The sequence below is a fragment of the Canis lupus genome, chromosome 1, assembly GCF_003254725.2.
Source record: "Canis lupus dingo isolate Sandy chromosome 1, ASM325472v2, whole genome shotgun sequence".
Classification (NCBI taxonomy): domain Eukaryota; kingdom Metazoa; phylum Chordata; class Mammalia; order Carnivora; family Canidae; genus Canis; species Canis lupus.
The window spans coordinates 103192067-103293485 of NC_064243.1; the positions used below are offsets into that span (position 1 = coordinate 103192067).

Genomic DNA, 101419 nt, shown 5'->3' on the forward strand with positions numbered 1-101419 from the left:
CAAGAACAGAAAAATGGTAATAAGTCAGTGAAACCCACTGCTGATTCTTAAAGACCAATATAATTGCCAACGCCTAGCCAGGCTAATAATGGACAAAAGGAAGACACAACTTGCCAACATCTGGAATGAATGACAGGAGATCTCTATAAACCACACTGACATTAATAGGATGTAAGAGAACACTGCAAACTCTGTGCCCCAAAATATTGGCAACTTGAATGGTCCAACTCATTTTTTTTAGGAGAGTTGACACACAATGTTACATTAATTTTAGGTGTGTAATTTAGTGATTTGACAAGTTGATACATTATGCTATATTCACAAGTGTAGCTACCATCTGTCACCATACAACACTATCACAGTATCATGGACCATATTCCCTGTGCCTTTTATTCCTGTAACTTACACTATAGGTGGAATCCAATATCTCCCTCTCCCCTTCACTCATTTTGCCTATCCTTCCACCTTGCTCCTTTCTGACAACCAAACGTTTGTTCTCTGTATTTATAGGTCTGATTCTGCTGTTTGTTTGTTTGTTTAGGTTCTGCTTATACGTGAAATCATATAGGATGTGTCTTTCTCAATCTGACTTGTTTCACTTAGCATTATAACCTCTAGGTTCGGGGATCCCTGGGTGGCTCAGCGGTTTGGCGCCTGCCTTTGGTCCAGGGTGTGATCCTGGAGTCCCGGGATCAAGTCCCACATCAGGCTCCATGCATGGAGCCTGCTTCTCCCTCTGCCTGTGTCTCTGCCTCTCTCTCTCTCTCTCTCTGTCTGTGTCTCTCACGAATAAATAAATAAAATATTTTAAAAAATAACCTCTAGGTTCATTGTTGAATGGACCAACTCCTAAAAGACACAAAAGTACTGGGCAGCCCCAGTGGCGCAGCGGTTTAGCGCTGCCTGCAGCCCGGGGTGTGATCCTGGAGACCTGGGATTGAGTCCCACATCAGGTTCCCTGCATGGAGCCTTGCTTCTCCCTCTGCCTGTGTCTCTGCCTCTCTCTGTGTGTGTCTTTATGAACAAATAAATAAAAATATTAAAAAAAGACACAAAAGTACCAAGACTCATTCAAGAAGAAATAACCTTAATATTTTTTAAAATATTAAGTTGCATTTGTAGTTAAAACATCTTTCCAAAAAAAAAAAAAAACATCTTTCCAACAAAGGAAACTCCCAGCCACAATGTTCTCACTGGCACAAATCACTGAGCACTTGGGTAAAGAAAATAACATTCTACACAATCTCTTCCATAAAGTAAAAGAGAAAGGAAAACTTTGCAACAATTTTAGCAGCAAGCAGCACTCCAAATGCAGCAAGCAGCACAAATCAGACAAGACAGTATGAGGAAAGAAAGCTGTAGACCGATATCCTTCAAAAACATAAATGCAAAAATCCTCACTAAAATTTTGGTAAATAAAAAATATTGGTAAATTTAAAATATAAGAAAGTGATAATAGCATCACAACAAAGTATAATTTATCCTCAAATGATAGGCTAGTTGAACATCTGAAAATCAATAAAGTTAAACCACCATGTCAATAGACTGTACAAGAGGGGCCCCTGGGTGGTTCAGCAGTTGAGTGCTTGCCTTCGGCTCAGGGCATGATCCTGGGGTCCTGGGATCGAGTTCCGCATCAGGCTTCCTGCATGGAGCCTGCTTCTCCCTCTGCCTGTGTTCCTGCCTCTCTCTCTCTCTGTCCCTCGCAAATAAATAAATAAAATATTTTTAAAAATAGACTGTCAAAGAAAAAGCACATCATGATATAAGTGCATGCACAAAGATAAATAAATAAAATGCTCAGCTGCATGGGAATAGAAGGGAATCTCCTTAATCAGATAAAGAACACCTATGAAAAACCTTTAATATCATACTGAACACTTCCATGTTATGAAACAAATCAATGATACTCTCATGACTTCTATTCAGAACTGGCGAACAATAAAACAAGTGAAAGGAATAAAAAGCATACAAAGGAGGAAGAAATATCAACTGAATTTTATTCTATAAATTAATGAACAATTGGAAAGTAAAATTAAAATACTAGGGATCCCTGGGTGGCGCAGCGGTTTGGCGCCTGCCTTTGGCCCAGGGCGCGATCCTGGAGACCCGGGATCGAATCCCACATCGGGCTCCCGGTGCATGGAGCCTGCTTCTCTCTCTGCCTGTGTCTCTGCCTCTCTCTCTCTCTCTCTGTGACTATCATAAATAAAAAAAAATAAAAAAAAATACTATTATAATAGCTCCCAAAACTATACACATGTAGGGATAAGTATGAGTATAGATGAAAGTCTCCAAATCTGGAGACTAAAAACTATAATACTTAGCTAAGAGAAATTAAAGAACTGAAAAAGAGATAACCACATTCATTGATTGAAAGACTCAACATTGGGGGCAGCTGGCTGGTTCATGCAACTCTTAATCTCAGGGTTATAAATTCAAGCCCCATATCGGCCATGGAGCCTACTTAAAATACAAATAAATAAGGACTCAACGTTGTCACAAAAAAAAGAATGAAATCTTTCCATTTGCAAGAGAGTATAATGTTAAGCAAAATCGGTCAGAGAAAGACAAATACTGGGACGCTGAGTGGCTCAGCAGTTGAGCACCTGCCTTCGGCCCAGGGCGTGATCCTCGCGTCCTGGGATCCAGCCCCACATCAGGCTCCCTGCCTGGAGCCTGCTTCTCCCTCTGCCTGTGTCTCTGCCTCTCTGTCTCTCTCTCTCTCTCTCTCTGAATAAACAAATAAATAAATCTTAAAAAAAAAAAAAACAAACTAGTAAGCAAACCAAATCAAAATCCCAACTAGTTGGGGCACCAGGCTGACTCATTTGGAAGAGTGTGTGACTCTTGATCTTTGTGTCATGAATTCCAGCCCCACGTTAGGTGTAGAGATTACTTATATAATTTTTTAAAAATCCCAACCAGCTATTTTAGTGGTTGACAAGCTGACTCTAACATCTGTGTGGAAATATAAAAGAACAATAATAGCACCACAATTCTGAAAAAGAATAAGATTGGATGTCTTCTTCCTCCAAGACTTTCTGTGGAAGGAATAAATGTAATGGATGGTGTGGCATTTGCATAGGGATAGGTAGTTGGAAAAAATAGAGATGCCAGAGGTAAACCCACACATAAATGATTGATTAATTTTTAACAAAGCGACAAAAGCACTTCTTGATGGAAAGATAAATCTCAACAAATGTTGCTGGAACAACTAGATATGTGTTTGAGGGGAAAAAAAAAAAGAACCTTGATCTTTACTTCACACCATCACCATACACAGTAATTCACATGAAACGGATCATAGACCTTATAGCAAAAGTCAAAACCATAAGGCATCTAAGAAAAACAAAACACTTTTTAAAAATCTTCACAAATTGGATTAGGCAAAGATTTTTTAGCAAGGTACAAAAAAAAAGAAAGGTTTTTGGACTTCATAAAATTAAACTTTTTTGCTCTTAAAAGACAGCATTAGATAATGGAAAAGACAAGCCAGGACTAAGAAGTATGTGTGCGTGTACATATGTGTATCCAATAAAGGATTATGTAGAATAAGTAAGCACTTTTACAAGTAATAATAAAACCCTCCCACATTAGCGAAATAATTTGAACCAACATTTCTCAAAGAAAGTACATAAATAACTATGAACACATAAAAATGCTCAACATGTATAATCATTAGAAAAATGAAATTCAAAAAGACATCAATAAAATGGATGAGATTTTTAAAAACAGACTGCACAAAAGAGGGCAGACATGACAGGAGTATATATCTTATGGTTTCATTTCTGTAAAATTCTACAATGAACAAGAGTAAGACCTAGAGAAAGAAAGCTAGTTGCTGTTTGCTTCCATCAGGTTGACTGGAAAGCTCACCATGGAACTTTTAGGAGTGATGGCAATGTTTCATGTATTGATTGTGGCAAAGGTTGTTAACTGAGTTGTACATTTGCCAAAGCTGATCACACTGCACAACTAAAGGGGGTACAGTTTACACCCCAGTGACTATATATGCATATCAGTTAGGCTCCATTCGCGTCCATTCCACTGCATGTGAAATCATCTTGCAACCGTATGTCTGCTTTGCTTCCATAGAAATGATACAAAGCTAAGGACTCAGTGTTGGTCTCCACTGCTGAAGCGATGGACATTGAGCAGTGTCTATAGTTAGATCACTTTCAATAAAGGCAGTCCCTGTTATGAGACTCCTGAGCACCCTCCGCCTCTGCCACCATGGCTACTTACTCCATAGGCTCACTGCACAAACACTGGGACAAGGAAGAACAGAGAGGCTGGCTAACATCTACTCAATGAGCCACCCTGTCTCCTTGGCCAAAGAGTCTGCAGGGGATATTACTATCTGATTCAAAAATCCAAGTGCTCTGTGCCCACTCCTTTAATCTATGCATACGCATGCCTCCTTCCTGGATAACCCTGTACCCTCCCACTGATCCTGCTCCTTCCAGTTCCCTGATCATGTACGCGAGGAATTTACTACTATCCAGGAGTCTGTGCACATCTCACACCCAGTCGGATCTCTTTCCACAAAATGTGCATTATCCTGGGGCACTTGGGTGGCTCAGTTGGTTAAGTGTCTGCCTTCAGCTCAGGTCGTGATCCCAGGGCTCTGGGATCGAGTCCCACATCGGGCTTCCTGCTCAGCAAGGAGTCTGCTTCTCCCTTTCCCCCTTCCTCCTGCTCATGCGCTCTCTCTCTCAAATAAATAAATAAATCCCTTTTTTAAAAAAGTGTATCATCCTGTTCATTACCAAAATATCTGCTCACTGGTATTTTTCAGAGTCCCACTGGTGAGGCTGTAGAGCAACACTACTCTGAAACATCACACTACCCAAACACGACCCAGGTCACAAAGCTGTTGATGACCACTGAAAAGAGGTGTCATTGTGACAGGGTAAGTGTGTAGGTGTATGCTTGCAATCCCCACATTTGCCCCCAGACCTATTCATGGCCTAGGCCTACCCTTTACCCAACAGTGGCCAACAGTAAGTGTGAACTTAAACCTGAATGGAAATAACCATACCCAGCTCATCATGGATAGGTCCAGTTGCATACACACTCATGTCTCCTGTCATTCGGTTTCTGTTGGGACCAGTGGCACGTCAGAGGCAGCTTTTTAAATGGTACCTAGCTCTCTTGCACAAGTGTGATGACATGAGCCCAAAACCAATTGAGGCTCAGCAGAGGGATCACATAGCATCTCAGCACATACGCCTACTCCTAGCAGCATAATGTGGTAGGTCATGGCTATGGCCATAAGGTCCTGGTGGATATAAAAATGTTATGCCTGGGACACCTGGGTGGCTCAGTTGGTTGAGCAGCTGACTTTTGATTTCGGCTCAGGTCATAATCTCAGGGTCACAAGATCAAGTCCTATGTCAGGCTCCTTGCTTAGTAAGGAGTCTGCTTAGGACTCTTAACCTTTCTCTCTTTCCCCCTGCCCTTCCCCTCACTTTCTCCCTCTCTTTTTCTCTCAAAAATAAAAACAAAAATTATGCTTACATGATACTGTAGTTTATTAAGCGTGCAATAGCATTATGTCTAAAAAGACAATGTACACACCTTAGTTTTGTTTATTTATTCATGAGGGACACACAGAGGGAGGCAGAGACATAGGCAGAGGGAGTAGCAGGCTCCCCGTAAGGAGCCCAATATGGGACTTGATCCCAGGGCCCTGGGATCACACACTCTGAGCCAAAGGCAGATGCTCAACCCTGAGCCACCCAGGTGTCCCTTATGCACCTTAATTTAAAAAATATGTATTTTATTTATTTATTCATGAGAGAGAGAGACACACATAGAGAGGCATAGGGAGAAGCAGGCTCCATGCAGGGAGCCCAAGGTGGGACTTGATCCCCAGTCTCCAGGATCACATCCTGGGCTGAAGACGGCGATAAACCGCTGAGCCACCCAGGCTGCCCTGCACCTTACTTTTAAAAACACTTTATTGCTAACAAATGCTGACCATCATCTGAGCTCTCAGTGAGTAGTAATCCTTCTACTGCTGGAAGGTCTTGCCTCCACGTTGGTGGCGGCTGACTGGTCAGGGTGGTGGGTGCTGAAGATGGGGTAGCTGGGGCAACTTCTTAAAATAAGACAACAGTTGGGGCAGCCTGGGTGGCTCAGAGGTTTAACGCCGCCTTCAGCCCAGGGCATGATCCTGGAGACCGGGGATCGAGTCCCACATCAGGCTTCCTGCATGGAGCCTACTTCTCCCTCTGCCTGTGTCTCTGCCTCTCTATGTGTCTCTCATGAATAAATAAATAAAATATATTTTTAAAAATAATACAACAGTGAAGTTTGCCACATCAGTTGACTCTTCCGGTCATGACTTCCTGTGGCAGCTGATGCAGTTTGATAATGTTTTACCCTCAGTAGAACTGCTTTCCCAATTGGAGTCAATGCTCTAAAACCCTGCCACTGCTTTGCCAAGCTTATGTGATATTCTAAATCCACTGTTGTCGTTTCAACAATCTTCACAGCATCTTCACCAGGAGTCGATTCCATCTCCGAAAACCACGTTCTTCACTCCTCCTTCAGAGGCAGTTCCTCATCTGTTCCAGTTTGACCATGAACTTGCAGCAATGCAATCCCATATTCAGGCTCCACTTCTAACCCAGGTTTTCTTGATGTTCCCACCACATCCGTAGTCACTTCCTCCCCTGAAGTCTTGAACCCCTCAAAGTCATCCATGAGGGCAGAGCCACAGACATGGCAATTCTGGCAGAAACTCAAGCAGGCAGAGGAGGGGGAAAGCCTACAGTGGAAAACATGGAAAGCTGCATGTGAGCCCTGACCAGAGACTGTGGGCCCAGAGAACCTAGAGGCAGGCTCACCAGGAGTCGCTCTCCTATGCCATCGGTTAGGAGAGCATATTTGGATCTTTCTAATTGGTCTTATATTAGAGCCAGCAACAAAAAATTAGAGAAGTTGTCAGTTATTAGTCAAGTCCTAGCCATTTTGGACCAATGGTTACAGGGGTATGGTATGGCTTCCTGCACTGCTCCTAGAGGGAGCAGGCTGGCCTCCCTCGGAATTCTATCTTTGTGCGTGGTCTGACCATTGTCCATTTTTCTACACAGTCTCCCAACAAGGGAAATCAGGCCAAGGTTGGAGTTGGGACTGGCCCTGTGGCCTGGCCCTGTGGCTGTGCTCTTGAGCACTGCTTTGCACTGTTGTCGCTCTGTGCTCCCAACAGGCAGCATCCCCACCTCTGGGAGGCAGCTCTAGCCAGACGCCTGGGCTGAAACCCTGCAACCACCTGCTCACCGAACTCCCTTGGACAAGTTTCTCCACCATTCTCTGCCTCAGTGTCCTTATCTGTGAAATGAGGTTGTTGGTGGTGCCACCTCATAAGATTACAGTGGGGACTGATGGTGCACAAAGAAGGCGCTCACTATTAGGAATCATCATCATTGTGGTCTCATGTATTGCTAGGTCTTTTAGGCTACCTTGTTCATTTTTGTTTTCTTATTTACAGATTAGCTCCCAGACAAAAAAGTTATAGGATGGCAGGGGTCTCATATTTCCTTTTTATCTGTGTCTTAGCAGAGGATCAACTATAGTTGACAGTGTTAAATTTATGAATAACTAAATATATACTCCATCTACAGATGGAAGTTTCTCACAAATATCTCCTCCAGTTCATTAATTTACTAGAGTGGTTCACAGAACTCAGAGGCACATTTTACTTACCTGATCATTGGTTTATTATGTAAGAATGTAACTCAGGGACAGCAGATGGTTGAGATGCATAGGGCCAGGCATGGGAAGAGGACCCAGAGCGTGTATGTCATCTCCATATGTTTACCCACCCAGAAGTTCTCAACTCCTGTCCTTTGGGGTTTATAGGGTGGCTTCATTACTTAGCCACAATTAATTAAATCATGGGCAATTCATGAATGACCCAATCTTCAGCCCTTCTCCCCCCACCCCCCAGAGGTCATCTCATTAATATAAACTCAGGTGTGGTTGAAAGGGTTTTGTTAGGAATAACAAGACATCTTTATTGCTCTTAGGAAATTGCAAGGGTTTTAGGAGGTCTGTGCCAAGAATGGAGATGAAATCCAAATGCACATTTCTCACTATAAATCACATTAGTGATAAATGTTAAAGCAAATAAATGAAGAGGGAAGGGACATACAGGAGGGATGTTAACTATAAAGGTAGGGTTATCATGGAAGGCCTGAGAAAGTGACATTGAAGCAAAGACCAGTGGACCGTACGGGACAAGACCAGGTGGCCATCAGGGGAAGAGCATTCTAGGTAGAATATAGGTAGTGTAAGCATACACAAGAAACACGGACAGGGACGGGGAACATACAACATCGAGCCTTTGCTTTTCCTTTGAGATAGGAAACCACTGGAGCGTTCCAAAGAAGAGGGACATGGTTTGACCCACCTTTTAACCCAATTATACCAGCCATTCTGTTGAAAACAGAGCATAGAGGGGTGAGGATAGAATCCAAGGAGATGAGTCAGGAAGCTACTGCAATCATCCACATGAGTAATGTTGCTGTTGCTGACATGGTGGCTGAGAAGATGGAGTGATGTGGTCAAATATGAGTCTACAGTGTTTGAAAGGTAGCGCCTATATGGGTTTTTTAAAGACCTGTTTTAGGGTCACAGCAAAACTGAGAGGAAGGTACAGAGATTTCCTGCGTGCCCCCACCCCCACTAATGCACAGTCTCTTCCAACATCAGCATCCCCCACCTGGGGGTCCATTTGTTACCACTGATAAGCCTACATCAACACCTCATTTGCACCAAGCCCTATAGTTCACATTAGAGGTCACTCGTGATGTGCGCACTATGGGTTTGGACAAATGTATAGTGATGTATATCCACCAGTATGGTCTTAGTAGTTTCCCTGGCCTACAAATCCTCTGTTCTCCTGTTCATCCCTCCTCCCTAACTTCTGGCAACTATTCATCATTTTATTGTCTCCAGTTTTGCCTTTTCCAGAATGTCATGCAGTTGGAATCATACAGTAAGCAGCTTTTTCAGATTGGCTGCTTTCACTTGGTACTGTGCATTTAAGGTTTCTCCATGTCTTTTCATGGCTTGATACTTTGGCTCTCTTTGACACTGAATAATATTCCATAGTCTCGATGGACTAGTTTATTTATCCATCTACAATGGACATCTTGATTGTGTCCAAGTTTTGACAACTATGAATAACGCTGTTATAAACATCTGGTTTTGATGGGGCCATAAATATTCAGCTCCTTTAGGTAAATACCAAGGAATATACTTACTGGAAAGAGTCACATCAATTGCATATGGTGAGAGTATATTCAGTTTTGTGAGAAATCTCCAGACTGTCTTCCTAACTGGCTGTGCCATTTTGTGTTCCCACCAGCAATGAATGAGTTTTGGTTGCTCATCTCGCCAGCATTTGGTGGTGTTAATGTTCTGGATTTTGGCCATTCTAACAGGTGTGTAGTTGTATCTCACTGTTACTGAATTTCATGTCTACGTGACACAAGATGTGGAGCATCTTTTCATGTGCTTACTCACCATCTGTAGAACTCCTTCAGTGAGGGGTCTGTTAAGGTCTTTGGCTTTTTTTTTTTTTTTTTTTCAGTCAGATTGCTGTTTTATTTTATTTTTTTAAGATTTTATTTATTTATTCACGACAGAGAGAGAGAGAGAGAGAGGCAGAGACACAAGCAGAGGAAGAAGCAGGCTCCACGCAGGGAGCCCGATGTTTTTAAGTAGGTTCCCACACCTAGTGCAGAGCCTAATGCAGAGCTTGAACTCATAATGCTGAGATTAAGACCTGAGCTGACAGGATGCCTGGATAACTCAGCGGTTAAGCTCTGCTTTTGTCTCAGGGTGTGATCCTGGAGTTCAGGGATCTAGTCCCACATTGGGCTCCAGTGGGGTGTCTAAACGACTGAGCCACCCAGGTGCCCCTGGTTAGGTTGTTTCTTACTGTTGAGGTTTAAGAATTATTTCTATATTTCGGATGACAGTCTTTTATCAGCTGTCTTTTGCAGTACGTCCTCAGTTTTTAATTTTAGTGACGTCCACCTTATCAATTCTTTCATTGGTCCTGCCTTTGGTATTCTGTCTGAAGTGTCACGGCCACAACCATGGTCGTCTGGGTTTTCTCCTATTATCTCCTATGAGTTAAATAGCTCTGCATTTTATACTGAAGTCTATGATCCATTTTGAGTTAATTTTTGTAAAGGGCATAAAGTCTACATTTCCTTCTTCTCTTTCTTCTTTTGCATGTGGAAGTCCTTACAAGTTGTTGTTGTTAAGTAAACTGTAGACCTAGACATGGAGCTTGAACTCATGACCCTGAGATCAAGAGCTGCATGCTCCACTAACTGGGCCCACCAAGTGCCAAGTTTTTAATGAGGAATTTTTGAGGGAAGACTCAAGACAGAGGTACTCAGTACTGAGTCAACTAAGTACTTTGTTGTAGAGAAGAGAGAGCCTGGAGAATAGATTTGCAAGCCAGTTATCAAAGAGGCACAAAGAACAGAGTGTTAATGAGGCAGGGATTAGTGTCCTGTTTTAAATTAATCTAAGCTTACAGGAAATATGAGGTTCTAGCAAATTTGTTTACTGAGAAGTATAGAAAAGAAAGAAGAAATTGGCAGCCCAGACATTGGGAAACTAGAGATAGACACTTTCAGCTCCAGAATCATTACCATGTGACTGTATTTCAGTAACAAAATCTATGTAACAAACTATGCATTTTTAAAGTATATACGTAAATATTGAAAGTCAGTACTGATAACGTTCAAGCAATATTTCAAGCAGAAAGGCATCTCACAAATGTGTATTTTCTTTGGATGTGTTTCCACTTTTTAAGAAAGGGTGGAACAGAACATACATATAAAAAAATGATCTGAATCATAAACGTATGGTATAAAATATAATGCTACACACCTGAATAAACACCACCCAGGCCAAGAAAAAAACCACCAGCAGCATTCCACAGCCCCAAGTGTCCCTCCTGACATTACCTCCCCACCTGAACCTCTGTCCTGAAACTGCAACACTCATGTGCCTTTTCTTCATGTTACTTTTATTTATGCCTTTGTGTGCACCTGAAACACTCTGTGAAAATCTTCTCTAAAGGAAGTTCAGTGTGGTGGGAAGAGTGCAGACCCTGGATTCAGAAAGACCAGGTGGAAAGGAAAGGAAAGGAAAGGAAAAAGGAAAGGACAAAGGAAAGGAAAAAGGAAAGGAAAAAGGAAAGGACAAAGGAAAGGAAAAAGGAAAGGAAAAAGGAAAGGAAAAAGGAAAGGTAAAAAAGGAAAGGAAAAAGGAAAGGAAAAAAGGAAAGGAAAAGGAAGGAAAGGGAAAGGGAAAGGGAAAGGGAAAAAGGGAAAGGAAAAGGGAAAGGAAAGGAAGGGAAAGGAAAAGGGAAAGGGAAAGGGAAAGGAAAGGGAAAGGGAAAGGAGAAAGGAGAAACGGAAAAAAAGGAAAAAAAAGGAAGGAAAAAGGAAAGGAAAGGAGAGAAAGAAAAAAGGAAAAAAAAGGAAAGGAGAAAGGAGAAAAAGGGAAAAAAGGAAAGAAAGGAGAGAAAGGAAAGGAAAGGAAAGAAAAGAAAGGAAAGGAAAGGAAAGGAAGGAAAGGAAAAAGGAAAGGAAAAAAAAGGAAAGAAAGAAAGAAGAAAGAAAAGAAAGAAAGAAAGAAGAAAGAAGAAAAGAAAGAAGAAGAAGAAAGAAAGAAAGAAAGAAAGAAAGTTTTAAATCCCAGCCCCTGGGCAGCCCTGGTGGCTCAGGGGCTTATTTTTATTTTTATTTATTTTTTAATTTTTATTTATTTATGATAGTCACATAGAGAGAGAGAGAGGCAGAGACACAGGCAGAGGGAGAAGCAGGCTCCATGCACCGGGAGCGCGACGTGGGATTTGATCCTGGGTCTCCAGAATCACGCCCTGGGCCAAAGGCAGGCGCCAAACTGCTGCGCCACCCAGGGATCCCCCATAGAGACCCTTTATCAGGTAAAGGAAGCAATCTTGATTCCCAGTTTGTTCTTTGTTGTTGTTTTAATCATGAAAGAGTGTAGATTTTGTTAAGAGCCTTTAATGTGGGGATCCCTGCGTGGCTCAGAGGTTTAGCGCCTGCCTTTAGCCCAGGGTGTGACCCTGGAGACCCGGGATTGAGTCCCATGTCGGGCTCCCTGCATGGAGCCTGCTTCTTTTTCTGCCTGTGTCTCTGCCTCTCTCTCTCTCTCTCTCTCCCTCGTGAATAAATAAAATCTTAAAAAATAAATCCCAGCCCCACTGGCTACCCACTAGCAGCAGGACTCCTCCAGGCATTCCCTCCTCTGTATAAGCAAATGCAAAAACCCACACTGCCCCCTCCCCCCATTGCCATCAGAATTCAAAACACAGACTCCGCGTTTATTCAACAAGTTTACTGAGACCTCTTGGCCCTAAGCCCTGTAGAAACTGGAGATGAATCAAACCCAGTCTTCACCCTCAAGAAGCTCACAGCTTGGAAATAGGTAACTACAAAAATATCACAGCCAATAAGTGCTTTGAAACAGGGAGGGAAATAAGAAGGATGTAGTGTTTATAAATCCGGAGTCAAAATCTAACCGCAGAAAGAGGTAGGAGGGTTAACAGCCTCCCATTTGCAGAGATGAGCTTGGGACCATCTAGAAAGGCTCTTTCCACAGATGCAGCCACATCCCCACGGGTCTCTGGAGTTCACTGTAGGCTGGCCCACTGCAGGGAGGTGTAGACCACTTTACCATCAGGCTGAGGGGAACAGAGCAGCAGCGTCTTTCTGACGCTGGTCCCCAGGCGGCCAGCAGAAACCAGGTCCTGGAGTGGAATGGGGTCCCCAGGAGCCCAGCACTGAGCAATGTAGTGGGCGTGGAAACGAAGTGGGTCACCTGGGTAAAAGAGAGACATGTAGCAGTTCCCAGTGGTAGAAGGCTAGAAGACACTGGAATGTCTACAGGTAGGAGACAGGAATCATTTTAGTAATCACTATGAATATTTCCAAATAGCTCTTCTTGTACCTAGCAGTTCCACTTTTTGGCATTTTTTACTTATAAGGATAGTGACACTAAAATATATCTATGAAGATGTTCACTCTGTTATCATTTACAACTGCTAAGAAATGGAAACAATCAAAACCACAGACTTGTTAAATTTGTGGTCTCTCCATAAGACGAAATATAATATAGCTGTTTAAATGCACTTGATCTTAGCCAAAAGGCTGAGAAGCGATTATAGCTGTTAAAATGAAAAGAATGTACCAACATGGAAAAATAAACAATACCCCGCGTGGGGAGGGGCAGGTGGGGCAAACTGCCACAGATGTATGGCATAATTGTATTCAAAAAACAAAACAATTAATTGAATATATCACTGTCGTGATGTAAGAACAAGGACCACAAAGTCAGTCAAAGCCATGTCATGTGAATATCCAAGAATTTTACTTTACTCTAACAGAGTAAAAGAAGAAAAGAATTTACAAAAGGATGGAGTGATAAATAGATGCGATAAAGGAGCTAACACAATTTTTCAGAAAAGGGCCAGACACTAAATATCCTCCATTTTGTGGGCCATGTTATAGGTACTCACCTCTGCACTGTAGCACAACAGGAGCCACAGACCGTAAGTCAACAAATGGACAGGGCTGCATTCTGGTAACTTTACCTTTAAAATCTGTTGGACTTCATTTGACCTGGGGCTGTGGTCTGCCCCTGAATTAGGTAAATCTGATCAAATAGAGTAGGAACCAGAGTGGGGTACCATACAGAAGATAAAGGGGTAGGTAATGTAAACCTACAAGAGCAAAGCGGTGAGATATCCCACATGAGAGGACTGTTAGCTGGATTTCCAGCCAGAACACAGCCAGGAGCCAGGCATCACTGTCTGGTGTGACACCTCTGCCGGCTCAGAAGGAAGCATCAAAACACTTGAGAAGGTACCCCAAAACTGTTCTAAAAGACTTAGTGTCTTTTAAGATTGGGAAGATTTACTGTTAGAAATATTTAAGGGATTCAGACCTTGAAGATTTTCATCTTCAGGGAATAAGGATTTTATATATATCTCATATATATCAAGTATGTATTGTTTTAGAAATATTGATGTAATAGAACAGGTCAGGGATGCCTGGATGGCTGAGTGGTTGAGCATCTGCCTTTGACTCAGGGCATGATCCCGGAGTCTGGGTCGAGTCCACATCGGGCTCCTTGCGAGGAGCCTGCTTCTCCCTCTGCCTATGTCTCTGCCTCTCTTTCTGTCTCTCATAAATAAATAAATAAAATCTTAAAAAAAAAAAAAACCCTAACAGGTCAGCCTTGTGGGCCAGTTTCAAATGTGTGATTAAGTTGTTGGTGTATTTAACCTTATTTCATTGTTATTTTATTACTTTTTTAAATTTTTTTTTATTTATGAGAGAGAGAGAGAGCGCACACACGTGCATGAGCAGGGGGTAGAGGGGAGAGGGAGAAGCAGACTCCCCACTGAGCAGGGAGCCTGCTGCAGGACTCAATCCCGGGACCCTGAGATCATGATGCAAGTTGAAGGCAGGTGCTTTACCAACTGAGCCACCCAGGTGCTCCAAATTTATTTTTTTAAGATTTTATTTATTCATGAGAGAGAGAGAGAGACAGAGACACAGATACAGGCAGAGGGAGAGAAGCAGGCTCCATGCAGGGAGCTTGACATGGGACTCGATCCCAGAACTCCGGGATCACGCCCTGGGCTGAAGGTGGTGCTAAACTGCTGAGCCACCCAGGCTGCCCAGGTGACCCAGATTTAACCTTATTTTAACCTGTAGTTTAACCTGTAGTAAGACTCTTAACCGTATTAGAACATGTAAACTTAAAACTCAGCCCATTTGCAATGTATTAGATCTGAGTTTTTGGCAAGTTCTATAACCAGAAAACCACACAACTTAAAAAGGAAAAGAAATACATTAAAACTTAAAATGCAGCTTCTAACGCTGAAAACCACATAAGGCCTTCTGTGAGTAGGATCACACAGGGACAAACAGTCCCTCAAAATCTGCTAGATTGATGGGGATCCCTGGGTGGCTCAGTGGTTTAGTGCCTTTGGCCCAGGGAGTGATCCTGGGGTCCTGGGATTGAGTCCCACATCGGGCTCCATGTGTGGAGCCTGCTTCTCCCTCTGCCTGTGTCTCTGTGTCTCTCATGAATTAAAACAAAACAAAACAAAACAAAACAAAAACCTGCTAGATTGGAAAGAAAGATTTGCAACCTGAACTGAAAGCTTAGAAACTAGATATTAGCCTTCATACGTTCAGTAAGCTGAATACTCATTTTCAAAACCAAAATCACCTTTTATGTACAGAAGTCACAAAAAACCAGCAGCAAAGTAAGGACAGTGGTTCTGTAGAGCACAGGGCAGGTACACTGTCTGTCCTAAGTCAGTCCCTCAGTTGAGTGTTTGGTCTGAGAAGAGATGAAGGTTCTCAGCTCGTGTGCAGAAGACACAGTCGGTCTCCAACCAACAGCTAAGATTTGACTATGTATCAGGTGTTTATATCCTTCTGCGTTCTCAGGGGGAACAAAAAAAGGTGATTTGCCTGCAGACTTACTTTTTTAACCTTTTAGTTACACAATAAAGGCATTCTTACTACAAATTCAAAAATGAACTAATACACTGAAAGTCTCCTTTACCTACACCCAATGCACATTCCTTCTCAGAGGTAACCACTGTACTTGGGCTGGAGTACGTTCTTTCAGGCCTTCTTCTGCTTGCTAGTTACTTTCCACTCCATACTTCACCATAAGTTCTCATATTCTTTCACTAGAGCCATACGGATTTTTTTTAAGATTTTAAGTAATCTCTTCACCCAATATGGGGCTGGAACCTACAACCTGAGGTCAAAAGTCGCATGCTCTACCGGAAGAGCCAGCCAGATGCCCCTAGAGCATAATTTTTAAGGCTACTCAAATAACACGTACATAACTGCATCACAACAGAAAACATAATGTGCTTTTTACTGTACCTGTTTCCGACAAGTGGTTCTTTTTCCCCCCCTTTGGTCATTTTTTCATAAATGTACATGGACCTACATTACTCTGACAACTAACACCAGTGTGTAACCACTAACCTATTAATAATCATTCTGGTTGCTTTCTAATATTTCACTACCGTAAGGAATCCTGCAGTGATGATTCCTTGTACGTTTTATGCACATATCTAAGAGTCTCTGAGTGAAACTTCTGGATCAAAGAAAGTGCTTAGATTTACTATACTGCCCTTCAAATGGTTCCCAAGTGTTCTTGTCCTTCCATGGGTTTCAGAGGCTGAGAAAAGACAAAAAGGTGGCAGGCTTGCGAAAAAAGGGGAGGGCTTTGAGGAAAAAGGAGGTCTCTTTCACAAGGAGAGGTCCCAACAAAACTCACCAGGATAGACCAGGAAGTCACCCCCGAACTTGCCAGCTGCACTGAGGAAGAAGCCTCGTTCCCACAGGTCTCTGTAGATGCTATAGCGAAGCTCATGGGCAGGACGGCCAGCATGCGGCCAGTCTTTGGACTGGACACGCCAATCCAGGGGCCTAGCCTTGATAGGTCGAGGCCTAGCAGTGGCCAGCTGGACCAGCAGAGCCGACCTGGGCAAAGGGGCCACTCCATTTGACGGCCCTGGCTGAGGAGAGGAGGAACCTGCGGGAGGTGAATGCAAGAGTCTGATGCATCCAAGGACAGGTCTTCCCATCCCCCAATGAGCCCCAGGCCCTAGATTCCCAGCCAGGATTCCCAAAAGATCTCCCTCTCCCCTGCTCCTGGTCCGTGGACTCCACTCCCACCCTCACCTGCTTCCTCCGGCTCTCCAGGAGCCTGGCTCGCACCGGCCTCACTCTCTGCGGCAGCCGGGTTCGCACTGGCCTCCTGGCTCTCGCTGGCCACCGATTCCTGCTCCAGCTTCTGTTTCTTCGCAGCCTGGCCCTCTGCAATCTTCTCTAGGAGTTCCTGACGACGAGTCTCACGGGCCTCCGCTGCCAGGGCGCTTTGCTCCTGGAAGCCCTGCTCTTGCTGGCGTTTGAAGGATGCCAGAGCCTGAGAAGTAAAGCGGCGGGAATCCCAGGATCCAAGTCTGCCCTGCCTTAGGAAGCCAGGAACCTTGGCTCCCTGGCTCCCTGACTCCTCCCTAACCCAAAGCCTGAACCTGGGGATCCCAGTCTCCAGAATCCAAGGCGCCCAGACCCCTCCCGCAGAGACCCGCAGTCTGGCTGTCCTGCCTCCACGTGCTGAGCGTTTGCACCGCCCCCACCCCGTCCGCCCCTTACCAGGCTGTGTTGGCGCGGATCCGGGCGCGGGGCGCTGACCAGGGTCACCGCGCCGATTTCGGCCAGAAGCCGCGCCTCTTCGGGCATCAGCAGCAGCGGGAGGCCCAGGCGCGAGTTCTGGCGGGGCCCGCGGGGCAGGGCGCCCACCGTGCGGCCCCCTACTCCCAGACGCTCCCGCAGTGCCTGCACCGCCTCGGCCCCCCATACCAGGGAGCGGCCGTTCGCCACCTCCACCACCAGCATCCTCCTGCGGGGGCCAGGGAGGCACAGCGGTCACCGACAGAGTGCTCCCACCGCGGAGGTGGGGGTGGGGGTGGGGGTGGGGTGGGGGTGGGGGGTGGGGTGCCTCAGCGACGCCCCGCCCCTGAGCCTGGGGGGTGGAGCCTCGCCGGGGCCGCGTTCGCCACCTGCCAATTTTCCACACCAGGCCCCGCCCCCTGCCGCCGGGCCCGCCCCCTGGGCCCCGGACCCCGCCCTCGGGCGATGCCACCAGACCCCGGTGCCGCCGAGACGAGGCCCCGCCTCTCGCCGAGACGTTGGGGCCCAGCTCGGCCCTCCGGACCCTGCAGTCCGCGTCCCGGTCCTCTGCTCCCCTAGCGCGGGGCCACGCCCCCTTCCAGCGCCTCGGAACTCGGCCCCTCCCCTTTCCGAACCGACGAGGCGCGGCCTCAGGCCCTCCTCTCGCGGGGTGGGACCCCACAGCACAAGCCCCGCCCCTCCCGGGTCGGCCGAACTCGCAGCCCCGCCCCCTCCCGAAGGCCGGCGTTCGGGCTCCCTCGGCTCCCGTCGACCAGCAGCCGGGCCCCGCCCGCTCCGGCCGCAGGCGCTCCCGGCGGGGGAGTCCCCGCCCTAGTGAGCGAACCCGCAGCCGGAGGTCCCTCCCCCGGGGCACCCGCCGTCCGTTCGCTGCCCGGGCGGGCTCACCTCCTCGTGAGCGTTCCCCTCAGAATGCGGTACCGTCCTCCGATAGAACGAGTTAGTCGCCTCGTAAACACCCGCTCGCAGCCCCGGCGGAGCCGCCCCCTACGTAGCGCGCCACGCGCAGCTTCCTCCACCCCTCCCCATCCCGACCCCCTGCGTCAATCTCGTCACGCCGCCACCTCAGCCGAGCGGGAAGTCTGGGATCCGCCCCAGCGGCACCGTAGCCCCGCCTTCCCGCGAAGGGGAACAACCTGGCCCCGCCCCCGCGAAGCGAACCTCCCTCCGCCTCTACGGTTCTGCCTCTCGCGTGTGGGAGGCTAATTACCCTGGCCCCGCCCCCGCGGCTGACGGGTCAACGGGGGCCGCCCCTCGGGCTGGGCTCCTGTTGGCCCCGCCCCTTCCGAGCCCTGTCTGTGGCCCCGCCTCCTCAGGAAAAAACAGACTCCGCCTATCTCCTAATCTGAGCCACTGGTACCCAACCATCTCCGGAAAAAACCGACGCTATGACCCCGCCTACGTCCGCCCGCAGCTCTTGGCCCCGCCTACATCCGAACAGAGACTTCCGAAGTACACCGAAGCCTGTGGCCCCGCCTCCAAGCTGCCGCCGATTCTGCCCGAGGGAACCCGAAGCGGAGGCCCCGCCTCCTTCCTCCGAGGCCTCGCCTCTTTACGTGCTCTGGGCTCGGCTGCCGTGAGGTCCAGGTGCAGCGGCCGAGGGGTGCTCGCGGGCGCGCGGAGCAGGACGCTTCCCTGCCTGGCCCGCAGCCTGACGGAGCCGCGCACCGGCCCGGGACCGCGCGCGCCGGGCGAGGGAGGCGTGGCCGGATCCGGGGCGCCGGTGGGCCGGGACTGCTCCGCCGCCTTCTGCCCGGCGGGCAGCGCGGAGCCGGGCCCAGGTGGGCCGGAGCGGGGCGCCTCGGGGGCGAGGCGGGGGCGCTTGCGGACCGGCGGGCCGGCCCGGGCGGGTGTGGCGCCGAGAGCGCGGCGGAGCGCGGGGTGGCGTAACCGCCTGTGGCTCTGCCGGGAGGTCTGACTTGCGCCGGGGGGAACTGGGGCGCTGGGGTGGACCGTCCTCCGGGCTTCAGGTGGGAGAAGGGTCTGCAGCTCCGGAGGAGGTGGAGGCTGGAGGCTGAAACCTGGGTTATCGGAGAGGGAGGGTTGAGTCGCTGGGTCCTCGAAGGAGGAGGAGGAGGCCGGGAGATCTGGAATCCTGCGCTCTCCAAGGGAAGGGCCTGGGACAAGGGTTGTTGCTGGGTTCTCAGAGCGATATCTCAATCCCTGGGACCTCAGTGGGGGCGGGGGGAGTTGCTTTGATTTCTGGGATCGCAGAGAGAGGGCCTGAGAGGTCTGGGTTCCTGGTTCTCACAGGGGAAGAGGACTGGTGGCCCGGGTTCTCAGAAAAGCGGAGCTGGGGGGTAGATTTCTTTATCCTCGAAGGAGGAAGGTTCTAGAGGTACAGATTTCCGTGTTCTCAGAGGAGAGGAGCTGAGGGTAGGACTCCAGGACCCTCACAACTGGGAACTACGGGGGAGTGGGTTCCTGAACCCTCCAGGGGGGAGGGGCCTCACTAGGAACCTCTGCCCCTCCCCCAGACCATGTCGCCTGAAGAATGGACTTATCTAGTGGTGCTTCTCATCTCCATCCCCATCGGCTTCCTCTTTAAGAAAGCTGGTGAGTTAGGTTCCCTCCCTAGTGGAAACTGGGGGAGGGGGGGGGAACCCGGCAGGAGCTCCCTGGAAGGTTCCAGGCTTATGCTCTCCCTTCTCTTTGCAGGACCTGGGCTGAAGAGATGGGGGGCAGCAGCCGTGGGCCTGGGGCTCACCTTGTTCACCTGCGGCCCCCACACTTTGCATTCTCTGATCACCATCCTTGGGACCTGGGCCCTCATCCAGGCCCAGCCCTGGTGAGGATTTGGTGGGAGGAGGAGTGGGGAGGAGGTCTGTCCCTTTCTGCCTCTGTCTCTGGACATCTCTTGCTTATCTCTGAACTCACTGTGTCGTTTGGTCTGTTTCTCTTCCTCTCGTGCCTTTTCTTCTGGGTCTCATCCCTGTGCGATTGACCTGATCCTTAACATCCAGATCCTGTATTCAGGAGGAAGGGGCGTTTGTGTGCTGGCCCTGCCACCATTCGTGTTTGTATTATGTCTCTTTCTCCCTCCTTTTTTCTCGCCTCCTGCAGAAAAGATGGAGGCCCTGTGGGTTTTCACCCTAAAGCTTCTCCTGACCCCTTCTCATGCTCTTCTCTGGCATGGCACATTTCTGTGGGGCTGCGCCCCTTCTTCTACCACCCCCCATTTTTGGAGTGGTGGTGGGGGAGGTTCTGGAGCTAGACTCTGGGGGAGGCAGAGGCAAGGGCCCTGCACCAAACACAGCCTGCGGCCTTCCTCTGTCCCAGCTCCTGCCACGCCCTCGCCCTGGCCTGGACCTTCTCGTACCTGCTGTTCTTCCGTGCGCTCGGCCTGCTGGGCCTCCCCACCCCCACACCCTTCACCAATGCGGTTCAGCTGCTGCTCACACTCAAGGTCAGATGCCCCTCCAGCCCCTCTTTGTACCCTTGAACTCCCATTTTCACCTCCTCCTTCCCGACCTACTCCCGTGGGGAGCAGGGGAAGTGGGGTCTTACCTCCCCCGCACCCCAGGACGTGGGAAGGTACCTCCTTCATGCTCTGGGGCAGATCTTCACCTCTCAGCTATTCCCTGGGGTAGAGAAGTACACCCACACCCCCATCTATGTAATGTAACCGTAGGTGTTTGCCATTTGCCAGAGGTGAGCTAAGTGCTTTACCAACGTGTTCTCCAGGAGCATGTGTTGGTAGCAAACCATTTAGCAAGGTAGGAGAAACAGCTTTGGAGAGAAAGCACTTCTCTAAGGGCACAGAACCAGGACACCGATGTCTGGCTCTTTATCACCTGGGAGAATGAGTGAAAGCAGATTCCCAGGCCCCACCCCAGACTGAAAAGTCAGGATTTCCCATGTGCAAGGCTCCAGCAACATATCAGGGCACAGGAAAGTCACACAAGGTTGTGAACCCAGTGACCTCAGCGTCCCAGGTTCTCGGGTGGCAAGGCAAGGACAGGCAGGAGTTGGTCAGCAAAGAGTTGGAGGGAGAGCCTTTCAGGATGTAGGACCAGGGTGTGGAAGGGAGCAGGCTGGGTTGCATCAACGGTGTGCCAGCCATAGCGAGTGTACATCGGGAGAAGGAAGGGGAATGGGCCCAAGGTGTGGGCTTTGGGCTTCTTATGGGGCCCAGGAGCCACTGGGAGTGGTCTTTTGGTTTGTTGCCAGAAGAGGTAATGGGACCAGGTTTATGTGTTTGGAAATATGCTCTGGATACTGACAGAATTGTCACAGAAAGGGCAAGAAGGGATGAGGATGGTCTCCTTGATCAAAGTCCTGCTGACTGGCAGTGGCAGCTTGATACAGTCAGAGCTCCAGCAGGAAATGCTGCATTTGGGACACTTTGAGGAGTTCTTCTTTACAGCAGTGGGGGCAGGATGTAGAAGAGCCAGAGGGGACAGTGAGGAATCCTGGACCAGCAGCTGGGGAGCCCAGGGCCGAGAAGAGGGCCAGGTAGTGCAACCTGAAGGGAAGACATTGTGCAGAGCCCTCCCTCCATCTTGACACGGTCCGTCCATCAGTGAAGGGGCACAGCCAGGCCCTGGGGATCTTACAAGGGAAGAAGAGCCCAGTGCTCAATCCTGCCTGCCCCCTCTCCACCCTGGGCTTTCTATGGGCCAAACCTGAGAGGAAGCTGGAAGCCCAGCTGAGGCCTGCTGCTGTAGGCTCAGCCTGAGGTCTGCAGAGAAGGGGGTGTGGGGGCGGGGGGGGCAGGGAACCAGGGTGAACCCATTCAGCCTCAGCGGAGTGTAGGGGACAGACTCCGAGACCTGCGGGATCAGATCTGGGAAGTAAGGCAGGTTCCTGGTCTGAGCAGTTCAGGCTGCTGGTGGCCTTTGCTGAGGGGACTGGGAGGGGACCCGCTCTGTGGAGTGAGTAGCACAACGCTCCACTCTGGATGTGTTGAGTCTGAGGAACCTGGCAGGCATCCAAGTCCTAATGACAGGAGTCACCCTGAGTGGTTTTGGGGGCTGGAGGGAGGAACCCAGACTAAGGATACAGTTTGTGGAGGTCATGAGATCGTGGCTGGTATCAAGCCACAGAGGACAGAAGAACCTGGAAGGGGGAACAGAGAGATGGAAGGGCCCAGAAGGGAGTGCCCAAAGCCCTCAGCTAGCAGAAGCTGCTACCGGGCCACCTCTGATTCCAGAGGCCCAGAGCTGCCCCTGGAATAGAAGCTCGGCTCCCAGTGGCACGCTGGCCGCAGCACCCCTTGGCTGCTGAGAGGAGTGGGGGCGAGGAGGTCCTGTTGTCTGATGTGTCTGTACCCTACCTGTGCCCCCTGCTCCCAGCTGGTGAGCCTGGCCAGTGAAGTACAGGACCTGCACTTGGCCCAGAGGAAGGAAATGGCCTCAGGTTTCAGCAAGGGGCCCAGCCTGGGGCTCCTGCCTGACGTCCCCTCCCTGATGGAGACACTCAGCTACAGCTACTGCTACGTAGGAATCATGACAGGTGAGTGTGCCTGTGCCCCCATCCCGTCACCCTCTCGGCTCCATTCTGCACCCTGACTTTGGTGCCTGCCCTGTGTTCCTGCCTCCATCCCAGTGTCTGCTCCTCTAAAGGATGAGCCTCTAGGCCTGGGTTTATGTCAAGCTTTCCCGCTGCTCCTCCAGAGTAGAGACAGACTGTTCTCCGCCTAAATGATTTCCTGTGGCTTCTTGGGAACAAATAGGAGATGAGGGAGAATGACCTATGGAAGCCTGAGGTTTCTGCCATGCAGGGAATAAATACATTCCACTCCCACGTTAGCCTCAGGAGGTAGTTTCCACTGACACTGACCTCCTAGGCGGTTTTCTGTTTGATGACTGCTGTCCTGATCTCTGATCCATGTGTTCGCCCACTTCAAACTGCATCCCATTCACTAGCTTTAAGTCTAGTTGCGGAGCCATGCAACCTTCACCACCACATCACTGTAGGACAGTTGTATCACCTTCCCAGGCCCCAGCTCCTGGAAACCACCGCAGACTTGCCCCTTTGGATCATTATGAATGGAATCCCACTCAATCTGGTCTTTTTTTGTGACATGTGACGTGGCCGCTTCTGTTCATCCCCACGGCCCCCTCCCCAGGCCAGGTCATGAGTGTATCTCCGGCTTGATAGCTCTTTCCTGTCTTCCTTTCCATCAGTGACCCCTGGCAGTCTCAGCCCTGCTCGAGGGATGAAGGGAAATGCTATTCCAGCACTTCCCAGCACTTCCTAGCCTACGCTGGTTTCCTAGCTCTCAGCACAGGACACCCCCCCCCCCGCCCCCATCCTTGGTGCCTGCAAGGCCAGCGACCTGGCCTCTGCGACCCTCTGGCTTCTTCTCCCACCTCTCTTCCTCTCCAGATGCACCACTCTACCTTCTCCCTCATGCAGAGCTCACTCCCATCCCACGGGGTCTGGCTTATGCATCCCCATCTTTCTCGGGGACTTGTCTCCATAGCCCTCCTTCTCTAGGTCTTTGTTCCTCACCATCTGGCTGCTCTGTCCTCTTTCTTTCTCTCTCAGTCCTGTGAACTCCCTCTCTCCAGTGTCTGTCTTTCTTTTAAGATTTTACTTATATTTTTAGTTTTTTTCCTTCCAAACTTTTATTTAAATTCAAGTTAGTTAACACATAGTGTCAGATTGGTTTCAGTGGTAGAATTCAGTGATTCAGCACTTACATGCAACGCTCAGTACTCATCCCAGCAAGTGCTCCCTTAATGCCAGGCACCCATCCTGCCCATCTCCCACCCACCTGCCTCTATCAGCCCTCAGGTGGTTCTCTATTGTTAAGAGTCTCTTATGGTCTGCTTCCCCCAACCCTTTTTAAGATTTTATTTATTCATTTGAGAGAGAGAGAGCACAAGTGGGGGGTGGGGGGCAGGAGAGGGAGATTGAAAAGCAGTTTCCAGCTGAGCAGAGAGCCTAACACAGGGCTTGATCCCAGGACCCTGAGATCATGACCTGAGCTGAAGGCTGACACTTCACCAACTGAGCCACCGAGGTGCACCGCTTCCATTTCCCGTGTTCATTTGTTTTGTCTCCTAAATTCCACACATGAGTGACAGCACGCGTGTTTGTCTTTCTCTGACTGACTTATTTCACTTAGCATAGTGCCCTCTGGTTCCCTCCACAGCTAGGATTTCAGTCTTTTTGATGGCTGAGTAATATTCCATTGTAGATACACATTGCACTTAAGATTGTGTTTTTAAGTAATCTCTATACCCAGCACCCAATGTGGGGCTGGAACTCATGACCCCCAAGATCAAGAGTCTGCTCACTCATTGATTTCTTGTCCTTTTTTCTCTGAGTGTCACTCCCCTTGTTCTGGGTTTCAGACCCCTCTCCCTCCTCCTCGCCCCTCCCCCCCCATCTCCCCAATCTCAGGCCTCTGGCCTCCTTCCTCCTGTTGGAGGTTTCATAACCCTCTCCCCGCAGCTCCCCAGTCTCAGGCCCCCCGGACGTCAGACACTAGCTGTGGCCACCCTCCCAGCCAGGGATGTCTGACCAGCCACCCTCCCTCCTCCCTCCTGCCACAGGCCCGTTCTTCCGCTACCGCACCTACCTGGATTGGCTGGAGCAGCCCTTCCCGGGAGCCGTGCCCAGCCTGCGGCCCCTCCTGCGCCGAGCCTGGCCGGCCCCCCTCTTCGGGCTGCTATTCCTGCTGTCCTCACACCTCTTCCCGCTGGAGGCCGTGCGCGAGGACGCCTTCTACGCCCGCCCGCTGCCCGCCCGCCTCTTCTACATGATTCCCGTCTTCTTCGCCTTCCGCATGCGCTTCTACGTGGCCTGGATTGCCGCTGAGTGCGGCTGCATTGCTGCCGGCTTCGGGGCCTACCCTGTGGCCGCCAAGGCCCGGGCCGGGGGCGGCCCCACCCTCCAATGCCCACCCCCCAGCAGGTCAGGCAGTGGGAGGGAGGCTTCCCAAGACCCGGCAGGCCCCATCACCACAGGCTGGTCATGCCCCTAGCAGGGAGGAGAGTGGGGAGCAAGGGAGCAGGTTCATCACCTGTTGTCAGAAGAGTGTCGCCCACCTACCCCTGTCCTAGGGAGCAATACTCCCCATACCTTCCACTGCCCCTTGTGCTACTGCTTGTCACCTCTTGGGATGGCGAACTGCTCTCTGTTGTTAGGAGAGGGAAGATGGTCTTTTAGCAACCATGCACTGCCCTTCTGTTGCCATGGAAGTGTTACCCTGGTAACTCGGTTGTTCCTGGTTACTCCAGATACCATCTTTGGGCTGTGATGGGGCCCCACCCTTTGTTGCTAGGGAAATGGTACCCTGGCAACTAGACTGCCCCTCTATGCCAGAGAAGCACTTCCCTAGTAACCGTGGCCTGCCCCTTCCAGCCACAAGACTTGCTTTTCATTGCTGTGTAAATAGCATCCCCTTTAAACCTCTCTCTGTGGCTAGAAGCCAGCACACACACACCCAACCATGGGCTGTACTAGCAGCCTGCACCTTCTAAGCAAATGGCATCCCTGACCATGCTGCCCTCTGCACAGAGGGGATGGCACTCCTAGCCACCGCAGGTCACTTTCCTACCGTTGCCAAGGACATACCCTGGTAACTATGGAGTGACCTTGTTGGCAATGCTGCAGCCCTCACCTCACCCCTTTCTTTAGTTGTTGGGTAGGTCACACTGCCAGTAACTAGGGGCATCTTGTTGCTAAGGAAGTGTTGCCCCTGTGTTGCTAGGGAAATGATGCTCCTAGCAACTGGGAATGGACTGCCCCACTGTTCCTAGCAAACATGGGTGGCCTTCTACCTGGGGCTGAGGCTGGGCAAAGCAGCCTGTCTATGTAAATTATGAATTCCTCCTTGCCCGGATTGGGGCATCCCCTAGTAGTCACAGACAGCCATTCCATTAAGGGGGAAGTAGCACCCCCAAACGAATTTCAGCCACTGCCCTGGTAACCACGAGTGGACCTCCAGTTACTAGAGAGAGTGTCTCCCAGAAAATGTCAAGCAGAAACTGAAGGCTTTTCTAAATCTACTGAGCCCCACTTTTAATAGATGGCTCCCATCCCATTATCAGAAACTACCAACGGCTCAGATGGGTGCAGAATGTTCACCACTGTTGGGGATGTTGACACCAGGGATCCAGGAACCACCGTGTTGCTGGAGATGACACTTCTTAAGTCATCATAGGACCAATAACCAGGAAAGGCCCTTTCTGGAAGCATTTCTAAACATCCCAGGCCTTTTTGCTAAGGAATGCCCTTTTTCTAGCAACAGAGACTGTCCTGGTGTCACATGGGTCAGAACATCTCCCTAGCAACCACAGACCACCTCATTGTTAGGAATGCTACTTCCCTAGCAACCACAGTATCTTCCCCACTTAGAAGGGACCATACTTGGAAGCTTCTCGGAATATAGTGAGCTTGGTTGCTAAGGAATGGCCTTTCCCTAGCATCAGAGACCAGTGAAGGATCAGGTTGCTAAGGACTCATAGCTTAGCAACTGTAGCTCTTCCAGGCTCTTCCTTGCTGTTGCAGCCCTGTTACCAAGAGGAGGACCCCAATGTCAGTGAACTGTGCCCCTCACCTCCACTAGTCTTAGTCCCGGAAAAGCCCCCCCGCCCCAACCCTGTTGCCCTAGCAAATGTGACAGCCAGAGCTATTGCCTGGCCGTGATCCCCTCCTGAGTGTCTGGGGCTAGGACAGTAGCCAGCGTCGGGAGGGGGCCTGGCTGAGCTGCATGTCTGTCCCCCACCCTCATCCTCCACCCCCCACCCCCCACCCCCAGTCCGGAGAAGGCGGCTTCCCTGGAGTACGACTATGAGACCATCCGCAACATCGACTGCTATGGCACTGACTTCTGCGTGCGGGTGCGGGATGGCATGCGGTACTGGAACATGACGGTGCAGTGGTGGCTGGCACAGTATATCTACAAGAGCGCACCTGCCCGCTCCTATGTTCTCAGGTGAGCCCGCCCGCCTTGGGAAAACTCGGAACTACATCTTCCGGCAGCACTTGGGGCTGCCTGCCGGCTCCGCGGTCGGGCCTCCTCCCAATAGAGTCACGGGAGTTGTAGTTTCTGGAGGCTGTTGCCCTGCCATTGATTCGCATTCCTCTGGGAGGTAAATCATTCCCCCTCTCTGGGCCTCAGTTTCTACTTCGTCCTGTCAACCTCATTCGACAGAAGCAATGTACTGAATCCTATGGACTCTGGTCAGACTTTCTGGAATCTTGGCCCTACCAACTACAGAGAAACCTTAATGAATGAGCTGACCTGTGTCCTCAACTCCTGAATGGGGGTCATGATGTTACCTGCTTCATAGTTTGATGTGAGGATGAAGGGAGATAAAGTGTGAAATGTAGTCACTGTGGGGCCCGCCAGGTGGGTGTGACCATACATTAGATTTTTTCCATCATTCATCTTATATTTCTTGAGTGAAAACTTTGTGCCAGATACTGCTATGTTTACAACCTTATGATGTAGAACTGAGGCTCAGAGGGTTAGGTAACCTGCCTAGTGTTACTCAGCTTTCCCAGAACCAGCAGATGAGGTCAGGACGCAGCTGACAGAGTCTTGTAATGAAGCCAGACTTACTGGGTGCTGGGGTCGGGGTCTGGCACCAACTGGATGTGGGAATAAGAAAGTGCAGAGATGACACAGCACACCAGGTGGTGGCTGGGGGAACGAAGGGCACAGAAGGGCCCTTCCCGAGATGGGGAGACTGGGCAGGAGGCAGTTTCAGGACTGGGTCAGATGAGGGAGCAAAATGGCTCTAGTGTCACTTAACCCGGGGTGACAGTTGCGTTCAGCTGAGGTTACCGGATACGCTGTTAGTTACGTGACTGGCACATAAGGAGGTCGGTGTGAGAAGCAGACACTCCGGTATCATCAGGTAGAGGCAATATGGAAGGCTCTGGAGCCGAGCACCAGGTCAAAGTCCAGGGGGCTCCAGACATTAGACATTCTCAATGGGTGGGGGAGGGAGAGTTTGTGCCACACTCCTTGGCGGGGCGGGGAGCGGGCATTCATCAACAGCTAGAAACGTTGTCATAACCGGGAGGTGCTACTGGCATCCAGTGCTTAGAGGCAGAGATGCTCCTCAACATCCTGGGAAGCACAGAATGGCCCCCACCATAACACAGAATGACCTGGCTCCAAATGTCGTAGTGCTGAAATTGAGAAACCCTGGTGTGGACTAGGGACGAGGAGGAGCCGGCAAAGACCCACCCCATGAGATGGAGGCCAGTCAGGAAAGTGTTCCTTCCCAGATGGGAGCCAAGTGAACCGAGTGTTTCAAGGAGGGAGGGGTTACTTGTGTCTGGTGACTTGTGTCAGGAGCTTCAGCACGGGGTTGGGAGGGGAGGAGAAAGTCCCCGGCAGCCTTGATGCAGCCTTGACAGGGGCAGTTTGGTGGGTGGAAGCAAAAGCAGTTGGAGTGGGTTCCAGGGAGGACAGAAACGGGGAAGGGTTGAGGGGAGCGTGGACTGGTCCTTGGAGAGTGTTCACTGCCAGACAGGGCGAGCAGAGGAGGATCCATGCCTAGTGTTGCCGTGTACCTGTGTGGGGTCCTAGGTCCCCAGGCGCCATCCGTGTGCATCCTGCTGCCCTGCTTCCCCCTGTTGGGGACCATCATTGCAAAGCTCCTGACCCAGAGAATTTTTCCTCCACTATAGGTGGAAAAGAAAGAAAACCGTTTTGTTAATGAGCTAGCATTAAGCCAGGCTGTGATGCACGTCGTCGCTTGTAACCCGCTAGGGAGATTACCAACACGGAAAGCTCACCTTCTTGTAGACCCACCTGTCACAGCCCACTGCGCAGCACGTGCTTGAGAGACACGATGGTAACTTGCCCTCCGGCAGGGACTCAGCAGCTCCGTTTGCCACCCATTCCTTCATGTTCTTCCTCAGTTGGGCTGGTGACCGGGGGCAGCCACTGGTGCTGCTCAATAGGAAGACTGGAACGTGTGCCTATGACGAGCAGGTGGCAGCGTGGTGCCAGGTGCTGGGATGGGCCCCCACAGTGGTGGGGAGACAGGGACCCTGTAGATCTCGCAGAGGTGGCACCACCTCCCTCCAGAAAAACATTCATGGATTGCGATGTTTTCATCTACACCCAAAGGACAGAGGAAAGAGTCTCAAACACTAGGTTTTCCAGGGAAGTAGCCAAGAAGAGTGAGAGAGAGAAAGGTCTCCCCTTTCGATAGCAAGGAAAATTCAGCCTTTTTATGGACTCTGTGTGCCCCCCAAGAATGAGAGGGCAGCATCATTGTGTCACCAGGTGTCATCAGCACCCTGATAAGCCAGAGGGAAAAGTTGATGCCACAGACCAGGAAGAGCTCCATCCCCACCCCAGGCCGTGGTCCATGGCAGAGCCTGCTGTGACTTCTGTGTCTTCCATGCGCGTGCCTGAGTTTGTGGGTCTTCTATGGAAAACACGTTTGGGTCATAGAAAGAGGAGACCATGGCTGGAGATTTCTGAGTCCTCATGAATCAGGAATTATACTGATCCCAAAAGGAAGTGGCTGGAGGCTCAGGTTCTTGGGTCTTAAGGACAGATATGATAAGAGGGAGTTAACCAGATTCCTGAAGAGTAGTGACTCCTGGGTCTGAGGGAGGAGGGGGCTGAGGGGCCTGAACTCCTGGGTCTGAGGGAGGAGGGGGCTGAGGGGCCTGAACTCCTGGGTCTGAGGGAGGAGCGGGCTGGGACTCTGGACTCCTGGGTCTGAGGGAGGAGGGGGCCGAGGGGCCTGAACTCCTGGGTCTGAGGGAGGAGGGGTGGGGCCTGGACTCATGGGTCTGAGGAGGAAGGGGCTGGGACCTGGACTCCTGGGTCTGAGAGAAGAGGGGGCTGGGGGGCCTGGACTCCTGGGTCTGAGGGAGGAGGGGCTAGGGGGCCTGGCTCCCGGGTCCTGAATCTCGGCCTCTCCCCCAGGAGCGCCTGGACCATGTTGCTGAGCGCCTACTGGCACGGCCTGCACCCTGGCTACTACCTAAGCTTCCTGACCATCCCGCTGTGCCTGTCGGCTGAGGGCTGCCTGGAGTCAGCCCTGCGGGGGCGGCTCAGCCCCGGGGGCCAGAAGGCCTGGGACTGGGTGCACTGGTTCCTGAAGATGCGCGCCTACGATTACATGTGCATGGGCTTTGTGCTGCTGTCCCTGGGAGACACCCTCCGGTACTGGGCCTCTGTCTACTTCTGTGTCCACATCGTGGCTGTGGCCGCCCTGCTGCTGGGGCTGGCCCTGGGTGGGGGCAGCCCCGGCCGCAGGAAGACGTCACCCCAGGCCGCCAGCCTCGCCCCAGAAAAACTCCGGGAGGAGTAGGCCACTGCCGTGACACTCCTTTGCCCGCCACTGCAGCCACTAAGCTTCTGCCTGGGAATTCCATGAACCAGGCTGCTGTCTCCTTTCCCAGAAAGAGCCCCTGATTGGGCTGGGGCCTGGAGAGGATTCCCTCAGCTCTGCACCCCACCCTCCCCCAGCAAGGCAGGGCTGCTCTCCCTGCTCCCCTGCCCTGACCCGAGGGCTCAGGAAGCTCAGACTTCCCTTCTGGAAAGTTCAGGTGTTGTCTAGAAGAATCTCCCTTGGTCCCTGCCCCAGCTGCCAGGTCTTCAGAGCGAGCTACCCACTCCCCAGCCCCCCAACAGGGCCACGGGGATTCTCGGGCAAATTCCCTGTTTCTGGCTCCATGGTGTGGGGCCGGGAGCCTCAGGGCAGGCCCTGGGAGTGGGAACCTCTCTCGTGGGCTTTCCCCCTTTCATCAAGCAGTGTTTCAGGCCGGGAAGGGAACATTTCACAACGGGTAAACTGAGGCAGCTAGGAGCTGCAGCTTCCATCTGAGCCACCTCAGGGTCCCAGTGCTTCTGTCACCCTCTTGTCATTTTCTGGCCTAAGGTAGGGTCAGACTATGTGAACCTCCCCCAATAAAATGTTCCAAGAGGTCTGTATGTGTGTCTATGAGTGACCACCAGGTGTGGGGCTCACACAGCCGCTGCAGGATGGGCGCTGCAGGATGGGCTCGAGCCAGGCTCCCTGGTGTCACACTGGCATCTGGGGGTTTCGGTTCCCAGAAGACCTTTCGAGCAGCCGCCCTGTTGGTTGATGACAAGTGCTTCGGATTCCCCTCCCTGAGCCACCTGGTGGCCAGGTATGGACCTGCCCATGTCCCTTCCTTACCTGCGGCTGACCGCGCCCAGCTGGCCGCTGGAGACGGAAACAGTTTCACCTGCGGCCATGGAAGAGCGCCCGACATGGGAACCGGAGGCCTGGGGCTCCCCTGGAGGGTGGCTGGCACCCCGGGAGGCCAGAGCAGGTGGGGGCGTGGGAGGGGGTCCAGCCCCTTGGGCTGGTGGAAGTCCTGAGGGAGGCAGGGACCGGAGGCTGAAACTCCAGGGTCCAGAGGGCAGAAGGGGGAGGGTTAAATTCCTGGTTGTCTGAGGGAGAAGGGAACCAGGAGCTAGGACTCCTGTGTCCTGGGGAGCAGTAGAGGGGAGAAGGGGGGGGCAGGGTTGCAAACTCCTGAGCAAGAGGAAAAAGGAAATTGAAGACTGGGTTCCTCAGCCCTGAGGAAGGAGGGGTCTAGGGAGCCCACATTTCAGTGCTTACAGAGGGGACATGGGGCCTGGACTCCTGGGTCTGAGGGAGGAGGGACTGGGGACCTGGATTCCTGGGTCTGAGGGAGGAGGAGCAGGGGCCTGGGCTCCTGGGTCTGAGGGAGGAGGAGCAGGGGCCTGGACTCCTGGTCTGAGGGAGGAGGAGCAGGGGCCTGGGCTCCTGGGTCTGAGGGGAGGGGCTGGGGGCCTGGAGTCCTGGTCTGAGGGAGGAGGAGCAGGGGCCTGGGCTCCTGGGTCTGAGGGAGGAGGAGCAGGGGCCTGGACTCCTGGGTCTGAGGGGAGGGGCTGGGGGCCTGAGCTCCTGGGTCTGAGGGAGGAGGAGCAGGGGCCTGGACTCCTGGTCTGAGGGAGGAGGAGCAGGGGCCTGGACTCCTGGGTCTGAGGGAGGAGGAGCAGGGGCCTGGACTCCTGGGTCTGAGGGGAGGGGCTGGGGGCCTGGACTCCTGGTCTGAGGGAGGAGGAGCAGGGGCCTGGGCTCCTGGGTCTGAGGGAGGAGGAGCAGGGGCCTGGACTCCTGGGTCTGAGGGGAGGGGCTGGGGGCCTGGACTCCTGGTCTGAGGGAGGAGGAGCAGGGGCCTGGGCTCCTGGTCTGAGGGAGGAGGAGCAGGGGCCTGGGCTCCTGGTCTGAGGGAGGAGGAGCAGGGGCCTGGGCTCCTGGGTCTGAGGGAGGAGGCTGGGACTCCCGCGCCCTCCCAGCCCCTTCTTTTCCACCCCAGGCCCATCGCTCTCCTCTGTGCTGAATGAGCTCCCCAGTGCTGCAACCCTTCGGTACCGGGGCCCTGGGGTTCTTCCGTGGGGGGCATCGGAGGAGGAGGAAGAAGATGGAGAGAGGAGACTCCAGACCATGGCAGAAGCCGCCCAGCAGGAGCTGGAGGAGCCCGTCCCCTCCCGGGAGCTGCCATGGCCCATGCAGGCCCGCCGGACACACAGGTGAGGCTCCGCTCCGGCTTGCCAGCGTGTGTCCTCTCCTCCTCCCTCAGCCTCTCCCTGCTTCTCTTGCCTTCTTTCCCTGTGCCTGTGTCTCTGCTTCTCTGACTCCCAGGCCTCCTGCCTCCCTGGCTCCTGGCTCCAGAACTCTCCTGTCGCCCGGGTTCGTGTGCTGGCTCTCTGCTCTGGCTCCTTCTCCCTGTGCCTGGAATCTGTGTAGTGTTTCTGTTGTGGCCTTCTGTTTTCCGAAGTTTGTCCCTCTTCCTTCTTTCCCTTCCCGGGCTACAAGATGTGCACGGCTGCTGAACAACGAACATTCTGGACAGCTCCGGCAAGACTGACAGGTTTCCCCGCTATCCAAAGGACAGCGTTGCTATGAAATCTTTCATAAACCTGCTTGGGGCGTCAAGCAAAGGGTAACACAGGTCTTCCTAAAAACAAAGGCCTGGCCCTGGAACTTTGGGAAAATGTGGGATGCCTGTGTTGTGCATTTCCACCCAGGAACAGCAGGACAGAAGAAGCAAGCACAAGGCCCTTCTGAGAATGGGGCCATGTGTCTTGAAATTGTTCTCCAAACCCCATCATTTTGTTTTTATTCTTTATTTTTTTAATGTATTTATTCATGAGAGACACAGAGAGAGAGGCAGAGACACAGACAGAGGGAGACGCAAGCTCCCTGCGGGGAACCTAATGCGGGACTCGATCCCAGGACTATGGGACCACGACCCGAGCCAAAGGCAGACGCTCAACCACTGAGACACCCAGGCCTCCCTCGTTTTGGGTTTTTATGGTGGTTTTGTTGCACAGGCGTGCTTGGTTAAATCTGTGGGCATTGGCCATGGAACTCAGCCTGCAGCCCCTCTCTCTCCCTCCAGTCTCAGGGCTGGCTCCCCCCGGCAACGAGGCCCCCACTCTTAGTCTCATCACTCAGGGCATTCCAAAGATTTTTAAAGCTCTGTGCCAGGAACGGGGACAAAACCCGATATATATATATTTTTCAGATATATATTTCTTATTATAAATCACAGGATCACACCTTCCTTTTTTTTTTTTTTCCTTTTTTCCTTTTAGGTTTTGATATTTGCCTACAGAAAAGTGCATGAAACATTGTGTATACACAGAGTATTCCCATCACGGGAACCCACGGAAACTCCACGCAGGGCAGGAGACACAGCTCCACAGCTCCCAGAAGCTGCCCATGGGCCCCAAGTCACCCCCACCTCCCCACAACATCCCTTCCCAGACTTTTAAAAAATATTTTATTTATTTATTCATGAGAGACACCGAGAGAGAGGCAGAGACACAGGCCGAGGGAGAAGCAGGCTCCCTGCTGGGACCCTGATGTGGGACTTGATCCTGGATCCCAGGATCACGCCCTGGGCCAAAGGCAGATGCTCAGCCGCTGAGCCACCTAGGCATCCTATCTCAGACTTCTATGATGATCTGTTCCTCATTCTCCTGTCCAGCTTGGCCACCTGCAAGTTCATCCCTGAAGAGCACGGTGTGTGTGCTTGCTCCAGAGCTCCTGCGGTATCTACAGCCTGCCTGGCCTTCTATGCATTAGCTGTGTCTCTTCCTATTGCTGTAGAGGATTCCGAGTTATCGATATATTGCAATTTACTTCCCGCTCCTGCTGTTGTGTTGTTTCTCCACTTGGGGGTGTCCATTGGGAGCTGCCAGGTCCTTCCTATTCTGTCTCTGAATGTTTCCCTACCAGGAAGAGCCATACCAGGGACCAAGTGGCTCAGGGATCGGGTTCCAGAGCCTCAAATTGCGCCCTGAAGTTCCGGAGGATGAAGGAGAAGACGAAGGAAGGCCTGCACACCTTGCAACCCTGGGCGTGGACACTGAAGAGAATTGGGGGTGCGGTGGGGTTGAGGCTGGCCCCATTCCTGGGTCTGAGGGAGGAGGGGCTGGGGAATCAGGACTCCCAGGTCTGAGGGACTGTGTGTCAGGAGCCCCAGGCCTCTCTGCACCCCCTGTAGGCCAGTTTGGTGCCGGCACCGAGTCCTACTTCTCCTTGCTGCGTTTCCTGCTGCTTCTCAACGTGCTGGCGTCTGTAATTAAGGCCTGTATGACACTGCTGCCCACCTGGCTGGAAGGGACCCTCCCGGGTCCCCCTGGCTCTGACACCTCCTCGCCCTGTGGCTTCTACAACCCCAGCCCCCAAGGCCTAGTCACCTTCCCCACCCATCTCCTCAACTTGCTGTCAGGAGAGGTGCGTCCCTGGAGCCCTGGGAGACCCCCCCACCGAGCCTCAGTACCCCCCGATTCTGATTGCCTAAGCCCACGGTGAACTTTTCCTCTGCAGGGTTTTCTAGAATGGTCTCCCCTCTTCTATGGGTTCTACCCACCCCGCGCACACCTGGCAGTCACCTATCTGTGCTCTGTCTTTGTCATTGGCCTCCTGTATCTGCTGCTCATCCTCCATCGGTAAGTAACAACCGCACCCCATCCCCACCCTGGTGTCGTGGGGAAGGAGTGGTGGTGGTAGAGGACCAGTCCCCAAGAATCCAGAGTCCTGCTCCATGATCCCTTTCTCTAGTTGTATTGAAACCAAATTTTTAAAATGCCAAAGACCAGTGACAAAGATGGGCAGTTTCAACTTCCTGTGTCTTAGAAGCTTGTAGGGGAAAGTAAGATATTAGCCCAGCAAATTAAATACATCTTTTCTGGAGGGGAGAGTGCTTTATAGGAAACCAATAGGGGTGATTCATTCATTCTCACAAATATTTATTAAGCCCCTACTATGTTCTGGTCACTGTTCTAGACAGTTGGCAAAACAGGACAACAAACGAATGAAAACCTGACCGAGGGGCACCTGGGTGGCTCAGTGGTTGAGCATCTGCCTTTGGCTCAGGTCATGATCCTGGAGTCCTGGGATCGAGTCTCACGTCAGGCTCTCTGTAGGGAGACTACTTCTCCCTCTGCCTCTCTCTCTGTGTCTCCATGAATAAATAAATAAAATCTTTTTTTAAAAAAAGAAAACCTGACCGAGTTCTGTCCTGATGGAGCTGACAGTCTGCCTGGTGGAGACAGGTGATAAGCAATAAGCTATAAATGAGTCCATGACGTGGGGTCTAAGGTGATTGGGGCTCTGGACACACACAGAGCAGGTGAGGTGGGGTGCCAGTGATGATAGGCCAGGCTGCTCTATGAATAGGTGCCCAGGGAGGCTTCACTGAGACAAGATCTTTATTTTTTTTTAAGATTTTATTTATTTATTCATGAGACACACAGAGAGAGGCAGAGACACAGACAGAGGGAGAAGCAGGTTCCATGCAGAGAGCCCGACTTGGGACTCGATCCCGGGACTCCGGGATCATGCCCTGAGCTAAAGGTATACGCTCAACCGCTGAGCCACCCAGGCGTCCCAAGACAAGATCTTTAAATGAGGATGGGATGTTGAGAAGGAGAGGGATTTGGTCAAGTAAACACCCAGGGAAAGAGCATTGCAGGCAGAGGGCCTGGCCAGAGCAAGGTAGGAGGAGAGTGGTGTGCTGGAGGGTGCACTAGGCAGCTGGCTGGTACCAGAGCAGAGGGAGGTGGGGAGAGCCGTGGAGATGCACCTGCACTCCAGAAAGGATTTGGCTGCTTTTCTGAGTGAGATGGGACTCAGCGCAGTTTCTTGACCAGATCAACCTGATTTGATTTCAGGTTCTGGCCCTGAGGGAGGGAGAGGCAAGAAGGAAAGGAGGGAGGAAAGACAGTAAGGGATGAGCAAACCCACAGGAGGTGAAATAGTCACAAGGGTTTTGCAATCCAGGCAAGAGACAGTGGTGGCTTGGAGTAGGGTGGTTGTAGGGGTCAGCTTGGGATTTTTCTTTTTTTTCCTTTTTTTTTCTTTTTTTTTATTTTTTTTAAATTTATTTGATAGTCACACAGAGAGAGAGAGAGAAAGAGAGAGAGAGAGGCAGAGACATAGGCAGAGGGAGAAGCAGGCTCCATGCACCGGGAGCCCGACGTGGAATTCGATCCCGGGTCTCCAGGATCGTGCCCTGGGCCAAAGGCAGGCGCTAAACCGCTGCGCCACCCAGGGATCCCTCTTTTCTTTTTTTTAAATTGAATTTCTACTCCCCCTCCCCCAGCTGTCTTGAGATACAATTGGCATAAATAACATTGTGTAAGTTTAAGGTGTACAAAGTGTTGATTTGGTACATTTACATATTGCAACATGATTACCGCCACAGCAATGGCTCATACCTCCACCCCCTCACATCATATCATGTCTTTTATGATGACATTTAAGATGTACTCTTGTAGGGACGCCTGGGTGGCTCAGCAATTGAGGGTCTGCCTTCAGCTTAGGGCGTGACCCTGGGGTCCCAGGAACAAGTTCCGCATCGGGCTTCCTGTGTGGAGCCTGCTTGAGTATTGTATGTGTTCTTTTTCTATTTTTTCAATTAACCCCAGTGACAGATATGATTTGCAAATATTTTCTCTTATTCCATAGGTTGCCTTTTCATTCTATGCATTCTTTTGCTGTTCAGCGGCTTTTAAGTGTGATGGAGTCCCACTAATTCATTTTTGCTTTTGTTGCTTATGCTTTTGGTGTCCTAGCCAAAATATCATCCCCAATGAATGTCAAGGAGGTCTTGTTTTTTTTTTTCCCTAGGACTTTTTCTGTTTTAGGTCTTATGTTTACATGTTTAATGCATTTCAAGTTAATTTTTGTGAGCAGTTTAAGATTGAGACCAGGTTCATTCTTCTGCATGTGGCTCTCCAGTTTTATCAGCAACATTTGTTGAAAAGACTATCCTCCCCAAGGGAATATGTGGGCTCCCTTGTCAAATCTTAGTGTTGTGTGTGTGTATATATATATTTTTTTAATATCACACATATCCAGAAAAATGCAAAAATCAAAGAATAGAGCTTGGTATGTCCCCATCCATATCAAGAAATAGAACATGACCAGCCCCTGGAAGCCCCCTCAAGATCTCAGGTTACTACATTTCCCCTGAACTCTCCCCACCCCATCCTTTCTGTTAACATCATGGGCTGCTCTGGCCTGTTTTGTTCTTCATATAAAAGGGAGACTCTGGCTGTATGTTGAGTAGAGCCCAGAGGGTTCCCTAATGATTGGATATGGGGCGTGGTGAAGCTGGGAAGTTAAGAATGACTTCAGGTGTGTTGAGCCCGAGCCCCTGGAAGGGCCACATTGCTGGCAGTTGTGATGGCAAGGGCCATGGAGAGTAGCCTTGGTGGGGAGCACAGTTGTGGCCGGTTTGTTCTGAAGTGGCTTCTGGACAAATGAAGGGAGCAGGTGGTTGCCCACATGGGTTCTGGAGATGGATCCAGATAGAGATGCCCATCTGGGACATGCTGGCATTCAGGCAAGACTGGGAATCCCTCAAGGGCAGGGGCTGTGGTCAAGAAGAAAATCATGGGCTTAACAAAGAAAAAGTGGAGGGTCTCCTAAATGCCAGGCACTGGGCCAGGGCCATCAGATTGGGTCCCCCTACCTTTGCACAGTTCACACAGTCCAGGAGGAGAGAACTGTGAGATAAAGAAAAAGCAACTTTTACATTAAAAATCGAATCAGCTATTTCAGTGTGAGAGCAGTACTATGTAGAAAACAAATGGGGGGTACCTGGGGGGCCCAGTCGGTGAAGCATCTGCCTTTGGCTCAGGTCATGATCTCAGGGTACTGCAATCGAGCCCCACTTCGGGCTCCCTGCTCAATGGAGAGCTTGCCACTCCCTTGCTTGTGCTTTCTCTGTCAAATAAAATCTAAAAAACAACAGTTTTTTTTTTTTTTTTAAGAAAAAAGGGATGAGATGATAAAGCAGAGATCAGTAATTATTTTCCTGATAAAGTAAAGGCCTGATAAGAAATATGTTCATCTTTTCTGGCTATATGGTGTCTCAATTAAACTCTGCTGTTGTAGGGCTAAGGCAGCTATAGCCAGTAAGTAAATGAGTGGATGTGGTTCTGTTCCAATAAAACTTCATTTACAAAAAACTGGCACCATAATTTGCCACCCCCTGTGATAGAGAATGGGAGGGGACCCTCATTAAATGAAGTGGTAGTAAAGGACTGACCTGTAGGTAGAGACCCGAAGATGAGAAGGAACGTGCCAGGTGAGCAATTAACGACCTGGACATTCTTGGCAGCAGGAACTGCATGTGCAAAGGCCCTATGGTAAGAAGAGGTTTGGAGTGTTCTGAGAAATGAAAGGCCAGGAGGAGGGACAGGATTTTGAGTTTTAAGAAGTAGGTGGGGGCTAGATTAGGTGTTTGCTGGCTGGCTGTGCTATGAAGGAGCCTAAACTTCCAGAACAAGGACGAGCTGTGGAATAGTTTTTAAGTGGTAGTACCATCTAATCTGCATAGAAAGAAGGTTCCAGGGCAGCCCCGGTGGCGCAGCGGTTTAGCGCCGCCTGCAGCCTAGGGCATGATCCTGGAGACCCTGGATGGAGTGCCACATCAGGCTCTCTGCATGGTGCCTGCTTCTCCCTCTGCCTGTCTCTCTCTCTCTCTCTCTCTGTGTGTGTGTCTCTATGAATAAGTAAATAATCTTTAAAAAAAAAAAAAAAGAAGGTTCCACCAGTGTGGGAACAGAATGGATTCAAGAGGGCGAGGGTGGAAGCAGAGGCCAGGTGGCAGTTCTGTAGTCATCCACTCAAGAGATTCTGGGGGCTTGTGCCAGGTCATTGAGGGTGGATATGGAATCTCTTTGCCCAGTTTTCTCTGCTTCCTTGTCCTCTCCCTGGGTCTTTGCCCCACTTCTTCCTTTCCCTTTCCCTTTCCCTCTTTTCCTTTCCTATCTATCTATCTATCTATCTATCTATCTATCTATCTATCTATCTATGAATGACACAGAGAGGCAGACACAGACAGAGGGAGAAGCAGGCTCCCCACAGGGAGCCGGATGTGGGATTCAATCCCCAGACCCAGGATCATGCCCTGAGCCTAAGGGAGACGCTCAACCGCTGAGCCACCCAGGCGTCCCTGCCCCATTTCTTTGAGTCTCAGTCCTCCACCCTTTGGGTCTTTCTCCCTCACCCCCTTCTCTGGACGTCTGTCCTTCCCTCTGAGTCTCTGACCTCTCTCTAGACCTCTTCCCTCATTTCCCTGTCCACTTTCTCTGAATCCTTTCCCAGTGGGGTCGCAGTCTCCCCTCTACATTTGTGTCTGTCCCCAGGATCTTTGTCTTTGTCACTCTGGGTCCCCGCCCTCTGCTCTCTGGAGCGCGTGGCTCTCTGCGGGGTGTCTACCTTCCCCAGTCGGCCCCTGAATCCCTCTCTTGGTCTTTGGCTCCCATGACTGTGTGTGTCTGCACGTCTCTGACTCTACTTGTCAAATTCCCAAGGTCCCAGGGTTCATTTCCCTGCTAGTCCCATAAGAGGGGTGACCCCGCCCTCACTGACCTTCCACACCCCGTCTCTGGGGCCTTCCTCTCTCAGCTCCGTGTCAGGACTGAAACAGACGCTGTTGGCTGAGTCGGGGGCCCTGACCAGCTACAGCCATCGGGTGTTCACCGCCTGGGACTTCGGCCTCTGTGGGGATGTCCACGTGCGGCTGCGCCAGCGCAACATCCTGTATGAGCTGCAGGTGAGCTCAGGGAAAGGACCAGAGGGGGCGGGGCCCAGACCCGAGACGGGGCTCAAAGCGACGCTGGGCGGAACGTTCTCCTAAGGAGGCGGGCCTTGCGAAATGAGAGGGCTGGGACGAGGCCCCAGTTGGGATACCTGATGTCAAAGGGGACAGGAAAATCAGGCAGCGGGAGGGGGGCGGGGCATGAAGCTCCTCTGCACTGGGTGAGGACTTGGGCATGGCCAGAAGGAGGCCAAGAAAGTAGAACTAGGGATCCCTGGGTGGCGCAGCGGTTTGGCGCCTGCCTTTGGCCCAGGGCGCGATTCTGGAGACCCGGGATCGAGTCCCACGTCGGGCTCCCGGTGCATGGAGCCTGCTTCTCCCTCTGCCTGTGTCTCTGCCTCTCTCTCTCTCTGTGACTATCATAAATAAATAAAAATTAAAAAAAAATAAAAAAAGTAGAACTGGAACTCCGCCCCAGCCCAGGAGGGCTGGGCGGGGCCTCGGAGGGGCGCGGTGTGGAGCCCTGGGCTGTGGAGAGGTGGGAGATCTAAATTGTCCAGTAGAGGACCATGGGGGGATTGGGACAAGAACTGCAGAAGTCTTTTTTTTTTTTTTAAGATTTTATTTATTTATTCATGAGAGACACAGAGAGACGCAGAGACACAGGCAGAGGGTGAAGCAGGCTCCATGCAGAGAGCCTGATGCGGAACTCGATCCCGGGACTCCAGGATCACGCCCTGGGTCAAAGGCAGGTGCTAAACCACCGAGCCATCCAGGGATCCCCTGCAGAAGTCTTTAGAGGGTGCTGCTGTGTCAGTTCATGTTGAGCTGGGGTTCTGAACCACCTGCCGGGCCTGTCTGCGGGACTTGAGCCCACAAGGACGTCTTTCCTGGCCTCAGGTGGAGCTGGAGGAAGCTGTGGTGCGGCGCCAGGCTGCAGCGCGGACCCTGGGCCAGCAAGCCAGGGTGTGGTCGGTGCGGATCCTGCTCAATCTGCTGGTGATTGCACTCCTGGGAGCGGCCTTCTACGGAATCTACTGGGCTACAGGGGCCACCGTGGAGCTTCAGGTGTGGAGGGTCCTGGGGGAGGAGAGTCCTTCCATCCTGGAACTTACATTTCCAAGGTTGGAGGGCATCTTAGGAGGGATGGGGGTGTATGTTTGGACTTTGGGGTGCTGGAGGAAGAAAAGGCTGGGGGAGGACATTTAGCAAGGTTCTGGAGGACCAGAAGCCCAGAGCTTCTTTGCTTGATCCACCACCCTCTCTCCCAGGAGACGCCCTCTGTCCAGCAGATGCCACTGCTAAAGCTCCTGGTGGATTACCTTCCATCCATCTTCATCTCTGGGGTTAACTTCTTGCTGCCACCTGTGTTCAAGCTCATCGCCCTGCTGGAGGGCTACACCAGGAGCCACCAGATTGCTTTTATCCTGCTCAGGTTCTACCTCTGTGGGTGTGCTGGGGATGACGGCAGGGCTGGTGTGAAAGACACTGGCTCTAGTACACAAGGCACAGAAATCCCCTGGATATGGGACCCAGTGAGATCTGGATTTAAATCCTGACTCTTGTTCCATCAGAGCCTCAGTTTCTTCATTTGTGAAGTGGGAAGAATTGTGAGCGTGTTCCACATGTGGGGGGCGGAGGGGGGCTGGCATGTGGTGAACACTGGTCAGGGCTGATTCCGTTCCCCTTGCCAGGACCGTGTTTCTCCGCCTGGCATCCCTGCTAGTCCTGCTCTTCTCCCTCTGGAATCAGATCACTTGTGGGGGCAAGGCTGAGGCTGAAGAGTGTAAGACCTGTGGCTACAATTACAAGGAACTACCGGTGAGAAGGGGCCCCAAATCCTGGGTCCTTGAAGGAAAGCAGGAACTAGATGGGTTCAGACACCAGGTTTAAGAGGAAGAAGGAGCTTAAAGTGCTAGGACACCCTCCCCTTAACCCCCAACCCCCCAAAAAAAGGTTTGTTAGGATCACTTGTGATTTGGAGACTTGGATGCTTGGACCTCCAGGTGCCTGGATCTGGAGGTCTTTCTGACCCATGCCTTCCTTCCTCAGTGCTGGGAGACCCGGCTGGGGCAGGAGATGTACAAACTCCTGCTCTTTGATCTGCTGACTGGCGTGGCTGTCATGCTGCTCATCCAGTTTCCTCGGAAGTGAGCCCCCACCCCTACCCCATTTCTTTGACCTTTTGTCTGCAGGCCCCGCCCCCTCTCACCTAGTTACTTCCCTCTAGACACACCCCCTCCAGGACTGAAAACTCCACCCCTATTCAAATATATTCACTTCTGATTGGCGGGCAGGACGGCAGGGGCGGGGCAAGGCGGGCGGGCTTGCCTCTGACTTGGCCCCGCCCCGCCCCTCAGGCTGCTCTGTGGCCTCTGTCCCGGGGTCCTGGGTCGCGTGGTAGGAACCCAGGAGTTCCAGGTACCCGACGAGGTGCTCGGGCTCATCTACGCACAGACGGTGGTCTGGGTAGGGAGTTTTTTCTGCCCTCTACTACCTCTGCTCAACACGGCCAAGTTCCTGTTACTTTTCTATTTCAAGAAGGTGAGGAGTGTGGTGGATTCCTGGGTCCTGAGGAAGGAGGATGCGAGGGTCCCCAGCTACTAGCTCCTGAGAGAGAAGGGTCTGGAGGACAGACTCCTGGATGTGGGAGGAGGGGATTAGGGCGTCTTTTCCGTCCAGGGGAAGAGGGGATCCGGCCTCCCAGATCTGACGGCAGCAAAGAACCAGGGATTCTGTTTCCCTCCTGAGGAGGGGCCAGGGACAAGGACTCTTGGACGATGAAAAAGGACAGGCCAGGGCTCAGGGTCTTGTGTCTCCTTCTCCCCCCAGTTCACCCTTTTCTCCACCTGCTCCCCGGCCTCCCGCACCTTTCGGGCTTCCACAGCGAACTTCTTTTTCCCCTTGGTCCTTCTCCTGGCTCTGGCCATCTCCGCTGTTCCCGTGCTTTACAGCATCTTCCTGTAAGTGTGGCAGGGGCCTGCCTCTCCCTTCTCCTTCCCTCCTTCCTTCCACCCTCATCCAGGATTCTGAATCTTGGCCATCCTTGAACACTGTCTCTGACTTCTTCAGGATCCCACCTTCTAAGCTGTGTGGTCCATTCCAAGGGCAGTCGTCTATCTGGGCCCAGATCCCTGAGTCTATTTCCAACCTCCCTCAGACCGTCCAGAACTTTCTCTTTTTCCTGGGGACCCAGGCTTTTGCTGTGCCTCTTCTCTTAATCTCCAGGTGAGGGAGCCCAGAATCCTGGGTCTGAGTTTGTGTTCCCTGGGGGCCCCTACTGCCTGTTTCTAAGAAAGGAGGGGTTGGGGGCCAGGACTCCTGGGTCTGAGGAGGGAGGGGGCTGGGGGCCTGGACTCTTGGGTCTGAGGTTGGAGGAGCCTGGACTCCCGGGTCTGAGGGAGGAGGGGTCTGGCGGGGGTGGGGTGGGGCTGGGAGTCCAGATCCCCGGTTTCTAAGGAGCCTTTACACTGAAGATATGCTAAGAGCCCCCTGGGTATGGCTTCCATTTCCGTCCCTATAGCATCCTGATGGCATATACCCTGGCCTTGGCTAACTCCTATGGACGTCTGGTCTCTGAGCTCAAACGCCAGATAGAGACGGTGAGGCAAAGCGGGTTCATGGTAGGGGGTCCTGGATGTTGAAAGAAATGGTGGGGAGCGGTCGGCCTCACCTGCACTTCTCTTTACCCTTTACCTCTACCCAGGAGGCGCAGAATAAGGTCTTCCTGGCACAGCGCGCTGTGGCACTGAGCTCGGCCACCGGGGCTCTTCGACCTCCCTAGCCCTGCTCGGGACCATGGCCCACTTCATCCTGCCCCCGGACCCTATGGAAGCCCGCACCTCATCTGTAAAAGAGAACTTGAGAAGACCCTAAGTCCCCGGCTGCGGAGATTTCCGGGGCCCTGACACCCCCTCACTCTCGCGTTAACCTTTCTCGTACCAATAAACGCCGCTGAGACTGCAGAGCGCTTTGTTTGTAACTTGCATCCTGAGCCGGCCAATCAGATTATCGGCCTCGAGAAGGCCAGCCAATCAGCGGCCGCGTCCCGTAGCTTCAGGGCGGGGACAAGTGATTGGCTCAGGACCTGGTGAAGAGGCGGTCTCCAGGCTACACCAACCCGAATTCGGCATCTCAGCCAATCAGCGCTCGCTACGGACTTGGAGGGGCGTGGCAGCCAGCCCAGGGCCAATCCGTAGCTGAGGCAGGAACAACAGGGAACGGCATCCTCTCGCCAATAGAAAGTGCTCAGAGGTGGGCCTGCAGTCGGTGGACGGCTACGACGCCATGAATATCTTGCCCAAGAAGAGTTGGCACGTCCGGAACAAGGACAATGTCGCCCGCGTGCGGCGTGACGAGGCTCAGGCCCGAGAGGAGGAGAAAGAACGTGAGCGGAGGGTGCTGCTCGCTCAGCAGGAGGTAAGCCCCGAGTGCGGTCGGACGCGACTCCCGGGCCGAGCGCGCAGGCGCGTGGGGGAGGGGCCGGAAGCGGGATGGCGCACACGCGCAGTGCCTCCCGTGAGGCTGGAGGAGCTGGGCGCGGTTGGAAACGCAGGGGCTCGCCTGCGCGGGCCCTACCTGAGGCTTCCCCACCTGGGCCTCCCCTTTGCCCTGGTTTCCGCCACTCGTTTTGCGTGAGGCCGGGGTGTGCCTGGCTTAGAGTAGGGGCTGCTGAAAAAATGAATCCTGTGCAGTTCAAAGAAACGCAGACCCACGTTTAGTGTTCCTGCCCGACCCCTCTGGAGCGTCTGCTGTATGCTCGCCCCGAGCAGAGCGCTGGACCTGCTCTGTTCGTGCCCAGAGGGCACTGCCCTCCGCTGTGCAGAGAAGTGGGACGTACCCATCCCCCTGTGGGGCCAGCCCTCTCCCCGCGGCCCCCAACCCCGGGGGTTCTCGGAGTAACTTCTAGCTTCTAGTGTGCACGGAGTTTGAAGTTTGTTAACGAATCTGGCCCTCACCGCTGGCCGGGAGGTGGTCTGGGCTTTTAAAGCTCACTTTGGTCAGCAGATTGCACGTGGTCGAGGGACAGTGATCTGGAGCCTTACTGTATTTCTGGTCGCCTGCTCGCAAATTTTGGGCTGCCTTCCTAGCTGTTTTTATTGTGCCAGCTGAGGTTGGGAAACCCTTCTGGTTCACCAAAGGCAGCGTACAAACCCAGGTGTCACCTCATTCTCCCATCCTCTCCCCCAGGCTGGGTGATGCTCTGATGAGCCCTCAGCACCAGCACGGGGATTCTCTGTGCTTGGCACCGGTCTCACAGTTCTTGGAGGCATGGCTAGGCAATGAATGCTCTGCCTGTAACTTTCTTTCCCCCAGGCCCGCACAGAATTCCTACGGAAGAAAGCCAGGCACCAGCACTCGCTACCTGAGCTCCAAGCAGCAGAGGCGGGAGCCCCCAGTTCTGGCCCTGTGGACCTATTTCGGGAGCTGCTGGAGGAAGGGAAAGGGGCGACCAGAGGCAATAGAGAGTATGAGGAAGAAAAGCGACAGGAGAAAGTAAGCTGCGTGCCCCCCCCACACCCGTCCCTGTCAGTCAGGGGTAAAGTCTGGGGTGACTGATGGGAACAGAGAGGTAGGGTGGGGATGAAATGAGCTGACACAGAGAACTCAGTACTGGAACACAGCACTCCCAGTGTGGGTTATTGGCACCCTCCCTGCAGGGGCTTGGAAGTGGGTGCACGGCACTGTCAGGTACAGACCCCTTGGGCTGATGTCAAGACCCTGTGGAGGTGTATTAGGAAGCTTTTTCATCTAAATCAGAACCTGGGTCCTGTCACTTACCCACTTTCAGGGGTTCCCACCAAACTCTGAACTTGCCTTTGTCTCGCCTCACTCCTTTGCCTTGCTGGCGGGCTTTCAGGTTCATCTTTAAAGTATCTCCCCAAAGATGCTGCCTCTGAACCCTAAAGCAGCTGCACCCTGTCCTTCCCCCTTGTGTTTTTTGTTATTGAATTGACACTCTGCCCAGTGCAGGAGGCCCACCTGTCCTTGGAAAAATGGCTGAGTTGACTCATGCTGCTTCTACCTGTCCAGGAGCCTGGGGGATTCTGTTGTCACAGGTAGGGCTCCCTGAGTGGAGACATCGCTGACATCCTCAGTTCCCTCTTTCTGTCCCCCTCAGGAGAGGCAGGAGAAAGCTCTGGGCATCCTGACCTACCTGGGCCAGAGTGCAGCAGAAGCCCAGACTCAGCCGCCTTGGTATCAGCTACCCCCACGGCAAGGGGCCCCCCAGCTCAGCCCAGGTCCAGATGAAAAGATCAAGAACCGCCTGGACCCTCTACAGGAGATACAGAAGCACTTGAGGAGGAAGAGACGGCACAGTGGGGACAATGGTGGCCATGGCAGGAAGGGGAAGGAGAAGCCTGAGAAGCAGCGGCCTGAAGTGTAAGGAAGTGGGCAGCTGCATTGGTGCTGTCAGGGTGAGGGGCTGGGGGCCTGGGGAGGCGGCTCGCCACGTGTGGCTTTGGGGCCCCAACGCCCTAGCAGGGGGTCTGCAGAGGCAAGCTGGTTTTCCTGAGCCCCTGTGACCCTTCACTCAGCCTTGATTGTCCAGTGGCTTCTAAAGAGACAGGGCGTGAAGAGACACTGTGGTGACTGGGGACGTAACCTTGTTTCAAGGTTTTCTCGCTTCTATGCAAAATAGCAATAGATGAAACCCACTGACACAAAGCTTTCTGGGGTCTAGTTTGAGAACCACGGGGTCAGTCAGAGCAGGTTTGTGTCCCAAGGAGGACAAACCTGAGCAGGTCTCCTAGCTCCTACAGAAGGAGAAACTGAGGTCCTGGCTGTGCTCATCATCATAGCTCATGATTTGGAGGGGCATCAGGGGCAGTGATGGCAGTCCTGGGTCCTTGCACAGCATGAGGCCAGCTTCCTACCCACAAACCTCTCAGACCAGAGCAGGTAGAGGTGGACGGGGTTCCAGGTGGGGCAGCTCCTTCTTGGGGGAAAGTGGGACCTCTAGGGGCTACAAGCTTTCTGACCTGAGTGTTCTCCCCCCAGACCCCCATCCCTGGACCAGCTTCGAGCTGAACGTCTTCGGCGGGAAGCAACAGAACGGGCTCGGGCAGAGGCCCTGCTGGCACGAGTCCGGAGCACAACCCCCCAGGAGGAGCAGCCTGAGGAGGAGACAGATGAACGGCGGAGGCGGTACAACTCCCAGTTCAATCCCCAGTGGGCCCGGCGCCCCACCAGCAAGACCCCAGCGCTCACTGACTCCTGGGGGGAGAGGAGAGGCCGCAGCTGCCAGCCGTCATATAAAACTATTTATTCATAAATATTTTCCAAAATGAAAATAGGTTTACCAAAAAATGTCCCTCACTGGGGAGGGGAGGAGGGGGCAGCCCTCGCCCCCGGGCCCCCAGGGTGGGGCTGCTTCCTGGGGGTGAGGGCTGCCCCAAGGCCTGGGGCCTCCCCCAGTCTTCCAGGGCCGGGCCCTAGCCTGGGCAGGGGGGTCAGCATGCGGGGGGGGGGGGCGGGGGGGCGCGCGGGGGTAGAGGGAGGGCCCGGTGTCACTGGAGGTCCCGGTCCTCCAGGTAGCGGTACTCAAAGGTGAAGCCTTCCTTCTTCCGCTGGCCCCACTTCTCGTAGTCAAAGTAGATGTAGGTGCCCTGCCCAGGGGAGAAGGTGGTCAGTGAGTGGACGAGCAGGTGGCCAGGAATCTGGGCCGGACCGACAGACAGAGGAAACGGATCTCTGGGCCAGGGACGTGCCAGGTACCAGGCCCAGCGGCCTGCATGCACGTGCCAGCTCCTTCCACCCTCACCAGGCTCTTTTTGGTCAGGAAAAGATTCTCCTGCCCCCTTTAAAGGAACCGGGGAGGCAGAGGCGCACCAAGGCCAGCATGGGGCCTCAGTCCCCCGCACATTTACACAGCATCTGACTTCTCCCGAGGGCTGCGGCGCTTGAGCACAGGAGCTGGTGCTCAGCCCTCGAGCTGTGTGCTGCTAGCATTGACCTTCACACAACCCCGAGGCTGTTACCCCATCCTAGAGAATGGAATAGGCTGAGTCTAAGTCCAGGCACGCTGTTGGGATAGATGTTTTATTGGTGACAGTGGTGGCGTGGGTGTTTCTGAAGGAGGGAGGCCTTGCCGTGGACTTGGAGGATTACTTTGGCCCAAGCCAGGATAGAGAGGGGAGTCTGCTTAATGTCAGAGAGGACACGGGGAAAGGGCCGGGTCTGCATCAGTATCTGAGATGCTGCAAAGAACCTGAAAAGAACTGAGGGGAGGGGACCGAGTTCTCTGAGGATAGAGGCCTTGTTCAGAACTTGGCATCAGGCAAATATTGGGTAGAAAAAACCATTGTGGAACACAACAATTAGAAGTTATCAGAAGCCAACACCCCCATGGTACTACAGAGCGGGCACCACAGAGTACTCACATGTCATTAACTCATCTAATCCTTGTAACAACTGCACACATGGGGTTTGTCAGCTCGTGTTTATACATAAGGGCATGGAGGCAGGTCCAAGCGACTTGCCCAAGGTCACCCAGCTGGAGCTGAATTCAAACCCAACACAGCCTGGCCACAGAGTGTTGTGCAACAAGTAGGAAGTTCTGATTTTCACCATGTGGGAAGGTCATTAAAGAATACAGCTTCCCTGTTTGTGTTTGCCGAGGAGCCCCTGATCTGCTGGGTGTGAGACGATAGGCCAGGTGCCTCCCCGGAGGACGGGACACCATGGTGATGCCCCAGGGGAGGACCAGCAATGGGGCCGGAGGAAGAGGACGACGACCACGGGCCTGGGGGTGGGCAGGGCACAGCGAGGGGCCCTCACCTGCTCAAACTCATCTGTGATGGTCTTGGGCTCCTCGTGCCTCTGGAACCACATCATGTACTTGGTGTGGAACCGCCACGACTGCTTCTTTAGGGCCTTGGCTGCCAGATACTGCGCCTTTGTGCCCTGGGGGAGGAAGGGAGGAGCCAAGGATCAGGGGGCCCCCAAACTGGTGGGGGCAAGGGGCACAGGGCATCAGGGCTGACCCGGGCCCCGCCGTAGACCGAGGGTGGGCTGGACAGTCCAGGTGGAGATGGGTGGGGACACAGAACATACCACTGCTGGTCAGGAAGAAATAGCTTTCAGAGAAGCTTTGAGAAGGAAAAGAAACTACTGCGTGTTGAGAGCAGGCAGTTCAGGAAGCTTCCCAGGGCAGGATGAGAGTGGGGCTGGTTCTAACTCCCTGGGGTCATGCAGAGGGGACAGTTCTCTAGTGGCCTCCAGAGGCCGTGACTGCACTGTGACGGATACCGGGGCACACCCACAGGAGGCCGGAGGGGCGGGGGCTCCCAAGCCCCCACAGTGGACAAACCTAGCCTGAGCTGAAGTGGGGATGGGGACAGGTTTGCCTGGGGGGTGAGGGGAGGGCAGGACTGGGGACAGGGAGGGGGTGCGGTCCCTGTGGCCGCAGTGGGGCACCCACCTCACCCCTCCAGCCCGAGGGGGGACGGCGGCGGTGGCGGCGAAGCCGGGGGGCCCGAGGCTGCCCCGGGGGCCCTGCTGTACCTCCAGATAGTAGAAGATGAAGAAGAGCGTCTCAGTCGACAGGCGCTGGTAGAACTCCACGGTGTCCGAGTGTGGGGGTGGCATCTGGTGGTGGTAGGGGGGTGTCGGGCAGGGGTTCCGGGGGAGGTACTGCCTGTGGACGAGAGGAGGCTTATTCTAGTGCCTGATGATTCCCACGGTCTCGAGGTGGGGGTAGAAATCTAGACCTGATGTGACCACAGCCGCCCACCCCACGGATCAAGGGAGCTTCCAGGTACCCATCACCCCAGCATGGAGGACCAGCAGCAAGCTTCACACAGTGTCTCAGGACTGGGGAACCATACCCCCCCATCAGGGCTGCCTCCCCACGCTCAGGGGTCTTGGTCCCTCACCGGATCCGCTCGGAGTCTGAGGGGTGGGGCATATGGTGCCAGGCGGCCTCTTCCATGGCCTGCTGGTAGAGCTGCTCCTTGGTGAGGGGCACAGGCCCCAGGGGACACACGCCCAGCGAGAGCGGGATGTTCACTTCTGACAGCTGCAGGGGCGGCTGAGCTGAGGCTGGTGGGGCGGACGTGCTGCTCAGGATGATGTCTGCAGGGCGGTGTGGGGGGTGTGGCAGGGCCAGGCCCTCCGGTGAGGCTGGAGTGTGCCGTTACACCTGCCTGGCCGCCCCCGCCTCACCCAGACCCTCACCTCGCTCGGTTAGGTGCAGCGTTGGCACAGGATCCTCGATGCCGGAGCTGATGGCTGCCCGCTCTGCCATGGACTTGAGAGAGCTCAGAGGTTCCGGGGCCTGTGGGGAGAAGACAGCTGCTACCCATGCTGCTTCCCCCTCTGGCGGACGCTTGGCTCAGCCAAGGCTACCAGTTCTTCACCAAGGCAGCTGGCAGTGGGGAGAAAATCCGGATGTTGGGGCATAGGCAGCATCAGAGGAATGCCCGGTGAGCAGGGCCCCTCCCGAGCCGGACCATGACCGCGTGCTGCACATGGCAGACCAAACTGTGGTGCATGGATGCGGCACCACCACCGCTCAGAACATGTGGTAGCACACAATTCTCATACCCACACTAGCACCCACTCTGCTGGCGGCCATGCCATGGGAGGCTGCTGTGGGGCAAGGATCTGCACGTACCCCAGCTCCCATGGCAGCCATCCCAGAATTCTGGCACAAGAGAACCACTCCTTCCCTTAGCCTGTCCTGCTATGGGGACCTCACCGGACCCCAGGACCCCCATCACTCCCGGCTCAGAGGTCTCTCCTTAGAGACCTTGCTGGGCCACCTCCCCAGGTTCAGTATAAGACATTTCTATGGCTCCACAGCACGTGCTGCCCTGCCCCGTGCAGTCACACGCAGCTTCCCGTACAGAAGGCGGGACCTGGGTGTATTCACCCAGCATGAAATGCATCCCAGAGTGGGCATCAGTGTTTTCTCAATTTAGGCGGTCCCTCGGAAGGGAAAAGGATGGTGGTGAGCTGGATGATGGGTGTCTGAAGGAGTAAGCAGAAATGGGGACAGAGATGATGGGAACCCAGAGTGCAAGAGGGCAGGTCCCAACAGGAGCACAGGAAAGTGTCCCAGAGGGCAGGATGGTGGAGGAGCTCAGAGACCAGGAGAGAGCACAGGCAGTGTGGAGAGCACACCAGAGCCCCCCAGAGGAGTTGAGGGTGGCAGACCTGCAGGTTGGGGGACAGCAAATGTACAGGAGGACGGCAGGACAAGGACACAGCAGCTGGGGCCCACCTTGATCTCTGGGGCGGTGCTGAACTGTGGAGGTCCGTTGAGCAGGGCGCCAGCTGCCTTGGCCTCACTGAAGCTAGGTGTTGGGGAGCTGGGAGGGTTCACGGGAAGCGGCACCAGGAGGCTGGGTCCTCCTGTATTGTTCCCTGAGCCTGGGGCCACACCCCCAGCCCCTGCAGGGGCTGCTGCACTGGGTTCCTTCCTGGGCAGCAGAGAAGGAGAGAGGGCTCGGTGCTCCAGGGACGAGTCAGGCCGCGGCGACGGCACATGGGGTGGGGAGCATGTGGGAGGTGGATGTTCCACTTAGGTGCATGGACACAGGGCAAGTGCGTCCATCCCTTGGGGCAGCCCACCCAGAGCCTGGTAAGGAGGCAGACCCAGGGAGCAGCTCTTCACTCCTCCCTTTCTTGGGGCCATCTTCTGAGAAAGGTCTGACCTGAGGTATGGAGCGGCAGCTCTCTGAGGGGAGTCAGGTGAGCCTGAGGCAGGTCACCAGAAAGGGGACATATGGAACTCTGTGAGCACTCCCAATCAACCAAGGAACGTTTTAAAACAGTCAAAAGGGCAAAGCTAGGGGACTGGCGTATACGATGTTCTGGCTGGAAAGAAGTTGGACACGACACCCAACCCAGTGGGAGAAGTCCTGGCAAGGACAGGGGCTGAAGGCCAGACACTCACGAGGTGCTGGGAGGTGGGTTGTGGGGACCTGATGGGGGGCCCAGAGCCTGGCTGCTGGCACCACTGCCCCCACTGCTGCTGAGAGCCACCTCTGCCGGGCTGTCGGCCACCACTGAGCTATAACCTGGGGGTGGGAAGAGAGAATGAAAAGAGGCCAGCCAATCCCAGACCCCCCCAACCCCCTGCAGTCCTCCCACTTACTGGTGGCGCCGTTCTGTTTGCCAGCACCTCCACCTCCACTGCTGTTACTACTGCCACTGCCGCCACTGCCGCCTCCACCACTTCCCCCTCCCCCACCGGGCTGGACACTGGGAGGCCGGGGCTGGGTGGTGCTGGACCCGCTGGGGGCTGGTGGGGCCACGGCCTGGGCGTAGGGGGCAGGGGTGCCGGAACTGTGGCTGGGAGCTGGGCTGGCCTTGGGGCCCAGGGCACTTGTGGGCGCTGCTGGGGTGGAGGCCCCATTGTTGCCAGGAGTGGTGCTAAGGGCAGAGGTGGCAGGTGGGGGGCCAGGTGGGTAGCTGGGCGGCACGGCCGGAGACTGAGGATGCTGGTTGCTGTGGACAGGCTTAGAGCCATTTTTGGCTGGAGACTGCAGGTGGGAGAGAAGAGGATCAGGATCCAATTGACCAGCAGGTCTGCTGAGCCTCCGGCACATGCTGCCCGCCCTCCCCCCCGCCGCCCCGGCACCCCTCCTCCAAGCTGGGCTGCCGTCCTCACTGGGCCTGGCTGCCTGAGCTTCCTCCCCCTGCTGACCTCAGCCTCAAGGCTTCAATAACCACCTTCACACCTAAGACACTCACATGCATCCCAGCCCCCACCCCAGCTCCCCATGTCCTACATGGACGCCTCCCCACAACATCCGGTGGGGGTTTGACACACAACCAGGGTGTCGGTCACAGACACCCATCTGAGGGCAGGGAGGTAACTAAATGTCCTCAGTATGTAATTAGTCCAACCAGCTGAGTCCAAGAGAAGAAAAAAAATCTAAATTGGACAGCAGTCCTGAATGTCACTTCAAGGGTCACAAAAGCTACTTGAAGGGCTGCTGATGACCACTACCTAGAGAGCAGAGTGACACGCCCAGGGCACAGTGGCAGCTAACTGCTCCCCACACCTCACACATGCCACATGTCAAGGGATTATGAGACCAACTGGTTCCTGGCCCCCCCCCCAGGGCCTACAGCAGCCCTACCGGTGCCCTCCCACCAGGCTCCTCCCTAACTAGGACCCTGGTTCGAGGACCAGCTCCCGTCCCAGATCCACAGGGTTCACTGGGGGAACACAGACGGCCTGAGAAGTGCCTCCCCTCTCGGAAGTCCATGATGTCCATCACTAGCACAGCCAAGACCCAGGACAAGGCCCAAAGAGGCCCAAAGAAACCCGTGTGACTTCTGACTGGTCGTTTCTCCAGCTGGTGGGGCCATTCCACAGCCACTCCACAAGGGGCGGGGTGGGGGGGGGGACCCTCGGCCTGAGCCAGGTGGGTCATCTTTGGACACCACCCACCTGTCTGCCCGCCCCCTTCTCCCCACCTGGTAAACCATAGTCTTCCCCCCACGTCACGGGCAGGGGTCTCTCTGGAGCAATGTCTCCTGACCACCCAGGCCAGGCCACTACTCCATGCCACACACTCAACCACAGCACCAGCCACCTGCTTGCCTGGCCCTCCACACCTGCCCTAAGTAAGGCTACTGGCCTTCCTCGGGGTGCACTCAGGCCTTTGTGAGCCCTGGGAGCCAATGGCAGACTGATGTGCCCGTCACACCTACCTGGCTGACTTCGCTATCTGTTGAGCGTCCTCTCTTCTTGTCATCTTCAGAGTTTTCCTGAAGTGAGAGAGGAGCAGTCGGAAACCTGTGTGACCCCTAGGGCCCCAACAGAGACTCCAATCTCTGAAGCTCCCAGGGCTGCTGCGGGACCTATGCCCTTAACCTCATCGGGGGACCCAGGGTCCTTGTCTCCTGGGAGCCAGCACCCCCTGCCAGCGTCTCACAGGCCTGGCAGCCTGCTCTCCTCAGGGAATCCAGTCCTGGATCCCTGCCTGAGCCACCCCCCACTGCCTGGCCTCTGCCGCATGCTCCAACCCGTGACACCAAGACCCCACTTCCTTGGTTCCCCTCCCCTGGGCTGCCTCCTCACTGTGGTGCAGTTGGCCGGGCTGGGCGGGATGGGAGAGCTGGAGGTGGTCGAGGTGGGTGTGCTGCTGGACTGGTTGAAGATCTCATCCTCCATATGACTGTGGCTGGGGGGGGAGGTGGCGACCAGCGCCTGTGCTGTTGGGAGCAGGGAGGGGCATGCTGAACAGGCTCGGGCACCGTCCCACCTGGCCCTCACTGCCCCATGCCCGTAGGCCAACCCCGGGCCTCACGAATGTCCTCGAGGTCCAGATCGTCATAGAGGAACTCGTTCTCCTCGAAGTCAGGGTCCTGGGACGAGTCGACATAGTACTCAACGTCATCCTTGATCTTGCGAATGGCATCAACAAGGATAGAGTCGTTGTCCAGCATGCGCAGGATGGTCTCCAGCATGCGCACGTGGTAGCGGTGCTTCTCGATGTGCCGCTTCAGGCCCTCAATCCGGTCCTGCTTCTGCTGGCGAGCCCAGGGCCAGGCTCAGGGGCTGCAGGGCACCTGCCCAGGCCCCTCCTGCCCCCGCAGAACCCGTCCTCAGTCCCCGACCCCTGCAGAGATGCAGGAGGCTCCACTCCAGCCCCTCCTGGCACGGGCAGTGTGGAGTCTGCCCGCCCCGACCCCTCAAGGACCCTCAGCTCCCACCCAGACATCCCTGGAAACCTCCCAACAGACCAGAAAGCCCCATGCCTCCTACACTGTGGCCCTCCCTGCAGCTCCCGACAGCCCAGATCTCACAACTGCAGCCTACCCCACCCCGCCCCATCTTGCTCTAACGGCAAATGATGATGCCTGTTTGCAGCAAGCTTGCTGTTTATGACCACCGTCATCTTTGTCCTCACAATCCCCACCCCTAGGGGTCCAGATTCAGTAGCTTGGCTCGGGCTCTCCAGCCACCTGCCCCTCCTTCAGTTCTAAATATCCCCATCCTTTCCACAAGGACCTGTTGTGGCTCCAGCTTCCCAAACTCCTCGGAGTCTGACACCCAGATTGGGCACCTCTCCCATGCCCCCTGCCCCTGGACCCAGCTCTCCGCTGCCTCTGCCATCAAGTACATGTCGTTTGCATCCCCCTGAATCCACACCCTTCAGCCCTGGAGTTCTGGAATCTGGGAACCTAGAGCTGGCTCTGCCCTAGATGGCTCTTCTCAGCCCAAATGAGGCTTGCCTCTCCTTACTGCCTCAGGACCTGAGCCTTCTCGGAGCCAGGAGGCTTCAGCTCTCAGACTTCTCCACCCTGTATGGCTATCTGCTCTCACCTAGTCTGCAACCCCAGCAGAACCCAGCATGTTCCCCCAAACCACTCCCCCTTTCCATGGTGCCACTGCTGACCAAGGCTGGAGCCCTGACACTGGCTCACAGACAGGTGCTACCCCCAACGGGCCACATGCCTCCCACTCGCCAGCTCATCTCTGTCCCCTGGGTGCAGTGTCCCCCCTACTCACATCCTTGTCACCTTTCTTCTTGCGCGTCTGCACAGACAGTGACTCCACTTCACTCTCAAACTGGTCCACCTGCATGTTCAGGGTGTCAATGGTGTTCTGGGGGAGAGGGAGTGGAAAGGCAGCTGGTCAGCAGGTCTCCGTGGATGCCTGGAGGTTAGGGCCCCAAAGGTCACCTCCTCCTCTCTTTCCTGACTCACTGTGAGCCACTGGCCGACCTCCTCCTTCTCCTTCTGGGCAGGGTCCACCTTCTGCGCCAGGCCCAGGCCCTCCTTGCTGTAGGCTTTAGTCTTGGTCTCTCGCTCCACAACTTTGAACCGTTCCATTTGCTGTGGAGAGCGCAGTTGGCAGGAGATCCCAGCCCATCACCTCTCCCCTTAACCTTGCTGGAGAAACCATCCTCTTCCAGAGACTTCTTGGGCCCAGGGAGTCCGGCCACCTCCCACCTCTCAGGTACCAGGCTCTGAGCTCCTACCGTCTCAATGAGTTTGCGGTTGTCTATGAGCTGCCTCTTGTCCTTGATCTCGTTGGATGCTACCCATGTCTTGATCTGGTCCCTCAGCCGCTGCAGATGGGGAAAAGCAAGAGTCACATTGCCTCAGGACCTGGGCACCAAGGCTGCCAGCCCCCTCCTCCCTGTTCCCTCTGCCCTCAGGATGCAGGAAGCCGGGCCCCTAGGCCCCTCACTTGAAGCTTCTTAATCTCCTTCTTTAGATCAGCTTCATACTTTTCTTTCTGGTTCGCGTTGGCTGCATTGTGGAGCTGCGGGATGAAGGGAGCCCAGGTGTCAGTGTGGGGCTTGCCATCCTAGTGCCCATTCTAGTGGTGAAGCTCCAGCCTCTGAGGAGTATGGATGCCCCCACTCCCATCTGTCTCAGAGCTGCTCCTTCCATCCTCAGCACCAGACCCACAGCCCCTCTCCCTGGCCTACACCCAGAGACCCTGAGCCTTTTCCCATGCTCTTCTCCTCTAAGACCCAGACTGTTAAGGCCCCAGGCTCTGTACCTTCTGCCAAATATCCTCAAACTGTTCCACGCCCTCGGACACCTTCTTGAGGCAGCGATCAATCTCACCTGGCCAGGGAGGAGAGGCTATTAGCACCTTGCCCAGGCAGCAGGCACCCAGTGGGGAGTTCTGAGGATAGTGGGCACGAGGCCACACAGGCAGTGGGCAGGGAGACCAGTACCTTGGAGTTTGCGCTTGTCCGCCATCTTCCCTGCCCTACAGACGCACTCTCTTCATACTCTCTTAGAGACGGACGCTGCTGAGAGACAAGGAAGGGGGACATGTTTATTCCCTGTCTGTTCCAAACACAAACATGACGAGGCTGGGAACAGGAATACATGGGATGGTAAAGCGAAGATGCGTTCACTCTCTGATGAGAGATGAGGCCAAGTTCTACTTATGCTGCCCTGACAGCCCACTGCAGGGGTCTGAACACTCTGGAAGTTTGCTGAAACAAGGAAACAAATGTACTTTTCGTGTACCTCCGACCCAGGAAGTGGGAAGTACCCAGAGCACGGGATACTTTCTCACCAGATGACAGACATTTTAGAGCAAGAAGTCAAGCAGCCCATGGCTGAGTGCTGGGGATGAAGGCCCACAGAGGGGCAGGGCACACAGGTGTCTAGACTCCTAACTCGGGGAGGTTAGCCCTCAGACAGGTCAGAGACAGTTTTCAGGGAGAAAGTTCAGATGCTGTGAGAACTGCAGGGGAAGGAGGGGGAGCAGCGGGAGATGGGAAATACCTGGAATCAGGAACAGCTAAACACACCCGTCGTGACAGGACTGGGTCCCAAACAGAAGAGGGCCTTACACCACCAAGTTCATTCCAGAACAGAATCCTTAAAACACAAGAGACGGCCCAACCCAAAGACACCGATACCAAGATTTAGACACATGGGAGTAGAAAGCATCACCCCCGGAGGGCCAGGAAGGTGGAAGGGGACCACAGCTATGAGAGAGCCATCTGTGCACTCGAAGGAGTTAACGTATCAGATGTGGTGGTAACACAGGTAACACAGCCAGGACCAGGAGAGAGGGGCATCTTCACCCTAACAGTCTATGCAACCCAAAGGACGCTGAGGTCAAAGGGGAGCCACCAGGAGCTCTGGCCCAAGGAAGCCACAACTTAGGGTCGACACCAGGATCAGGGAGGATCCACGAGCCTTGCAGGAGTGTTATGCCAGAGGTCACTCCCCAGAGAGGGGGTCTCTCCTGAAGTGTGGCTGAGACAGGCCCAGGGCAGGGAGCCCAGGGCAGGAAGCCCAAGAGCGGCCTTACCCACAGCCAGGACGGACTGCCTCACCAACAGCCCTATCCAACAACACTTTCTACGATGACAGAAATGCTCCCTATAAATGCTACCTATGTCTCTAAATACCACTATGAAAAACTAGAACTTTGCATTTTTATTTCAATTACACACAGCTAACGGCTAGCGTATGAGAACACGTATGAAAGCACAGGGCATGAGAGTATGCTGGAGAAGGACCAAGGCCCCAAGGCTGTCTGCACCAGCATCCTCCGCGAGAGCCCATTCTGGACACTGAAGAGCGGGGGAGAGGGATGTCACAGCTCAGACTTGAGGGAGCATACATCTCCATAAGAGCCAACCCAGATGATGGCTCCACCCTCGGCCCCAGGCCAGCCGACACACCACAGTGGGGCCAGATCCCCACACAAGATCCCTCCAAAAAGGAGGCAGCCAGAGAAGCACCTAGCAGACAGTTGCACAGAGAGGACCAAACTGAAATGGAAGAGCCTTTGGCCTGGGAGCTTGGGAGAGGGCCAGGACCCCAACACAGGAATGCCTCTTACTGCCCAGGGGCAGCCCGGAGGGAGAGGATGCATGCCACAGCTCAGGGGGGAGGTGATACCCCAAGAGGGGAGCAGACTGTGGCAAGTCCTGAAGGAGTGAGAAGCATGGTGCCAGGGGAACAAGAGACCTCACCCAGGAGAGGACATCTTGGGCCCAGGGAAGACAACCCTGGATCTGTGGGAGGCACCAGGGCCCAGGGTACTTGCACCTTCTGGGTACTTGCACCTTCTGGGCTGGGTGCTACAGTGGACAGGAGCCTTTGCTGTGGGAGCAACAGCCCCTGCCTTTGAAGAAAGATGCTCTCCCTCCCCCACCCTGAAACAAGGGACCAGAGATAAAGAGAACTGGAGCCTGGGCCTTGAAGTGGAGGTGCCACAACGGAAAAGCCCCATTCTAATAGAGCTGGGAACCCCCATGGCTCCTGGGGGATCCTCAAGGAAAAGGTAACCACAGTAGGCCCACCGAGACAGGGGATCTCAGGCACCAAAGAGCTCCCACGCTCATAGCAAAGTGTCTCAAACATAACTGAGGAAACAAGAAGCCCTGGCCCAAGAGGCTTCACCAAGTCTCATCCCTCCCCAGGAGCCCATTCTGGGGTTGGGGTAAGTAGTGCGCCAGACCCATGGGAGGCAACAGCCATTTCAATGCAGGACCAAAATGACAATCATGGACAGCCCCCAAAACCTCAGCTCCGGGGAAAGGGCACAGTCACAGAGAGGCCTTGCCGGGGACCCGGGGAGGAGGGCAGAAAGCCTAGTCCCTAACCCCGGGGGCTGTCACAGTGGACCAGGAGCTTTGGCACACTGGGAAGTGACGCTGGAGAGCAATCCTTAGCCCAGGAGGCTGCTGACGGAGCCACACAATGCTCCTGAGACCCTGGAGGAGGGACATGTAGAGCCTAGGGTGCAGGTAGTCACCCCCCCCCCCCCACACACACACAGGGAGGCTGACACCAAGGATGGGGGCCTGGGAACCCCACCCGGGGAAAAGACTACAGCAGAGGAAACTCCGTGCTTCGCAGACTGACAACGGCGAGGGTCTCCCAGCCGCTGAGAGGGTGGAAGCCTTAGAGCCACACCTGAGAGCATGCAGGAAGGGGCAGAAGCGCTGCCCTGTGCACCTACACCTAACACGGGCCAGGGCCCACCGGGGCAGGAACCCGCTGCCTGGGGGAAGCAACACCGAGAAAGTTTCCTTGCCCTGGAGGAGAAAGCACACCCCCCAGCAAAGTGCACATGTCTCATTGGTAGGGGAGCCTCAGCCCTAGGAGGCCTCAGGCTCCCAGGGGTCCCCGGTACCTGGGAGTGGGGTGCCGTGTGCCCGGGACCCAACACTGCGGACACCAGTAGGGACCAGCACAGACGCCGGGGGGCGGGCCGGGCCACGGGGGGGTGCACTCCACCAAGGGCTGATGGAAAGGGGGCACGCTATCGGCACACCCAGGTCCGTGGCGGGCGCCCCAGACCCGCGAAGCCGAGGGAGTGGGAGTGACATCACCCGGCCCGAGGGGCAGCGCAGGGGCTGCCCCGGCCGCCCCGAAGGCGCAAGGCCCGGGCCCCCGACTTTCCGCTGCGGGGCAAACTTTGGCGGAGGCTGCCGGGGGCCGGCGGCGGGCGGTGCAGGGGGACCTGGCCCCGGGGTGGAGACCCCCTCCCCGAGCCGCCGCCCCCGACGCGGAAAGGGGCGGCCCCGCGCGCCCGCACCACCGGACCCCCGCGGGGGACCTCCGGCGCCGCCGCGGGGCGCGGACGAGGGGGGCACGGGGGGCGGGGGCAGGGCGGCGGGCGCCGGGGCCGCCCCTGCCGGGAGCCGGAGGTCCGCCCGCGGGGGCCGGGGGTGCGGGGGCGGCCATGTCGCGACAGGCGGTGGTGGCGCCGGGGGAGGAGGGGAAGGGGTCCGGCCCAGTCGAGCCTGACGCTCTCACCACAGGAGCTGGCGCCGCCGCTGAGGAGCGTATCGCGACAGGCGGGGGAGGCGAGCACCCGCCGCCTTTTTCTCGCGCCCCGGGCCCGGGCGCTATCGCGATAGCGGCGCGAAGCGGAAGTGGGGTGGGGGGGAAGTGGGCCCGGGGTTGTTCTGACGACGGGGTCGGGGCTCAGGGGAGGCCGCGGCGTCTGCCGATGGCTCCGCGGAAGCTGACCGGGCCCGGTCCAAGATGGCGGCGGCGGAGGAGGCCTCCCCTCCTCTCTTCTCGTCTCTGGCGCCGACCCGCCCCCGAGCCCCGTGCACAGGCCTGTGATTGCTCCGGCGGCACGTCGCTCTTGCCCTTCGGTCGCACCCTATTGGTCTTTGGCCAGGACGCAGCCGGCCCCCTCTCGCCGATTGGGCAATCCCTCCAAGGCGCGGCGTTCGATTGGCCTCCCGCGCAGGCTACTAGGATTGGCTCAGGTTTTCCTCCCCGCTCCTCCTCCTCCCCGCCTCAGGGCACAACACGCCAGCGCGAGGGCCCGCGCGTCCATCAAGACGCCACTGTCGTGCTGATTGGATACACCCGCCCCCCTCTCCTAAACCAATTGGCCGCGGGGAGGAGCCAGGCTGATCAGGGGCGGGAAGTCGGGCGTCGAGTTTAGGGCCGTTTGTAATTGGTTGTGAGGGGATCTTCTGCCCCGAGGCCATTGGTTGGCTCCGGAAGTGGGTGGGGAAAGCGGAGGCAGGCGTGGAGCGTGGGCGTGAAAGGCCTTACACCTAATGGGAGGAGGACAGGTGCCGAAGTCGCCTGCCAATTAAAGCTGCGCTGGGCCACGGGGCGGAGCTGGGCCGGCGGGCCCGCCCCTCTCCGCTCGTTGGCCAGGACAGCTGTCGCTCACCGCGGCCAGTCCAGGGGCGCAGCGAGGGGGCGGCACCGGCCTTCGCGGCGTGTGAAACGGGGCGTAGCAGGCGGGCTTGGCTCCCGGGCGCGTAGTGCTCCTCTCGCTGCCTGTTTGGGATTCTCATGTTTCGGACTCAGGGTTGTAGATCGGAGGAGGGAGGCAGTGGTCACCGGCAGCTCCGCGCTCCGCGGCGGGGGAACAGGAGCTGCCTCTGCACGTCCGCTTCCTCCGCGTCGTGAGGACAATGCAGAGGATACGCAGGAGATCGCCCTGTGCCCTCCCGCGCCCCGGCTGCCCTCCTGGAGCTGGCATCCGCAGGAACACAGTAACTGTTGGCTCAGGGAAGGAATGAATGAATGCATGTGCATGCATGCGAGGGAAGACTTGTGGTCGACGACTCGGGAGGCACTGGTGCTTTCACGAACCCTGAGGCATTTGCCCAGGGTCAGACGGTCTAGATGGGAAGGTGGGGAAGGACAAATCCAAGGAGGGTGCAAGTGAGGGCTGCATCGGAATCGCCTGGCAAAGTAGGGGAAGGGTTTGTGAAAACGCAGTGTTCCCAGGTCTACACCGATGGAGATAGCGAAGCCTAGACGTCTGCACTTTTACACACTTCCCTGGGTGATCCCCATGCTCACTGGAGTTGGATGGCCATTGATCTAGAGCCACAACACTCTTCAACGTGTGGTCCCTGGATGGAGCAATGCCTCTCTCAGACATCTGGGAACCAACTGGAGATTTGTTAAAATGCATATTCTGATTCAGGAGTTGCCAGGTGATGCTGATGCTCCACAGTTGGCACTTTGAGTAGCAAGGATACAGAGCAGTGGTTCTCAAATTTGGTTGCACGTGGCTACAATACCCTGGGTGGCTTGGAAAAAAAAAAAAAATCCAGATACTCAGGCTTTACCCTAGACCAGTGAAATCTGGAATTTCTGGAGACAGGAACCAGACAGTAATTTTTAAGTCTATTGAGATGATTCCAACATGTAGCTCATCCGGTACAGAAAATTTTCTAGGGCAGTGGTTCTCCAGTGAGGTCTCAATCAGCAGCCTAAACATCACCTGGGAACTTACTAGAAATCCACACTTTTGAGTTCCCACCCTAGACCAATGGAAGCAGAAACTCTGGACTCTGCAACCTTGGTTTTAACAAGCCACCCTGGGTAATCTGAAGTATATTAAGCTTTGAGAATCTCTAAGACTTCGCAGGACTGCAGCACCAGAGGAGTCAGATCCTTTCTTGACTCCGGACAAGTGGGTGAAGGTTGTGAAGAGTAGCGGGCAGAGCACCCTTCCAGCAGACTCATCAGCAATCAGCCAAGTTTTTAACTTTCCAACAGGGCTGATCTAAAGGCTCAGGGATAAAAGTTGGAGAAACCGAGTGACGTGACCTGGGGTAATTTGGCCATTAGAAGGAATCTCCCAGGTGATGGAGACTCTAATGTGAGGGGAGAGGTTCAAAGAGCTGCTGAGGTCCCCAGAGTGAGCCCTGAACTGAGACACACTCAGAGCAAGTATGACAGTGGGGGGTGGAGGGCAGCCCAGAAAGAGGAAAAGAGAGGGAGATAGATCTCGGACAGCCAGAGCCCCAGAGAGAAAGTGTGAACTGCAGGGCAGGAGATGGGCAGAGGTAGGAGGCAGCACCTTCCTACAGGGTAGGCTGCCAGTAGGGAGCCCGCTTCGGCCCCATCAGGGCTTGGGGCACCAGGGTGGACGGGGAATCCTCTACAAATACTGGACCCTGTCGGGGAGCCCAACACTAAGCACCTCCCGAGCATGTCTCACATGGTCATGGGTGACCCCGTAGTGTTCAGGGTGGAGGCCTGGAAAGGCATGGCCACTCCCCTGACATCACAGCCACCCAGGTTGGCAAGTTTTCAAAGCCAGGGCTTTCAGTAGCCACATCAGAAGTGTCAGAACTTGAGTGTCAGAACTTACGTTCTCCAAGGAGGTTTGGACATAGAGAAGGCTTTTCTCTTCCTGGGGTCCATCACAGGGAAGTGAAAGGCCAGGGAAGGGCCCAAGCTCTGTGCCCCCAAACCCGCACAGCTCTGACTCCTCCAGTCACGCATGTGTTTGACAAATGATCACTCCCCAGGAACGGAACTTGATAATGTGCTTTTTAATCGTACTTTTTCCAAAAGTATCTTCCTTCCTAGTTAAAAAAGGTGAGGCATGATGAAGACTGGCTCTGCCCCCCTGCAATAGGGAGCGATCTCGTGCGTGGGGACTGGGTCTCCTCCTGAGTCTTCCTGGACAGTCCTGGCACTGGGCTGAGGACAGAACCTCCCAGCCCTATCCTGATCCTGATCCCTTCAGAAGGGCAGGGCCTGTGTAGCTTCAGGGGCAGCCACCCAGGGTACAGCCCCTCAGGTGGACATGATGCCGCTTTTCTCGCCCTTGACCTTGAGGAACTCGGCCATGCTGGAGAAATACTTCTGGTTGGCTTCAGCCACCTTCTTCTCAGCTGCTTGTGGGTTCACAATCTCTAGGCCCTGGGCAGGTGAAGGAGGTAATGATGGGGTGGGGAGATGGGCTGGCCCCTGACAAGGCCCCCTTACCCAGTAAGAGAATTGTGACATGTCGGGGAGGCCCTTTTCAATGGTTCCGGGCTCCAGGTGATAGAACAGTTTTCCAATTACCAAATTGCCCCCACCCCAAACCTGGGGAGATTCTAACTGTGGCTCTGGGAAGAGGGAAGAGTGGGGAGGACCTGGGCATCTGAATTTTTATCAAGTTCTCTAAGCAATTTTAAAAGCATCAATGTTGGGCAGCCCAGGTGGCTCAGCAGTTTAGCGCCGCCTTCAGCCCAGGGCCTGATGATCCTGGAGACCCGGGATGGGGTCCCACATCAGGCCTCCTGCATGGAGCCTGCTTCTCCCTCTGGCTGTGTCTCTGTCTCTCTCTCTCTGTATGTCTCTCATGAATAAATAAATAAATAAAAATCTTAAAAAAAAAAAAATCAATGTTTCAGAACAGCTGACCGGGTTTGGTTCCTGAATAAGGAAACTGAGTCACAGAGCTAAGTGGCTCACCTCTGGCCCTCGTGCAAATTACACCAAGCCCACTGGTGACACAGCGTCCAGCTGTGGGGGCTCCACACTGGCTGGCACCATTCCCAGTATCTTCCACAGGTAATTCTGACCTTCTCGCTGAGGCCTCCCTGGGCGGGTCCAACCCGATGCCTCACTCCCTCTCCCCTTTCTTCCCTGCACTTTCCACTTTCCACCAGGCTCCATATCTTATCTACCCCTGCCACCCCACAAGCTCCCTGAGGGCAAGGCTTGCTGTCTTGTGCTTGTGGCTCTATCCCCAGTGCCTGCAACAGCACCTGAAACTTAGGTGCTCAGTACACCCTTGCTGATGTTGCCAATGAACTCAGTTATTCTACTCGATGCTATGGGGCATGCTGGCGCTATCTGTGGGTAGGCTGAGAAATGGACAGATGCAGAGGCTCTGTCCTGTGCATGAGTGGCTGGGCTGGGACCTCTGCTTCCCAGCCAGCTACCTTTAGGTTTTCTTCCGTGGAGCCCTGAGGTTGTCCCAGCCACTTAGCACCTCAGGGAGGAGCTGAGCCCACTTGAGGTCATGGGGAATCAGTAGTCACCCCTAGTCCCAGCCCGATCCTAAAGCCAGCCTGCACTTGCAGGCAGACCTTTTCCCTTCTGCTCCCACTAGCCTGAGCACCAGGAACTGAGCTGTACCTTTCAGGGGCTTCACTGATACACAAGGCTGTCCACAACAGCCCTGCGAGAGGAAGGGGCTTGCCCAGGTCCACTCAGAAAGCTGGGAGTAGAGCCTGCCCAGAACTGGGCCTCCTGACTCAGGTGCATAGTACCTGCAAAGGGGTGAAAGCCACACTGGAAGCAGTCCCCGAGGAGCGGTCACGGATGGTGGACTTCCCGCCATACACGACACTCTGCTTCTGCAGGGTCCGCTGTGTGGAGGGGAGGGGACAGGATGTTTGGGCTTGGCTTGGGCTCTCCTGCTGGAGCTCCCAGACTCCCAGGCCCACTCAGGCCCCGCCTGTACCTGCAGTGTCTTAGAGATCCTGGCTTTGGTGGCCTCGTTCACCTGTGTCTGCCGTACCCGCCCGCTGCCTGATTTGCCCAGATGGCCCAGGCTGAAGCCCAGGTCCTCTTGGTAGGCGTCTTCCTCGATCTGGTGGGAGGGGAAGGTAACCAAGAGTTAGCCATCTTTCATCAGCCGGATGCCCCAGGCACTGACCCGATTCAGGTGCCTGCTGGGGCCCAGTGAGGAGTCCAGTCCTATTACGGCTCCCTGAGCTGACAGTTGAGGGAAGCTGTGAGTGTTCATGTATGCAGTGTCAACAACCAAAACTGGGCTTGCTGACTAGAGGGTGTTTGAGCTGGTTCTTGCAGGACCATGAGGATGATGCTCAGGTAATGAGTCTGGCAGAGGTGAAGCCTGAGGAAGGACCCTCCCTGGGCAGATCCAACCCGACAGGGAGGTGTGTACAAAAGGGTGGGGGTGGGGGGACAGGGCCAACACTGAATGCTGCATAGGTCCCTTCAGGGTACATGGATGTGGGGGGAGGCTGGAGGTGAGGTGCTGCCTCAGCCGAGAAGAAATGTGGTGGGGACATCCAGACTAAGGCTTTGACCTCTCCGAAGCTCATGCGGTTGGCCTGCTTCCGGATCTCGGTCAGCCCTAGCCGCTCCTTCATCTTGCGGTACCTGGGGAGGGGCGCCAGAGGTCAGCTGGGGTCACAAGCCCCTTCCCCTCCTCTTCACCCCCACTGGCCCTCAGGGCCTACCTGCGGCCACCTCGCTTCTTGCGCTGCCCGTCCAGGGGTGCAGGCAGGGGCTTCACCTGCTTCACAGGCGGCGGCTCCTGCCATTTGTCAAACTTGCGCTCGATCTCATCCTTCAGCTCATATCCCACCTGGGGAGGGCAGGGGGTCCCATTGAGCCTTGCCCATCCCTCTACCTGTGTGTGGCACCTGTTCCCAGGCCTGGGGGGGCCTGTGTTTCTTGGGAGACTCAGACTTCTCCCAGCACCCCTCATATAATTCTGTCCTTGATGGGGGAGAAGGAGGGCAGCCCCCGAGTGCAACAGGGCCAAACCGCACACCTGCACCTCTTCCCCAGCCTCCAGCTCCGGCCTGCACAAGTTGGTAAAGGGAGGTCACTTGGGAGCCTCACCTCTGGCTTCTCTCCCTCTGGGCTTTTCCTTCAGTTAAGACCCCAAATCGCACCCCTCAGCATCTCTGCTACAGCCAAGGTCTCTCTGGGGCACACAGGCTCTGCGTGACCTGTCCCATCCCACAGCCTCCTCTCCCTGGCTTCCTGTGGGCCAGGCTCAGGGCCATTGCACTGGCTGCTTCTCCTTCCTAGGACTCTTCCCCCAGGCACTCACTTGACTTGCTTCACTTCACCAACTTGCTTCACTTGCACCAACTTCACTTGGGTGCAGATTAGACCTTCACCTTTGCAGCAAAGCCCTCCCCAACGTCCGGGTTAAACTCAACCTCCCTCACCAGCCCAGCACCCTTTGATCCCACCCTAGCATTTATGTGGCATCCCTGGACACACCACAGATGGCCCGTGTCCTCACCCCGCCCCCAGCCAGAACATGAATGCCACAGGGGCATGGCTTTGGTCGGAGTGCTCACTGCTGTCCCCACTGGAACCTCAACCAGTGGTCAAGAGGAAAAGTGGGGGGCAGTGAGAGAAAGAGACTGAAGCCTGGACACTGTGCCAGACTGCACAAGACAAGATATACCCACTTTCATGGAGCAAGTCTGCCAAGAGAGATAGAGGTAAACTCAGTGATGACCTGAACAATGACAAGTCTGGTAGAGGAGACAGACCCACACAGATGCCTGCTGTGCCTCACCTTCCCTTCTGTGCTCTCGTGGAAGCTGTCCACACGGGCTGCCAGTGTGCACTTGGCAGCCACCAGCCGAGCCGCTTTCCGCCGGAGATCCTGAGGCAGCAGAAAGGGGGCAGAGTCAATGGGAGGATTCATCCGCCAACACCAAGCATTTACCAGACACCAAGCGTTTCCCAAACCCCAGCTGCCACTGGCTCACTTCCCATGGGTCAGCGGTTCACCATCTCACTATGTGTTACCGTAATAACGTGTCATGGCAACAAATCTTCACTGTCACGGTTTTCTTTCAACCTACTTTTTCATGAAAACGGGTTCTTCATAGACAGCAGGGGTACTGCAGGAACAAGACTCAGACTAAAACCAATGACTGGGGGATCCCTGGGTGGCTCAGTGGTTTGGCGCCTGCCTTTGGCCCAGGGCCTGATCCTGGAGACCCCGGATCAAGTCCCGCATCAGGCTCCCTGCATGGAGCCTGCTTCTCTCTCTGCCTGTGTCTCTGCCTCTCTCTCCATGTCTTTCGTGAATAAATAAATAAAATTTTAAAATAAAAAAATACCAATAAGACCAATGACTGAAGAGGGAACATTCCTCAGCATCTTAAAGGCATCTATGAAAAGCCCACAGCAAATATTCTCAATAGGGAAAAACTGAGAGCCTTTCCCCTAAGAATCAGGAACACGACAGGGATGTCCACTCTCACCACTGCTATTCAACATAGTCCTAGCCTCAGCAATCAGACAACAAAAAGAAAAAAAAGGCATTCAAACTGGCAAAGAAGAAGTCAACCTCTCCCTCTTCGCAGATGACATGATACTGTACCTAGAAAACCCAAAAGACTCCACCCCAAGATTGCTAGAACTCATACAGCAATTCAGCAATGTGGCAGGATACAAAATCAATGCCCAGAAATCAGTGGCATTTCTCTACACTAACAATGAGACTGAAGAAAGAGAAATTAAGGAGTCAATCCCATTTATAATTGCACCCAAAAGCATAAGATACCTAGGAATAAACCTAACCAAAGAGGTAAAGGATCTATACCCTAAAAACTACAGAACACTTCTGAAAGAAATTGAGGAAGACACAAAGAGGTGGAAAAATATTCCATGCTCATGGATTGGAAGAATTAATATTGTGAAAATGTCCATGCTACCCAGGGCAATTTATACATTCAAGGCAATCCCTATCAAAATACCATGGACTTTCTTCAGAGAGTTGGAACAAATCATCTTAAGATTTGTGTGGAATCAGAAAAGACCCCGAATACCCAGGGGAATATTGAAAAAGTAAACCAGAGCTGGGGGCATCACAATGCCAGATTTCAGGTTGTACTACAAAGCTGTGGTCATCAAGACAGTGTGGTATTGGCACAAAAACAGACACATAGATCAATGGAACAGAATAGAGACTCTAGAAATGGACCCTCAACTTTATGGTCAACTAATATTCGAGAAAGCAGGAAAGACTATCCACTGGAAAAAGGACAGTCTCTTCAATAAATGGTGCTGGGAAAATTGGACATCCACATGCAGAAAAATGAAACTAGACCACTCTCTTGCACCATACACAAAGATAAACTCAAAATGGATGAAAGATCTAAATGTGAAACAAGAATCCATCAAAATCCTAGAGGAGACCACAGGCAACACCCTTTTTGAACTTGGCCACAGCAACTTCTTGCAAGATACATCTATGAAGGCAAGGGAACCAAAAGCAAAAATGATTATTGGACTTAATCAGGATAAAAAGCTTCTCTACAGCAAAAGAAACAAAAGACACTAAAAGAAACTAAAAAAGACAACCTACAGAATAGGAGAAGATATTTGCAAATGACATTATCAGATAAAGGACTAGTATCCAAAATCTATAAAGAGCTTCTTAAACTCAACAGCAAAGAAACAAACAATCCAATCATGAAATGGGCAAAAGACATGAACAGAAATCTCACCAAAGACATACACATGGCCAAAAAGCACATGAGAAAATGCTCCATATCGCGTGCCATCAGGGAAATACAAATCAAAACCACACTGAGATACCACCTCACACCAGTGAGAATGGGGAAAATTAATAAGACAGGAAACAACAAATGTTGGAGAGGATGCGGAGAAAGGGGAACCCTCTTGCACTGTTGGTGGGAATGTGAACTGGTGCAGCCACTCTGGAGAACTGTGTGGAGGTTCCTCAAAGAGTTAAAAATAGAGCTCCCCTATGAACCAGCAATTGCACTCCTGGGGATTTACCCCAAAGATACTGATGCAGTGAAATGGCAGGACACCTGCACCCCAATGTTTATAGCAGCAATGTCCACGATAGCCAAACTGTGGAAGGAGCCTCGGTGTCCATCGAAAGATGAATGGATAAAGATGTGGTTTATGTATACAGTGGAATATTACTCAGCCATTAGAAACGACAAATACCCACCATGTGCTTTGAGGTGGATGGAACTGGATGGTATTATGCTGAGTGAAGTAAGTCAATTGGAGAAGGACAATCATTATATGGGTTCACTCATACGGGGAATATAAAAAATAGTGAAAGGGATTATAGGGGAAAGGACAGAAAATGAAAGGGAAAAATCAGAGAAGGTGACAGAACATGAGAGACTCCTAACTCTGGGAAACGAACAAAGGGTTGTGGAAGCGGGGCAGGGGGATGGGGTGACTGGGTGATGGGCATTGAGGGGAGCATTTGACAGGATGAGCACTGGGTGTTATACTATATGTTGGCACATCGAACTCCAATAAAAAAAGATACATATTAAAAAATAAAGGAGGAAGAGAAAAAAAAATAAAACCAATGACTGAGTAGAAACATCCATTTGTGTAACAGAAAGTTGTGTCCTGTGTCACCAAAGGAAGGTGGCTCTTGTTCTGAGACACACCAAGAGGGTACACATAAACCCCCAGCCACACGTCTCAATTAATAATGATGATAAAACAAAGTTAGTGGTGGCTATGTGTAACCTTGCCCTCATCTCCTGGGCAGTGATCTTTTGGCCTGGGGGCCTCGGACAAGGCAGAGACCAACCGTGTTATTTAGGGTGAGGTCTTTGGGTTACAGGCTCTCAACCTGGAGCCCAGATCAACCACCTGGGCTACCCAGTCACATCTATTCAACTAAGCCCCAGGAAAAGACTGAACTTCAAGGCTCAGCTGGGCCTCCCTGGGGGCGGTTCTTTCTGCACGCTGTCACATGTGGAGGCCAGGAGTGACATGTCCTGATGGAGAGGATGACTGGAAGCACTGAGGCTGGCACTTCTGGCTCCTGCCTCATACGCTTCCTCCAGTGGCTGAAATGAGTCTGTCCTTTCACGACGACAAACCATAGCCCAAGTGGGTCAACTTGGAGTCTGTACACCCCTCTAGTGGGCTACTGAACCCAAGGATGGCTTGGAGACCCCTACAACTTGCAAGCTAATGACATCGCTTGTTATGTGCAAGACCTGGAAGTGTTTCATATAGGAGTCCTAATCACAACCCCAGGAAGCAGGTTCTATTTCCCCCATTTTACAACACTGAGGCACAGCTCATGCCTCTTGCCCAGTTGTTAAGTAGAGCTCCAGAATCCCTACCCCTGTACATCTGCTCTGGGGTCCTTGTTCCTATGCCCCGTGTGACCCTATCCTCTGAGCTCCTAGTCAATGGGAACTGAGGAGCAGAGGGGGCAACTTGCTTGGGCTCACACTGCCCTCTGGACAAGGCTGCTTCTGGCCCAGCAAAAGGCTCTGCGGGGAGCCACATGCCAGTGGCACTCACCGGGGGCAGAGACTGCACAATGTCACTGTGGTAGATGTAACCAGTGTGGGGCAGCACAGACGTGGACGAGAAGCCGGACAGCGTCTTCCGCTGGGCCCCAAGCAGCATGATGTTGCAGGCGGGCATCTTGGAGAGGTTGGTCAGGCCCCCAGCCACCCCTGCAACAGGAAGGAGGGAAACAGGTCAAAAGGAACACAGGACATTTGTTTGGGGGCTCACCGAATGCTTTGTGCCTTTAGGTGAGTTTCTGGTTGAATTTCTGGATGGGCTCTGCCTGGGAGGGCCTGATAAGTCCCCTTTCAGAAGGAGGATTCAGAGGAGGCTCAGAGAGGTGAAATCACCTGCCTGAGGATGGAAAGTGAGGCGGCAGCCCAACAGGAACTTGCCCCCAAGTCTGCAGAGCTACACAGCCCCTGCTCTGTTTTATAACAGTTACCACCATACTGGGGACACCCTGATGACAGGGCCTAATGTGAATCATCTCTGGGTTCCCGTGAGCGCATCTGCAGGCCCAGGGGAGGGGAGGAAGAGCTGTAGGTAAAAATGCCTACCTCTGACAGGGGTCTGCTTGTGCCAGGCCCTGCACTGGGCGTTTTTAAGGACTAGGTCAACTGTTTGATCAAACACACGCTTCCCACACAAGCATGGCAATCCATGTGTGAGCAGAAGAACGCCCCCCCCCACACACACACACAGACATCACAATCCCTACAACCTATGACCCTATGCAGATATAATTATGTGAAGGACCTTGAGACAGGGTAGTGGAAGGGAAAGGCAGAGTCACAGGCATGTGAAACAGGAGACTTTCAGGTGGGAGGATACAGGAAGCTTCTAAAAGCCAGAAAAAGCCAGAAGTGGATCCCTTCCCGGAAACTCTATACAGGAACTAATACCTTGATTTTAGCCCCGCAGTCATAGGACAGGAGCAAAGCCCCACACCACCAGGGAAACCAAGGTATGAGATGTCACCTGCCCAAAGATGCGAGGTCAGCGAAGGGGGAAGGAGGATCCACACCTAATAAGTTTATCTTGCTCTGAAACCACTGCCTCCTTCTGCCCTGCAGCTATGCACACACCTGCCACCCAAGGCTGCGCTACGAGCTAAGCTGTGTCTCCCTGAATTCCTGTGTTGAAGCCCTACACCCCAGTACCACAGAATGGGACTGTGTTTGGAGACGGGCCTTGAAAGCAGTGATTAAAAGAATGACATCATTGGATGGGTCCTGATCCAGTGTGACCAGCATCCTCGTAAGAAGAGATGAGGACACAAACAGGCAGAGGGGAGGCCATGTGAGTAGATGACCACCTACAAGCCGAGGAGAGAGGCCTCTGCAGGGCACAGCCTGCTGACATGCTGCTCCTGGCCTCCCTGCCTCCAGGGCTGTGTGACAATGAACCCCCGGTAAGGCCCCCACTGCCTGCCCCGACCGGCGACACTTTGTTAGGGCAGCCTGAGCAACCTAGCACAGCTGTTTTACCAAACTCCCCCAAAGAATCCCTCAGCTGAGGGGGCTAGGAGCCCAAGAGGGCATGCTGGCAGATGAGGCACCACCCTCAGCCCTAACACATCGTCCCGACTGGCACCCCACCTCATGCATGAAACCGAGATCCTAAGAGCTGACACAGCCAGTGCCAGGCAGCCCTAGGGTCTCTGCAGAGATGAGGAGGGCCAGCCTCTCCAGCAGCCATGCTATCTCCTCCTGCGCCTGCCTAGTCCAGCCTGGCTCAGGGCTGCCATCCTTTCTCCGTGTGTGCAGGAATAGCAGGCTGGGTGACTTCTGTGATCTCTAGGAGGGATGACAGGATGAGGGTGAGGGGGAGTAGGGTCCTGTCCCGTAGAGGAGGGACGTGGCTTCCTCAAGGTCACACTGTCCGAGGATGGCCCCATATCTCCACCGCACCCCAGGGCCTCACCCATGATCTTAGCGGCTGTGGATGCCCCAATGATGATGGAGAGGTTGGGCGCGATGAAGGACATCCGAGACTCCACATATTCGTAGATGCGGTGCTTAGAGGCGTTCAACTCTAGTGCCATGTCACAGGCCTCCTCCAGCCGCTCTAGCTCCTCCTCTGACAGCTGTTGCCTGCAGTGGTTAATGATGTGACTGGGTTGGACCCCTGCCCCTCCTGGGGATCCCACCTGACCAGCACGAGAGCCCGTGTCCTCCTAGCGGTGTGTGCACGTCTGTACACATATGTGCACGTCAGGGCAATTCCAAGTCCCGTCAGCCCTAAGGCCTGGAAGCAGGAGCTGCCAGGAACCTAGGGCACCACCCTTGCCGGCCAGGGCCTGCCTGCCCATGCCAGTCTCTGCCAGGTGCAAGCCGGTGTCAGAGCCTTTGCCTGTGGGCCTCCACTACTCTTCCTCATCCTCTAGGTCTCTGCCTCGCCAGCCAGAGGCCCACTGTTACCAGCTGCCAAACTGTGCCTGTTTACAGCCTCCCCACTTTCCGTCCACTTCTGACGGGAGACAGTCAGCCCCTGAAGAGGGACCCCACACCTGATCCTCAGCAGCATGGCCAGCCCATCTCTGGTACATGGAAGATGCTGACCAAGTATTTGTGGAAGAAAACCACAAAGGGGGGCTGTTATCGCTGTCGTTTTACAGAGGGGGCCCGAGGGTGAGATGGCAAAGGGGACTGGCCAACCCGCAGAGCTGGTAACCACACCCAGCCACACCCTTCCCTCAGTTACCCCACCCACGCTGTAAAGAGCACTAAGGGGGACCATGGAGGCTGCCACAGGCCCTGCAACCAAAGTCCAGTGGGTTCATGCTCATAGCTGCCCCCATCAGGGACAAGATAGAGCCCACTTGTTCTCCCACTAGAGCCTGGTCCCTGCCTGAGATGGAGTCGTCACCTCCTCCAGGAAGCCACCCAGCCCAGCAGGATAAGTATCCCTTGGCACCCCATCTGCACTCTGACACTTGCCCTCCAGCTTGACCTGTGTATGCACCTGCACCTGTTTCCTCCTAGATAGGAGCTCGGGCAGAGCAGCCTCCCGCCTCCCCTTTGCAAACTTCTCTAATCTTTGCCCTCAGAACAGTTCCCCGTGCTTGGCTGGCATTTATTCAACAAACAGAATGAGAGCCCAAGAGAGGTCTCCACACCCCAGGACTCTGCTCTGGGGTTCAAGACAGTTCCTCCTCTTAGGCACAGAGGCCAGAGGGGAAGGTGGAGACCAAGGGGCCAACACAAGGTCCCTGACTTCAGACACTTTCATTCCAACGAGGGACAACATGCCCGAGACAAACATTCTATGGGATGGCCCTCTGCCTCTGCACTCAAGGCTTCAGGCTCCCCACTGAATGAGCCCCTCCAGGCCCAGCAGGGTACCTGGCTCACCTCAGCACTCAAGGCCTGACTCCTCACTGACCAAGCACCCTGGGCCTAGCAGTGTACCTGGCTCACCTCAGCACTCAAGGCCTCAGGCTCTCCACTGACCGAGCACCCTAGGGCCCAGCATGGAACCTGGGTTACAGGGGGCCCTTATTAAACATTCATGAGACAGAAATAAACTGTCCTCCTGAGATGGACACCTGTATCGCTGGGACCCCAAGATCCTCATCTGCTGTTAGATGGGCTCGAGGGGGCTGCAGTGCATGGTCCCACCCTATGCACGCACCCCTGGGTGGTGGAGGCAGTCACGCTGACGACCATGATGGTGGCGTTGGTTAGGATCTGCTGTAGGTTTTCGTTATTCTTGCACTTGTCCAGGCTGTTGCCCAGCTCCTGGAGGTGAGAAGGCAAGAGGGGGAGGCCCAGGGATTCAGGAAGGCCTGAGGAGCTCTCTTGCCCCTGCACCTAGCTGAGTCTCTTCTGGGGACATCTGGGGTCTGGATGAAGGCTGCCTGCTCCCAGCTCCCAGGACTTCACCACTCAGAACATCGGTACCATTGCTCCTGCACTGCTGGTCTAGAACCAGAACCAGGCAGACCCACTGTCTGCAGCAACTCAAAATGCAACTTTGACCACACTGCTTCCTGCATGGATGCCCCCTGCACCATCCTCACCTCCTCCTGGCAGCACACAGGAATCTCCTCACCGGTGTCCCCACTCTCACTAGTATCTGGCCCTCTCATGGCTTTTCCAGAAGGCCCAAAGCCTTGGGGGTCACAGGGGATGCAACCTCATTGACTTTGCCCTCACTTCCTCCCTTCTGAACATACCACAGCTTGTCATTATCTTCCGTTCTTGGTACTCCAGGCTTTCCCCCCCATATCTCTGCATGGCTGCCCCTGCATCAACCTTTAGATATCGACTCAATGCCACCTGCTCCAACCACTGTTGGTGGCATGAGAGACCCCCTCATCTCCCTCCATGCTTCCTCAGCCTCAAGCAGCTCCCAGCCCTTCCTGGGAGACCCATCCAAGGAAGCAGCAGGATTGGATGGGTGGCAGAGGAGCCATGAGAACATCCTTTCCAGGCTTCATCCCTTTCTTGCTGGGGAGCCTGGAGCAGCTGAGCCACCACTCGGCCCCTGCCAGTATCTGCAGGCCTCAATAACGAGAAAGGCAGCTGAGGCCTGGAGCAGCCTCACTAACCACATTCCAGGTCATTCACCTGCTCCCTGCTCCCCTTCACATGAGGGGTAGTCAAGAGAACTCCACTGTTCCTGAGTCCCCACCTCTGTCCACTCACCTTGACCGTGCGGATGTAATCCAGTGCATTAGGGACCAGAGACTCCAGTTCAGGGAAGCGCTTTGAGTACTTATCCCGGATGAACTTATGGATGATGTCTAAGGTAGGGAGAACAGGTAGCTGATAAGGGGGCAGGCAGACTCCACTGGCTGTCCGCAACACCCATCTCCCTGCTTCTTTTTAAATAACTGAACCCCTGAATTTAGCTGGGTTCGTGGGTACCCAGCAAAAAACGCTACTCCCCTGCTGCCAGGTGTGGCCCTGCAAGTTAGTTCTGGTCTACAGGATATCATATGAAGTGATGCATGCAATTTCCAGGTCACCCCCTTAAAGAACTGTGCCCTCTTTTTCTTCCCTGTTCTGCTGGTGGGGATGTGGAGGTGATGACTGGAGGTGGACAGTCACTTTGAGCCCTGACTGACACAGGTGGCAGGTCAAGACAGAAAGAGCCTGACTCCAGGGCTGGACTCCTCATCCAGATTCTCACATAGGAGAAAAGCACACTTTCTTTTTTTTAAGCTGCTGTTATGGCAGCTGAATCTGGACTACAGCTAGTATGAGGAGTCTGGGGCAGGATCTTGGGGAAGGCCAGTGGGGAAAGTAACCAGGGTCCTGCCTGTCCTCTCCTTGTGGATGGGAGGAGAGTGGGAGGGACAGCAGGCAGGGCCATCTCTGCCCTTCCTGCCACTCACTCAGCTCATTCTCGATCTCCACGGTCAGGTTGTTAGCATCCACGATGACTCGGTATTCAGGGGCCGCCTCAACAGGTCCCATCACTGTGAAGATGAGAAGCAGCCTTGGTGGGTGAGTGTCTAGGCTCCCACAGTCAGGAGGTGTAGTTGGAAGGGAGCTGGGAGGCTAAAAAGAAAACCTGGAGGTTTTCCAGGTTTTCCAGGGTTTCCACGCTGGCACACCTCCCATTTCTCTCTCTCCAGGCCAGTCTAGACACCACGGCGTGTCGCCCCGGAACTAACCCCTTAGGGGATCCCCACACCACTGAGGCCGAGGTGCAAGCTCCCCAGACGGGAAACACTATGAAGACAAGTTCTGCACCCCCAGTGCCCAGATGCCCACAATAGTGCCTGGCGCACGGGCACTGCTCTGTAGGTACCTGCTGACTCTCCAACTCCACAGTCTGGCCTTTGCACCGTCCAAGCCCCACTCTTTCAAGACACCACCATCTTATCACACACCAGCCAGGAAGGACTGACTGCAGTGCCCGAGCACTCAGGGCTGCTTCCTCTCCTCTGGGCCTCTGCATATGCTGTTCCCCCTCCCTAGCATGGCCCTTCCTCACATCTGTTTCCAAAAGGTTCCTCTCCAGGTTTTAACAATGATGACAGTGAGAACATGGTCACAGGCCGTAGGTGCAGTGGCCAACACACATGGGACTCACCACGTAAGTGCCACTGCTCTATGTGCCTTACAGGTATTAACCTGTTTTACCACTATCATCTGGGGAGGCTGGCATCACATCAGACCATTGAGGCAGAGAGAGAGAAATGGAGGGATGTGGCCTAAAGCCATGGACCCAGCAGATGGCAGACCTGAGATCTAGCCCCAGCACCTGCATTCTTAACCCTGATCACTCAAATGTTTCTGCATCTTGAGACTCAGACAGCACCTCAGGATCCTTCCCTCCCCCTTCAGGAGGGTCAGATGTCTCCTCTGTGCTCCTGCGGAACTCCTGCCACATCCGTTAGACATAACCGCCACCCAGGTTGGAGGTGTTCTGTGTTCACCTCCTCCACCAAACACCAGGTGAGATCAGGTCTGACCTAACTCCGAGCCTGACCCGACATCAGGGAGTGTCCCTTCTACCGCTCCCCACAGCTCGCTGGCCTGGTGCTCAAAATCCTGCAGGATCCGGCACTTTCTCCTGCTGCCTCTGCCACTCCAGACATGTGAGGCTTTGCACACACAGTTCTCTTTCTCAGGGCATATAGCTGCTGTTCTTGGCCTGGTATGTGTATTCATGCTTCAAAGCCAATTTCAGGTATGGCCTGAGGCAGGGTCAGCCCCGCTCTGGTGGCTCCAATGCCCCCAGCTCTCCCTACCCCAGCAGGCACCGCCCACAACCACTGCCCAGACCTGACCTATCCGCTTTGCCAGACACCGAGTATCCTGAGAGCAGAGAGTTGGGTGGTTCCTCAGTGCACCCAGTGCCCATGCGGGCTTGCCACAGGGCACCTCATGAAAACTTTACAAGGAAGGAAGGAAAGAGTAGGTCTGCCTGCAACTCTGCTCTGCCCACACCACTGCTGCACTGACAACCTCCCATGGCTGCCTCTGCCAATGAATTCCATTCCGGAACTCCAAACTGTTAAGAAGAATGGGTGGCAACAGGAGAAGCCTCTCAGAGCTGGGTTGAGTATTCAGAGGCAATGTAGCATGCCCCAAAGCTGATGATCTGAAAACTGTGCGTTTTAGAATTACTCTCTACTTACCAAGTGATACCAGTTTTCTACTCGCAGTAGCAATAACTTTCCTTTTTAGGTAAATTCAAAGAAAAGAGTACACTGATTTGAAAAAAAAAATTAAGTAAAAAACAAAACAAGTGTTCACAGATGTGGCAAGACCCTCAAGCAGTCACATGAATCCCTGAAGCCGGAGGAATCTTGAGGCAAGTCCTACTGCAGTTAGTAAGTGCTCAGCACAGAGCAAGGACTTAAGGAACATCAGCTTTATGATGTGATGTGTTCTCAGGGGAGAAGAGACTGGGTTGGGATGGAAAAGAAAAAGAGGGCTCTCAAAAAGGCTGAGAGGCAGGCAGACCAAACTTTCAAAGCTGTACGCAGCAAAGGAGCCCAGGGGCTGGGTGGACACAGCTGGGTGGGTGAGAGGGAGCAGGAGGGGAGAGGTACCTTCCGAGGCCTTGGCCTGCTTGCTGATATACTCCTCAATCTTCATCATGATCTCAGCAAACTGTTCAGGGAGGACAGAGAGACAGAACTCAGGACTCTCAGAAAGAAGAGCAACTGCACACATCAGCCCTCCCGGCAGCTTCTCTCTACAGCCCACTCACCATCTTGCTGTCCCACAGCTTGGCGATACTCTTGACTGAATCCCCAGAAAGATCCAGCTGCGTCTCCTCCTGCACATCCTCGATTGCTGGCTCCTCTTCTTCCTCCCCATAGCTTCCTCCTTCTTCCTCCTCTGCCGCCTCCTCAAGGTCGGCCAGAAGCTCATCTGCCAGAGACATGCCGAGGCCTATGGGAAGGGAAAGCAGCATCCCCTCTCATTAACGAGAGGGGCTTGGCCTGGTCCTTCACGGGTCAGCCCCACAAGCATGCAGGCTCCATAAGCACGGGTATTTTCTTTTGCTTTGTTCTTTGGCACCTAATTGTGCCTGGCACCTAATAGATGCTCATTAAACACCCACTGAATCACTTTGTGAACAAACCTCCCAGAACTAGGTGATCTCTGGTCACAGCTCACACCACCTTCCCTTCTCACACTTACTTCACTGGAAAAGACACAGCATGCCCCTCACACAACCACTTTAAAAGACTTGAAGACTTTGAAAACCTCCCCTTGATGAGATGGGACCTCTCTTCTGACCATTTTTCTCCCATACAGAGACCCCTCTTCAAAATTGTTGGGTGACAGATATCCTAAAATACCAATCTCCCCAGCCATCATGGCAACCATGTGGGGCCTCAAGTGTCTGGAGCCCCCAGGCTGATCCCCTCTGGCCATGAGCAGTCTCCTCATCTACTCCCGGTGTTGGACAAAACGAGTATTTTCTTTGAGTCCCATGATGTGGAAAAGAGCAGGAAGCACGACTCAGCAAGGTACAATCCCGCCACCATCCTCCCGCTGCTTTTACTTCTTTAAAGTGAGAAACCTCTCCTCCTTCCTGTGCTTTCACTGTTTCAAAGAACAAATCCCTCATTCCCTTCCCTTCGACACCATGCCCCCCTGAAACATAAAACCAGAGGCTTAGCGGGTGATTTGTGGAGTGAGGCCCCCGCGGTGACAGGGGTGCAGAGAGCTCGGGGGCAGTGTAAACGTGCGGCCCACGAGCAGCTGCACATGAGCCTTGCAAGTGGGACTGTTGGTTGCATGGCGCCAGGTTTTCTCAAGAGATTCAGGACTTTTATGTAGAATCTCTCAGTTTCAAAGTTTCCTTGTGATTATTCAAGGGGATGATTTAACTAAAACTAAAGAAAGCCTCGCCAAACCAGCACAGCACAGGTAGAGTCCGACAGGCTACAGGCCAGGTCTGGCCCTCGAGGTGGCAGTTTGGGACCTCTGGGTGTCCAGCTGTCTGTCTGAGGTCAGTTTCCCCTCACGCCCTCCTCTCTCCCTCGGACGCGACATCCCCTTTATACTTAGTCACCTCTCTCTCTTCACAAGACACAGCATTGCTGCGTGGTCTCATACGTGCCTCTCTCATTCACTTTCTCTGCAGAAAAGCTCTCTTCCCACAGAACACACCTTGCTCCCCATACGCAGGACGTGGGTATCTGTGCACATCCTCTCCCGTTTCCCCACTTGACGGTAGGCAGCCCCGGGCACCACATCTGTTCCCAGCTACACCAGGAGGCCGCCCACTCCCCTCCTGGCCCGACCCCTGCTCAGCCCCCGGGTCTCCTCCCGTCACCCCGGGAGCCCCGCGCGTCCCAGACGCTCTAGCGACCTAAACCCGTCTCCTCAGGAACCAGCACGGCACAGACACGGCAGCAACGGGGTCTGCTCCCGCTACACCGCCAGAGCGCGGACGCCGCAGAGGCTTGGAGGACCTTCGCGCCACCCCTCCAGTAAGGTGTGTCTCTCTCCCTGCACACTCCCGCCCCCGGACCCGAGAGCCCGGCCTCCCCACTCCCCTCGTCTCGCTTACACTCACCTCTCCCCGCCTCGCACGACGGTTTCTAGGAGCGTCGCTTCCGAACAGTGGTCGGCGCCCACTGATGACGTCCCAGGCTCGCGACGGCGTCGCGTCAAACCCGCGCTCTGATTGGCTCCCGCCCTCGCGTCATTCCCGGACGCCTTTGGAACAACAACTTTATTAGTTCCTGCAGCGAAGCGGAGAGGGGGGTAAGCAGAGGAGAAGGGACTTGTCGGGCTGACGGCCCGCCGAGTACTGAGCCTGCTAAGCGGAGCATCGCCCTAGCCAGTGAGAAGGTGCCCAGACAAGAATAAAGACGGGGACAACTAAGACGACCGAGGAAGGAGTGAGATGAGAAAGCAAGGCCTTTAAGCAGGGCGGAACTCCGGGTGGAGGTGAAGGTGGACGGGGGTAAGGAGCGAAGCCGGAAGCAGGGAACTACAATTCCCAGAAAACCCAGCGGCAATGACCCGGATGCCGAGGCCGTGAAGCCCGATGGGACAGGTAGTTTTGCGAAGGACTTAACCTAGAGGTTTGCGAGGCTGGGCGTTCTGAGACCCGCGGCGGCTGGAGCTGGAGAGAGACATGGAATTGGAGCAGAGAGAGGGGTGAGTGGCTTTGGAGGAAACTACCGCTCCCAAAAGGCATTGCGGCTGCATCGCGTACACCCATCTGCGCTTTTATTTGAGGGCGGATGGGGATTGTAGTTCATGCAGCTGCTTTCGCTGAGCCCTCTTAAGGACCGGGGTCTGCGCTTGGACGTCCAGGGGGAAAAAAAGCTAGGAGTTGGAGTTCTGAATCTGAGAGACAGACGAGGTTGGAGGCCCCGGCTCCTGGGTCTGAGTGGGGGCTTGAAGTCCCTGCGATCCTCGGGGAGCAAGTCTGGGGGTATGGACACCTGGATCCTGGGAGGAGGGGTCGGGGCTCGAACTCTAGTGGGACTCCCGGGTCTGAGGGAGGAGGGGCTGGGGATCTGGACTCCCGGGGCTGAGGGAGGAGAGGCTGGGGCCGGTGGTTCAGGATTCCTGAACCTACTGACCTTACAGGACCATGGCAGCCGTGGGCTTTGAAGAGTTCTCGGCGCCGCCAGGCTCGGAGCTGGCGCTGCCGCCGCTGTTCGGTGGTCACATTTTGGAGAGTGAGCTGGAGACGGAAGTGGAGTTCGTGTCCGGGGGTCTGGGTGGCTCAGGTCTCCGGGAGCGAGATGAAGAGGAAGAGGCTGCCCGGGGCCAGCGGCGGCGCCAGCGGGAACTAAATCGTAGGAAGTACCAGGTGCTAGGTCGGCGCTGCCGGGAGATCGAGCAGGTAGGTGAGTGCGGATTCCCCCGTTCTGGGGTCCCCTGGCCTAAATTACCCCTTCTCTGTCCACATGCCTGCCTTCCTTACCTGGCTGAGTGAATCGTTCAGTGGTTCTGTACCTATTGTGTATCAGGCACCATACAAGGCACTGGGAGAGCCCTGTGCTCTGAGCATCCCTGGTGACCCAGCTCAGCTCACTGATGTTTGTAGGTGCCTCTCATGTTCCCCGCTGATCAGACTTTTCAAGTCTCCTGTACCCTTCTCATCAGGTCCTCCTGTCCTGTTGAATCCTTCCCCTGCCCCCATCCCCATGGCTTCTGCCCCAGACACAGGTTCTCAGCTGCATCACTGCATCAGCTCCTCGGTGAGAATGAGGAGCATGCGGTTGGCCTGGACCAGATCTTGAAAAGCTGGGAACACCGGGGCATAAAGTTTGGCGCTTTGTTTTAACATTTAAGTGAGGGGGAAGGGAGAGGGTCAGGTCTAGGTGTTTGAAAGCCTGAGTATGGTCGTGTTAGTCTTAGTGCCACGAACGGGGCACTAAATAACAGAAGTGTACTGTCATGGCTCTGAGGCTGCCAGTGCAAGATCAGGGTGTTAGTCCACAGTTGGTTCCTTCTGAAGGCGGTGAGGAATCTACCACGTGCCTCTCTCTTTGCATCTGGTGCTTGCTGGCACCCGACTGGTAGGTCTCTGCCGTCACCCACATAGCGATCTCCCCGGGGGGGTCCCTGTCTTTGCCCTGCTTTTCTCCTTGTATGAGGACATGGTCATGTTGGGTCAGGTGCTTACCGACCTCGTTTCACTTGATCATCTCTGTGAAGACCCCATCTCCAAAGAAGGTCACATTCTGAAGTACTTTTTTGGGGGGACACCATCTGACCCCTAATGGTGGTGTTGGGGAGCTGGGAAAGAAGGGAGGCTGGTGTAGTGGCCTGGGCAGGAGAGGATGCAGTCTGCACTGGAACAGGGGTCAGGAGACAGAGCAGGTGGAGAACCAGGGCGGACGTTGAAGCCCCCTTAGGATGAGCGCATCAGACTGCCTGAAGCCAAATAGACACTTGTTTTGACAGGAGATGTTGGGGAGAACCGCATGGGAAGTGAGGGCAGTGGGAGTGCTTGGAGCAGGTCAGCCCCAGAAGCTGCTCTGAAGCTGAGTCTACGTGCACCTGGGAACAGCTAGGATGATCCAGGATGCTATTTGCTATATGGTTTTATGTGTGTTCACATGTGTTGGTGTAAAATAGTGTGGAGACAAATCAGATGTGATATTCACAGATACTATACATCTTGTACTAGGCAGTTGTTGGCCCCACCCCGACCTCCCTCCTACCTCTTCTCTCCTGGAGACTCCTCACCTGAATCCCATGGTAGCCATAACATTTCATCCCTGGCATTCTGTGTTCACAGGGCTTCTCAGTACATGGGTGCTGACGTCAGAGCGACCACTGTGACATGGGAGCACCCACCGTGTTCCAAGCCTGCCCTAGGCTTTACAAAACACGACATCTCAGGATGCCCTGCTACCTCTACCTACCTCCCCACCCCCAGCTCCCCCGACTTGCAGCGGGGACCCCAAGCCCTGTTTAGCACACAAATACCAGGTCCAGAGGGACTCAAGCATTTGCTCAAATGTATCTGGCATTTGATTTTCTGCTCTTAATCTGTCCCATTAGAACAGGTGGCGTTATTCAAGACAGGTGGTGAAATGCAAGACTAAGATAGGTTAGGTAACTTGCCCAAGGTCACACAGCTGAGAGTGGCAGGCTGGGATTTGAACCCAGGTCTTTCCGATCCAGGGAAGTACCTGCTCGTTCGTGTCTCAGCCCACATGCCTCTCTGATAGCCCTGAAGTAGGCCACCTCCTCCTCGTCTCCAGCATGTGAACCTGCTTGCTGTCCCCCACCACTGTACACAGCAGGAAGGCATGCATTTAGCAAATACTGATGGAGCCCCCCTGCCCCCTACAGGGTTCTGCTTAGGGAGTGGGGACACAGGCACAACTCCTGTCCTTTGGAGCTTATGGTCTGGTGGGAGAGAGTGAGCAAGAGAAGTGGATAGGCTAGAAGGCGGCAAGGAGCATTTTAACGAAAGCCAAAGCAGAGGAGTAGCTGGGTGCACAGTTCTGGTAGGGGGAGTGAAAAGGGGGTATTGCTGTGTGGTGGGAGGTCTGGGTGGACTCCCTGAGGAGGTAACCTCTGAGGTCAGGCTTGAGGGAGGGAGCTCCTCTGGCATGTGGGAAGGCCCCCAGGACAGGAGGCAGCCAGCTAGGGAGGCGCAGATGCAGGAAAGGAGTGGGCGCAGCAGCCCCAGAGGCCATGGGGAGTGTGGCCGGCTCCCTGAGGCCTCTGGGCCCCCGCTGGCGCTACATTCATCCCACATGGAATAAGTGAGCAGAGTCCAGGTGACCTGTGCCTTCTGGCTCCCTGCAGGTGAATGAGCGGGTCCTGAACAGACTTCATCAGGTGCAAAGGATAACACGGAGACTGCAGCAGGAGCGGAGGTAAGCCCCTGCACGCCCCCCTCCCTGGGCCCCGGGCCTCTGCTCCCAGCTGCTGTTTCTACCACCTCTGGCGATTCTTGCCTCCTTCGTGTCTGTGCAGGCCTCACCGGATGGGCTGAGGGAGGCTTGGGTGGCAGGTGCACTCCTTTTGAATGGGAGGTCCAGCAGAACAGGATCATGATGTAGAGTCACACACTTGGTTTCAAGCAGTTTTGCTGTGTGATGCTCAGCAAGCCACATACCTCTCTGAGTCTGTTTCCCATCTCGGTTGAGATTGGGTAACGCCAAAATCTCAGTAGCTGCTGTACTGAAGAGGAAGGAGTTCATGGGCTGTGCCCAGAGCCTCCGGCCACGTGCTATGTCCCAATGTCTGTGACCTGTACTCTGAGAAGGCGCCAGGATGCTGACCCCTGGTCAGTCCTCAGCCATGCACTCACCTGACCCACAGGATGCGCCCACCTGGAAGCAGGTCCCTCACTCACCTGGACTCCCCCACCCACTGGCCCCAGTACCTTGGCCCTGGGTGCCCTTGCATCTACACCTCCACTGTCCAGCATGGTAGCCACAGGTGCTGACCTAATCTGACAGTTTATTAAAACTAAAATTTTTTTTTTTTTAATTTTTATTTATTTATGATAGTCACAGAGAGAGAAAGAGAGAGAGGCAGAGACACAGGCAGAGGGAGAAGCAGGCTCCATGCACCGGGAGCCCGACGTGGGACTCGATCCCGGGTCTCCAGGATCGCGCCCTGGGCCAAAGGCAGGCGCCAAACCGCTGCGCCACCCAGGGATCCCTAAAACTAAAATTTAACATTAGTCAAAATAAATTTTTTTTTTATTTTTATTTTTTTATTTATTTATTTATGATAGTCACACAGAGAGAGAGAGAGAGAGGCGGAGACACAGGCAGAGGGAGAAGCAGGCTCCATGCACCGGGAGCCCGATGTGGGATTCGATCCTGGGTCTCCAGGATCGCGCCCTGGGCCAAAGGCAGGCGCCAAACCGCTGCGCCACCCAGGGATCCCCAAAATAAATTTTAATTGATTGACACAAAATAGAAAATTCAGTCCCTTCAGTTGCACTGGCCTCCATTCACATGCTCAGCCACTACCGGTGGTGATTTTTGCCCAAACTAAAATGAAATGAAATGCTCCCTCAGTGGTGCTCCTGCACTGCAGCTCAGTAGCACAGGTCACAACTGACATCAAAACTGAAATAAATGACCTCAAAAAGTTCCTTCGTTACTGTCACCACACGGCGACAGGTGGCCAGCAGCTCTGTGGTGCATGGCACAGGTATAGGCCGTTCCTGTCCTCACAGAAGGTTCTGTGTGCACTTCTAGAACATCTCACAGCATCGTGGTCGGGAAGGACATCTAAACACCGCCAACCTTTGAGTCCTGTCTGCAGCTCTTTCAGCTGTGTATCCCCTCTGTGGACCGTCTGCTGGACAGTGGCTTCTGGTCACCTCACACACGTGCAGAGCTAGCCCTGACCTCGCCCCTGCCCCCGTGTGCTCCCCCTCAGGCTGCTTCATGTCGGGGAATGAACCCTCCCATGGGCTTATCTCCCACCTCCTGGTCTGACGCGCCCTCAGAACAGACCCTGGGTGTCAGCACCCTGAGCCACAGGCCATGGCTCCTTGCCCATGCCTGCCACACTCTCCCTGGCCTCCCCTCACCTCTCGCAGGGCTCCTGTCACAACACCTTGGGTGAACCTTTTTTTCTCTAGTTGTACCATCAGCCAAGATTCTTTTACAGTAAAACCAAGAGAGTTTATGAAAGGGGAGGGTGGCCTTGATGGCTATAAGGTCAAAAGTCTGGGAATGGGATCTGCAAATGCTACACTTGCCTTAACAGTACAGATCAGTCAGGGTGATCACCTTCTCTGAGCTGCCTCTCTTGAATGCTGCTCAACCCCGAGCTTCTCAGTGTGCGGCCCTTGGACCAGGAGCCCCAATGCCACATGGGAACTTGCCACAAACCCAGGTTCCAAGGCCTCACTCACCCCAGACCTATGGTATCAGAGATTCAGGGGCTGTCTACTTATAAAACCTAAGACAGGCCACTGTGTAAAAATAGTATGGCAATTCCCCAAAATTTAAAAACAGAATTATTATATGATCTAGCAACTCCATTCCTAGGTATACCCCCCCCAAAAAAAGATTCAAACACAGGGCCGCTGACCGATATGCATACACACGGGATCCTAACAGTATTCACAGCAACCAAAATGTGGAAGCATCCGAGCATCTTATCTGTGGATAGACGGATGAACGGAACATGGTCCACACGTAGGATTATCATTTAGTCTTAAAAAGGAAGGAAATCCTGACCCACATTACACATGAACCATGAATACGTTATTTGAGCTGGTCCCAGGAGGACAAATACTCTGTGATTCCACTAATATAAGGACTTAAGTTCATAGACCTGGAGAGTGGTGACTGCTAGGGGGAGGGGAGTTAGTTAATGGGACAGAGTTTTACTTTGGGAAAATGAAGAGTCCTGGAGACCAACAGGAGTGATGGTTGCACAACACTGAATGTGCTTCATGCCCCTGAGCTGTACTGGTTAACTTAAAACTGGTTAAATTGGCAAACTATGTTATGTGTATCTTATCATAAATTTTTAAAAATTCTTTTTCAAAAGTAAAAAAAGAAAGAAAGAAAACCAACATAAGAGGTAAGACAGACCAAGTCACCTCTCAGAGCAAGATCATCCTACAGTAGCCAACAAGGCCCTATGTTCGAGGGCCCGTCACCTTGCTCTACCAAGAACACAGCATGCATGCTGCTCCCACCTCAGGGCTTTTGCACTTGCTGTTCCTTCTGCCAGAAGTGTTTTTCTGCTACTCCCTCACCTTCTCAGTGAGGCCTTCCCCACTGACTTATAGAGGTTTCAGCCCTCTTCCAGGTATCATGCATCCTCCTTCCTACTACTGTTTGGCTGATTTGCTGATTGTCCCAAGTTCGGTGCAGACAGGGGTTTTTGTTTGGTTCCCCGATGTATCACTAGCACCAAGACACGGTACAGAACAGGTATGGATACACACCTGGAAAGATTGTAGGTAAAGTGCTCCACCCAGGTGCTTGCCCCCAGATAGCATTCAGAGCTCTGAGAAGCAGGGACCAGGGAAGCAGAGAAGGTCATGTCAGCAGGAGGGCTCTTTGTCTTGCCCTTCAGTTACTAATAAAGATAGCTGACACCAGAATGTGGGCTGAGCACAGCAGATGCCACTCTCCAGATGCAGTGTCACCCTCAGGTGGCCCACCCACTCAGGGCTGTCGTGTCCTGTCAACAGAGCGGGAAACAGGTGCAGAGAGGTCCCCTGGTCTGGCCCAATGTCCCCTGCTGCTCAAACTACTTGGCAACCAGGTCTCAGATTTGGCAGCTCTGAATCTTCTGGGTTTATGGGTCTGGGACAGCCTTGGCTTCTGAGCTGGGGCTGGGCTGTCGGGCGCCCCTTTCTCCAACCACCAGATACTGAGGTTGTGCCTCCCCAATGGCCTCTCTCCGGACGCAGGTTCCTCATGAGAGTGCTGGATGCTTATGGCGATGACTACCGTGCCAGCCAGCTCACCATAGTCCTGGAGGTGAGCATGGCCTCCTGGCAGGCAGGGGGGTGGGTGTGGGGGGACAGGGCACCAGGACACAGCCTTCACCTGCCACCCCTTCTCCCCACCAGGACGAGGGCAGCCAGGGCACAGATGCTCCCACTCCCGGCAATGCTGAGAATGAGCCCCCAGAGAAAGAGGGGCTGTCACCACCCCGAAGGACACCTGCACCTCCAGAACCCAGCAGCCCAACCCCCGGGGAGGGGCCCAGTGGACGCAAGAGGCGGCGAGCACCCCGGGACGGACGCCGAGCGGGAGCTGTGCTCACTCCAGAACTAGCCCCGGTACAGGTGGGACCAGGGCCTTGGGTTTTGCAGCAGTGTTGTGGGAGCTGGGCCTTGTAGAGCATTCAGGCTCAGGGCAGGCTCAGGACAAGCTCAGGGCAAGGGACAACTGGAGAAAGGAGGTGGGGCTGGGAGAGGTGGGGGTGGGCAGGGAAGAATAAAGAGCTGGAAGAAGCCAGGTGAGGGCTTGGATGGAAAAGGAAGGAGAGCGATCTGGAGGAAGCTGGGGGTGGGTGGGTAGCAGGAGGGTCAGAGAACATGGGTGGAAGGGAAGGTGGGACCATTGGGATTTCTCCCAGGTGCACAGAGGAAGTTGAGGAGGTTGAATGGTGAAGCTGCTGGGCCTTCTCGAGATTCTAGGCCTGCTTACGCTGGCTCCTTCTCTCCCCCAGATTAAGGTCGAGGAAGACTTTGGCTTCGAAGCAGATGAGGCCCTGGACTCCAGTTGGGTTTCTCGGGGGCCAGACAAACTGCTGCCCTACCCCACCCTAGCCAGTCCCCCATTTGACTGACCCCCCCACCCCCAATAAACTCACCGGCAGACTCGCCTTGGCCACTGTTTCCACCTCTGATCACACTCAAGCTCAGATGCTGGGGTCACTCTATGCATTTTATTGACTACAGGGAAGGGGCCACCTCCATGTCACCAGAGGTGCTCACAATTTCTTCAGCCACTCCAGACTGGGGCCCTGGGGGTCCTGGGGGTGGCTGGGCACGTCGGGCATGTTCCCATCATCTCGGAGGGGCACTGTGGGGCAGGAGGGTGGGCCATTGAGACCAACAGGTCTTGGGAGGCCCATAAAGGCTAGTCTGTCAGTTTGGACTCAAAGAGAGAAATGGGACCCCAGAGGAGAGGTGAGAGAGGGGATGCAGAGAGAAGCAGGGAGATAGAGACCTGGAGGTACGGAAAAGCAGAGAGACAGAAACAGGACAGACACCTAGAATGACAAAAGTCCAGAAAGGAATACAAATCTGGAATGACAACAGAAACTCAAAAGTGCAAAAACAGACAGGAAATGATTTTTATGGCACATGGATCAGATCTCAGAAAAAAGAAAGTCCAGTCCATACAGCAGGTTCTCAGATCCTTGCTGAGGAAGAACCTACCCATGATTATTCCTCCCCCAGCGCAGGAAGGTCCCTCCTCACCCTCCACCCCTGCTTTGGGCCAGCCCTCCAGCTCCCACTCACCTGGATAGTTGTAGGGTGTGGCCTGGTTGATCATGGTGGCATATTTGGTGAAGGGACTGAAGATGGGCAGAATCACAGCTGTGGAGAGACGGGTGAGGCCCAGGGGAAGGTGGCTTTCAGGACAGGGGAGGGGCAGAAGCTGAACCTCAGCAAACTAGGAGTCAGGTACTTAGGAGGAGGGGAGCGGGGAGGTCCTGCCCCTCCAGGAAACCCCATGGCATTCTGAGATCCCCACTTATCAGTGGACGGAGCGGGAATGGGACCTAGAGGGCACAGAGGAGGGAAGACATGGGGGTGGTCACAGAATGAGGGCATGAGTGTAGAGGTGGTCAGGGAGCACAAGGTAGTGGGTGAGAGGAATGGTTTGGGGATCTTCCAGTGGAATCATGAACTGTTACAAACCGAGGAAAGGAAGGGTTGTCTCAGAAATCACAGTCCACCTAGGGTGGGCACCAGGAGTCTCAGGGAGTAGGGCAGGGGTGGGGGGTAAAAAGAATGTTCTAGGCCAGCACTGTCCAGCAGAAACATAAGAGCCACATATTTAGTTTCACACCTTCTAACAGGCACATAAAAATAAAAGATACAAATGAGTTTTTAAAAATGATTTAACCTGGCATATTGGAAACATCATTTCAATACCCCATCAACATGAAAGAAGCAGAGATATTTTATATACTTGTCATTCGCTTTGCAATCCAGTGTGTACTTTACACAAAGCCTACCCAGCTCAATTCACAGTGGTTCGGTTTCAGGCGCTCGGTGGCCGGTGTGGCCTGTGGCTGCCATGGGGGACAACTGTTCTAGAACCTCAGCGGGCTGCGGGCGGCCTGCAGACCAGCAGCGCTGACAGGACCTGGGACCTGGGGGAGATGCCGCATTCCCTGCCCATCCCTGACCTATGCCGAGAGCCTGCCCTTGAACAAGACCTCCCGCACGTTAAAGTCTGAGCAGCCCTGCTCTAGAACAGAAGCTGTCAGTCAAGGCAGCGCGGAAGAGGCTTTTCACCGGAGATTCCCCAGCCCCACCTCCACCCCACCCCACTCCAAGCTTAGTGTGGGGCGGGGCGGGGGGGGGGGCAAGGGTGAGGAGTGGTAGGATTCTGACCGTGTTTTTAATGCACAGCCAGGGCTGAGAACCTCGCCCTGAGGGTGGGGTGGGTGGGGTGGGGGAGGGTCATGGACCTCCCAGGTAGGTGTGTACAGGGTGGTCCTAATAGTGGGGGTGGGGCGGGGTGCAGACACACGAGGGGGCCCTAGAACGTTGAGGGTACAGGGCAGAGCGCTAGTGGGGAGCGACGGGACCTTGGGTGAGGGCGCTGCACGCTCACGCACCGAGGCCCCCGATGGTGAAGGACGCGACCAGCACCGGCTCTTTGGCCCAGGCATCCTTGAGGAAGGCGGCGAGTCCTGGAGGGGAGGGCGAGGAGGGTCATTCCTGCAGGGGACGCCTCCGGTGACCTCTAACCCTCTCGCGCCACCCCCGCCCCGGAGGAGCCCTCTCGTGATCTCGGCGCCCCCCTGTGGCCCTGCCCCCACCGCCTGCACGGAGGCTCCGCCGTGCCCCAGCACCGGCAACACCGGGGCTCCGGGAACCAGCGGACCCAGCGCGCCGCGGGCGCCCTCACTTACTCCCGGCCATCTTGGTCTCGGCGGCGGCGGCGGCGGCGGCAGCAAGCGGCCGGAGCACTCTGGGAATTGTGGTTCCCGCGCCCGAGGCTCCGCAATCTGAGTGCGCATGCGCACTGGCACAGAACTGCGGCCCGGGGCTGTGGCGAGGACGCGAAGCACTCTGGGAGTTGTGGTCCCCGCGCTCGAGCCCCCGCAGCCTGAGTCCGCACGCGCGCACTGGAGCAGGACAACTATCAGAATCCGCGGCAAAGAAAGCAGGCGGCACTGCAGATTTAAGTGCAAATCTGTCTCCGCCTAGGAGTCGTGCCTGAGGAGTACTCCCAGTCCTGCAGCTGCGACTCATCCAAGGCGGAATGCAATAGTCCTCATTTTAGAGTTGACTCATGAAAGCCCATTTCAGAGATGAAGAAGCGGAGGCTGGGAGAGGACAGATAACTTAGCTATCCTTTGAGGTCTCAGCTCAAAATCAGTTCATCCTGGAAGCTTTAAGTCTCATCCCAGGAGGGTTAGGGGCCTTCTGTGGACTCTCTCAGTGCCACATGTGACCTCCATGTAGCTGACTTTTTTTTTTTTTTTTTAACTCACCTGGTCTGCCTCTGTTTTTACATCAGACTGGGAGTTTCTCTAGGGCAGTAACGGGGTCTGATCCCTCTCTGTGTCCCCAGAATAGCGCAGCACAGGGTCTGGCACATCATAGGTGCTAGTTTTAGTCTTTTTTTTTTTTTTTTAAGTTTAATTAGTGAACACAACTGGTTATGACTGCCCCATCTCCCAGGCTTTTCCACAGCACCATGGGGCTGTGACACAGTCACCCAGAGGCCCCCACTTCCCTCCTCCCTTCCTTAAACAGAGCTCTGGCTTTCTGGTATTGCATTTCCTGAGAAGTGAGAGGGCACCGCTGAGCCCTGGCTCCTGCTTCTGCTCCAGCCAAGATCTGACCACCATGGCTCTGGCGCTGATCCTTGAGCTGCTGATCCTCTGTGAGCCACCCCTCCCCCTTCTCCCTGGGTCCCAGGCTGGCTTGGGTGCAGAGAGACAGGCTCTGGGGACCTGGACACTCTGAGCAGGGAGAGGGAACGGAAGAGGGCTACTGAGTCCCTCTGAGGGTAGGTGCGGGATGGTCAGACAGCACTAGCTGAGGGTTCAGAATTCTAGACCCAGAATAAGGGGACAGGACCCAGATCCTTGGGTCCTAACACAGGAGAACACAGAGGTCTTGAATTCCTTCCTAAGGACTGAACTCTTGGGAATGACAAATGTAGAATCCTAGACTCTGATGTGGGAAGAAGAGGAAGCCAGAAGACCTGGGTCTCTGGGAAAGAAGGGAGCTGGGGACCCAGACTCCTGGACCCCAGAGAGGAGACACTGTGGGCTCAGATTACTGTCTCCTGGAAAAGGTGGAGTCCAGGGGTCTGGACACTGGGTGTAGAGGCAAGAGGGGGCTGGGGCCAGACTTCAGACTAATGAAGTAGGCAGGGATTAAGAGCCTGCAGTTCTGGCTACTGAAAGAGGACATATGGGTAAGATTCCTGTTTCCCAGAGGAAGATTTAGATTCCTGGGTTTGCAGTGAGGTGAAGCTGGGAGAAGCCTAGAACTTTGAAAAGACTTAGCCCCTCCGTGATCTACAGGGCCTCTGTGTCATTCAGACATCACTCCAACTGGTGAGTAATATCCCCCAGCCATTCAGCTGTAAGCCACTGACAGCCCATTTCCAACTACTCAGATTTTATTTTGGTGCCCAAGCTCACCCCAGATTTCCAGATTTCCCTCCCTCCCGCTCCTCTCTTCTTACATCTTTTCTTCCCTTTCTCCCCCCTTTCTTTCCTTCTCATCTTACTCCCTTTAGTGACCAGGATAGGTGAGTAGTAAAGACCATGAACTTTGGAACTAAAGATCTCTAAGCTAGAACCCCACTTTCACCATATTATTCACTTGCAACTTTGAACAAAGCATCACTTGCTACTCAGTTTCCTTCTCTGTGAAATAGGCTATTGTGAGGATTTAATAAAATCACCCATGTATACCAGGAGCCTGGCTAGCTCAGTCCATAGAGCATGGGACTCTTGATCTTGGGGTTGTGAGTTTGAGCTCCATGTTGGGTGTAGAGATTATTTTTATTTTTTAAAGATTTTATTTATTCATGAGAGACACACAGGGAGAGGCAGAGACACAGGCAGAGGGAAAAGCAGGCTCCCCCAGGGGAGCCCGATGTAGGATTCGATCCCAAGAACCCGAGATCACACCCTGAGCTCAACCACTGAGCCACACAGGCATCCCAGTGTAGACATTACATTTAAAAAATATTTTTTAAAATAAATTTTAAAAATCACGTTGTAAAACCCTTGACTCAGAGCTTGGTGTAGTGCAGGGCTCAAGAAATAGGATCTCTGGCCAATGCCAATTATTCCCCCATTTGGAAGCCCATTTGGACAGGAGTAGGGATCCTCCATCCTGAGAGAGCCTTGAGTTTCCTTCTAGGTTTTCTGATGGGTGCGATCTCTTTCTCTCAAACCTCCCCACTACACTACACCTTCAAACAAGAATCACCTGGAAAACCACTGAAAACCACCTTAACTATCAATTTATTTTAAATTAATAGTTTTTAATGATACAGCTAACATATATTCATGGTTTAAAAAATCATTACCAAAGGACATATAACCTCCCTCTTCCCCTTCCTCATCTTCCTTAAATAAGCTGTGATTCCTTACCAAAAAATTTCCATGCATTCAGACTCATATATGTAATATATACTTTGTTTTATTGCCAAGGCAACATTGATATTTCATGACCCATGTTGTTCTGCATCTTCTATTTCTCACTTTACAATCTCTCTTGGAGATGTTTCTATATTATTATAACTAACGACATTTTTTTTAAACTGCTGCTTACCATTTGCTATGTATGGTTGGAGTCTAGTTTATTTGGCCCTCTTGATATATATTTAGGTTGTTTCCAGGGTCTTTCTCCAGTCTCACCCTAATTAATGCTTCAATGAGTGCTCCAAAGTGAGCTTGTTGTGCCTCTGTGTGTATATCTGTCTAGGGTGGAACAATGGAATTATTAGGGCATGCCCTTTGTGGATTTTGATAGAAAGAGATAAATGAACTGCCTTCACAAAAGGTGCACTCAAGTATACCTACCTACCTGTTTCACCACATCTTCACTTAAACAGGAGATAAACAATTGTTTTAATTTTTGACAACCTGATAGGCAAAAATATCTTACTGTTGTTTAAATTTTTTAAAAAGATTACTAGTAACATTAAGCAACTTCCCCCGCTCCCTATGTGTTTTCACACCTTGGATTTCCTCTTTTGTGTACTGCCTTATTCATGTTTTGTCCAATTTTCAACTCAGCTGGGTTTGGGATTTCTTTCTATACTCTTAATCTATGTGATGAATGAATAAGTCATTTCTGCCAGTGCTGTTGATTGTTTTCTAGCTCCATTTGTCTAGTCTCATATACAACTTCAAATTTTGCAGTCCTCAAATTAATTAACCTTGTCTCTTCTGAATTATTTTGTTCTGTATTTTAAGATAGCTTTTTCTACCCCCAAGACAGATATATTTTCCTATATTTTCTTCTAATACTTTTACAGTAAAACAAAACAAAATAAAACATTTAACCTGGAATTGGTATTGGGGAATGGTCTGAGGTAGGGATACACCTCCCCCCCCCCCCAGTAGATAGCAAATTTGGCAACTACTGAAATATGCTGACTATGATACAAATAGTCTGAAGAACAATTTAAAATTGCAGATTTCAGGGACCCAATCCCTTGACATTATGTTTAAAAAACACGGAGTCAATAAAGCTCAGGAGTGACCCTGCTATTCTAATTTGCGGCTAGTCTTGACAATCCTTGACTGGGGTCCAGCACCTTCCCTATTTTATAAGCAGGGAACTGAGGATGAGAAAGAGGCAGGGACTGCCCCAGGTGATTCTCTTCCCACCCCACCTGCCCAGGAAGCCCAGGGACCCAGGAATTCTGTTTATTCAGTCTCCCCAGCCTTATACCCCAAGCCATGGCTGGAGGCTCAGCCTGCTGCAATTGTAACCCCTGGGGTCAACGTGACCTTGAGGTGCCAGGCACCTCAACTTGCCTGGAGGTTTGCACTCTTCAAGTCTGGAGAAATCACTCCTGTGCTGTACCGGGATGTGTCCATGGAGCTGGCAGAGTTCTTCCTGGAGGAGGTGACCCCAGCCCAGGGGGGCAGTTACCACTGCTGCTACCGGAGTCTTGGCTGGGACCTGGGTATCTGGTCCCACCCCAGTGATACACTGGAACTGCTGGTGACAGGTGAGGTCCTGAGGTGGGGCGCTGAGGGGAAAGGAGGGACTTTGGGGTGTGATGAGGGAGGGAGAAGGAGGGACTGAGAGATACAGGAGATACGGAAAAAGACATACAGAGACAGGCTTGTACAATGACCCAGAGCAAAAATTACTACATGAGGGAAAGAGAACCAGAGAAATGGATGATTCTTTACTAGGGACGACTGTGCCTCCCAGGTGACCTTTGGCAATACCTGGAGACATTTCTGGTTGTCACTACATTTTTGGGCTATCCCTACTACCAGAATTGCTGCAAAACACCCAACAATGCACAGGACAACCTCCATCCTCACCCCATACAACAAAGAATTATCTGGATTTATCCAAAATGTGACAAGTACTGTGGTTAGGAAACCTTGGGAGAAACCCAGAAGCACCAGAAGAAACCATACGGCAGACACTGCCTCGGAGATCCAGGGTAGTGAAACACACAGCGCGGGGGAGATTAAAACAGGGACGTACAAAGAGAATTTCAGTGAACCACAGGCAGACAGACAAGGGGACATCCGGGGACACAGAGGCAGAGACTGCAAGAGAAAGGTGTGCTCGGGGATGAAGATACAGGGGGCGCCACCGACTAGGATGCAAAGGACACAAAAGCAGAAATAACGAGAGACACAGAGATGTTGGGAGGGAGGGAGAGAAATGCAGAGTGAGGCAGGGCAGGGGCGTCGGTGAGCGGCGGAGAGGGAACGAGAGCAGGAGGCGGAGGCAGCGGGAGAAGGGGGCCAGGCCGGGGGCACAGGGCCGGGGAGCGGGAGGAGGGGCGCAGGGCCGGGGGGGCCAGGCCCGCGCCAGCGCTCGCCCCCGCCCGTGCCCCTCGCAGACCAGCTGCCGCGCCCGTCGCTCGTGGCGCTGCCCGGGCCGGTGGTGGCGCCCGATGCCAACGTGAGCCTGCGCTGCGCCGGCCGCCTGCGGGGCATGAGCTTCGCGCTGTACCGCGTGGGGGTGGCGGCGCCGCTGCAGTACCGCGACTCGGCGGAGCCCTGGGCCGACTTCCCGCTGCCCGGAGCCCGCGCGCCGGGCACCTACAGCTGCTACTACCACACGCCGTCCTCCCCGTACGTGCTGTCGCTGCGCAGCGAGCCGCTGGTCATCAGCGCTGACGGTAAGGGCCCGGCGCCCGGCCGCAGCCCCTGCTCCCTGGCGGGGGAGTCCGGCCTCCGGTGCCTCCCTGCTCCCCAATCTAGGGGTCCGGGCCCCCAGCCCCTGCCAGGAGTCCGGGCCCCCTGTTCCTCCCTACTCCCCAGCCCAGGGATCCAGCCCCCACCTTGGCCCCTACTCCCCAGCCAGGGGATCCAGGCCTCGGGTTCCTCCCTGCTCCCCAACCCTGGGGTCTGAGACCTGGTTCCTCCCTGCTCCCTATCCCAGGTGTCTGGGTTCCCAGCCTCTCCCTGCTCCCCAGCCCAAGGATCCAGGCCCCTGATTCCTCCCTGCTCCCCAGTCTAGGGGTCATGACTCTACCCCCTTCTCCCAGACCCAGGAGTCCAGGACCCCTGCTCCCACTGACCCATCTCAACTTTGAGACTGGGAGCTGTGTCCCCAGTATCACCCTGTAGGTTCAAGACCCAGATGGCAGGCCCAGACTCTGGGTTCTGGAGCTGAAGGCCTCTCTCTTGCTGTCCCACAGGCTCAGGCTCCTTGGACTACACTCAGAGCAACCTCGTCCGCCTGGGGTTGGCTGGCCTGGTCCTCATCTCCCTGGGCACACTGGTTGTTTTTGACTGGCACAGCCAGAGTCGCACCCAGGCAGCGTCAGGCCCTGAGCCCCAGAGGACTGGATACAGATGCCTCCAAGTGTGAGAAGACTTCCCAGAGATGGGGAGAAGAAATAGGTTTCCTGGGGGTGGACAGGCCCTTTCAAGAGCCCCTCAGTCCTCCTGGCTGAGCTCAGCTTCTGAGTCACAATAAACTTCCTACTGTGTTCTCTAGCTCCCTTCTGGGTCATTCCTCTAGTAGATCAGTGGAAGGCTCTATCTATGGTTGTGTCTTCCTAGTCACGAGGCCTGGGTTTGAGTCCCAGTGCTGCTGCTCACTCGCTGGGATATTAGGAAAGTGACCTCTCCCAAGTCTAAATTACCCTAACTGTAAAATGGGCTCAGTGATAATACCCACTTCATAGTCTTGTTGTAGGATTAAGTTGGCAATACACACAAAGCCCTTAAAAGTGACTGGCCTATAGTAAACACTCAGTAAATGTTAGCTCTTATATAACTGTAGTTTCTACCAGATGCACAGGACTGGAATGAAGTTATAGGGTTTGTTTGTTTGTTTTCCATTGTGCATGTTCCAGCTGAACTTTTAAGCAATTCACTGCCATTTCCTTCATGACTTCATTCTTGGTCGCCAAGCAAACCTCTTCTGAACACCTCCTCAGACCTTCACCAAAGTCTAGACCAAGATCAGACAAGGTAGAACTTTTTCCCTATACAGCTTCGTTTGTGTGCGGTGCAGGTTGTTTTCTTGAGTCATTGTCATAATTAAGCGGAGTCTGTTGCCAAGGCTACAGCAAGAGCAGTGTCCGCACAAGAGCTTTGACCTAGACATTTATACGTTGCACCTGCCCGCTTCCCACCGACTCTTGGCTGCTTTCACCATTGTGGGTTTTGTGTGTGTGTGTGTGTGTGTGTGTGTGTGTGTTTAAGATTTTATTTATTTATTCATGAGAGACACACAGAGAGAGGCAGAGACAGAGGCAGAGGGAGAAACAGGCTCCCTATGGGAAGCCTGATTCAGGACTCAATCCCAGGACCTTAGGATCAGGACCCAAGCTGAAGGCAGACAGTCAACCACTGAGCCACCCAGGCACCTGCGTTATGCCTAATTTTGATGGAGCATACATCCTCTTCTTTTGTTACTAAATTTTCCACCTTCCCCTCCTTCTCTCCCCACTTTATCAAGGAGAGGATAAATTCCATTTTTTGGACAGCCCCGGCTCCATCACTCACTAGCGAGATAGCCTTGAGCAATCTCTAGAGTCTCTTGAATTGTCGTCTGTGAAAGAGGAAACTAAAAATATCTACCCTCTTGGTTCAAGAGAACCAAACAACTTGTCCCCAACATGTGGAGAGAGATCATAAAAGCGCAGATCAGCTGTTTTAACCTATTCACTCCGTTTTGGGGAGACATTGAGTAGGAAGCAAAGCTTACATCACAGCCCTGTACATGCATCCACTTACATCTATAAACTAGAATTCAAGTTCTATGAAGCAATATCTACTTCCACTATTTTATTATAATCTGTTTTATTTAAAATGCTGATCATGACTCCTTTCATTGATACAACAGCTCACATGCCTAACATACACGGTGAAACATGACTTTAAGAAGTTGGGCAATATTTGTTCTTTGGTTACAGAAACTGATTTCTGGACTTGTATAAAGACCAGTAAATTCAAAATATGGATAAACAGTGTAAAATGATGCTATTTCAACACCCAGTTCTCCTAGTAGTTGAGATTTGGGTGCTGAAATTCAGCAGCACTGAAATTTTGGAATCAAAGTAGCCACCTGGGTTCATTGACTTTTGCTGAAGAGACAAGAGGAGGGACTTCCAAGCAGGACTTTCTGGGTTTGCACTTAGTACCAGTGGGGACTCCTGTGGAGCATGTCCTGGGCAATCTCTCTGTGAACTGTGTGTGGATATCGGAAGTCAAAGGAGAAGCAGAGACCCAGGTTCACATGAAGGAACCAGATGTGGATGGGGCTGCAAAGTCATCAAATCCAATCTTCTCATTTTATGGATGGGAAAATGGTGGAATGGAAGGGTGGCATGGAGCTCCCCTAGTCATACAGGAAGTCAGTGTCACATCAGGAGGCTCCATCTATTCATTCATTAGTTCCTTTACTATTCAACCACTTATCCCAGTCATTCATTGTCATCCATCCTTTTGTTCATTGATTCTCATCCTAGTTTCTTTCTATCCATCCACCCATCCCCTTTCCTCTTGCTCTTGTTTTTTTTCTTGCTCTTATTTAACTATTTATCCTTTCTTTTGCCCTTATACCCATCATTCATTCATTCTCACATCCATTCACCCATTCCTCCCTTTACTAATCAGTTAATTTATTAATCCACTCATCTATTTATTATACTTATTCAGTATCCATCAACCAACCTATGCATTTACTTATCCAAAAACTTGAAGGTATCTTCTTCAGTAAGTGGGGAGAGGGGGAAGGGACATTGGAAAATTTAATAACAACAGAAGAGGATGTGTGCTCTACCAAAATTAGACATAAATCAGGAATGGAACACATGAGTTTTGAGTGGTTAGAAGTGCTCTGAGGCGGAAAATGTGTGTACGAGAATGAGAAAGGAATAAAGGTTAGCCAGATGAAAACTAGAACGTTATTGATAAATAATATTATAAATAGACTATTATTATTTTTACTTTTAAATATTTATTTAAATAAATAAATAGCATCTGAGTGGCTCAGTGGTTGAGCATCTGCCTTCTTTCTGCTCAGGTCATGATCCCATGCTCTGGGATCAAGTGTGCATCTGGCTCCCTGTGGGGAGCCTGCTTCTCCCTCTGCCTGTGTCTCTGCCTCTCTCTCTGTCTCTCATGAGTAAACAAAATCTTTTAAAAGAAAAAAATATGTATTTATTTAGAGAGAAAGCATGTGTGAGCAGGGTGAGGAGCACAGGGAGAGGGAGAGAGGATCCTCAAGCAGACTCCTCGCTAAGCGCAGAGCCCGACACGGGCCTGGATCTCGGGACCTTGAAACCACGACCTGAGCAGAAACCATGAGTTGGCCACCCAACCAACTGAGCCACCCAGGTGCTCCTGTCACTTCCACTTTTGAATGAGGAAGAGAAAGGGGAACATTATTACATTTAACCATTGCAAAGCAATTCACCATTCCTGAGGCAGTGGTTCCTTTTTCTTTTTTTTTTTTTCTTTTAAGATTTATTTATTTATTTTAGAAGGGGGAATGGGCACAGAGAGAGGGGAGAGCATCTCAAGCAGCCTCCATGCTGAGTGCAGAGCCCAATGAGGGGCTTGATCCCATGACCCTGAGATCATGACCTGAGCAGAAACCAAGAGTCAGACGCTCAACCGACGACACCCTTAGGGGCCCCCAGGCAGTGGTTCCTTTTCTTTGTCACCCACAAATGCTCACAAGGTGTTTGAAGTGAGATTGTGACACATCTGCTACCAGCTCTACCAGCTCTCCTTTTCTATCTGCCCTTGCCTGGGTCTGCACTCATCCTTCTGGTCTCAGGTTACATGCTGTTTCCCCTGCAAGCTTGCCTGGCCCACCTGTGTTCCCATAGTTCCCTGAGTATTTACACTGTATTCTGATTCTCTCCCCGCCACCCATTAGACCACAAGTTCCTCCCGAGAGGGACCAGGTCATTTCATTTCTGTGTCTCCAGAGCCTGGCATAGGTCTTAGGAAATGTACACAGTGTGTCTGGATGAGGCTCAGCACCCTGACAATGATCTAAGTGAGTTCCGTACTTTTTTTTGCCTTTGTGCAGTGGGCAGAATGATGCAAAACTGCTCCCCGCCGCCCCTGCCAACAAGTGATGTCCTGATTCCTGGAACCTGTGAAAATGTTGTGCATGGCCAAAGGACTTCCTAGGTGTGATTAAATTAAGCATCATGGGGTGGGGAGGTTATGCAGGATTATTTAGGTAGGTTCCATGTAGTTACAAGGGTCCTTATTTATAAGAAGGAAGAGGTCAGAGTCAGAGGCGGGAATGTAGAAACAGAAGCAGAGGCCAGTGTGATGCAGGGTTATGAGCCAAAGAATACAGGCTCCTCTAAAGCTGGAAAAGTCAAGGAATTGGATTCTCCCCTAGAGCCTCCAGAAGGAATGCAGACTCTTAACCCATTTTGGACTTCTGACCTTCAGAACAGAGAGAGAAAACATTTATGTTCAGGCTACTAGTTTGTGACAATTTGTCACAACAGCAATAGCAAAACTAATACTCTTAGCTTCAATGAGACCTCTTTCCTTTTCCCACAAACCCAGGTATGTTCACCCTTAGGACTTACACTTCGGTCCCCAATCTTGCTTCCCCCAGGTCCCCATTCATCCACTTGGCACACATTTTTT

At 53.6% G+C, this 101419-nt stretch overlaps 9 protein-coding genes and 1 pseudogene across 31 annotated transcripts; 5 read left to right on the plus strand and 5 right to left on the minus strand.

Moving 5' to 3' along the window:
• Positions 1-12390: 12390 nt before the first annotated feature.
• Positions 12391-18397, minus strand: TSEN34 (tRNA splicing endonuclease subunit 34). Its single transcript, XM_025423999.3, has 5 exons — positions 18189-18397; positions 17265-17511; positions 16791-17034; positions 16384-16641; positions 12391-12888 (listed from the first exon to the last, which is right to left on the minus strand). Exons 2-5 carry the CDS (start codon positions 17505-17507, stop codon positions 12701-12703), a joined length of 933 nt encoding a protein of 310 aa, XP_025279784.1. The 5' UTR covers positions 17508-17511; positions 18189-18397; the 3' UTR covers positions 12391-12700.
• LOC112645750 (U2 spliceosomal RNA) lies at positions 13086-13229 on the minus strand (annotated as a pseudogene).
• A 500-nt stretch (positions 18398-18897) lies between the features above and the next one.
• Positions 18898-31166, plus strand: MBOAT7 (membrane bound O-acyltransferase domain containing 7). 4 transcript variants are annotated; one of them, XM_025423987.3, is made up of 8 exons: positions 18902-19081; positions 19778-19856; positions 19959-20088; positions 20580-20706; positions 22595-22754; positions 24806-25166; positions 27016-27192; positions 30160-31166. In XM_025423987.3, exons 2-8 carry the CDS (start codon positions 19781-19783, stop codon positions 30545-30547), a joined length of 1419 nt encoding a protein of 472 aa, XP_025279772.1. In that variant the 5' UTR covers positions 18902-19081; positions 19778-19780; the 3' UTR covers positions 30548-31166. The 4 variants fall into 4 exon arrangements, with proteins under 4 accessions (XP_048961686.1, XP_025279772.1, XP_025279774.1 ...); XM_025423989.3 differs by lacking the exon at positions 18902-19081 and adding an exon at positions 19151-19212; XM_049105729.1 differs by lacking the exon at positions 30160-31166 and having other exon boundaries at positions 18898-19081; positions 27016-27196.
• A 211-nt stretch (positions 31167-31377) lies between these two features.
• On the plus strand, positions 31378-44266 carry TMC4 (transmembrane channel like 4). Of its 3 annotated transcripts, XM_025423973.3 has the most exons (15): positions 31378-31535; positions 32553-32766; positions 34481-34626; positions 34749-34981; positions 35075-35196; positions 40169-40316; positions 41202-41369; positions 41573-41736; positions 41996-42122; positions 42354-42451; positions 42662-42845; positions 43134-43264; positions 43374-43529; positions 43825-43903; positions 44008-44266. In XM_025423973.3, exons 1-15 carry the CDS (start codon positions 31385-31387, stop codon positions 44083-44085), a joined length of 2199 nt encoding a protein of 732 aa, XP_025279758.2. In that variant the 5' UTR covers positions 31378-31384; the 3' UTR covers positions 44086-44266. The 3 variants fall into 3 exon arrangements, with proteins under 3 accessions (XP_025279758.2, XP_025279759.1, XP_048960480.1); XM_025423974.3 differs by lacking the exons at positions 43134-43264; positions 43374-43529; XM_049104523.1 differs by lacking the exons at positions 42662-42845; positions 43134-43264.
• Positions 44267-44471: 205 nt separating this feature from the next.
• On the plus strand, positions 44472-47596 carry LENG1 (leukocyte receptor cluster member 1). The gene is made up of 4 exons (XM_025424000.3): positions 44472-44720; positions 45618-45797; positions 46423-46685; positions 47304-47596. The coding sequence occupies exons 1-4, from the start codon at positions 44589-44591 to the stop codon at positions 47575-47577; spliced, it is 849 nt and encodes a 282-aa protein (XP_025279785.1). The 5' UTR covers positions 44472-44588; the 3' UTR covers positions 47578-47596.
• CNOT3 (CCR4-NOT transcription complex subunit 3) lies at positions 47545-60784 on the minus strand. Of its 12 annotated transcripts, none has more exons than XM_049104443.1 (18): positions 60519-60784; positions 56960-57037; positions 56779-56846; positions 56461-56535; positions 56249-56338; positions 55974-56102; positions 55777-55872; positions 54560-54794; positions 54343-54476; positions 53973-54029; positions 52405-52792; positions 52204-52327; positions 51529-51727; positions 50481-50580; positions 50180-50345; positions 49809-49941; positions 49083-49208; positions 47545-47911 (listed from the first exon to the last, which is right to left on the minus strand). In XM_049104443.1, the coding sequence occupies exons 2-18, from the start codon at positions 56982-56984 to the stop codon at positions 47813-47815; spliced, it is 2244 nt and encodes a 747-aa protein (XP_048960400.1). In that variant the 5' UTR covers positions 56985-57037; positions 60519-60784; the 3' UTR covers positions 47545-47812. The 12 variants fall into 12 exon arrangements, 10 of the variants coding, with proteins under 10 accessions (XP_048960400.1, XP_048960251.1, XP_048960228.1 ...); XM_049104294.1 differs by having other exon boundaries at positions 50180-50378; positions 56960-57034; positions 60519-60783; XM_049104271.1 differs by having other exon boundaries at positions 50180-50378; positions 60519-60783.
• A 2730-nt stretch (positions 60785-63514) lies between these two features.
• On the minus strand, positions 63515-80661 carry PRPF31 (pre-mRNA processing factor 31). 3 transcript variants are annotated; one of them, XM_025423985.3, is made up of 14 exons: positions 80514-80661; positions 78690-78874; positions 78529-78589; positions 76357-76440; positions 75665-75762; positions 74649-74755; positions 72939-73108; positions 71022-71179; positions 67267-67356; positions 66185-66312; positions 66032-66104; positions 65440-65568; positions 65246-65344; positions 63515-63902 (listed from the first exon to the last, which is right to left on the minus strand). In XM_025423985.3, exons 2-14 carry the CDS (start codon positions 78864-78866, stop codon positions 63777-63779), a joined length of 1500 nt encoding a protein of 499 aa, XP_025279770.1. In that variant the 5' UTR covers positions 78867-78874; positions 80514-80661; the 3' UTR covers positions 63515-63776. The 3 variants fall into 3 exon arrangements, with proteins under 3 accessions (XP_025279770.1, XP_035568612.1, XP_025279771.1); XM_035712719.2 differs by lacking the exon at positions 80514-80661 and adding an exon at positions 80307-80432; XM_025423986.3 differs by lacking the exons at positions 78529-78589; positions 78690-78874; positions 80514-80661 and adding an exon at positions 77761-77909.
• A 3-nt stretch (positions 80662-80664) lies between these two features.
• Positions 80665-88744, plus strand: TFPT (TCF3 fusion partner). 4 transcript variants are annotated; one of them, XM_025424003.3, is made up of 6 exons: positions 80665-81103; positions 81542-81800; positions 84227-84297; positions 87822-87891; positions 87984-88202; positions 88589-88744. In XM_025424003.3, the coding sequence occupies exons 1-6, from the start codon at positions 81081-81083 to the stop codon at positions 88706-88708; spliced, it is 762 nt and encodes a 253-aa protein (XP_025279788.1). In that variant the 5' UTR covers positions 80665-81080; the 3' UTR covers positions 88709-88744. The 4 variants fall into 4 exon arrangements, with proteins under 4 accessions (XP_025279788.1, XP_025279789.1, XP_048963540.1 ...); XM_025424004.3 differs by having other exon boundaries at positions 80674-81103; positions 87984-88196; XM_049107583.1 differs by lacking the exon at positions 80665-81103 and adding an exon at positions 81168-81311.
• A 44-nt stretch (positions 88745-88788) lies between these two features.
• NDUFA3 (NADH:ubiquinone oxidoreductase subunit A3) lies at positions 88789-91373 on the minus strand. Its single transcript, XM_025424008.2, has 4 exons — positions 91016-91373; positions 90719-90793; positions 89388-89465; positions 88789-88944 (listed from the first exon to the last, which is right to left on the minus strand). Exons 1-4 carry the CDS (start codon positions 91356-91358, stop codon positions 88853-88855), a joined length of 588 nt encoding a protein of 195 aa, XP_025279793.1. The 5' UTR covers positions 91359-91373; the 3' UTR covers positions 88789-88852.
• A 507-nt stretch (positions 91374-91880) lies between these two features.
• Positions 91881-97762, plus strand: OSCAR (osteoclast associated Ig-like receptor). Of its 2 annotated transcripts, XM_049107394.1 has the most exons (6): positions 91881-91995; positions 92645-92677; positions 95020-95319; positions 96178-96459; positions 96982-97150; positions 97645-97762. In XM_049107394.1, the coding sequence occupies exons 1-6, from the start codon at positions 91959-91961 to the stop codon at positions 97646-97648; spliced, it is 825 nt and encodes a 274-aa protein (XP_048963351.1). In that variant the 5' UTR covers positions 91881-91958; the 3' UTR covers positions 97649-97762. The 2 variants fall into 2 exon arrangements, with proteins under 2 accessions (XP_048963351.1, XP_048963375.1); XM_049107418.1 differs by lacking the exon at positions 97645-97762 and having other exon boundaries at positions 91883-91995; positions 96982-97282.
• Positions 97763-101419: the final 3657 nt, after the last annotated feature.

Coding starts and splice junctions, on each gene's coding strand:
- TMC4 (XM_025423973.3), top strand. CDS start 31,385: ATGTCCCTTCCTTACCTGCGGCTGACCGCGCCCAGCTGGCCGCTGGAG. Junction 41,737..41,995: donor ATTGCTTTTATCCTGCTCAG/GTTCTACCTCTG, acceptor TCCCCTTGCCAG/GACCGTGTTTCTCCGCCTGG. Junction 42,123..42,353: donor ACAATTACAAGGAACTACCG/GTGAGAAGGGGC, acceptor TTCCTTCCTCAG/TGCTGGGAGACCCGGCTGGG.
- CNOT3 (XM_049104294.1), bottom strand. CDS start 56,984: ATGGCGGACAAGCGCAAACTCCAAG. Junction 55,873..55,973: donor AGGTCGGCCAGTGGCTCACA/GTGAGTCAGGAA, acceptor CCTCTCCCCCAG/AACACCATTGACACCCTGAA. Junction 54,477..54,559: donor GGACATTCGTGAGGCCCGGG/GTTGGCCTACGG, acceptor TGCTCCCAACAG/CACAGGCGCTGGTCGCCACC.
- TFPT (XM_025424003.3), top strand. CDS start 81,081: ATGGAATTGGAGCAGAGAGAGGG. Junction 81,104..81,541: donor GAATTGGAGCAGAGAGAGGG/GTGAGTGGCTTT, acceptor CTGACCTTACAG/GACCATGGCAGCCGTGGGCT. Junction 88,203..88,588: donor CAGAACTAGCCCCGGTACAG/GTGGGACCAGGG, acceptor TCTCTCCCCCAG/ATTAAGGTCGAGGAAGACTT.
- MBOAT7 (XM_025423987.3), top strand. CDS start 19,781: ATGTCGCCTGAAGAATGGACTTATCTAGTGGTGCTTCTCATCTCCATC. Junction 25,167..27,015: donor CAATGCCCACCCCCCAGCAG/GTCAGGCAGTGG, acceptor CCCCACCCCCAG/TCCGGAGAAGGCGGCTTCCC. Junction 27,193..30,159: donor GCCCGCTCCTATGTTCTCAG/GTGAGCCCGCCC, acceptor CCTCTCCCCCAG/GAGCGCCTGGACCATGTTGC.
- OSCAR (XM_049107394.1), top strand. CDS start 91,959: ATGGCTCTGGCGCTGATCCTTGAGCTGCTGATCCTCT. Junction 91,996..92,644: donor CCTTGAGCTGCTGATCCTCT/GTGAGCCACCCC, acceptor CGTGATCTACAG/GGCCTCTGTGTCATTCAGAC. Junction 95,320..96,177: donor ACTGGAACTGCTGGTGACAG/GTGAGGTCCTGA, acceptor TGCCCCTCGCAG/ACCAGCTGCCGCGCCCGTCG.
- LENG1 (XM_025424000.3), top strand. CDS start 44,589: ATGAATATCTTGCCCAAGAAGAGTTGGCACGTCCGGAACAAGGACAAT. Junction 44,721..45,617: donor TGCTGCTCGCTCAGCAGGAG/GTAAGCCCCGAG, acceptor TCTTTCCCCCAG/GCCCGCACAGAATTCCTACG. Junction 46,686..47,303: donor GAGAAGCAGCGGCCTGAAGT/GTAAGGAAGTGG, acceptor TTCTCCCCCCAG/ACCCCCATCCCTGGACCAGC.
- TSEN34 (XM_025423999.3), bottom strand. CDS start 17,507: ATGCTGGTGGTGGAGGTGGCGAACGGCCGCTCCCTGGTATGGGGGGCC. Junction 16,642..16,790: donor TGGAGAGCCGGAGGAAGCAG/GTGAGGGTGGGA, acceptor CACCTCCCGCAG/GTTCCTCCTCTCCTCAGCCA. Junction 12,889..16,383: donor TGACTTCCTGGTCTATCCTG/GTGAGTTTTGTT, acceptor TCTTTTACCCAG/GTGACCCACTTCGTTTCCAC.
- NDUFA3 (XM_025424008.2), bottom strand. CDS start 91,358: ATGAGTCGCAGCTGCAGGACTGGGAGTACTCCTCAGGCACGACTCCTA. Junction 90,794..91,015: donor CGAGACCAAGATGGCCGGGA/GTAAGTGAGGGC, acceptor CCTCCCCTCCAG/GACTCGCCGCCTTCCTCAAG. Junction 88,945..89,387: donor CACACCCTACAACTATCCAG/GTGAGTGGGAGC, acceptor CCTGCCCCACAG/TGCCCCTCCGAGATGATGGG.
- PRPF31 (XM_025423985.3), bottom strand. CDS start 78,866: ATGTCTCTGGCAGATGAGCTTCTGGCCGACCTTGAGGAGGCGGCAGAG. Junction 78,590..78,689: donor AGCTGTGGGACAGCAAGATG/GTGAGTGGGCTG, acceptor CTCCCTGAACAG/TTTGCTGAGATCATGATGAA. Junction 71,180..72,938: donor CACAGCCGCTAAGATCATGG/GTGAGGCCCTGG, acceptor TTCCTGTTGCAG/GGGTGGCTGGGGGCCTGACC.